The sequence below is a fragment of the Mustela erminea genome, chromosome 15 (genome assembly GCF_009829155.1).
Source record: "Mustela erminea isolate mMusErm1 chromosome 15, mMusErm1.Pri, whole genome shotgun sequence".
Lineage (NCBI taxonomy): Eukaryota > Metazoa > Chordata > Mammalia > Carnivora > Mustelidae > Mustela > Mustela erminea.
In genome coordinates, this window is record NC_045628.1 from 55998280 (window position 1) to 56142458 (window position 144179).

Here is a 144179-nt window from a genome sequence, read left to right on the forward strand (position 1 = left end):
CTAGAATGTCTTCAGCTGAGGTAAGCCAGTTAGCAAACAAATATATCCTTCCACTGGAAAGAAAACCTTTTTTATTTTTTAAATAGTACTTTTTTTTTTTTAATAGTACTTCTTAGAATAGGAAATTCTCATCCCTCTTTTCATTTAAGTTCAAAAGTTACAACAGAGTGGATGGTAAAAGTCTCCCTCCTTCCAAACCATCTCCCAGCCACTCAATTCCTCTCCTGTTCAGAGAACTGCTGAGACAGTCCATCTTTATTGGCTAGAACTATGTGACTTATGGGTGAGCTGGTCTGGCTTATGGGTAAGGGCAAGAATCCAAGAACAAATCCCAGAAGAATGGAAAAGTTGTTAATGGTGCCTCCCCCTCCCCCCCGCTTAAGGATTCTTCCACGTATACACTAAATATAACAGGAGCAGCATCTTCAGAGATGAGGCACAAGTGAAAACCATAGAGACTGTCAGTACTCAGGAGAAAAGCATTTTGGCAGAACGGGAAAGATAACATAAGTTACCTTCTTCTGATTTTCTACAGCATGTTTGGAGGCTCTTGATGATGAAGATCTTGCTGTAAGTGTATGAGTTGGGTTTGGCATCTGGCATGACCTGAATTGCCCAGGCACAGCTGGCCCTAATTATCACGAAATCACGTGTGACAAGAAAGGCTTCTCCTGGCTCTGGAATGTTGCAAAAGATCGGGTGAAAAATCAAGTCCACTTCCCATTAATTTTTCCTTTCTTTTGATAGAATTCTAGACTCTGCTTTATTAAAAAAAAAGGGAGGGGGGGTTCTCACATCTCAACCATCACTCTGGTTCCAGGTTCTAGGAACCCAAGAAATGATCAGTCACAATTTGAGTGACTGCCTGTTCCTCTCCTTCCCCGTGGGGCTGGGTGAGAGTGACGGCAGCAAATGTTTGTTCAGTGCCTGGTGTTTTATATGCTTTATCTCATTTAACCATAGATGCCTCCCCACAACTGATATTTCCAGTTTAACAAATGTCGTGAAATGGAATCCATCAAGCCTTCCAGCCATGGTATATGCATCCTGATCCCAGCCATTCCAGAATCATCTGTAACTTTAAAAAAGTGGGGAGGGGAGTGGGGAGTAGTATTTACTAGGCAAACAGGCCTTTATAAATGAGTACTTAAAGTTTTTCATGAGTCACAGTACTTCCAGCCATGGGTGATAAAACCCTGTAATGTCTCCATGTTATAATCTTCTGGACCACTGTCCCCAAGATAGTTCACTAGAACCTAAACCATAAATGCTTGTGACTTGAGCTTCCTGGGTGTCATGACAATAAACAAATGGCAATGGAGATCTTTCTCAATCAATTCAAAGAATCTCCAGAGGTTAAAGTGTTGCAGGCCAGTATTTTCCAAAGCTTTGTCATTTGCACCACACCTCCATAACATTTGAAGTGGAATTTTAAAAATTGTGCCAAAATTACTTTGTTAGGATCAAAGAGTTAAGGATCAACTAGTTCTACAATATTATAGATACAATATCTACAATACAAAAAATAAAGCTGTGTTCCACCTCTTAAAGTTAACACTTGCAGTGTTTCTAAACTATTGTTTTCATATTTACTTTCAATTCTTTATTTTTAAAAACAAACCCTGACAGGGGCACCTGGGTGTTTCAGTCGGTTATGCACGGGACTCTTGATTTGAGCTCAAGTCATGATCTCAGAGTCCTGAGATTGAGCCCCACATCCGGCTCCACAATCAGTGGGGAGTCTGCTTGAGGTTCTCCCCTCTATTTGCCCCTTCTCCCACTCCTGTGCTCTTTCTCCAAATAAATAAAAATCTTAAAAAATAAAAGAATAAAAACATACCCTGATGTTTCTACTTGGGCTTTTTCTTTTTTTAATTTTAGCATTATCTATTGATTTCCTACTATGGAGGATTCAGATTAAGTTTAATTGCAATATTCCTTACCTGATGCCCATACCCACTTCCCACCTTACCCTAGTCAATATACTTTTTTAAAGATTTTGTTTATTATTTGAGAGAGTGTGCACGCACCCACACCCGGGCGAGCACAAGCAGAAGGGAGGGGCAGAGGGAGAGGAAGATGCAGACTCCCCACTGAACAAGGAGCTCTAAGCAGGGTAGGTCAAACCCAGAACCTTGAGATCATGACCAGGACCTTGAGATCATGACCTGAGCAGAAGTTGGAGCTTAACCAACTGAGCCACCCAGGTGCCCCTCCCCCAGTCAATATTCAGCTGACATGGCTTTAATGGAAACCTCTAGTGTCATTTGAGCCACATAGGAAACTGGGATTACTTGTGTGCAACAGCTATTTGTTTTCCTTGGGAAACCCTCTACAGAGTTACTAACAGAGCTAAGGTTTGGTAAGATTTTTTGATACACTTTTCACTAATGTATCTCCATACTTCCCTGAGCTGCATAAATCTCTCAGCATTAGCATTGGTGCCCATGGTATTCCAACAGTTCCATCTTCTTGAAGCATTCTCTTGTGAAGTCTTCTGACCATCTGAATGAGAAAGTCATCATCTCCTGGCTGTGTGGCATGAGGGAGGGTGTCCTACTTCTTCCTCAACAGACAGTCAATCATGGTTGTTCCATTTTTAACGTTATCTCCCAGCTTTTGCTTTCAGAAATATTGAATGCTACAAATTCCTAGGCCTCTCTAGGTTCTAGGATGCAAATCAGGTTGTCCTTCAACTTCACCCAGTGCTGCTGACTTAAGACTCAGCTCACCAGTTACCCCATGTCCATTCAATGGCTAATTTCACAGTGTTGTGGCCAGGATCTTTCTCTTATTTAATTATATGATTATGTGCAAACTATGTGCTATTGTAAATGCTTTAAAACAAATATTTCTAAACTCAGCATTTGAGACGGATTTGCTTTTTTATTACCAAGCAGACAGTTTTTTTCCCCAGCTTGATATTGTTTGGACTCTTGTTTACATAATCTTTGTTTTTATATTGGCTTGATTTTTATATTTAACTCATCTTAATCAATAATATCCATAAAATTATGGTTGGACATAGTTATAGTCTCTAAGATAGTTACACCTTCTAAAACACATTAATATTAATATTAATATTAAAAAGAAAAAAAAAATCTGGTGTACCACCACTGGTACACACTCCATTTAGAGATGCATTATTCTAGTCCAAATAGAAGCTAAGGCCCAGAGAGGACACATGCCTTGATTTGGGTCTAGCAAATGGCAGAACTGGGACATTTTTTGGATATCCTGAATCCCCTACTTGTTTTTTATTACCAAGCCAGGCTGCCTGGGTCTCTACTTAGATGTACTGATTAACTATCTACCTTCCTTCTTTAAGCTATCCACTGCCACTTAACACGTTGTACTGCTATCAGATTATCCAGCCACTAAGTAACAGACCTCATTTAAGCTCACAGTTTTAAATATGACCCACGTGCAGTCCTGCACAGGGAGACACATTGGTGGAAAAACCAATGACGTCAGTTGGTATTATTTTCTACTCCTCTGACAAGAATGGTTAGTTATTAAGTAAGCAAGTTTTCCATCACAGTTTCCAAAAGTCTTGCTCATTCTACGCTCAATAAGGAAGGATGCCAGAGAAGTATGCTATGTGCAACGTATGGGACCTCCAAGTCACTGGGACTTTACATATTTTCCCCAACAGAAGGTAGTACAGTTTTCAAGTGGCAGAGTCAGTTTGTAAACACAATTTTTTCCAAACCCATCATTTAAATAGAAATGGCCCAATGCCAGCATTACTTCAAGCATAGGAATTCTCACATAGTTTATCCTCACCAACAAATTCCACAGTACCAAATTTAGCTTGCTGAGACCAGCGTGATGCTGAAAATACTTCCTTTGCTGTTACTTGGCAATGTTTAATAAAAGAGGAGCAGATGTTGAACCACAGAGACAGGTTACGCTTTGAAATTACAAATGTCATTATAACTAATTAAAACCAGAATGAAAGACACAAATTTGAGAATGATAAAATTATTGAAACAGCTCTTTGGAGGTTTGGTTTTATTTTTGTTTACAAGGGCTTGATTTGTGTAGCATATTTTGGTCCCCTATAAGTTACATATTATGCTTTTTAATGTACAACAGTGTAACTTCAAATAATATTATTCCACTTTAAGTACAGTAAAAGAATCTTATAACAGGATGATTTGATTTCTTCCTGCTTTGTGCTATTTTCATACATTTGGCTTCAACATGTGTTATGAATCTCACAATACACTGTGATCAGTTTTGCTTTAAAGAGTCAATCATCCTGGGTGGCTCAATGGGTTGAGCTTCTGCCTTCAGCTTGGGTTGTGATCTCAGGGTCCTGGGATCAAGTCTTGCATGAAGCTCTCTGCTCAGTGGGGAGCCTGCTTCCCCCTCTCTCTCTGCCTGCCTCTCTACCTACTTGTCATCTCTCTCTCTGTCAAATAAACAAATTCTTTAAAAAAATTATGCACATATTTACCATTTCTGGAAATTTTCAGTCATTTACTTATGTATTTAAAGGTTTTATTTATTTATTTGACAGAGAGAGACACAGTGAGAGAGTGAACACAAGCAGGGGGAGTGGGAGACTGAGAAGCAGGCTTCATGCTGAGCAGGGAGCCTGATGAGGGGCTCAATCCCAGGACCCCAGGATCATGACCTGAGTCAAAGGCAGACACTTAACCAACTGAGCCACCCAGGTGTCCCTTTTTAGTCGTTTAAGTAAATCCTTTTCTCTTGTGGTATCCTACCTAAAAATCTTCTATTAAGATTTCTTACAATGAAGAACTTCTAGTGATTAATTTCCTCACCTTTGTTTGAAAAGTTTTCATTTCACTTTTATTTTTATATTGTTCTTGCTGGGCATTAAATCCAAGACTGACAGTTTTTCTTTCATTGCCTCAAAGATGTTGCTCCACTGTCCTCTGGATTACAGTTTGTAACAAGAAACCTGCTGTTACTGTCATTTTTGTTTCCAGGTATGTGATGTGTCCCTTTTCCTCTGGCCACTTTTGAAGATTTTTTTTTTTTTTTTTTTTTTTACTGCTGATGTTCAACAATTTGATTATAATGTATCTGACATGGTTTTCTTCATGGTTATTCTGCTTGGGTGATTGTTGAGCTCCTTGAATCTATCATTTACAGTTTTCATCAAAGTTAAACTGTATTTTTTTTTATTCCTGATTTTTATTCCTGATTTCTTCAAATATTTCTCCCCACCCCTTACATCATTTTCTTGGTGCTTTAATTACAAATGTAGCCCACTTGGATTATATATGTTGAGCCCACAAGTCACTAACCCCTCTCAATTTTTTCAGTCTTGTCTCTCTTTATGCTTCCTTGTGGATTGTTTCTACTGCTCCATCTACAACCTCGTTTAGCTTTTTTTCTGTAGTATCTGATCAACTATTAATCTTATTCAGTATTTTCATTTCATATTCTGTGTTATTTATCTGTGTATGTCCCATCCAGGTCTTTTTTGTGTCATCAGTTTAACTTCTTATCATGTTTATGATTTCTTTACTTTCTTGTACATGGGTAGTATACTTAAAATAGCTGTTTTAATGTTCTTATCTTCTAACTCATCAGTTCTATAATTTCTCGTTCTGTTTCTATCCACCAGCTTTCTCTGGGTTATGAGTACTATTTTCCTGCTTCGTTGCATGCCTGGTAATTTTTTACTAAATGCCTGACACTGTAATTCTACATTGTTGTTTGCTGGGTTTTGTTGTATTCTCTGAAATAGCATTGACCTGTATTATGGCACAAGTTAAATTACCTGGGAGCAACTGGATCCTTTCAAGTCTTGATTTTAACTTTTGTTATGGTAGGTCCAATGCAACCTTAAGTCCATGAGTTCTTTAGTCCCAATACCAAGGTAGAACTAAAGAAGAGTCTACTGCCAAGGTCTCTTTTGGGAGGTCTTTCTACTCTGGCTATAAACTATACCCAGCCTTGTGTGAGCCCCAGGTAATGTTCATCCTTCTGCTTGGGGGTTTTCTCTCTCAGATACTTCCCTCTTGAGTGTAGATAGATCAGCTAAGGTTTTAAAGTGACCCCTCTATAAATCTCTGGAGCTTCCCCCTTTCTCATACCTCGATCCATAAATTCTAGTGCCTTCAACCTCCTTTCACCTGGATCTCTAATTCTTCATTGCAATGAGACTATTGAGTTCAGTTTCTCCCTCCCTACCCTGCAGTATCGAAATTGTCTCTAGGTAGCTAGCTGGAACAATTGTAGAACTCACGTCTCTCACCAACTTTTGCCCCTCCTCTCAAGGCCATAGTTCAATGCTGCTTGTTGTTCAATATCTGAAAACTATTGTTTCATATATTTTGTCCAGTTTTCTAGTTGTTGAAAGAAGGAGGAGAAATTCATTTCATGTTATTCCATCTTGGTCATGAAACAGAAGTCTGTGAGCCTTTATAGTGAATGTCTGTGGTTAGAAAATGCCCCCCCTTTTTTTTAAACTACCATTAGTGATCCTAAAGTTCCTTACCAAGTTTGAAGGTTTTTTTTTGTTGTTGTTGTGTTGTTTGTTTGTTTTTTTAAGATTTTATTTATTTATTTGAGAAAGAGAGAGAGAGAGTGCACAAGCAGGGGGTGGGAGGAGAAGGGTAGAGGAAGAGGGAGAAGCAGGCTCCCCACCAAACAAGGAGCCTAATTCAAGGCTCGATCCCAGAACCCTGGGATCATGACCTGAGCCTAAGGCAGATGCTTAACTGACTGAGCCACCCAGGTGCCCCTTTGAAGGTGTTTACATACTAATTAATCATGCTGGAAACTTCACTTAGGTTACATTAGCCACTGGCTCCTACTCCCTTCCTGACACCTGCCAGATCTGTAAAAGAAGGTGGAGTCAAACCCTTGGGTTCCCAGGTTGAATCTCACCAATTCACTTTATGTGGTAACCACTGTTTTCATGTTTAGATCACCACAAATCATGATTATGTGGAGCCCAGAAACTAACTATAGTTGTTGGAACTGATATATAATCAAAGCTGTGAGAGGCAAGAATTCTTTTTTCTGCCCTTCTTTTTTCTCCTTCCACGTTCTGGAGCCCTATTCTTTGATTTTAGGCAGTCAGTGGCTTTCAGTTAGTTCTCTGATTCTCCAAAATCCCTCCTAGAGATGTCGCATACAAATACATCCTGTTTCAAAATTATGTTTAGTTCTTTTTTATATACTGATCAAACTCCAGTGATCCCATAGGCTTAACCCACTTGCTGTAGGAAGCTTGAAGGCGGGAACTAAAGTTTATTTTTGGTATTTCATCAGCCTCAAAAATCATCTGACAATAGAAAAAGGTGCTCGCTCTCTCTGTGCTCTGAAGCTGTGAAGCTGATAAAAAGTTGGAGATCTTGGTGGCCATCTCTGCTACCAGGTAGAGAGAGTTGAGAATGAAGGCCACACAGAAAATGTGGAGAAAAAAGAGAGCAGAAAATACTGTCATGAGGACATGATCTGGGCTCCTGGATTCAGCTACTTAGATTCACACTTAGATTTCCCAAGAACAGTAATTTTCCATTTTTACCTAAATTGGTTTGAATTGGGTTTTTGTCACCAGTGGGTTTAGGTAATCTTTTCCATCAAACCCCAAAATGGGATTGAAGTATAGGAGACCATTGGTGTCTTACCATGTAGCTCCCTCTCTCCACAACCAGCTGCTACCCCACCTGAAGCAGCTGAGCTTCAGCTGGTAAGGATCAGGTGAAATCCAAAATCCACCTGGAACACTGGAGGACCAAGGCTGGACAACTACAACCTACAGGGTCTTGTCATTTTCAGGCATTGCCAAATGTCCCTCCATGGGGGTGGGGAAATGGGCAGAGGCATGGCATGCGGGCTTGAATATAGACCAGAATGTCACATTCTGTGCCCCAAAGTGCTATTGACAAGACAGAGTGGTAGTCTCACATTTCACAGTGTTTCTATTCCTCTAGTTCTTGTGGAAGTTTCCCTCTGTTCTACCAGTCTATCCGGTCAACCCCTGGTAACTACAGACAAGCATGAACAGGGTGGCTAGGAGAGAAGAGGACCTCACAGCCTCAATGCTGATGGGTTAGTTAGAGAAAGCATTGCTGCCTTCATTTCCCCTGGTTGGCTTTGGCCCTCCCTCTCCCAGCTGTCCTTTGGCAGAGGTGCAGAATGCTGATGAGGTACTTCTTGGACCTCTTCCAGAAGAGTCACTGATCAAGGCACTTAGGTGAGAGCTGGAGGACGCTTGAGTGGGCTGTGCAGTGGGGTCAAGGGGCTCCTGGGTCAAGAGGCCAGGTCTCAGCTCTGCCACTGATGGACCCCTAGGAAGGTCTCAATGAAACTAAAACAAATAATCACCCTTTTTTTGTAAAATACCCCAGGATGTTCAAAATAGCTCAGAGTTATATTGCCTTGAATAAGCATAATATGTTTTGCAGTATCAACTCCGTTCCCTGGTTGCTAAGATGAATTTGGCAGGAACCACATCACTGACAGACAAATCATGGTAAAACAGATCTTAAAAGTAAAACTTAAAGAGAAAGAATATAGTGGGGAAACCAACAATAATGAATATTTTCGTGGGTAATCACTATGTGGTGGGTACTTTCAGAGACCCCTTCCCTCTTTCTGTAAAGAAGATGTTATACCCATTTTACAGATAAAGAAAGTGAGGCTCCAAGAGGGTAAGTAACTACAAAACAAGAACCCAAAATGGTAGAAAGAATCTTTCTTCAACATCACCATACCTCTTGTTGAACCATGCTACCCCCTAATAACTAATGAGTACCCCACCCCTGCCACTAACACGCACATACAAGCAGAAGACCAAGGAGCCCCCTTTCCTAAGGAAACTTGCCTTCCTTCCCCTATTTTCTTGCTGGCTATAAAATCCCAAGAAATTAGCCTCATCTCTCCCTATTAGATTGAGGTTTCTGTGACTGTTAGACCAACACAAAACCAGCAGGACACTCTGGCTAATGTGATAAGCTGGCCAATAGCCACTTTTCTTCCACTATCTCAAGGTCCTTTAATCTTCAATGATGTTTGCTTTATTTTCTTACTGTGATAGAATATGCATTACATAATATTTACCTTTTTAACTACGTTCAGGTATACAGTTCAGGGCAGCAAGAATTTCCTTCCGTTTTGAGGACAAATGATATTCCACTGTGTGTATATGCCACATGTTCTTTATCCATTTATCCATGGATAGGCCCAATCCACTTTTGAAAAACCCTAGGAGAGAGAAAATCTTCCTCATTCGGAACCCAGCTTGGTCTCCTTCTAACTTGTCTTCATAGGTCCTAGTTCCACCCCTCCAACGTGTCACAATGTTTGTCCATAGGGCTTAGCTCCCTCATGTCAGTCCTCTACTCATTTTAGGACCAGTTCCATGTTGCCCTAGGACTTTTCTTTCCTGACCTATGAAATCAGACCTAAGAATGACATGCTGTGCTCAATGAGCTGCTTCAGAGGGGAGATACCTTCTTCCATCTCTCCATTCCCTGCCTCAACACACTGGGTATCCTAACACCATTCACTCCATACCAGTGGCCTCCTGCCTGGAAAACTGGCCAAGAGAGTGGCTCATCTTCTCAGTCTCCTGGAGGCAGTACAGCCTGTCACACTCACCCCACAGCACAGAGGACCAGCAGAACCTTCAGGTGCCCCTCCTGAGAAGACCAGAGCTGCAGCCCATGCCTCCAGACCACGGTGAACAGAGCTGGGGAGCACATCAGTTACTGGCCCCAAGACATGTTTGTGAAAGATTTTCTGAACACACATTCCTGCTTCAGCAAATTCTCTCCAAGAGCACACTAAGGATGAAGATAAGTAAAGGAGAGATGCCAGAATGAGAAACTAAATTGGTTACTCCTAAGATGGCCAGTGCCAATGGCTCGCTCTGGGTAGAAAGAGGAGATTTTACCACTTGTTCTCCCTAGAGGTGGAAGGGGAAGATCAGGTTGCTTCTCACTCCTGCCCCACCCTGAGGAATGGACTCAGGGACACTGCAGGCCTTTTTCTTCCCCGGTATCTTTGAGTCAAGGCGCCGTGTTGACCAAGTAGGTCAGATAAAGGACTGTGAAAGCATTGTCCGAATCGCGCAGGGAGGATGTAGCCAACATTCCTAGGTGTGTTTGCAAATACGGCTGAGAGAGTAGGTGCAAAATGAGTGATGCTGGCAAAGCACACCCATATGTGCAGACCAGCAGTTCCCTCCTGGGGAACCTTCTGGTTAATGCCTTCCAACGCAGAGGTACCCACTTCCACGCTCAGCAGCAGAGGGTGAATTCCACACTCCAAACTCCAGGCAGGGAAGTTCCAAAATAGGATATTGTTCATTATAATAGAATTCTGCTTTTCCTGAACTTAGTAATCCATCAACTGGCAAACTTCTCTGGTACGTATTTTTAAGATTCTAGAACATTCGACTCATTTATTTATGACTAACTCATTATTCACTCCTAAAATCATTGCAAATTCCATTTGATAATTACCCATAGAGTTATTACATCAAGGACCTCTACACAGAAGTCAAGTAACAAAATGGTTTCAAAGAAGAAAACAATTCTACCCGAAGATTAAGACTAAGGAAGTAATGAAATTAAATATGCAGCTCAGCTCTGAGTTTCCTGGCAAAAAAAAACTAGAAAGGGGAAAAAGAAAGTTAGGCTGCATATATCCTATTATTTATCTATCAGGAGATGTTGCCTTGATAATTTCAAGTAGGAATTATTCATAAAACTGAACTGAAATATGACTTTTTTAGGGATTCATCTACTATGTATGTAGGACCTATTTGTATGTGTAACTGTGCCTGTGGGTATGTATAGATGTATATATTTATCATCTATAGTCTTTTTGTGTGTGAATTTAAAAGATTTTAAAAAATCTATCAGGCATTTAGCAAGAACTCATCTGTTTCAATTTATAGGAATGGTTGCCTCTCAAGGGAAGAATCTGGTGGGGAGGAAGGGGCAAAAGGTAATCCTAGATCCTGGGATATCTGACCGCTTATTCTATTCAGCTAGGTGACTGATCTGATCCTACACAAACTTATTGCTTCATAATTTGGGGCTTTGGGCCCCTAGTTGGGGGGCAGGGAATGGATCAGTCTGGTCATGCCAAGCCCAGGATCCAGGTATATGAGGAAAGCTCTTGGGCACCCAGGTGCCCTGAAACCAGAGTGCTTCTGTCCAAACCCACCCTGTGGGCCAAGTCTGGCATATGACTGGGCACCTGCTCAGTTCCCATTTGGCATTCCAGTTCCCTGCTGGCCCTGGAACCTGGCCCCAAACCACAGCTGCCTGGCTTGGGGCCTGACAATCGACCAACGCCATGCTAGAACACTCCTTGCTCTCCGGGGGGCTGTAGCTTGTCATCGTTCCCCTCCCCTAGCTGCTGTGAGGGGTCCTGCTTCCCCCATGATACCCCATACAGATCCCGCCGCCATGAGGACACTTACTTCTTGTGGATGTTTCTCTCTCCAGAGGTTCTAACTATCCCACGCCTCTAGCTTTCTGATTTAAAACCATGGAAACTTAGACCCAAGTTCACCAAACCTTGGGTAGTCATGATGTAGATTCTAGGTTGTCCTCCTGAGAAACCAGCTTAGATCAGTCCTGGTGCCTCCCTTCTCACCATGGATCTGCTGTACAAAAGGGTTATGAAAGCCAGTGGAGGTCTCACCATTCCTCGAGGGCAACCCATGTGGAGGGTGTGAAGGCCCCCCAACATTAGGGAACTGTTAGTGGGACAGTGACTATGGAGGGGGCTGTCCTTCAAGCCCACAAGCAAAATCAGGAAGGATTACTCAAAATGTCCTAAGTTACCACATTAGAGTGAACAAGGTTTGCTGGCTTCACCTGGCCATGCTGCCCTATAGAGACTAGGAACATATGCCCCAGGACCTCCCCTGGGAGGGAAATGCAAAGAACAGACCCCCTCTAGGTCCCCTTTAAGGTGAGGAGAGCCTTTGAGAGAGCTGAACTATTTCCTGACCGTTGCTTGCTGTGAGAGGTTAGGAATTCGCGTCAATTCTGAGATAAAGCGAAGTTGTGGGGGGCGGGCAGGGACGATGATGGGGCTATAACAGCCAACTGTGTCCTGCTAAGGAGTTTCCAGATGCCCCCAGCCAGTGGACTTGTGATCCTTGTGAATCCAATCTGGAAACCCTGCCAAGCCCAGCCCGTGGGGTGGTGCTGCCTGAGGCTGAGGGGTCCCAGAGAGGACCAACCACCAAGGAGGCCACAGCTGATGACTGGCACGAGTAGTCCCATCTGCTTGAAAGGAAACCATGTTTCTGACTGACCAAAGCAATTGTGTGGTGCCTACTCCATCAAAGGCACTCAATAAACATTCATGCTTCTTCTGCCCACCAGAGAGCACTCAGCTGAGGTGGACAGACAGACATATCCCCTGGGCCTGGCAAGGAGTGGGTACGTGGCAGAACAGGGTCCCTTTGGACAAAGTGAAAACATGCCTCACCATACCCCTTGCCAAGGCCAGGCCTCTCAGGGAGACCTTAAGAAGCCATACCCACATAGAAAGAATAGTTTTCTCTGGGTTGACTCTGCTTTCCAGGAAAATATCCCTGTGACAAGTGAGGGGACAGAAGCTGTGTGGTGGGCTGCTGGAGGCTGAGGTCAAGTGTATGACCAAAACATTGACGGGTCACCGCAGTTTTGCTCTTCAGAGCACCTAACCCACGTGAGCCGGGGCCCCTCTTCTATTAACTTGAGGTGCAAGCACACGGGTATTTATTTTCACATAATGATTGAGAAGTAGATAAAATTCAAAAATAGTGAGCCACAAGCCTTAAGTGACCTTCAACTAGAGTAGTAACAAGAAGCAATTACATAAATAATTGATTTTAATATTAAAAGATTTTAGTATTTAAAGATTTTATTTATTTGACAGAGAGAGAGGGAGAGAGAGAGAGAGCGCACAAGTGAGCACAGCATGGGGAGTGGCAGAGGGAGAGGGAGAAGCAGGCTCCCTGCTGAGCAGGGAGCGGACGTGGGACTCTATCCCTGGACCCTGGGATCATGACCTGAGCCAAAGGCAGATGCTTAACTGACTGAGCAACCCAGGCACCCCTTTTATCTTTAAAAAAATTTTTTTAAGGTACATCTGATTTTAGATGTACCAGAAAGCTAAACAAAGAAAAGAAAATCCATTATTTGGGCCAAATAAGACAAGGAATGATTCTGGACCACTTCCTTATTTTCTTAAAGGAGAAATGGCACACTGAGTCATAACCTGCAGCTAGGCTCGGAGGGCTGAAGATAGGAAAATCCTCAACCCAACCTCTCCCATCCCCTTTGCCCTGTGGCTACAAAACCGTACACCCCGGCAGCTGTTGTGGGCTGAGGCTTCTGCCCTGGGTGGCAGGGTGGGGGTGCGTTGGTGGCCACAGGGCTGTGGCTGGAGGCCTGCGACCTGAGGACCTTGATCACTGAAGAGGCAGGGCGCCGGACAGGTGCAAAAAGGACAAAGTAGTCATTCAACAACAAAAATAGTTTCAAAGCCAAGTTTGCTAATGTTACTCAGATTCAGAAAGATGACTGCAAAAACAATAGTTTAAAACAATCTGGCAGGGGGCGCCTGGATGGCTCAGTGGGTTAAAGCCTCTGCCTTCGGTTCAGGTCATGATCCCAGGGTCCTAGGATGGAGCCCCACATCCGGCTCTCTGCTCAGCAGGGAGCCTGTTTCCCCCTCTCTCTCTGCCTGCCTCTCTGCCTACTTGTGATCTCTGTCTGTCAAATAAATAAATAAAATCTTTAAAAAAAAAAAAAAAAAGAAAAAAAAGAAAAACAATTTGGTAGGCACCTGGTGGCTCAGCTGGTTGAGCATCTGCCTTCGGGTCCTGATCCTAGAGTCCTGGGATTGAGCTCTGTGTCGGACCCTTTGCTCAGTGAGGAGTCTGTTTCTCCCTCATCCTCTGTTCCTCCCCGTGCTCGTAACCTCTTTTGCTCTCTCTCTCTCTCTCAAATAAATAAATTTTTAAAATCTTAAAAAAAAAAAAAATAAAATAACCTGGGCACCTGGGTTGCTTAATCGGTTAAGCCTCCGACTCTTGATTTTGGCTCAGGTCATGATCTCAGGGTCATGAGACTGAACCCCAAGTTGGGCTCCCCACTTAGCAGAGAGTCTGCTTGAGATTCCCCCTCTAGCCCTCCCTGCCCCCTCTATTTTTAAAATAAATAAATAAATAATTTTAAAAATTGTTAAAAAAAAAATCTATATCCATTTTCAAATCACCGTACTTGGAGAACAATCACTCCCATTCAGTGCTGCCTGTGCATGGGAATTGGGAAAACAAGCAAGCCCCTCTTCTTACATCCCCCCAGGATGATCTGGGCTTCTCCTCCAGAAACGGACTCAGAAACTCCTACGGTGGGGGCCCAGGAATCTCTATTTGTAAGCCTGTAAGTATAGCAATTTTGAAAACCATTAACCCAAAGGGTAAGAGACCAAATCATTAACATGTATCTCCCCCTTAATCTTGCAGTCCGGCACTGGAAAATCACATTGGATTTGGAATCAAAATGCTTGGGTTAAAATTATGTTACTTAGCCTGAAGCCATTCACTTAATTTCCTATGGCTCCTGTTTTTCTCATTGGCAAAATGGAAATTCTACCCAGGGTTGTAAACATTAACTGACAAAGAATGCAAAAACTTGCCATGTAAACTCTACAGGAGTGTATCAATGTTTATGATTATCATTACTCACTATCAGGGTATCAGAAGTCCTTCCCCCACCCCAGGGTCAGCCCCCTGCTCTAGGCCTACTGCATCTCCCCCTGGGGGCTTCCCTAATCGTTGCTCTGAAACTCACTCTTCCAGCCCTCCCTCTTAGTTCAGATTATGTACCTTGCTTGCTTAAAATCTTCAAAAGCTTCCTCTTACCCTTAGAATACAGTCTAAAATCCTTAACAAAAGTAGCTCTTTCCCTTACCAAGACTGTTTGAGTGAGGGAACCTAGTTTGAAAGGTAAAAGATCCAAAGCATCAGTGCCTGCCCAGAAAATCCCCCCTGGGCTCAATGAGCCCCAGGCAACTAACCTCCAGCACAGAGAATGCCCCCCCCACCACTATATCAGAAGCCTGAGTCAGGGGTGGGGCAGGATTAGAGGAAGAGCTGTAATATCCCAGGCATGCCTAAAGTCGCCCTATTGTAAAAAGGACAAAGACAATATTAAAAATGCAAGCTTTGGGTGGGGTGGGCCTAAAAATGTGATGCTAACTCATAGTGTTTATAGTAACATGATTAGGTATAATTTGAAGGGTTAGAAGTGGTTCGGTTTCCTAATCTGCAAAAATACTTCCTGATAGGCGTGTTTGTTGATGGAAGTATTTTTAATTTTTTGAAATAACTCCTGATTTTATTATAGTTTTACAGTTACAGAAAAGTTACAAAGACAGCGCCAAGGGTTCCAGTGTATCTCAGGGACTCTCCCCTCATGTTCTCATTCCGACAGAACTGTGCTACAGTCACCGAAAGGAAGACCCCAGCATTGGTCCAACGCTCTGTGACGTTGGTGGGAATCACCTTGCCCAGATGGCGCTTTCCTCCATTAAGTTACTGTTCTGCCCTTTGCAGGCTGTGCTCAGTGAACATAGCTCACCGGTTCAAAGTGGGTGGGTTTTTCTTTTATTTTCCCGGCATGGGTGAGGGGGGTACAGGGGCAGGAGATGATTAAGCTCCACCTCCTGCAGGTTGTGTAGAATCTCTAAATTCTTTGGAGTTCTTCTATAAGGAAGAGTTGTCTCCTCCCCTAACCTCCCATTTATTTATTTCTTCAGTTATTTATATTATATTTATATTATTTATTACTATTATTTGCATCATGTTCTGAACTCATGGATATTTATTTTATACTTTGGGTTATAATTCAATACCATTTACTGTGCAACTCATACTATTCCAGACTTGGCCACTGGAAACTCTTTCACATTGGTGCCCAAGTCCTTTAGACATGTCACTTTTTTTTTCTTTTCTGAGCTTTTTTTTACTCTGGTGTAGTAAGATGCTCCAGGATCATCTTGAATTTGCCCTACCCTAGCCCAAGAGTTAATCTTTTTTTTTTTCCCCAAGAAGCCCAGGTTCCTTTTACTGGAGAAAGGTATTAGAAACCAAGGTCTGTGTGCTAGGTGTAAATTAAAATTTAAAAACATTTTTCATTGTCTATTTTTAATTATAAAATTAATACATATTATTGACAAAATTTTCAAACAGTACAGAAGTATATCAACTAGGACATGAAAAAGTGCCACTATTTTTTCCCTCGATCTATTTTCCAAAACTATACCACTACGGCATATAGAATAGTACGTATTTCTGTTTTTTAAAAAATTAGTGTATCTTTATAGTGCAACATTTGAAAACTACAAAGCCATAAATATTAGATTTTAGAATTTTTTTCTGTGGTTTATACAAAATACTATGTATTTCACCTACAATGAAAGATTAGTTAAAAATACTGCAGTTCATCCATAAAATGTAATCCTGGGAACCCAATAACAACCATGTAAAAGAAAAATATTTAATGGCATAAGCAGTTCTTCACCACACACACACACACACACACACACACACACACATGCAGTTACTAAATAGTATGCATGATATTACCCCTCCTTTTTTGTAAAAAAAAAAAAGAAGAAAGCCATATATTTGCACAAAAAAAGATTAAAAAGAATATATATATCAAAATGTCATAGTGATTAACTCTTAATTTAATTAAGAGTGCTTTAATTGCAGGTGATTTCACCTTTCTTCCTTCTCTTTATAAGCATTTTCTAAATTGTCTAAAGTTAGCATACATTACTTGTGAATTAAGGAAACAAAGTAATACAGTCTTCACTTCTCACTTCGTGTAGTATCATGGTAACCGAAACTGCCCATTGGAACTGGGACCTTGATTTACACAGTTCTGTGATAACTGCAGCTATTATTAAAGAGAAAACTTTGGACTTAAATAATACACAGTATGAAAAGAAACTCTAGCCCCTGGGATGGAAATTGAGTTGATATATTTGTTCATTCACTCTGCAAATATTTTAGTGTGCATTTACTAAGTGCCAGCCTCTGCTCTAGGTGCCAGAGATCCCACAGGATTAAGACCCAAGGAAGTTCTCCAATGAATTACTTATGAAAGTGAAACATTGAAAACAGCTTTAATGTCAAAACTACATACAAAAATTACATGATAGCCACAGATAAAGTAATATGTAGCCATTAAAAATCATGTTCTAGATCTGAGATACTGACACCAAAAATGTTTTAACGATACTTATAATTGAAAAAGAGCAGACAACAAAAATGCATATAGAGCATAATGCCTTTTTTTTTTTTTTTTTTACTAACAATGCATATATATTTAAGTTGGTGTATAAATATTTCATAGAAAACCATAGTCTATCTCTAAGTAAACCACCACTCTCTTCCCAGGTAGAAACTCGGGAAGATGACCTTTGTCTAAGAATGTAATCATACTCTTTAAAGTGAAACTTCAAAGCACCTGCTGAGTCCCTGGGTGTGCAGACAGAGGCCAGCAAGCAGCTCTAGGGTACAGGTATTGTTTTGCATAAGAAAAAGGGTATACATTTGCAGGTGTTCTCAGTGAGCAGAGAAAGGATGCCTGAAGTCCATGCCACGTGCCTCCCTAAGCTTTCAGTCAAGTCACTATTCAAAGGCTTTGACTTAATGTTGTGTGTGAGTGTGTATACAAATCCAGAGTAATGGCTGAGTTCCGTATTGAGGCTAAGACCTGACCATCAATGAAGAAAGGTCTCCAAGTGCTCATCAGAGGCAAGAAGTTGACACTAATGAGGGCCACAAGGACATAAACATCATTGAGGAAAAAGGCAATATCCTATTTGTGTTTGGATTTGTATTTCTGGCATCTAGCTAAATGACACATTCATTTAAATTTAATTTAATAGAAGCTGGGGTACTGGAAAGCCGAGTAAGTCTGCTTTTCTCAACACTTAAGTATATAGTGGCAAGCATTGCAACAGGAAGAGCTGAAGTTCAATTTTGTATCCTTTCTGGTTTCATTCTGCCTGACTAGAATCATTTGTGATAAGCACAATTGTACCTCCAGGTTATGCATTAACCCTAACTTCTGACACTTCCCACCCCCCTTTATTAACAACATCAGCAGCACCTCTCACTCATCACGGTTAAGATATACAGTTGGCTCAATATGCAAAGTGTCGTTCTAAAAGCCTAACCTTTGTAACAACCCCATGGGGTAGTTATAGATAAGGAAACTGAGATACAGAAGTTCGATTTTGTTTTATTCTTGCTCTATATACAATCCCTGGGTACACTCACTTACCCATATCACCCCAAAGATCACTGATACACTGATAACTCAGACTTAAATATAAACTCTGTAAGTCTGAAAAAGTCTGTGACTACGGAGTTCTCCCATATATCCCCATTAATCTAGTCCAGGGGCTCCCAAGAGCTAACCTTTAATAAGGACTTGTTAAAAGACTGAGTGAATCTAGCCTAGAGCTTTTTGCTCACTTGTGGTCTAGGCATTTCTATTCGCATGCCCCATAGACACCCCATACTCAAAACATCAAGAACACAACTCATCTCTTCCAACTCCTCTCCACGCCCAAATATGTCCTCTGTATGGTAATTCCTCTTTATCCATGAGTGATACCATCATCTCCCTGACATGTAAGTCATGATGCCCTGATTCACCATGTTCAGCCTGTCTGCACATTCTACATCTCCCAAATCTATCTGTTCCTCTCCCTCCCCACCCTGACCTAAGAGGTAATCTAGAACAAAGTCTCCAGAGATCAGTTTCCTGGGTTTAAAAGTAAACACAGCTGAGGTGCCTGGGTGGCTCAGTGGGTTAAAGCCTCTCCCTTCGGCTCAGGTCGTGGTGCCGGCGTCCTGGGATCCAGCCCCGCATAGGACTCTCTGTTCGGCGGGAAGCCTGTTTCCTCCTCTCTCTCTCTCTGCCTCTCTGCCTACTTGTGATCTCTGTCTGTCAAATAAATAAATAAATAAATCTTAGAAACACTTTTTTTTTTAAATTAAATAAATAAAGTAAATACAGCTACTTCCTAGCTGTGGGATCTTGGGTAACTAATGTCAGTGTCCCTTAGGCTCCTCCTCATCTATATCATTTAGGAATAGTTGGGTTGCAAGTAGCAGAAAACCCAACTCAAATCAAATAGGAAAGGGAATTTTTTGGTTCATTTAACTGAGCTACGGGGGTCCAGCTAGATCTGGGAGCTCATCATGGTACGTCCCTATATTTTATGGCAGATTTTCTCTGTATGGGGCTCTGCTCTCCACAGGCTCCTCCCCCATGATGGTAAGATATCTTCCAGAGCCCCAGTCATGCATCCTAGCCTTTCAACCATCCCAAAGGAAAGAAAGCTTTTCTCATTTTTTTTTTTCCTAGCAAAAAGTTCAGGATTACCTGGTGTTGATTAGCCAGGACCTATGACATGGTCTTTCTGGAATCTAAAGCTGGAATCAATCTCACCCAACCTCATGGAACAGTAGTAGTGGCAATGAGGGGGGGTGGTAATCAATGAAAACAGGGTGTTCTTTCCAGGGAAAAAGGGGGGATAGGTGTTAGTGTTACAAAAACAGCAGCTACCTACAACACCACACGTGCACACACACACACACACACACACACACACACACACACATTCACGTGCATATAGCTACACGTACTTACTGTTTTCCCTATATACGGTCTGGTTGCTTTTCAATCAATTGTCCACACCATTGCTGGAAAAAGCGATCTATATTGCACGTCTAATTATCAAAACATGTATGTGTCACAGAGCAGTTACCACCCTAAAGACCTTGTCTTTAGGTCCCAAGCCTTAATCCCGTGCCCAGCACAAGGTTGATGCTTAGGAAATCTGTTGAAAGTAAGCTTCGCCGGAGTGATGACCCATGTTTCATATGGCAAGATAAACCAAGAGAAAACAAATACAAGATTAATTCACTGAAGATCAAGATAGGAAGGCAAGGTGGGGTTTCGATTGTGTCTTGAAGGATAAAGAATATGCTTATAAATGTAATAGGGTGTCCCAGCTGTGCTGGAGGGATGCTGGGGATGGAAAGCCCAGTTACTAGCAAGAAAAGTCCTTTCCAAGTGTGTAGGTGAACTAGAATATTTGCTCAGACTCTAGCAGAGAAAGCAAACAGATGCATAGATAACTTAATAAAGTGACAAGCCCTTACCCTCCTCAGAGCTTTGCCCATGCTGGTCCTTGTGAATGAATGCTCTTTACCTTGCCAGTCTCCTTTGTCTCATTTGGAGTTCAGCACTAATGTCACCCTCTTGGAGAGATTTTCCCTGATGTTGATATTTAAAGCAGTGCTAACTACATCAGAACCCAGCTGTAATTCCTTCGTTGTGTAGTCACTATCCGAAATTAACTTGTTTACTTGTTTGTTGTCTCTCTTTTTCCATAGGAACAGGAGTTTCATTAAATCAGGGATCCTCACTGTCCACACAGATGAATTAGCAAAGGGAATCACCCTTCCGGGTTGAGGCAAAGTTCATAAATAACAGGTTTTAAACATGTCCAGCAAGGATGTAACAGAGCTTCAGAAAAAGGTAGCTGTATGACTATGATTTACAGATATCATGAAATATCAGAAGCCTTGACTTCAGCTTCTGACCCTTCTCAAATGCAGCGCTGAGCCCAGGGCATAGAGGTTGAGCATGCAAGACAAGCAGAGGCCGGAGAGAAGGCGTGGGGTAGCTGCTGCTGTTAGCCTGGGAAAAGACCTTCGGTGGGAGTGGGGCTGGCTTACGAAGATGCAGGGCACCTGGGCTCCTGGGATTTCCACAGGAGGCTGTGGGTGCTGAAGTTGGGAAGGAAAAAGTCCTAATCTGAATCCTGTTTTAATTATCAATCGGTGATGGCAAGGTCTTGTTCAGCTCAACTTCAAAATTCCAGAGTATAGCTACTGGGCACCTGCCATATTCAAAACACTTGTTGGCCCAACACAGGCTAGAGATTTGAGCCAGATCCAGCTCCGACCCTTTAGGAGACACATTCTCTGGGGGGAGACAGAGAGGCAGGTCACAGCTAACCACAGTCTGAGGATAATATGATCCCATAGTCATTCCCAGGAGGTTGGAATGATCTTACAGAAGAGAGAGCTTGGCTGGCAAAAAGAGCTAGCAGGATTAAAACCACGTTGGTGACTGAAAACACAAAATTCAAGGAGAATATCTATTTCTTGGGTTTGGGGTTTTTTGTTTTTTTTTTTTCCCCACTAAACTTGTATCAACATGTTCTAACTGGCAATGATATGGTTGGAAGATCATTTCACTAAGATAGACCACAGATCTGAGGTCAGCATAGCTATCAATAATTGGCTTTTGTCTTTTCACAAGCTGAAATATGCTGAAATTCAAGAACTGGGCCTGAATAACTATCTGTTTGACTCTCGAGAGCTGAACCACCTCCACAGGGAGCTGGGCAGAGCACGTGGTGTCCTACAGCCTTGGGACAATGTCCCGGTCCTCTTCACTGTGTCACTGCTCAGTGCCCCTGACTACCCTCTGGGTGTTTCTGACTCTGTAAAAAATAATCAGATAAAAAAAGCCAACTTCTCATAATCACAACATATTCTCCAGTTGGACTTTACCCAGGACCTTAAATTTAAACCGTTGAAATTCTTTATCCCTGCTGTCCTTGTCATCAACTTTTGAAATGGAGAATTTATCTTTAAGGAAAAGCTATGCTTTATTACGCGATTGGTAAAAGTCTTCCATTAACTCTCAAAAGAAACAAATTTTTCCTTTTAAATTTATACAGATTTTTGTATATAATACCTATTATATATGTGATATATATCTCAACAAATATATTCCAGGAAAAGGAAGAATTAAGGCACACTGACATGGATCGTGTCTGTTATTAGGATTCTGCATGTCATAAACAGAAGTTTATTGAAAATGAGTTACAAAAAAAGAAAACAAATGAAAAGAACATGATAAACTTTTATAGAATAACTAATCTATCAAACATAAAGTGGTCATCGAGCACTTACCATATGTTCAAAACTACTCTGCATTTACCCAGGTACAGGACAGACTGTCTCCAGCTTTACACAGAAGGTGTGTGCCTAAGTTCATTGGTAGGTTTTGTTTTGTTTCTTTTTTAACTCAGAACAAATTGCTTGTAGGCATAAATCTTTGTTCCTATATGATGTGTTTAATAGACTTTGCTGAGCCAGCCTAGGGTGTAGCCAGCATTTATTGTTTAAATGGAAATTGTCACCCACGGTTCAGTTTACAGTGCAGGACTGGGACTCACCACCCCTTCCCTCCCCCCAGCCATGAACAAAAATCCAAGGCCTGCGGTGGGAGGGGCGGGATCACTACATGGCCTCTTGGCAGTCTTCCGTTTCCTCTGACCTCAACTTCCTGGGTGCTCAGCCCTTTGGTCAGCTCTTAACGAAAGAATTGGCCCCCTTTGAGTTTGGGCCCCCCTTTAAATTCTGGCATGGGACTCTACTCTCCTTTCCTGGTTTAAGTTGTCTTGGAGGCATTCTGAACTCCTCTCTTGGACCCATGTCCTCTCCATTGGCCCTGAGAGGTTCAAGAGTCCAAGGGCTGGTCATGATCCTGGGTTATCTGAAAAGAAGGAAATCATGGCTACCTCAGTGGTCTGGGCTAGGCAGTCTTCCCTGGCTCCTCAGTTTAAAGTAGACTAAGTCTTGGAGCTCTGTCTTCAGCTTCCCACATCCAGGCAGGAAACCCAGGACTCATTGCTTCAGATGACATAGAGACTGAGGCACCAACCTGGAAATGAGAAGAGTCGTCCCAGCAAAGGACCCATTTGCCCAAAGTTACCAACAATCATCAAAGTCCTCTTGGTCAGCACCCAATGTCCATTGCTAGGACAAGCTCAGAGGCGATTCCAGACACAGAGCATGAAGTCACTTCTGTCTTTAGTGGCCATTCTCCACTTTTCCCGCCTTGGCTGGGCCAGCATGAGGACGGGCTGGATGACTCCGGGCAGGCCTTCTTTTTGTTGGAGTAACACGTACTCCAGCTCCTCTAATTGGGCTGGACCAGTCTGTTGCAGAGATTTCCTTTGGCTGGTTTCCCAAGTAGAGTCTGGCCAGAGAACTCCGGCATGATTCTGATTTCGGGGTTGTGGGTGGGGGATAGGCACTTGGTACATGAAAAATTAAAACTTGCATTTAGTTTTAAAAAGCACATTCAAGATCCTGATATAGCCTCGCTATATCTAAGCGTAGAGATCTATAAATGAAATGGCTTTCTTCACTCCTAAAGAACGGTAGAAGGGTAAGTAAGAATTGTCCAGGAGCCAGGAAAAACTGAGAAAGGAAGTTTGGTCCTATTCTGGTAGAGGAGGATGGTGGTCAGGAGTTCAAATTTGGTGTTATAGTCAGGAGTAATTCAGAGCAAGCTCCAATCCAGTCCAGGCACCAAAGTCCAAGAAAGCCAATGGTGGTTTAGGAAAGGGTGTGATTCAGGTAATATTTAAGTTTCTGCAGACAGTAAGAAATCCCAAATGAATCGGGAGGAGTTGAGTCATCAGAAAGGGTTCTACAAGGATTTATTAGAAGCGTATCCTACCTCAAGGGTTAAAAGCCAGCATCAACCTGAACAAAAGAGCAGACTCACCTGTTAGCTGCAGTTAGGTGGGCTGCAGTGCTGAGAGCCTAGACTCTGAATATCCAGACTCAAGGTCTATTAGGCAGTCTAGCAGAAGATGGGGTGAAGGCCATCACACAACCATATCACTGACATTTAGCACACTGGATCTCTTGACGCAACCATGAGTCATACATAGCTTGGCCGTGGACTCTTTATAGAGCATCTCCTTCATAGTGAGAAGTAAGTGAATCAGTCAAGGCTCTCTTCATGGCAAGTGACAGAAACTCAACTCCAAAGTCTGAAGTGGAAAAAAAATCCATGGGCTGGAGAACTAAAAGGTGCACAAGTGAAACCTCAGGGATGATGAGGCCAGGGATTCCAATGACGCAATTCAGGATCTGTTCTTCTCCATCTCCTGCTGTTCTCTCTGTTAGTTTCAATAGTTCGTTTATAGTTAGCTTCAATAAATCGGTCTATCTGCTGGTAAGACGACCATTAGCACCTCTAGACTTACTTCCTAATGTCCTTACTTCTTCTCGTTGAAAGAGAGTCCCTGCCCAGTAAATTCCAGAGTCCAGTTTTTATTTACCTGGTTTCATCTTGAAAGAATCATTCCCGAACCAGTCACTGTGTCCAGAGGGTTTTGGTACTTTGGCCACATTTACATCACGTTGGGCAGGTCTTCTCCCGTCACGTGGAATAAGGAGTAGGAAAATGATGTCTCCATGGAAAATCATTTCACTATCATCAGAAAAAGACGTAAAGTTTTTTTGGGCAGGTTAAAAAAAAAATTAAAAAGATGTCTACTACCAGTGACCAAACCGTTACTGTTAGAACTACAGAGACTGATAAAGTCATGGTGTAGTAAATTATCCCAGAATGTCCTCAAGGTCTTGTACTTGTTTAATGTTAGAGTTTTTACCCAGGACTTTTCTCAAAGATTGTTATTAAAAAAATTTTTTTAATTAAATGAGCTATTTAATTAAAAAAAAAAAACTATGGTTTCCATTTCAGGGATGGCAAAATTGAGGCTCTGAAATCTTAAACAAAATGTCCCTTTAGTAACAGGTAATCTAGGTTGTTGACAGAGTCGGGGCATAAACCCCAGCTCTAAGTCTGCTCTTTATTTTACTCCACTACAGCCACATTTGGGGGGAAATATGATTCCAAATACTGCAGAAGGCTTGACTCTTTCTCTGTGAAGTGATAGGAAGAGTCATCTAATGAGACAATACCCTCAAAGGAACAGTTCAAGGTTAATCTTGCTGGTTAAGATAACCATAGGGTCTGTATACATATGATGTTAAGCCTGTGTTTAAAATCCAATTAAAACAAATCATAGGGGTCAGTAGTAGTAATATAATAATAATAATAAATAATAGGGGTATCTTATGAGCTCTTAATTGTTAATACTTTTTATGTCTGTGCGCATTTATAAGTTACAAAAAAGATACTTATTCGGTAAAAACACTGAAAACTCCCTCCCAAAATTATTGAGAGGAAAAAAAAATCAAGCACTTATAAAAACATAGCTTTTAGGGAAATGGGAATTTTAAAGCTTCCTAGTTAATTATCAATACAAATGACCAAAACAGTCGATGCTATTTTCATATTGGTAATGGGATGTCAGGCAGAAATATAACTTCATGCATATTTCTGCAGCTTATTAACGTAGCCGTGACATGTCACATACCTGTAGACAAGTGACTCCAATACTTTGACAGCTGGACAGGAGCTTCAGAGACTTGCAGTTCGATACATGGTAAAGAGAGCTTTTTCAGAGAGCCCAGATGATACCAAGTTGGTTCCTTGGTCCACAGAGATCGGCAGTGAGCCCACCTATGAGTCCTAAAGGTGTCCACGCTTTCGTTGTCAACTCCAATAATGCATTTACTTGAACTAAGCTCTCCTGCATTTATATATTATCATTTTCGTGAGGGCATAATGCTGCATTTGAAATTCTATAACCATATGGAGATGTTTACAATCTACTATATCCCAGCAGGTTCCCAAGTTTAATGCATTCTTTCACATTTAAATACTGTGAAAGCTGGGGGCACCTGGGTGGCTCAGTCGGTTAAGCATCCAACTCTTGGTTTCGGCTCAGATCTTGACCTCAGGGTCCTAGGATCGAGCCCTGTGTGAGGCTGCATTCTTGGGGGGTGGAGATGGCATGGAATTCTCTCTCCCTCTCCCTCTGCCCCTTGCCCCACACACTCTCTGTCAAATAAATAAATCAACCTTTTATTAAAAAATAAATACTGTGAAAGCTTAGAATATCGTTTAAATTGGTGAGTCTTTTTGACAGTACAACAGCAAGTTGAGTCCTCATTAATGAATGTGTTCATTGTCCTTCTTTGGACTTTATCTCTGTCAAACACAGTGCACGAGATGGTAGAACTTTCTAAAAGAGACCTCCTTGTATGATTGCTCTGCAACATTCAAATTAGATTCTTCTTGAGGCCAACTGTTCACTTAGGCACCTTAAAGTACCTCGGGGGCCTTCTCTATGCATGGTGCTTCTGCTCTGAATTCTCCACTTACGCTGGGTATTTTGAGTAGCTGTGCCTTTATAGGGATATAAATTCCACACTCCTCACTTTCTCTGTGACAAGGTTTTCAGTCCAGTGAAGATCATCTCTAACTTTCTTCTTGGTAGTGAACATTTCTGCAGGATAATTGCCACCCTTGGGCAATGCCTTTTGCTAAGTTGGGACCTTATATATAACAGGGACAGGCTGTATCTCTGTCATCTCATTCTGCAGGGCTCCCTACCCCCCCCAAAAAAAACATAAAACCCCTGTTCCTATCCTTTCCCTCTTCCCCACAAAAACTGAACCTAGTGTTTGCTATCTGATCCCTGAATTTTCAGTCTTGGCTTAAAGCATGATGAATAGTTGAAGACCTGACTGCCAACTGTGACTGGTAAGGACAGATGGGTCCTGAGGCCAAATCCAGGTTCAGCAGGGAAAGTGCCGTGGGGAGGACATGGATCTCTAATGCAAGTTCCCCAGGAAGAAAACTCTCCTGAACTGTCATTTGCACTTTAGTGGGCAAGAAACTCTAAAAGTAAGCAGAAACTGAAAGGAGGGGCATCAAGAGTAGGGGAAGGACAGTGAGGGCGTCGTGCACAGGGGGTCAGAGAGCCTCCCAGTTGTGGCTGACTGTAACGAAGTAAAGGAGCGTACATTCAGAACGAGACTGTTAGAGAGTATTTCAAGGCTGGATTTGAGGTCATTAAGGGACCATGACTGTCCACTCTTGCGGTCCCAGATACTGACTACAGTGCCGGGGATATAGTGAGAGCTCAATGAATGTTGGTGAAGTTTTTTTTTGTTGTTTGTTTTCTTTTTTTTTAAGGTTTTATTTATTTATTTGACAAAGAAAGAGAGAGAGCATAAGCAGGGTGAGTGGCAGACAGAGGGAGAGGGAGAAGCAGGCTCCCTGTTGAGCAAGGAGGCCCACTCAGGGATTGATCCCAGGACTCTGGGATCATGACCTGAGCCAAAGGCAGACACTTAACCGACTGAGCCACCCAGGTGCCCCAAATGTTGGTTTTTTAATGAATCTTTAAAATTAGTGAGCATCTGTTTTTTATTCAACTAAGAAAAGCCTCTGCACTGACAAGAGACAACTCCCCAAAACCAGTGATTTTAGGACTGTACGTCTCTGGATGACATGTGTGCACAAGTGAACACTAGGTACATTCTCCGCCTTGATGAGAGCTGTGGTCCAAAGCAACCTTCCCTTGGATGAATAAGGGGAATGGATGTAGATGGCCTAGGGGCAGTAGGTGAAAACAGCTGTGACTGAAGCTCATTTTAGAATATCTTCTTGCCGCATCTACCATTCAAAAGAAAGCTTACAATCCCTTCCTTACAGAACACCCCACCACACAGTCATACACAGCCACACACTGCTCTTTGAGTGTTTCCATTTATTATCTTTCATCAGTTAACAAAGAGATTGTCTCTACTGGGAACCTGAGGCTAAGAGAGGGAACACCATGCCCCTGTTGTCCTATCTAGATCGTGGCAATGTTTTCTGGACCCAGTTGGGTGCTCTTCCCAACATGCAAATAGCGAAACCCTAGAAATACTGCTCCACTACACAATCCCCATCTACCCAGGTTTCTGTACATATTAGAATAGCAATAGTGTTGGGATGCCTGGATGGTTCAGTCGTTAAGCATCTGCCTTTGGCTCAGGTACGATCCCAGGGTCCTGGGATCCAGCTCCGCATCGGGCTCCCTGCTTGGCGGGAAGCCTGCTTCTCCCTCTGCCACTCTCCCTGCTTGTATTCCCTCTCTCGCTCTCTCTCTCTGTCAAATAATTAAATAAAATCTTTAAAAGAAAAAACAAAATAGCAATAATGTTGCATGTGCTTTAAAAATATTTAAATGGAATCAGAGTGGACTTTACAGGGCTCTTAATTTAAGGCTCAGAGGAAGAGGTCAGAGGAAATTTCAAGCCACCTGCCATGGTTTGCTTCTTTTTCGATGTCGCTGCTTCCCTCTGCTTGGTGACTAGGATATCACCTGATAATACCAACGCCACTTTTACCTTACAGTATTCTGCAGTTTCCATTTGAGATTATGCCATAACTAAAAAGAGCTGAAATTGGTCACCCACCTTCCCCACATCTGCCATGTAGTCCTTCTCTACTGATACTGGACTGCAGGAGGAAATAAACAGATCCCAGGAATGTCCATGGTACTGAGTTGTGGAGCTCCCTATAAGGATATCTCCACTATAAGGGGTTCATACCATACATCATTAGACACTAAGAACCAACAATAAGGAGGGAAAGGCACTGGCGAGCCCACCAAGGACAAAATCTAACTGGTTGTCAATGTCACATAAGCCAGTTTTCTCCTCTCATCATCCCAGGTCAGAGGTCCGCACACTTTTTCTGCAAAGGGCCGGACAGTATCTTAGCTCTGTAGGACGTAACAGCTCTGTCACTGTTCCACCCAGCTGTTGTGACGGGACACTTGGACGTTCCACAAACAAATGGACATGTCTGGTTTTGGCCCACAGCCATAATCTGGCGACATGCACTCCAGGTGATAATATAAGACATACTATTTTAAGTGTTATACACCAGATACATTATTTTACTTAACCTTCCCAGCAACATTATGAAGTGGGTACTGTCATTTTCATTCCCATTTTACAGATGTAAAATTTATCTATAGATTAAAGGAAGGTGCTCCCTATAACACGCTAGAAATTGATATCATCGGGGTTTGAATGTGGGCCAACTCAGAGCCTGCTCTGATCCTCGTAAGGGAGAAGAGTTGATGTGGTGATAGATGGGGGCAGTGGGGACAGGGCTGGGGGGCAAGGGGCCCACCTGAGAGGAACTTGGGGGAAATGTTAGAAGATGGAAAGAGAATTTAACTGTTAACCTTTGGTTGGTGTTTATTCTATCTGGCGGGACCTGGGATGTATCCTCCCCTCCTTTGAGACTGAAAGATACCATAGTCAGTCATGCCTACCCCGAAGTTCTGGAAGCGGGGAAGGTGGTCCTTTCTTAGAATCACCATGCTATTTTATTACCTAGAGGGACCATGGCTGCTGCGGAAGGTGAATAGTGGCCCCAGCAGAGGTAACAAGTAGTATTTTATCACTGAATCGCGCCTTACAGTTAACAGACTCATGGGATTGTCCTAGAGACCCATCAAGGTCTCATTCCAATGTCTGTGCCAGACATTGGGCACCAGCCAGAATTAAAGTTTCTTTTACTTGAATTGGGACCACTCTGCTCCCTGTCACCTAGATGATGTGATACTTTCTATTGTAAACATATATCAATGGTCGTCCTTCCTATGCTTGTTCCCAAGTTCTGTGAATGCAGGTAGCATGCTTTTTCTTTCTTTCGTGCTTACAGACTTTGATGCCGTTGTGTGACACTAAATATATGCTTCATTGGCTTAAAGGTAATTTTCCTCATAACAACCTGAGGAATAAAGCAGGAGCAAATGTTATCCTTTTTTGCAGATGAGGAATCTGAGGATGAGGAAAAAAAATTACTTGTCTTAGGCATCCACGAGAAGGCGTTTGGTTTAATCTTCATGCATTATTATTTTTTTAAGATCTTATGTATTTATTTGAGAGAGAGAGAGGGGAGAGAAGGAGCAAGGGAAGAAGCAGAGGGAGATAAACAGGCAGGCCCAGTGCAGACTGTGGAGCCTGATGCCGGGCTCGATCCCATGACCCTGAGATCATGACCTGCACTGAAATCAAGAGTCAAATGCTTAACCAGCTGAGCTCCCCAGAAGCCCTCTCATGGATTCCTTACTAGATGGGTCCTCACTGCAATGAAACTGTTCCTGTGTTTTCAAGTTCCTGGTGCTAATGGGTTTCCAGTGGCTCTAACTGTGTATGCAGAAATTCCAAGTTAAAAATTGAGCATTCGTAAGCTATGAAAAACGGTTGCTTATGGCAGTTTTCCTAGCCACAGGCATTGTCTTTGCACAACAATAATACCAATGGAGATATTGTTGGGAACACTGACCCCTACTTAAATCCACATGACAGATGCTCAAACCCTCATTACATTTGCTGCAAATTTGTAAACACAAAATTTCTTTTTTCTTATTGAGGTATACCTTTTACAGAACAAAATGTACAGATTTTCAGTGTGTAGCTCAGTGAATTGTGGCAATTCCACACCCTCTTTTGTAAACACATAACTTCTTGTAACTCTAAAGTTGGCGTTATGTGTGCCAGGGAGCATATGGTACATTCGAGACAGAAAGGAGCAGAGACAGACACAAAGAGATGGACCCAGAAAGACAACATAAAGACAGATGTGTGAAAAGGACCAGAACTACTCACCAATTCTGACACAGTGAGGGGTCAAAGATGTAACAACATAAATGCCGAAACTCCTAAATAGCTTTCTTGGAAAAAGAGGTTAGGGACTGCTGAGTGATTCAGGCAGACGTGGGCAGAAGGGAAAAGATGAAGTTTCTGAGATCAAAAGCCAAGTCCCTTTCTCTGACAACTCCATACACACACACAAAGATAAAACCGTTCTTATCAAGGAAAAAGCAAACTCTTGGCAGCTAGATTCCTGAAAAATAATTGGTCAGAGGCCAGAACTGTCAGAATGGCAGTTTCAGGGACAAGTCTTATATTCCAGAGGCTGAAATAATTTCTGCCCAAAGTGGTAAAGAGATGTGAAAAACGGCACATCAAGACTGAATTTCTGGCCTACTGTATGGATATGCAGGGCAAACATCTTTTTTCTTTATTAAAACTCTTAGGTTTTTAAACACAGATACACCACCACCACAACTTTTAAGGTTTTAGTTCCACCAAACAAGTCAAAGAGTAAATCATGGTTCCATATGTCACATCCCCAGTAACCACACCGCGTGAAGTCACTAAGACGTCAGTGGAAAGGAAGGAATATTCCAGGAACATGGGCTTCAGGTTATATTATAGGATCTGAAAGTGTGACTCAGTACTTCCTTATCTTATCTGGATTGCAAGTTCCCTGGGTTGGCACACGGTTTTTTTAACCAATGATTGTCCTTACACTCCACCAGTTCCATGATTCCTGTGTTATGAAATCAGTAGTATCTCAAACTGCAGTACCACACTGGATCATATTTCCAAAGTCTTTAAACAGAATGCCGTTTAACCGGAGAAAAGCTGTAAATCCAACTGGCATGTACTCTTGCCATTTTGCACACACGCCTGCAGTGCGAGCTTCTGGAGTCACACTTCCTGGGCTTAGGTGCTGATTCTACCCTCCAGCGGCTGTGTGACCTTTGGTAAATTACTTAACCCCTCTGTGCCCATTTGCTCATCGGCAGAGTAAGGCAAATAGTGGCTACTTCATAGACATGTTGCAAAGATTAAATGAATACTATCCATTCATTCATTACAACTATGATTCATACAAAGCCTATACAAATACAAATATGTACGTTTTGAGTCCCGAGTATGTGCCAGGCAGTGTTTTAAGCTCTGGGGCAAACAGCAATGAACAAAGCAGTCAAAACTACCTGCCCCCATGGAGGTTACATTCCAGTCCAAGAGACGGACAAGAAACAATGTCGGACAGCGGTAACAGAAGAGAAAAGAAAAACAGAGTAAAGGACACAGGAGGTAGGGGGTTGCTATTCAGAGTGTCCAGGGACAGCCTCGCTGAGATGGCCGTTGACACTTAGCCTAATACCTACACCCACACAAGCATTTAATAAGTGTTACTGTTGTGTTACTATCATTATTAATTAGACCCATACTTAGATTGACTTATGACTAACTCCCAGGGCATCTGAAGAGTGCTACATTTCTGCCTAGGAGATTCTAACTGCCGTGAAATACAACCCCAACTGCTACTACGAGATTTGGCAACAAAAAGCGGTGCTCTCTCCCTCTGGCCCCCGCCCACCGCCATTCCCACCATCTCCCCTGATCCTGGACATCTACACAGAAGCGTCATCCTCCCTGATGTTCCAGTCTGGGCTATGTTGTATACCAGCATAGCACCTTATCGTTTTTAAAAAAATTTTCTAACATTTATCTTTCCTATAATGATAGTCTTACATTATCTGTCTCCCCACCAGACTGCTGTCCATGAGGACAGGGATAGTATCTTGCTTCCCTCTAACCTCTCTCACTCCGTAGCTAGCCTAGGAAGTGGATGGCCATGGGGGTGCTGGAGGTCTGCACTCCCCTGGGCCTATGCTTAGAAGAATGGAGTTGGTAGGGCACCCACATCGGGGACCTCTGTCCTCTGTGGACCTGTGTGTCATGTATCTCTTCTCATACTTTCACTCCGCATAGTTTGACCTTCCCAGCATTTTCACTGTAGACAAAGATCAGAGCTGATCTACAAGGAAGTCTTTGAAGAAACAGACAGTCACCATCCTAAGTTAAGAAACAAGCATACAGGCACCTGGGTGGCTCAGTTAATAAAAGGTTTGCCTTTGGCTTAGGTCATGATCCCAGGCTCCAGGGATCAAGTCCCACATCACACTCCCTGCTGAGCAGGGAGTCAGCTTCTCCCTTTCTCTCTGCCTGCTGTCCCCCACCCCCACTTATGTGCCTCTCTCTCTTTCTCAAAAATTAATTAATTAATTAATTAATTTTCAAAAAAAAGACCTGAGCTTACTATTCTGGGGAAACAGAAGAAAAGAAGAAACCCCCAAGGGGAGATGGCAGTCTCCTTTGTGCAGCCTGGTATTTTGATTTCCTTGGTACAATCCTATTTGTAGATGCTACAAGCATCTTGACAAGACAACCCCTCAAAAATTCAGATTTCATGACACATGGAGAAAAGAGCTATCACATTCAGATTTTGAGTTATTAATTGGAAAACACACCAAGATGGCTAGCCAGCACATCCCGTGTAAGTGTGCATGTGCACATACAGGGAAGGACTTCGGGCCCCCTGCAGCCAGGCTGAACAGGTCAGGTCGAGGGGCAAAATGGGTGTGTTCTGACTATTCTCTCCAAGGCAGGTGACTAGGAAACAGTAATGACCAGAGCCTCACCTCCTTGGGTGTCAGAGCACACACACCAGTCATAAGTAGAGGAAATCCAGCGCCAAGCAGGCAGAGGCAAGGAATGGTTTCTGGAAGGTGGTCTGGTCACCCAGAGCCCCAGCAAAACCATTCAGCAGGGCCAGAAAGTGAGTAAAACACAGCACAGCTAAGGGCTATGTGCCTGGCTTGTCGATTTTCCAACCCCTTTGTCCTGGTCCCCTCTTTAGCTGCTATTTTCTTAAGGTCAGCCTTGATCATTCTCCATCAGCAGATAAGCAGCAAGTAGAAGAAAACTATAACCTTTAGCTATATACAGGATTCACTTTTCTAAGCTGTTTTAGCTTTATTCTTGGCCCCATCCCTGAATACAATAGATCAGCAAGAACAAATTGTCTAAAGCTTTCTCTTTTCCCTGCTTCTACTTGAGGGCTGACTCCATGGAGGCAAAGGAGAACATTGCTTGAGGGAAGGCAGGCCTGGGTCTGCATGAAGACTGGGCCATGCTCAAAGAAAGAAGGCATTTCCAGGGGGATAAGGTAAAGGGGAGGTATGGGGAATGGCCAGGGTTCAGGAACTGGGGCACACTGAGAAAGTCACTAGAATGAACTGTAGCGCTCTATAGGAAACAGAGGTCCAGGCCAATGAACAGGCTGACATCAGGGAGGAGAGTGGACTATTAACGGTCATGGTTTCTGTGTACCAAGCAGATGAGAATCACAGAGCGAGCTGCCAGCATAAAAGAGGAAGCCCACGGAAGAGAAGCCAAGTGGGAAGTGGTAGGATGAACCACCGAGGGTAGGTGGGGTGTGGGCAGGGAAGGAGAAGGGCTCAACTCATTGGCTGTGTTTCTAGAGTAAGACAAGCGTCTGCCTCCCCTGCACCATGGGGGACCCCGCGTGACATGATTGATTTCACACCCTGTAAAGGAGCCTTTAAAAAGAAGCCTGGCTGGTTTTTGAAATATGAGGCCATGGTGTGGCTGACTGTACATCTCTCACTATTTTTTTCTGCAAGGCAATTACATTAAGTGCTTAATGTCAATCCAGGAAGAAAAAATGAGGGCACTGTGTTTTGGGGGGAAGGTTGGGGAAGGGGGGGCATACACTGTCTCCCTGCCATCGACAAACACAGCATCTATAGAAAATGAACCCCACAGATCCTGTGTTCTGATGACAATGGCAAGGGAACACATAAAGACCCGAGAGCATGAAGTAATATTAGTTGTGTCAACAATTGCATGTTACAAATGCTGAAGGTGAGTGAAACTTGCCAAGTGTTAATGGAACTGCTGGAAACAGATACAGCTGGGCACCTGCTGTGAGCCGCCTGACCTGGCCCACCCTACCTGAGCTGGCGCCAAGAGAGCTGTCTCTCTTCTTTCTTTTTCCTCGTTGGGTCAAAATAAAGGTTGTTCCTGAATGTGTTTTAGAAACTGGCCTGACCCCAGAGCAACTGGCTGATGTCTGAAGCTGGGCTGGGCATCAGATGCCAGGGAAGAAATGCCCCTTGTAGTTGCGAATGCCCCCGGGGCTTCCCTGCTCCCACGGGGATCTTTCCTCAGGCTGCTGTTGTCCCATCACAGCAGGGTCAGCACAGAAGGGTCACAGCAGAGCCTCCAGAGCACTGAGAGTCCCTGGGACATTTTGTGGAACCCGTGCAAAGGGTTGATGGTAGAGGAAATACGCAAGCAAATACCCCAAAACTGCTGGGGCTCTTAGCTCATCCGGAAGCAAGAGAGACCACCGAACCCAAAGGAGCCCTCCACACTTGCTTGTGAAATTGATTGAATCATTCTGTCCTGCAAGAAGCATCAAATAATGGAGATGACAAGGCAAGTAGGAAACCCCCCAAAAATCTATACAGAAAAATACAGGCTTATTTAAAACAGGCTCAAGGAAGGAAACTGATGACACAGAATGATCCCTTTGCACTCTTGTAACTCGATTTGGGGGTTTTGTTTGTTTGCTTGTTGTGGTGGTGTTTTTTAGAGAGAGATCACACACACACGTGTGTGCAGGGGTGGGAAGGGGAGGGGCAGAGGAAGAGGGAGAGAGAGAATCCTAAGCGGGCTCCAGGCATCGGGGGCTCAGTGCAGAGCCCAACCCCGGCCAATCTCACATTCCTGAGATCATTGACCTGAGTTAAAATCAAGAATTGGATGCATAACGAACTAAGCCACTCAGGCACCCCTGAAATATGTTAGAGGAAAATCCCAGCCATATCAGCCATAGATATTCCAGAATATATTTATAAAAGATTATTTTGTTTGTGTTTTTTACAGAAATTTCTCTATGGAATACTGAGAATTTAAACAGAAAAACTGGGAGAGAAGGGCCTCTGGGAGGTGATGACTGAGTTTTGGAAACTCTTTCCTGCCTCCCTGTTTTCCTCTGGGGAGTCGTCCAAAGTCTGGGGTGGGCACATTGGGCTGAACGTTTTTTTCGGCAGCCTCCTTAGTACCCACTGGTTTCCTGGTCCTGGGAACAACTCTTTCATTCATGGATGGACCTCCAGTGGTGACACCTGTGCAGAAGGCCTGGGTTGTTTCAAGAGTAGAGACTTTAGGCCGGGGGGGTGGGGGACAATGAGATTCTCTCTCTCTGCTGGGGATATGAACTTGGAAAAAGAAAAACATGATCTAGACTGAAAAAGGCCTCCTCAGTTCCGCTGCTGAAAGCCCAGAAGCTGACCTTCCCAAACTTTGGGAATCTTGGAAAGGTTCGTGGTCATCCCAAAGCTTGGGATGGACCAACACTTGATTTGATTCTATGAGACACCCATAATCTTTATAATAGATTTCCCTTTTGTACCTCAGCTAGACAGAACACATGGTCACTGTTGCAGTGAAAGGAATTTTCTAGCGATCTGTGTGAAGGGAGAGCATGGCCTAGAGGTGCCAGCAGCACAACATGATTACAGTGGTGAAATGTTATGACGCAAACCTCATATGTCATGTTCACTGCTGTCTCCCCAGCACCCAGCACAGTGCCCAACATCCAGTGATCATTCATTACTATTTGTTCAATCGATCAAATATTGATCTTCCCAGGAGAGAAGATCGTGGAATCTGCCCATGGTGGAGGAAGGCCTAATGTCTTGTTAGAAACACGGGTTTGGCTGTGACTCTGTCCCTTTTTTTCTGGGCGAGTGAGTCACTTAGCCACTTTGGACCTCAATCTCCACATGTATAAACTGGTGATTATGAACTTAGATATAATGAGACTCAGATGAGGTCATGCTATACGAAAGTGCTTTATAAACTGTAAATTGTTTGCAAATGAAAGGTGTTATTATCTTTTCTAGCAAGGGATTCCATTCTGCCTCTCTCAGCCTTCTGGCCAGAGAAGACTTTAGGACAAAAGTGGGTGAAAAATTGCCTCCTTCATAACTTTTTTATTCCCCTATTCCCAGTCTAAGCACTTTTCTTAAGTTTAGGTCCGCTTTGAGGACTCTGTTTTTTTAGATTAAACTGTGAGAAGCCTAGGAACTAAAAAGATTTTTTTTTTTCTAGAACTCACTGTTTTTCATCCATCTCATCAGGTACTCAAGATAAATCTTGGCCATGTTGCGGTGCCTGGGTGGCTCAGTGGGTTAAGCCTTTGCCTTCAGCTCAGGTCATGATCTCAGGGTCCTGGGATTGAGCCCTGCATCCGGCTCTTTGCTCAGCAAGGAGCCTGCTTCTCCCTCTGCCTGCCTCTCTGCCTGATCTGCTTTCTCTTTCTCTCTGTCAAATAAATGTGATCTCTTTCTCTCTGTCAAATAAATAAATAAAATCTTAAAAAAAAAAATCTTGGTCAGGTCAACTAATCCAGATGTCCCTATGATAATCATTGGTGTAGACACAGGTAGAAATCCACACATATCACGACCCCCCCTTGGAAGACTCACTCATTCATCTGACTGAGTACAGGGGCCTGTGAAAAGCACAAGGCGGAGGATCAGGGGAAATAACCATCACTCTCAGTAAGGGTTCCAGACTCAGCTCTTCCCCGCCCCCTAGCCCTGGGGGGAGCCACCATTTTGGAAAGAAGCAAGTAGGTTGTCCTAGTACCTGAGTCATGAAACAGCTTGAACTTGTCCATTATCCAAACAGCACAACACTTAGAGAACATTGCTGCATTGTTCTGTGCCCTCGGGTTTCTCAGTGGCAGGCCAACCCTGGACTGTGCCAGCAGGAGCATAGCTGTGCTCTGTCTGCACCTCCAGTCATTCATCTAATTGAGTACACTGGGACATCATGTCATGATGTTACTACCCAAGGAAACAGGAGTGGGGCTGTGGGGGAAGGGGATTACATCATCATTATTATTGTTATTCACTTATCAGATGATTATTAATTATACTTCAATTAAAGGCTTACACTCTTCATAAGCATGAGCTCATCAGCCCTCCCAATGCCCAAAGGAGGTCAAGAACCAAGAGACGGATGATTTGCTCATGAATGCCACTGACTCGAGCTTCAGAAATCCTGTGATCTTTTCTCCTTTCACCCTACTTCCCACTGGGGACCCCCACTTGTCCCCTTGTCTAAGTTGCCCACACTGCCGACCCAGCACTCCACAAGTAGTAAGGATTGAATTTTCCTTTCTCAGTCCTTGCATGGGTTAAAAAAAAAAAAAAAAAGGCAAAAAAGAAACAATCACCAGACACTCCAAAGCAGCCAGCTCGCCCTTCCAGATAAATACGCCCAGGGAGGTAGCTTCACAGTGGATCCGTGAATTTCAATGAAGCCCTGCACAGTTCTTGGGTGACAGCTTGGCCCGTAGAGGCAGGTGGGGCCCAGCTTAGGTAATCAGGAAGTCATTTGTTAGTGGAGGTCAAAGAACAGGGCATCAGAGGAGGGACAGTAAATGGTGAGTGGGTGCCTGAGCCTTTCCAAAGGGGCTGTGCCATGAAGAGATGCTAAGTTGAGGGGGCCATGGGCCTGTCACCTTTGCAAAATGCTTTTCCTGCCCCTGTGACAGCATCCCCAAGGTGCCATGTAGCATGTCAACACCCAGCCAGACCCCAAGCCAGAGGAAAGTTTTCCCTTTAAGATCAAGATCAACTAGGGGTGCCTGGGTAATTCTGTTGGTTAAACAGCTGACTCTTGATATCAGCTCAGGTCTTGATCTCAAGGTTGTGAGTTCCAAGCCCCATGTTGGGCTCCCAAAAAACAAAAAACAACAACAAAAATCAAGATCATATAGAATAACTGCAGAGTTCAGGAGGTTTTTTTCTCTTTTCCTTTCTTCCTTCTTTCTTTCTCTCTGTCTCTGTCTCTCTCTTTCTTCCAAAGAGGATGGAATGGAATCCTGTGGCAGGCAGGGGAAGGAAGGTACAAATTTCTGCCTCGGGCCCAATGCCCCAGCCCACAGCTGCCTCCCTCCGCCTGGCTCCAGAGTTAATAAAACCTGAAGGAAATGGAAAAGAGAGAAGTAGAAACCTGAGGCCCAAAGTGCTTTATCTTGAGAGAGATCAGCGTTTTGGTTAGGGGGAAGGTTTACTAATTAAAAAGCCCTTGAAAGAAGTAAATAAGTAAATCCCCAGTTAGTTATCTTGTGCTGGGTTGCGGAAGGAGGGCGGGAGTCCTGGGCTTTGCTCTATAAAAGGTATGGGTTTTGCAGAAGCATTTTAAGTAAAGAGAGTAAGGGCTTTACCCCCCCCCATCCCTCCTCCCACTAGCTTTACCCAATGAGGCTTATAGTGATCTAATCTGAAAGAGATAAAGCCCAATTTCCTCAGCCTGGGAGCTGATAAACACCAAGCCAAAGACCAGCTCCGTTCAGAGGGTGACAATTAAAGCTCTCAGGAATCCAACCAGTATGGTGTTCAAAAGGACAAGGACAAACTCGTATTTCTCAATGCCATTCTGGGCAGCTGTAAGCACCTGTCCTCCTTGTGGAATTTAACCCAGTGGAATTAGCGCCGCCAGCCTCCATGTCTTTATAGGTTCAGCACGTGACCAGTCCAGCGCGTGCATAACCTGCTGATCACAAACACCAAACATACCTTCATGTAGCATTCTGGAGGGAGGAAAAATTCCGCAACAATAAATACGAACACATTTTCTTGGCTGAGGAAGAATCTAAAATTCCAAAAAATGATTTAATCCCGCATTGAGGTATGGTGTCTTCTCACTAAAAAAAAAAAAAGAAAAGAAAAGAAACCAAACAAACCACGTGGCAAGATATTATCTGACACTGTCACAATTTATTAGTCCTGCAGAGCAAATTCTGTTCTTTGGGGTGCTTGGAAATAGTACAATGTTGTGTGTGTGGTAGGCCATGTGGAGACAGAGGAAGCAAAGCAAAAGGAAAGAATATGCATGGTCATGCGCTCAACACCAAGAGGCTTCTCAAAGGTCTACCCCCCAAGAGAAGTGGGGGAAATTGGGTCAGGGATAGAGGCATATTTGTAGGAAGTCAGCAACACCTTAGTATGTTCCCCTGAGAACATATAGGCCAACAAGACAAGTCTCCATTGGAATAGAGTTGATCCTGGCTGGAACAGAAAATGTGTCTGTGGACATCTGGCGGCTCTTTTCTCTAAGGCATCGAGATCCTTAATAGGATTAAGAGAGGAACAGTCTTGTTTCAACTTTCATGGTTCTTTTTTTTTTTTTCTTAAGCATGAGAACGTATCTTTTTTTTTTTTTTCAAGATTCCATTTATTTATCTGACAGACAGAGATCACAAGTAGGCAGAGAGAGAGGAGGAAGCAGGCTTCCTGCCTAGCAGAGAGCCTGATGCGGGGCTTGATCCCAGGACCCTGGGATCATGACCTGGGCTGAAGGCAGAGGCCTTAACCTACTGAGCCACCCAGGCGCCCCGAGAACGTATCTTTTTAACTGAAAATTTTCTTGGAGCTCAATTACATAAAACAGATAAATATGATATTTTACTAATAGAAATTTATTTTAAAATTTTATATTTTTAGTATTTACTTATCCATCAGTGAGAACAGCAGAAAGTCTGATGAACATAAATATCAGAAATTGGGTGTTAATTCTTTGCTTCATACTGATTTCTGCATCCAAGTTATTTCAATTGTGTTTGGTTGTGTTTTGACCATTTAAAAAAAAAAATTTTATGTATTTCAGAGTAACTAGAAAACCTACTTTGCCCATAGAAATAGATGCAAAGGGAAAGTATGGGTTTTTTTAATAGTTTCCTTTCTATCATAGTATACCCTTCAAATGAACTAATCTAAAAACTTAGACAAGGAGCCAAAGCAATTTTAGTTTCAAAGTTTAACCACAACATTATTTAACAATGGCTTGCATTTCTCATCATGATATACAAGTCAGCCACAAACACCCCAACCCTCAGTAAGTGATAAAATGTCTCTAGTAAAATATACTTTGACATGTACCAAGATGAAGAGCAATTTTCACTTGAGCAGAGTTTTGTTGTGTTGTTTTTTTTTTAAACTTGGCCTTATTAACCAAAAAAAAAAAAAAAAAAAGCCCATGAAAAATCACCAAGTTTTTAAATCAATGATGATGCATTTGGCAGAATTTCAAGTACATACTCAAAAGAGGTAGAAATTCCGAGGGTATCTGGGTGGTTCAATCAGTAAAGCATCCGGCTCTTTATTTCAGCTCAGGTCATGGATCTCAGGGTGCTGGGATCAAGCCCCATGTATGGCTCCCGGCTCAACGAGGTGTCTGCTTAAAGATTCTCTTCCTCTAGCCCTCTCCCCAACTCACACTAGCACTCTCTCTCTCACTAAAATAAATTAATAAATCTCAGAAAAAAAAGTCAAAGTTCCATCCTGAAGAACTAACTTGTTGTCCAAATTAATATATTGATGGTCCTCAGTACACAAGACTGTGATATACATTTAAATGAATGTTTTTATTATAGTTTCTTAAATAATTAAAATATATTTAAAACATAAGCTTGTATAAAACATCTGTAGAAATCCCGAAGAGCCTTCCAAGAAATCTACATATCCAGTATGGGTCAAGTTTGGGGTTTGGGTGGTAGAAAATGAGGAGGAGAAGCATATGCATGGTAAAGGGAACAAGGGGCCAAGATTCTAAAGGACCTTATACAGGATGTTAAAGAACTTAAACTAGAACCTGAGAATCGCAGGCAAGAGAATGACATAAGGTCTGCATTTTAGAGCAATCATACTGGATGTGCTGTGGAAAATAATGGATTTAGGGCAGTAGGGTGGCTCAGTCTGTTAAGCGTCTGCCTTTGATTCAAGTCATGATCCCACGGTCCTGGGATCGAGGCCCACATTAGGCTCCCTGCTCAGTAGGAAGCCTGCTTCTCCCTCTGCCTCTCCTCCAGCTCATGCTCTCTTTCTTACAAAAATGAATAAACTTTTAAAAGCCTTTTAATAATTAAAAAAAAAAAGGAAATAATGGATTTAGGTGGGCGTGACAGGGAGGGCAAGAAGGGAGAAATACTGATCAGTTAGGAGCTGCTGGGATGTATTTATTTCAGGTGAGGGATGGTGGTAACCACCTCTAAGTTACAGCACCATGGAAGGAAAGAACAGGGGTGCGAGTCTAAGGTTGTTAAAGAAGGCAGAGTTGACAGGACAGTGTCATTAGTTAGTTGGAGGTGGAGGGATTAAGGAACAGAGGGAATAAGCAATGCTAATTTAGCTAATTAGCTAATTTAGCAATGCTAAATGCTCTGGAACCAGCCCTGGAGTGGACAGTGTCCCCATCACCAGAGGAAATTCCAGAGGAGGTTGGAATGGGCGCCGAGAAAGGAGCTGCAGAGGTCAAAATGTTGGGTTTGAGATGCAAGCCAGTAAGTAGTCACCAAGTCCCTGCAAAAGTTATGCCAAGCAGAGTCTCATGCATGAAGACAAATAAGCAGCAGATGTCTCTTTCACGGAACTTACAGCAAATATAAACAGTCTGGTTATAAGGCAGAAAGGGGTCAAGACTTTAAGGGAAGTACGTATCTTTGGAAAATAAGAGATGGTTTCTGAAAAAGTTTCCTAGGCCTTAAAAGATGAATATAATTTGGTTTTCTGGGGCTGACAAAGGAGAAAGACATTCCAGGCAGGAACAATAGTGTAAGTCAGAGATGGAGGGGAAAAAAAATGGATGTGACATTGGTGGGGAAACTAGAGTAATTCAGTTTGGTTTGGGGTAAAGGAGCGCTAGGGAAGGCTTAAAGGCAAACTAGGGTAGATCGGGGAAGTTCCGGACTCTCCTGTTGTATTGTGGGACCTGCTCCGTCTATGTGGGCAGCCCGTGAAAGGTGTTTTTTTTTTTTTTTTTTAAAGATTTTATTTATTTATTTGACTGAGAGACTCGATCCTAGGACCCTGAGATCATGACCTGAGCTGAAGGCAGCGGCTTAACCCACTGAGCCACCCAGGCGCTCCCCCTGAAAGTTTTTGACAGGGAAAAGCATGAGTTCACAGGTTCCAGTCCCTGGAGGTCTGATTTACTCCGCTGCTGAGGCGAAGGACTCTGACTGCAGGAGCTGCTGGGCAAGTAATGTCCCCTCGGTTCCCCGCCCCTCCCAGGTACATGTCACTCTTCCTACAAAGGGAAATACCAGCCAGCTAGTGAAACACCACCGCAGTGGGGCTCTATGGGTCAAATCATTCCATCTGAGTCACTAACGCTGCTCTTTAACTTATTGTGGAATCTTTGGTTTGTGGTGTGGGGGTGGGTTAATTGGCAGAAATTGCAGAAGGAGCTGTTACTCCATTCTGATTTTAGGAGCTTGTGCAGAGATTTCAGAAACTCTTACAATACTTTGGGGTCAGCGCCTCATTTGTAAACTTAGAGAGAGATCTTGACATAACGAGGTGAAGTTCACGTCCTGGGTGAGTGGTCCCAACAGTGCCTGAAGTAGTTTGTCATCAGAATACAAAAACTGAACTTTTCTCTCAATACCAAGTAGATCGGTTGGATAAACACTGAATGCAGAGCATGAAAAAGAAAAAAAGAAAAAAAAAAGAAAGAAATTCAGTGCAGGCAGCTATAAATGCCATCTTAATTCTAACCACTGCCAATGGAAAAACCAAGAGCAATGAGTCTGGAAAGGTCAAGGTTTTTCCAAATCAAGGAAGTTTCTCTAGGCTCCTCATTCTGTTTACTTTCTGTCTGACTACATCAGACTATGCCATACCGAGTCCCTCTACCTATGGTTAGTTTTACACACAAATACCCATGCACACATGTACGTTAGGAAGGTGACCAGAAAACCACTTGGAGAGTTTTTTTCAGAAATTGTTTATTTAAATGGACTTCAAATTCTTCAGATAATTAAAGGTTTACCCCATCTGAGATCTCTCCGAAAACATTTGGAAGCTTTAATGGATTACTAAGCCCTAAATTAGTAGTCCCCAGCCAAATAAATGTATATACATTGGAGAAGAAAATTGTTAAGACTTATCACCAGAGGACTATAAGTTGGCTAATTGAATTTAAATTTAAAAATTTAAATTCTAAAAAGAAGAAATTATCATCACAGACACCCAATTAGAAATGACCACTGTCACGAGAGTTGGAGAAGCAGACAACCAGGTGGTGTCTTTCCAGCTAAGACAAGTCAGATGGAGCCATAAGAGGTTTTTCCTATAAGAAGCTAATGGAGGGGCTCCTGGGTGGCTCAGTGGGTTAAGCCGCTGCCTTTGGCTCAGGTCATGATCTCAGGATCCTGGGATCAAGTCCCACGTCGGGCTCTCTGCTCAGCGGGGAGCCTGCTTCCCTCTCTCTCTCTCTCTGCCTGCCTTTCTGCCTACTTGTGATCTCTCTGTAAAATAAATAAATAAAATCTTTAAAAAAAAAAGAAGCTAATGGAGAAGCAAGTATCAACCCCCCAAAAGTAATTCGGCATGTTCAGAAGATCATCAAAAAAAATCAATTTGTTTTCTCCAACAAGTTACAAATGATGAGCCATAGTTTTTAACCTGGTATGGAGAAAAAAAAAAAAAAAAAAAAAAAAAAAACCTTTAATTACTTTAGCATTCCAAAGTGCTAGAGACAAAGATGCATGTTTTTGTCCAAAGACTTTTGACTCCACATTGAGATTCAGGTTAACTAGGCCGGTCTCCTGGAGAGCCAGTTAGAGGAAGCAAAGGTAATTAAGTCTTAATGTTAAATACCTGTCTTTGTATCTCGAAGTTGCGTTTTCTTTTTTAATGCAAGGTTAGCAATGAGTGAACCAATGATGGCAGTTGTCTGAGCTGGGGGCATAGTTCTTGGGAAGCAAATACCATCTGGAGGATTATTATTGTCTTTAACTGAAACTCCTAAGATTGACCCCAAGTATCAACTAGCTATTTGTGGCTTTTTGCTTGAGTTACATAGTTTGGTTCTGCCTTTCACTGAGTGAAATCAGAATGAGCCAAGCTGCCTGCCTGGAAAATTCAAAACAAACCACAGACTGTCTTATACTGCTCTTAGTGTATGAAGGCTTAGCAAAATATTCTTGGAAACATTAAAAAAGCACCTAGATGCAACTGTGGTTAATTTTATGGAGGCATCTGGGAGGAGAGTCGCTAGATATTTACACTCTTAGTTCCAAATTCCATCCTGAGAGGTGCTGTTTCCTTCTAGCAAAGGAGGCAAGCATATTAATGAAGCAAAAGCTCAGAAAATGCTCGCTGCCTGTTAGTTATCCTGGAATCTTCCTGGGATGCCTATGGAAGGCTTCAACCAAGACCACATTCCTCTTACTTTTGTTCCTTTTCATATCATTATTGGGTGACATGTTTTAATTTCACCAGAATGCTGTATATTCAACTGTAATTTTATTTTTTTAATAACCTGTAATGTATTATTTGTTTCAAGGGTACAGGTCTGTGATTCATCATCAATTGATTGTAATTTTAAGGGATATTGCGATGATTTACTCTAACCAAGGAGAAAAAAACTCTATAAATAGATAAGAACAATGTGGCACAGAAAGTCTATCTGCCTTTCTGCCTATCCTCTTTCTAACGGCTCAAGTCCTACTATCTTCTCAGAAGCTTCTCTGGCCAAAATCTGATTCTTGCGGTACAGTAGTCAAGAATGTGGAATTTGCCATCAAAAATACATGTCTGGGGGCGCCTGGGTGGCTCGGTGGGTTGAGCCGCTGCCTTTGGCTCGGGTGGTGATCTCAGGGTCCTGGGATCGAGTCCTGCATCGGGCTCTCTGCTCAGCAGGGGGCCTGCTTCCCTTCCTCTCTCTCTACCTGCCTCTCTGCCTGCTTGTCCTACTTGTGATTTCTCTCTGTCAAATAAATAAAATCTTAAAAAAAAAATACATATCTGAGTCAAGTCTGACCTCTACCAATTGAAATTCTGTGACCTTGAATGAGTTATGTGACATTTCTGAACCTGTTTCCTTTTCTGTAATAATAAATAACAGTAGTCCCTTACTTGTTTCGAGAGTTTAAAGTACTTAGCACAACATCTGGTGCACAGTGAGCATTCATACCTGGTAGTCACTTAGTACTGGTGGTATATTAGGCCAATGCTTTTCAGCCTACTTAAAGTATGTGATAAACTGGAAACTCTGTACCAAGGATAGCAAGCAGTGACCTGTAGGTCGCATTGTGTTTAGCTGACACACTGTTTTTGAATGTATGAATGTGATTTCTACATTTAGGCTTGGCTTTTACTTTTCATTCAGCTGTCATCTCCTATCATGATTTCTTGTTGCTTTCCATATCTGCATTACATCAACCGTTACTTGGTCCATGAAGGCATTTTAGTTTGTGACGACTGATCTAAATGTTTGCTTTCGTATCCTAAAAATTCAAAGGAAGAGGAGGAAAGACTAGTCAACCGTCAATGGCTGTCATCAAGAAGGGGGACAGAGGAGAGAGTGGGCAGAAGAGGGTAAAAATTCACTTCACTGATCCACGTCCCAGGACTCAAGAATTTCTGTCTGTTCCACTTAATAAGCACTTAACCATAGACTGACTTGTATTATTATCTGTTTGCCCATGTTTGTTTTATCTTCCAAAGAAGCCTACAATCTTCTTGAGGATGAGACTCAAGTTTTATATATATACTTATATATATATATATATATTTTTTTTTTTTTAAGATTTTATTTATTTGAGAGAGTGAGAGAGTAAGAGCACAAGCAGGGGAGAGGGGTGGAGGGAGAGGGAGAAGCAGGCTCCCCACTGAGTCAGGAGCCAGAAGCAGGGCTCAATCCCAGGACCCTGAGATCATGACCTGAGCCGAAGGCAGACGCTTAATGGATTAAGCTACCCAGGCATCCCGATCATAATTTTTTTTTTAAATTTCTCACACCTACCTCATTTCCTTCCCATAGTAACATTTCGATAAATGTATTTTCAAAATAACACTACGATGCATTCACGGAGCACTTTATGCCAGTATCCTATATCATAAATGCTTTGCTGCATTTATCCTGTTCAATCTTTTCAATAACCAAATGTGGCAAGCACTATTCTTAGCCCTACTTGTTAGATGAGAAAAATGCTGAAACTTAGGAAGGTTATGAAACTTGCCCCAAATAACACAGCTGGGAAAGGGCAAAGCCAAGACTGAAACCATAGTCTGTCTGGTCCCAAAGACCATACATTTCACCACTTTTGGATATTGCCTCCCAAATAGATAAACCAACCAACATTTCTTGATTAATTAGATGCTGAATAGACGGACATGAATGAACTTTTTAAGCTCACTTGTAATATCTAGGTCACTTGGCAATAGCCAGATATTTACTATTGTGGACATTGGAATTTGAGTTTTATTCAGTCAGCAGAAAGTTTTGCTAAGCTTGTGGCCCCAAGGAAAGATGAATGAGATAATGTCATGGAAACAAATAATTATAAAACAAGGTACAACAGCTTTAATACCATTTGGAAAAATGCTATGGAAACATAGAAGGCAAACTCATTTTAAAATGGTTCACCACAGGGGCGCCCAGCTGGCTCAGATGTTTAAGCATCTGCCTTCAGTTTAGGTCATGATCTCCAGGTCCTGGAATGGAACCCCACATCAGGCTCCCTGCTCAGTTCCCTCTCCCTCTCCCTCTCCCCCTCCCCCTGCTTGTGCTCTCTCTTTCTCTCTCTCTAATAAATAAATAAAATCTTTAAAAAAAAATAGTTCACCATATATAGTCAGCATTTCTAGAATTTCCACTAAGTGCCCGGCACTGTGCTCAGCAATTTACAAATATTTGTTCAACAATCACAACTACTTTTATGAAGCAGATTTCACTGTCCATATTTACAAATAAGTAAAATGAGTTTTGAAGTTGGGAAGTGGCTTGGCTGAGGTCACACAGCTAATAACAGGTGGCGGAGCAGAGATTTAACCTCAGATCTACAAGACGCTGAGGTTCATGGTTGTTCCAGCTCACCACACTGTTATTAGCGATGCACCCTTCTGGTCCTTTGCACTACCAGCAAACATCTAGGGAAGCAGTGTGTATAAAGAAGGCTTCATATCTGTCACTTTAAGGGACTGCTAGCCAGCTGAGCGAACCAGCAGGGTCATGTGGCTGAGTCATCATCTGACTTGGGGAAGAGATTATTTTGATATTTTGCTTCTCACTACCCCCTCCCCCCCCCCCTTTAGCTAGGGTTTGTGATCCCTATTGCTCTTTAGGCTGATACCAGTGTGTATGCCTGCTAATCTTGTTTAATGGTTTCTTGTCTAGTCACCTTATCCTTTTGTACTGAATGTAAGCATGATCATTTTGGGGTCTGTATTCTTCCCTATCCTCTTAATGCACTGAACATCTTAATGCAAGAACAAGAGAGTCTTGTCATTTAGTTGGTTGTTTGATTTGCCATTCTCATGATGAAGTTTCTAGATGAAAGCCAAAGCATGATCAATAACATTCAGAACATATTTTAGGAAAAAAAAAAAAACAAGCAAATGTGAAACATTTTTAGAGGACCCTCAGGAGATGCGTTGCAACTGCCCTCCAGTAGGAAAAATTCTAGAGCCTGGCATGTATGTCCTGCATATCTAACTGAGGAAATGGGAGGGGCGTGCAGGGACTATGCTGCAAAAGGGGAAAGCAAAGGGTTGTTACTGATAGAGAATATTTTGGCATCCTGGAATGAACCCCTGCAATACAAGCCTAACTTGTGGCCCACCAGTTTCATTTATAGGCGTCTATTTTAAAGAAACAGAATTGTGCATAAAACAATAACAAATGAATAAATGAATGAAGGGATGAGGTTGTGTATAGTAATTTACATATCTTTTATGGCCAAAAAAGAGAAATCACTTCACAGTTTGACAATGGAAATTGTACAAATGAATTATGATACGTCCATACAATAGAATGCTACATTGAAAACTTTATGTGGTAGAAAAATATTTAATGGCATGGAAAAATGTTTCCTATATATTTTAACCTTTTTATAATAGGAGGTTTCAAGCATCCACAAATTAGTGAGACTATTATCGTAATGGGCCCATTATCCAGCTTCAACAGTTATCTACTCATGACCGACCTTATTTCAACTATAATCATGCTACTTCCCTCCCTCCAATTGAGATGCTAAAATCCCAGAGCTCTCATCACTGTGCCTGCAAATATTTCAGCAGATTTCTCTAAAAGATAAGGATCTTATAAAAGAAAAAACCAGAACACTATTAATACACCTAAAAAATGAACAATAATGCCCTAATACCATTAATGATTTAGACAATATTTAAATCCCTTTGTCTCATAATGCTTTTTGCTTTTATTTTTTTTTTTTAAGTTGGTTTGTTCCAATTAAGATCCAAACAGTCTGTAACTTGCATTTGGTGATAAGTCCTCCAAGTTGGTTTTTTTTTAAGCTTTTATTTAAATTCTTATTCATTAACATATAGTGTTATATTGGTTTCAGAAGTAGAATTTAGTGATTCATTGCTTACATACAACACCCAGTGCTCATCATCACAAGTGCCCTCCTTAAGACTCATAATCCATCTAGCCCATCCCCCACCCACCTCCCCTCCAGCAACCCTCAGTTTGTTCTCTATAGTTTAGAGTCTATTTCTTGGTTTGTCTCTTTCTCTCTTTCTCTCTTTTGTTTAACTTTGCTCATTTGTTTCTTAAATTCCACTATAAGTGAAATCATATGATCTTTGTCTTTCTCTGACTGACTTATTTCACTCAGCATAATACTTTCTAACTCCATCCATGTTGTCACAAATGGCAAGATCTCCTTCTTTTTTATGGCTAAGTAATATTTCTGTGTGTGTGTGTGTGTGTGTGTGTAAACACACCACATCTTCTTTATCCCTTCATCAGTTGATGGACATTTGGCCTTTTTCCATAATTTCGTATTGTTGATAATGCTGCTATAAATACTGAGGTGCATGTACCCCTCCAAATTAGCATTTTTGTATCCTTTGGGATAAATATCCAGTAGTGTAATTGCTGGGTCGTGGGGTAGCTCTATTTTCAACTTTCTGAGGAATCTCCATACTGTTTTCCAGAGGGGCTGTGCCAGTTTGCATTCCCACCAACAGTGTAGGAGGGGTCCCATTTCTCCACATCCTCACCAACATCTGTTGTTTCCGGTGTCATTAATTTTCGCCCTTCTGACAGGTGTGAGGTGGTATTCATCGTGGTTTTGATCTGTATTTCCCTGATGATGAGTGGTGTTGAGCACAAAATTTCTTTTGGCCTTTAGGGTCCACCTCCCTTTCTTTTTACTTGCTATTACAATTATTTGTTGAAGAAACCAGGTTATGTGTCCTATACAGTTTTTACTCCTTAGACTTTGTTAATAGCTTCCCCATGGTACTTTAAACATGCTTCTCTGTGTCCTGTATTTTCTTGACCTCATGTGTGATTTTTGTGGGCTGAACTGTGCCAACCCTTCCCCAATTAATTTATGTTCTAAATTAACAGAAATTTGTATGTTAAAGTCCTAAGCCCCAGTATTTCAGAATGTGATTATATTTGGTGACAGGGTCTCCAAAGAGGTAAACTGAGTTAAAATGAGGTCATTAGGTTGGATCCTAATCTAATATAACCCATGTCTTTATAAGAGGAAATTTGGACTCAGACTTGATTAAAGAGGGACGGTAATGTGAAGACACAAGGAGAAGAGGGCTCTCCACAAGCCAAGGGAGGAGGCCTCAGAAGAAACTACTACCCCACCAATACTTTAACCTTGGACTTCTGGCCTTCAGGACTGTGGGAAAATAAATTTCTGCTGTTTATAGACCACTTAATCCATAGTCCTTTGTAACAGCAGTCCTAAAAACTAACCCATAGATGATACTGTGCTCTTTCATCAAATGGCAAATAATCCACTCTTGAGTAGGGAATTCTACAGTGGGGAGAAAAAAACATACTCCAACAGTTACTAAAAGGAAAAAGCCGCTCTATAATAAGAATGGTTACCATTTCAGAGTATATTCTGTGCCTGGCACTGTACTAAATACATTACATTCATCATATTACTTGATCCTTATGATAGCCCAGCAAAGCAGGTGTTTACTGGTACCATTTATAGGTAGTGAGATCAATTCAGTGAAATTTAGACACCACCCCCAGGAAACACAACTAGTTAAATGACATTGTTGAGACTCAAAGGTTGATCTGAGCAACTCAGGCCATCTGCCTACAAGATGCCTCCATCAGTCATTGAGAGTCTGGGTGATATCTGTCAAAGCAGAGTACCAGCCCAAATGGCTAACCTCAAACTGGAGAAGAAGGTGGAAAGGGAGATAGGTCTCAGGGAGGGACATCTTCGGGCAGGGAGCGGTTGCGGTGGCGACTCAGCATCTGAGGTCCTAACCCTGATTTTCACAGTTCACTCTGCAGTTGCCAGCAGCTCTCTGATGCTGAGTGTTAGAAAGATCCTAACAGTGATTCCTCTTAGATCATGACAGAAAATCACTGAGGCATTATCTTTCACAGACCTCCTGCCTCTTCCGTTGCTGCCGTAAGCCCACTAACGACACTACACTTTACCTTCACGTTCACAGCTGTTTCCTTCTATTTTCACTTCCTTTGGATCCGATTTCTTTTCAGTTCAGAATGAAGAAGCAATGTGTGGGAGGCCATACAGTGTGGAGATTGAAATCATAGGCTTTAGAACAAAGCAGATTTGGCATGGTGTCCCTGTTCTGTCCCTTTACCTGGGCCCCTTTAGGTGAGGGCCCTCTTCCCTCGAGGCCTTGTTTCCTTGTTTTAAAAATGAAATTAATTATAACACCTACCTCACAAGGCAGCTGTGACAATGCATTCAGTGAGGTGATGCATATAACGCATACCTTGCAGGGCCTGGAATTTAATAAGGTAGCTTTGAAATGTGAGCCCTGAAGGAAAGAAGCATGATAGAGGCAAGTGAAGGTTGTGAGTTCTCCCCAGCACCGCCTATCTCTGCCAGGAGTGAAATTCACCGGGGAAAGGCAGGTCACGCAGCCCTGGGGGCTTTTTATCACTAGCAGTGCTGGGCCGGAAAGTTTCAGGCACTCTTCCCTTTCCACTTCTGGACCCAGGTCACATTTACTCTTTTTCCAGTGACTTTTTAGTTGTCTTATCACTCAATCAGCTCTGGACAAAGGACACTGACTTGGAAAGTTACAATCTGGTTACAGTTAACTAAGTAACAGCGAATGTCTGAAAGAGCCTAGAGCCAGTTTCCTCCTGAAATTCCTGGCCACCCGCTTTGGCCTACAATGGGAAATTTCAGGTCTGTTAAGCACGCTAAGATTTTCTTTTCTTTTTAAGATTTATTTATTTATTTGAGAGAGAGAAAGAAAGAGAGCACATGCAAGCCAGGGGTAGGGCTGAGGGAGAGAGAGAAATCTGAAGTAGACTCCCCCAGCCCCCAGCTGAGTGAGGAACCTGACCCAGGGCTCAAGATCATGACCTGAGCCAAAGTCCAAAGGCAGATATTTAACTGATGGAGCCACCCCAGGGGGCCCCCAAGCACACTAAGCTTTATTTTAGCATGTCAGTCTACGCTAACGCTATCTCCCTCACTTCCCAGTGGGAAAAATGCATTAAATTTAAGATAAACGGGCTCTGTTGATATTACCTTTATTGACGAGACCCAGTATGAGTCAGGGCTGCTCTAACAGCTTCTCTCTGTTGCCTCACCATCAGCTTCTCCATGCTTGTCTTCCTGCTTGTTGGCCGGGTCTTCATGATCAGTGCCAGCACGGGTTCATCTCCCACCTGCCTCATGGTGGACTCCGCGGTTGGGGAAGCGTGACGCTGACTTGGTGAGCCAACATTTCTCTGAGGGGCACTCTGCCAAGCATTCTATGGCTCTGAAATGCCTGGGGTTTGGGGAGGTGCGGCAGCCTCTAGGGAGTGTGGGTGTGGACACTTTCAGTGTGGCCCTTCTTGGCTTTCACGACTCTGCTGGGGTGGGGTGGGAGGTAGAGGCTAGTACAGAGACAGAGCTCTAGCTTCCTTTTTCGTTTTCTGTGCTTTTTGCTGAGAAGAGTCTGAAGTGATATGTTTGAAGTCACTATTTCCAGCAAAGAGAACCATGTTGTTTTAGCTGACATCCCACAAATGCCATCAAACCCAAACATTCCTGGTAATCTCTGCAGTTCAAGTAAGATTTGGGAGGGCTGTCAGTAGTTTTTTTCTCCCTGAGTCATTTTTTGGGGCTTCATTTCTTTTTTTGTTCATTTGTTTGCTTGTTTGTTTTGTTTTGGTTTTTGTTTTTTGGATTTTTTTTTTTTTTTTGGTCTTTATTTCTGTTTCTAGTTTTTAACTACCCCAAAAGAGCAATAGAAATTTTTTGGTCAGCAGGTTTGAGGGCTGTCTTCCAAGTAAAATGTTAAAGTAAGAGTGACAGTCCCAGTGAAATAATATTTTTAGCCTATGAAAATAATTTGCAAGAAATTTGCATTGGGTTACGTGTTATATTTCACCAGAAATGCCCTACACAGCTTTTCTGAGGAGAAGTGATGAATAGAGCCCTGGAGGTTGTGATGTTTGATTTACTTTTGTCAACAACAGTATTTCAGATGGACTCCATCTCTCATCCAAGACTCTCCGAGTACATGGCATTGACTGCCCAGCAAAATAAAATAAATCCCTCATTTCCCCATTTGGGAAGCTAACTTAAGTAAAATGAAGCATTTGTCTGGTTACTCAGTGAGACCTAGAGTGGACAAACTGAAAAAAATATGTAGCTCCCAACTTTTAGGTCTCGGTAATCAACAGTTAGCTTTCTCCCCCTTTGTTTTTGGAAACTTCTGGAATTTCTGGAAATATAGGATGTGATCCAACTTTTATTCTTTCTTAGTCAATACGAGCTAATGTTACTATGATTAGGCCTTTACTTGAGATCACATTTTTCTTAAGATACAGATTCATATATTGCACCTAATTCTACTCATTGACCCTTCTCTTATCCTAGCTTGAGTCTTGGGCATTGTTTAAAAATTCTTTTTTTTTTTTTAAGATTTATTTGAGAGAGCACATGAGCACATGAGCAGAGGGTAGGGCAGAGGGAGGAGGAGATGCAGACTCTCCACTGAGCAGGAAGCCCGACCTGGGGCTCCATCCCGGGACTGCGGGATCATGTCCTGAGCTGAAGGCAGATGTACAACCAACTGAGCCACCCAAGTGTCCCTAAAAATTCTTCATACAGGGAAGGGAAAGGGAACCAAAAGACACTGTGCACCAGAATATGTGAGGTAACCCATCAGATGTCTATAAATGTGACTTCAGCCAATCCTCCCTCCTGTCTCTAAGGAAGGTATTTTTTTTTCTATTATATATGAAGAGATGGGGACTCAGAAATTAAATAATAACCCACTCAACATCATACAACCAATTAGATGGTGGGAATTGGATTTTGACCCCAGGATTCCCTGACTCCAAGTCCATGCTAATTAAAAAAAAAAAATTATATAGTAGGCCAAATTTCTTCCTTTCGTATTCTCCCAGAGAAGGGGACATAGAGACACAATGAACCTCTCATAGCTAAAGTTCAAGTGAATATGCGGTCTCTCTGAGGACTTGACTGTTTTCTGTAGAGGATCCAAAAACAGACCAGAACCTTTGCAGAAAACGATTTTGAATTCCCCGTTGCGTGCTAGATAAGAGCTAGGTTTTCATAACTGTCTGGAAATGTCGCTGGTCAATAGTACTGTTTGGTTTAAAATTTTTACTTCTCAAGCACAATCATAAGTAAAATCACTTCCAAATTTCCATATATTATCATTACCTCTGATAAAAGTAACATGGTGACATCTAGAATGGGTACTCTCATTCTAGAAGTGGGAAGTTACCAAAAATGGAAATTGGCTACTGGCACAAAATAAATGATTGAAAAGCAGACTAGTGCTGGAATCCTGCTTTCCCAATTCCTGATCCCTTATGCTTTCTTTCTGACAGTGTAGTTTCTTTCTCGATCACTTTACAAGCCCAAATAGTAATAGAGAGACTTCCTGTTTTGAGAATGTAACTTGCCATAAGGTTTAATCATCTGACCAAATAATAATTATTTACTATCTTGTCCTAGAATGGTACTGCTAGCAATCAAGTTGACACATAAAATTAACCATCACAGGAGTCATTCAAGGGCTGTAGCCTTTATTTCAACTCATGCTGCACGGTAAAGGTGATTTAAAGGGCTAGAGAGACTGTCTTTCTTCTTTTCCTATTATCACTCAGAGTTCCTAATCACAACCAACAGAAATCAAATCTGGTTAACTCATGCAAAAATGTTATCTGTTGGAGCGATATTCAGGTCATTGTCCACATGATGGGAGGGCTGGTAGAGGCATTCAAGCTTGTAGAAACGAGCTTGCCACCACCAAATCATACACAGTCCCCAACACAGGACACCACATAACTGACTTTGCTAAATGACCACTGCCATGGCTATGAACTGGATCTCATCACTCATCTATCTCTCTGTCACTCATTCAAGGTTGAAGTCCCTGGTGGGAGGGTCCCGCAGGTTCAAGCAAACTCTATGCTTTCATTCTGATTCCAGAGGGATGGGATAGAACACATTAGCTTTCTATTCTGGCTTCCTTTGTGGGAAGTGGGCGCCTGCTTTCCATCTCTGCTGCCACATTGGGGGCCTCCCCACAACTAGGATGTGGATTCAGATGCTGGGAAGCCAAAAAGTAGGCATTGTGCACCACAGTCCTATTGGAACTAATCTGCTATTTACGTGAGTGGACAAAGCTTAGGATACAGTGGACCCAAGGCAAATGAGCCAATTAGCAAGCTTGGCATGGGGAATTACAATCAGAAACAGGAAGCAACATCTGAGAAAGGGCAGCTTGCTAGCTTGTTGATGGCCTTAATGTTGGAGTCCCAAGCAGAAATTTTGGAAACAGTCCCTTAATCAATTAGCTTACTGAAAAATACTTAGTGCACATTGGTTATGCACCTGGTGTGCAAAGAACAACCATTGTGAAAACAAGAGGCCTCCGTCTCAATCCCTTGCATACTGTTTTCACTTAGCAGGAGAGGAAAAAGAGGAAACAGCCATAAGCTGGCTCCTTGCTCTGTCTGGAATCTGTTTCTCCCTACTTCTCGTAATTTTCTGGCTCCTCTCTCCATGTGCCCACAGTTCCCAGGCCTGGGAGCAACACGGGACATAGAATGAAGCTAAGTGTGGAGGTGCCTGGGAGGCAATCGGTTAAGCATCTGCTTTCAGTTCAGGTCATGATATCAGGTTCTGGGATCAAGTCCCACATCTGGCTCCCTGCTGAGCAGGGAGTCCGCTTCACCCTCTGCCCCCTCACCCCTCTCCCCTGCTCATGCTCTCTCACTCACACATACTCTCTCTAAAATAAAATAAAAGTAAAGTAAAAACTAAAGTAAAATAAAATAAATAAAATAAAATAATGAAGCTGAGTGTGAATTGAGCCAATAACTATGCTCAGTGATCTCTCTCTGTGCAAAAGATTCTTTACCTGTTTGGAAGCCAAATCTCACTGAAAATCTGATGAAAGCTGTAACTCTTCTCCCAGAAAAATCCATGTCTTCACAAAACACCAAAATTTTTGTGAAAAACTTTACCAACTTTACAAGCTCCCTGAAGGGCAAAGGAGTTTAAGAAACCCAGATTAAGAACTTGTATTCTAAGGTTAAGAAAGAAAAAAAAACACCTGCCATAAATATTTCTTCCTTCCTCTACCTTGGGGTCGAGTGTAAAATGGGGAGGAAGAGCCAGCCTTCTGCAGAGGACCTCTGGGCTCAATCACCTTCCACCAGACAAGAATCCTTGGCAACCAAATTTACTAACAACTCAGTAGAATTTCCTGCCCCTCCCCCAACTTTATCAGCACTCTATGGGAATCATTCACTTCTTTGCCATCCTGCAGTTTTAAACTGTTCAAATGTCCAAAACTTTTAAACCAGTCTATTAGAATAGAACAGCTTTTGAACGAATCATTTCCTTTCAAAGACCACAACCCTCCTCACCACCCAGGCTCAATACCTCAAAAGAATTCATGCCCTCCCTCTTCAATTCACCTGCTCAGCAAGCTCACTCAATTCTTCCTTTAGAATATTTCTAAATCTCGCACCTAATTTACACTTTTTCCCCCCCGCAGCTCTTTCTCTGGCCTCTGTAACCCCATGTCCAGACTACTATAATCAACTTTTAGCTACACTATTTCTAGTTTCTTCTTCCTCCAGCCCATCATCTATAATATAAAGCTGATCTTCCTCAAAATACCCATTTTGTCAAATAGATGCCTCCATCAGACTCCTCTATGTTGCCATTGCCTACACAACCCTGTGATGGGTTTGTGCTGAGTTAACATAGCTAATCTGGAACCATATTTCCTTGATTCCCTTCCCCCAAAGGATTCAAGGTGGGGGTTGCCAACAAAAGAAGTCTGCATAATCTTTGGGAGGCAGGGACTGAGGAGAAGCCATTTTCTATGCTCTGAAGGTCAGAGTAGGCCCAGATGATGGCAGCTCAACACGTGTCACTGGGGGTCATCTGGCTGTTGGCCTGCAGTTTCCCCAGCTCCCACCAGCTCCCATCTTTCAGCTCCTCCAAGCACAGGGCTAGATCTATGTATAGCTCTGAGACAAAGGCACCCATTCCTTTGCAGGCCACCTATGTCATGGATGCTGGAGGTGGTGAAAGACAGTGGGGGTCAATTTGTTTTTGAGGGTTTCAGTTTTTCTTCAAAGGTTTCTATTTCCTCTTTCCTTTTTCTGCTTCCTCACCAACTCTTTTTCCCAACCGCCAGCCTCTGACCAATGGAGATTTCAAGCCCAACACCATGACAGGCAATGGGTCTCTCTACCAGCTCCCACAACACTGGAACTGGATGCTCCATCGTGGCTCTCAGAAAGAACCAACCCTACACACACCTTGATTTCAGACTTCCAGACTCTGGAATCATGAGACAATAAGTTTATGTTGGTTAATTCACCCAGTTCGTGATATTTTGCTACAGAACCCCCAGGACATGAACAGCCCCTGCCCTCAGTCATCTTTCCCACCCCAAAACCCCTCCATATTTCTAGTGCTCTGCCAGGATCCTATACCCTAGAAGGAAACAGTTTGGGGCACCAGACTTTGTATTAGGTACTTTACATTCCTCATCATATTTAATCCCTACAAGAGGTTCAGTACTATCCCCATTTTAGAAATAAGCAAATAGAGACAAAGGATTGTTCGATACTTGGCTGGGGTGAGTGATGGAGGTGAGATTCAAACCCATGTCTAACTCCAAAGCCAATGCTCTATCATCCTGCTTTCCTTTTCATTAAACAGGAAAAGATTCAACCTTCCAAACCTCCTGTCCTCTGACTTTTCTCACCATCTACATTTCCCAAAGGAGACCCTCATGATTACAAGAAGAAACTAACACTTCATAAGTCTCAACCTCTCTCCTCTAGTATCTGGACTCCACATGCTTGTTTTTCTCATAGAGATATTCATGGAGATCTCAGCACATCAGACTGATTGTAGGGAATATCGGGAAGAAATGGAAGAAAACTAGGATTTACAGGCTGACTTTAAAGTTGTGATTTTAGGACTTTCAAGTGTACGTAGAATACGAAATATGCCAACAAAGTACTGCTTGGGAGAGAATCCTTTGGGGAATCTGCTTTAATGAATAAATGAGTATGTTTGGAAATTAGCTTTCCATTGTCTATAGTAATTCACCATGCAGGCTTGAAAGCAGTTGCTTTCTTACTCATGAAAAGAATTTCCCTCTATTGTCTTGTTTGTCTGTTGAGGGGATGGTGGTTATAGAGAACTTGTTCAGGGAAGGCCATTGATGCTTAATCCATCAGTCAGAGCCAACATCAAAGGGCAGAGGCAGATGCTGGCAGGCTCCGCCCAGGGAGGACCCACAACCCAGAACAGCTCAGTTGACCTGGTATCCTTGGATCCTCAGAAGTTAAGTTGCAGGCCCTACTGCAATGAGCACTTCAGCAAATAGAGACTTTCTTGTTACAACCAAAAAGCCCTTGACTTCACCTGTTGGTAGGCTTAGACCCAGGTTCCTGTATATAGCTCTTGACCTATATGACCTATGACCTTGTTCCTATTGCAGCATTTTGGTCTTGTTCACCACTTTAGGCTGGCTGGTCTCTGCTTGCCCTGCCCCACTCCCAACCAGATCCATTTTCCACCCTGCCCAATACCCTATTCTTAGAACTCTTAAGAACTACATCTTCGGACTCTAATCTTCTCACTTCCATTTGGGTTTGCCGATATTCAGGGTATTTAATATCCCAGATTCCTCAGGGCTGGACCCAAATCCAGCAGCCACTGTTTTCATCTATCAAAGACCAGCAGTGCTATCCAGAAACCGCATTCCTGGCCTGATTCCTTTAACAGGTTGCCTCCCCTTTCCTCCCCAGACTTAGCAGTGGTAACAGCTTCCTCTTACTGCGATCCTGGGGGCATCCTCGTCTTCTGTTCCTTCCTTTAGCTCTACCTACCCTTTTGCAAGTAGCTCCTTCATTAACCTCCAAGTGTGCTACCTCCTTTCTGCTGGGACCCTGACTGATACACTACCAGGTCTTCAGGATTTAACACTTTAGCAAATAGTAGGCACTCAATTAAAAAATCTGTTGGGTAAAAAAAAGGATTGATGGATAAGGAATAGATGTTGCTTCAGGTCTGAAGTAATTCTACTCTTCCTTCCCTCTCTTCTCAGTCACCCTTCCCTCCATTCTTTTCTTAAATGTTTGCCTCTTCAGCTGTTGGTCTGTGACCTGGCTCCCCAGATGTCTCTAGGAACAGTGAAATGAGTCACAGTGACTCATCACTAACCCTGAAAAGAACTTGAGTCTGAAACTTGGGGCATCCGAAATACCTGATTGCCTAAGCCAGGATTTGGATGCTGCCTAAAATGTCAGTGGAAAATGTGACACAAGTGGTTGGTGAGAGAGGATGTTGTCTGTGTATGGAAGTCAGCGAACGGATAAATTAGCGGTACTTCCATCTGGCACGAATGGGTCACGACAGAGAATAAACTAGGCTTGTGGAGAGAAATTCTGGCCCATACACTCTGTGCCAGAGACTTTCTCATTTGGCATTTTAACATGCTGACAAGCTGTGCTGAAAGGCCATCTCAGTTTTGGGGCCTATAATGAAATGATAAAGGGAAGAGAGGTCAGCTGCCCAGGGTCCTTGTGGTTTTTTTCCCCTTTCTTTCTTTTTTTTCCCTCTTTTTAAAATTTTTTCAAATTTATTTTTTACTGAAGCCTAGTTGAGGACCTGAATAGACATTTCCCCAAAGAAGACATCCAGATGGCCAACAGACACATGAAAAGATGCTCAACATCACTCATCATCAGGGAAGTGCAAATCAAAACGACAATGAGGTATCATCTCACACCTGTCAGAAAGGCTCGAATCAAAAAGACAAGAAACAGGGGAAGAGTCAAGATTGCGGGGAAGTAGCAGGCTGAGACGACATCAGGTAGCAGGAGATCAGCTAGATAGCTTATCTAACCATTGAGAACACCTACAAATCCAACAGGAAATTGAAGAGAAGAAGAGCAACAATTCTAGAAACAGAAAATCGATCACTTTCTGAAAGGTAGGACCTGCGGAGAAGTGAATCCAAAGTGAGGAGAAGATAGACCATTGGGGGAGGGGCCAGCTCCCGGCAAGCGGCGGAGCAATGGGGCACAAAATCAGGACTCTTAAAAGTCTGCTCCACTGAGGGACATCGCTCCAGAGGCTAAACCAGGGGGAAGCCCACGTGGGGTCAGCGTAACCCCAGGTCCCCCGGGGTCACAGAAGGACCGGGGGTGTCTGAGTGTCGCAGAGCTCGCAGGCATTACGACGGGGAAGCCGGCTACAGCAACAAAGCCAAGGAGTGAGCTCTCAACTCGGGCTTACCTTGAACCAGTCGCAGGCGGGGTGAGCTCGGAGTGTGGCCTGAGGTCACGGAGACAGAAGCGACCGGGCTCTTTTCTCCAAGTGCGAGTGGTTGAGTGCAACCAGAGGCCAGGGAGACGGGGGCAGTTGGGCGCTTTTCTCTGAGGGCGCACTGAGGAGCGGGACCCCGAGCTCTCGGTTCCTCCCCGCCGGAGACTGGGAGGCCGCCACTTTCATTCTCGTCCTCCGGAACTCTACGGAAAGCGCTCAGGGATCAAAAGCTCCCGAAAGTAAACCCGAGCGGATTACTCAGCCCGGCTCCTGGTAAGGGCTGTGCAATTCCACCTGGGGCAAAGACACTTGAGAATCACTACAACAGCCCCCTCCCCTAGAAGATCAACAAGAAACCCAGCCAAGACTAACTTCACTCACCAAGGAGAACAGCGGAATTCCAGAGGAGGAGAAAGCAAATTTTTTTTTTTAAGATTTTATTTATTTATTTGACAGACAGAGATCACAAGTAGGCAGAGAGGCAGGCAGAGAGAGAGGAAGGCAAGCAGGCTCCCTGCTGAGCAGAGAGCCCAATGTGGGGCTCCATCCCAGGACCCTGGGATCATGACCCGAGCCAAAGGCAGAGGCTTTAACCCACTGAGCCACCCAGGTGCCCCGAGAAAGCAAATCTTATCAGGACAAAATGACAAGGTGGAAAAACTCACCACAAAAAAAAAAAAAAAAAAAGAGCAAGAGGCAATACTGAAGGCTGGGGACCTAATCAATACAGACATTGGTAATCTGACAGATCTAGAGTTCAGAATGATGATCCTCAAGGTTCTAGCCGGACTCGAAAAAGGCATAGAAGATATTAGAGAAACCCTCTCCGGAGAGATAAAAGCCCTTTCTGGAGAAATAAAAGAACTAAAATCTAACCAAGTTGAAATCAAAAAAGCTATTAATGAAGTGCAATCAAAAATGGAAGCTCTTACTGCTAGGATAAATGAGGCAGAAGAAAGACCTAGTGACATAGAAGACCAAATGACAGAGAATAAAGAAGCTGAGCAAAAGAGAGACAAACAAATACTGGACCACGAGGAGAGAATTCGAGAGAGAAGTGACACCATAAGATGACACAGCATTAGAATAATTGGGATTCCAGAAGAAGAAAGAGAGAGGGGAGCAGAAGGTATATTGGAGAGAATTAGTGGAGTGAATTTCCCTAATATGGCAAAGGGAACAAATATCAAAATCCAGGAGATGCTAAGAATGCCCCTCAAAATCAATAAAAATAAGTCCACACCTCGTCACCTGATAGTAAAATTTACAAGTCTTAGTGACAAAGAGAAAATTCTGAAAGCAGCCCGGGAAAAGAAGTCGGTAACATACAAGGGTAAAAACATTAGATTGGCAGCAGACCTATCCACAGAGACCTGGCAGGCCAGAAAGAACTGGCATGATATATTCAGAGCACTAAACGAGAAAAACATGCAGCCAAGAATACTATATCCAGCTAGGCTGTCATTGAAAATAGAAGGAGAAATAAAAAGCTTCCAGGACAAACAAAAACTGAAAGAATTTGTAAACACCAAACCAGCTCTACAGGAAATACTGAAAGGGGTCCTCTAAACAAAGAGAGACCCTAAAAATAGTAGATCAGAAAGAAACAGAGACAATATACAGTAACAGTCACCTTACAGGCAATACAGTGGCACTAAATTCATATCTTTCAATAGTTACCCTGAATGTTAATGGACTAAATGCCCCGATTTACCCAAGGGTATCAGAATGGATAAAAAAACAAAACCCATCAATATCCTGCCTACAAGAAACTCATTTTAGACCCAAAGACACCTCCATATTTAAAGTAAGGGGGTGGAAAACAATGTACCATGCTAATGGACATCAGAAGAAAGCTGGGGTGGCAATCCTTATATCAGATCAATTAGATCTTAAACCAAAGACTATAATAAGAGATGAGGAAGGACACTATATCATACTCAAAGGGTCTGTCCAACAAGAAGACCTAACAATTTTAAATATCTATGCCCCTAACATGGGAGCAGCCAACTATATAAACCAATTAATAACAAAATCAAAGAAACACATCAACAATAATACAGTAATAGTAGGGGACTTTAACACTCCCCTCACTGAAATGGACAGATCATCTAAGCAAAAGATCAACAAGGAAATAAAGGCCTTAAATGACACACTGGACCAGATGGACATCACAGATATATTTAGAACATTCCATCCCAAAGCAACAGAACATACATTCTTCTCTAGTGCACATGGAACATTCTCCAGAATAGATCACATCCTCGGTCCTAAATCAGGTCTGGTCTCAACTGGTATCAAAAGATTGGGATCATTCCCTGCATATTTTCAGACCACAATGCCCTGAAGCTAGAATTCAATCACAAGAGGAAATTTGGAAAGAAACCAAATATATGGAGACTAAACAGCATCCTTCTAAAAATTGAATGGGTCAACCAGGAAATTAAAGAAGAATTGAAAAAAATCATGGAAACAAATGATAATGAAAACACAACAGTTCAAAATCTGTGGGACACAACAAAGGCAGTCCTGAGAGGAAAATATATAGTGGTACATGCCTTTCTCAAGAAACAAGAAAGGTCTCAGGTACACAACCTAACCCTACATCTAAAGGAGCTGGAGAAAGAAAAACAAAGAAAGCCTAAACCCAGCAAGAGAAGAGAAATAATAAAGATCAGAGAAGAAATCAATGAAATTGAAACTAAAAAAACAATAGAACAAATCAACAAAACTAGGAGCTGGTTCTTTGAAAGAATTAATAAGATTGACAAGCCCCCGGCCAGACTTATCAAAAAGAAAAGAGAAAGGACCCAAATACATAAAATCATGAATGAAAGAGGAGAGATCACAACCAACACCAAAGAAATACAAACAATTATAAGAACATACTATGAGCAACTCTACGCCAACAAATTCGACAACCTGGAAGAAATGGATACATTTCTAGAGACATAAAAACTACCACAACTGAACCAGGAAGAAGTAGAAAACCTGAACAGACACATAACCAGTAAGAAGATTGAAACAGTCATCAAAAATCTCCAAACAAACAAAAGTCCAGGGCCAGATGGCTTCCCAGGGGAATTCTACCAAACATTTAAAGAAGAATTAATTCCTATTCTCCTGAAACTGTTCCAAAAAATAGAAATGGAAGGAAAATATCCAAACTCATTTTATGAGGCCAGCATCACCTTGATCCCCAAACCAGACAAGGATCCCATCAAAAAAGAGAATTACAGACCAATATCCTTGATGAACACAGATGTGAAAATTCTCACCAAAATACTGGCCAATAGGATCCAACAGTACATTAAAAGGATTATTCACCACGACCAAGTGGGATTTATTCCAGGGCTGCAAGGTTGGTTCAACATCCGCAAATCAATCAATGTGATACAATACATTAATAAAAGAAAGAATAAGATCCATATGATACTCTCAATAGATGCTGAAAAAGCATTTGACAAAGTGCAGCATCCCTTCCTGATTAAAACTCTTCAAAGTGTAGGGATAGAGGGCACATACCTCAATATTATCAAAGCCATCTATGAAAAACCCACTGCAAATATCATTCTCAATGGAGAAAAACTGAAAGCTTTTCTGCTAAGTTCAGGAGCACAGCAAGGATATCTGTTATCACCACTGCTGATCAACATAGGACTAGAAGTCCTAGCCTCAGCAATCAGACAACAAAAAGAAATTAAAGGCATCCAAATCGGCAAAGAAGAAGTCAAACTATCACTCTTCGCAGATGATATGATACTATATGTGGAAAACCCAAAAGGCTTCACCCCAAAACTGCTAGAACTTGTAAAGGAATTCAGGAAAGTGTCAGGATATAAAATCAATGCACAGAAATCAGTTGCATTTCTTTACACTAACAACAAGACAGAAGTGCACCCAAAACCATAAGATACCTAGGAATAAACCTAACCAAAGAGGCTAAGAATCTATACTCAGAAAATTATAAAGTACTCATAAAAGAAATTGAGGAAGACACAAAGAAATGGAAAAATGTTCCATGCTCATGGATTGGAAGAACAAATATTGTGAAAATGTCTATTCTACCTAAAGCAATCTACACATTTAATGCAATCCCTATCAAAATCCCATCCATTTTTTTTCAAAGAAATAGAACAAATAATCCTAAAATTTATATGGAACCAGAAAAGACCTCAAATAGCCGAAGGAATATTGAAAAAGAAAGCCAAAGTTGGTGGCATCACAATTCCAGACTTCAATCTCTATTACAAAGCTGTCATCATCAAGACAGTATGGTACTGGCACAAAAATGGACACATAGATCAATGGAGCAGAATAGAGAGCCCAGAAATAGACCCTCAACTCTGTGGTCAACAAATCTTTGACAAAGCAGGAAGGAATGTCCAGCGGAAAAAAGACAGCCACTTCAACAAATGGTGCTGGGAAAATTGGACAGCCACATGCAGAAAAATGAAATTGGACTATTTCCTTACACCACACACAAAAATAGACTCAAAATGGATGAAGGACCTCAATGTGAGAAAGGAATCCATCAAAATCCTTGAGGAGAACACAGGCAGCGACCTCTTTGACCTCAACTGCAGCAACTTCTTTCTAGGAACGTTGCCAAAGACAACAGAAGCAAGAGCAAAAATGAACTATTGGGATTTCATCAACATCAAAAGCTTTTGCACAGCAAAGGAAACAGTTAACAAAACCAAAAGACAACTGATAGAATGGGAGAAGATATTTGCAAATGACATATCAGATAAAGGGCTAGAATCCAAAATCTATAAAGACCTTAGCAAACTCAACACCCAAAGAACAAATGATCCAATCAAGAAATGGGCAGAGGACATGAACAGACAATTCTGCAAAGAAGACATCCAGATGGCCAACAGACACATGAAAAAGTGCTCCACATCACTCGGCATCAGAGAAATACAAATTAAAACCACAATGAGATACCACCTCACACCAGTCAGAATGGCTAAAATTAACAAGTCAAGAAATGACAGATGCTGGCGAGGATGTGGAGAGAGGGGAACCCTCCTACACTGTTGGTGGGAATGCAAGCTGGTGCAACCACTCTGGAAAACAGCATGGAGGTTCCTTAAAAAACTGAAAATAGAGCTACCCTATGACCCAGCAATTGCACTACTGGGTATATATCCTAAAGATACAAACGTGGTGCTCCAAAGGGGCACATGCATCGGAATGTTTATAGCAGCAATGTCCACAATAGCCAAACTATGGAAAGAACCTAGATGTCCATCAACAGATGAATAGATAAAGAAGATGTGGTATATATACACAATGGAATACTATGCAGCCATCAAAAGAAATGAAATCTTGCCATTTGCAACGATGTGGATGAACTAGAGGGTATTATGCTTAGCGAAATAAGTCAATCAGAGAAAGACAACTATCATACGATCTCCCTGATATGAGGAAGTGGAGATGCAATGTGGGGGGAGTCGTTGGGGGGTAGGGAAAGAAAAAATGAAAGATCGGGTTGGGAGGGAGACAAACCATAAAAGACTCAATCTCAAAAAACAGACTGAGGGTTGCTGGGGGAAGGGGGGACGGGAGAGGGTGGTGGGGATATGGACACTGGGGAGGGTATATGCTATGATGAGTGCTGTGAAATGTGTAAACATGGCAATTCACAGACCTGTACCCCTGGGGATAAAAATACATTATATGTTTATTTTTAAAAATAAATAAATTAAAAAAAAAAAAAAGACAAGAAACAGCAAGTGTTGCCCCAGGCCCTTTTTTAGGGAAGGCCACAAAGGCTGACTTGGTACATCAGGATGGAGAAGGCTGCCTGAACACTGGTCCATATGAAGTCTATCACAAGAGACTGGAACTAATCAGGATGCAGGAGGAAGGTGTTCAGTTGGAACTTCTGTCCTTTATAGGATCAATATTTGAGAAATAAGGCACTGATGGCTCAATTATCAACAGGGACTTTGACCTCCATTTCTTTTTATCCTAACTTTTTTTTTTTTTTTTTTTTTTTTTTAAACAAAAGCCTCTGTAAACATCCTTGCATTGAGCTGGGACATCTCTGAGGCTTTTAGAAGAAAATCTGTGACTTTGAGTCCCCTCATGTCTTTGTGGCTTTGTTCCATTTGCTGTAACTATTTGTTGAATGTCAGGGACATTCTGGGCCTTCCAGATCAACATTCCTGGAGGAGAGAGGTTAGAGGAGGAGACTCCCTTTGGCCTGTCAGACATCCATAGCAGGTATCTGTTGGGGACAGCAGTCAGCTGGGAGGGGGCCAAGCCTGATAACGTGTGCTCGCCCTGCTGCGGGAAACGAGCAGGAGGACCTTCCCCTATTCACGTCTCTGTTTTCACCTGACCACAGTGGGGATGATTCCTACATCAGAGCGTTGTTTGAGAGGATTAAATTAGGCAGCATGGGCCTGGTATCTGGAATAATCCCTGGCCCTTAGTACGCCCTCAGTAAGCGGTGTCTGTAAGGGTTGCTAGCTGCAAAGGCTCATGCCTTGATTGACCACAAAGACCCCAGCGAGGCCCATGATGACATGAATCACTTTCATTTCCTGATGCTGACAAAAGAAGTCCCCTGGCTCTTGCTGGGTATAAAGCAGCCAAAGCAGAATGAGTCCTAAGAGCCCCCTTTGTCCCCACAGAGGCCTCCTTTGTCGGCCACAAATGCTGCTCTGGCAGTCCTGGCCACCCAGGCCACTGTTACAAATCTGTTTGGGTTGGAGTCCCACCAGTTCACGGCCAGGACGCGTCCAAGAGCCCAGGGGGCCTGAGCATGGCCGCGAGTTCATTCAGAGTGGCCCCGGGCGGCAGGGCTCCTGCCACCTCGGGCTTTACTTCTGAGTATCATCGATTCATTTTGATGACCTCGCTCCTCTCCCGGTGAGTCTTCCCCGGGGGCCCTAGCCCGCCAATGGGTCAGATGACTTCTGGAAAGACTTCTGGGCCCGGGAAGCAAGCGTTATTAGTGTTGGAAATGCGGGCACCTGGCAGGATTCCTTCTTGGAGCCGGTGCGTTGGAAAGGGTATTGGCAGAAAGCTGCTGCTTTTGCTCCATAAGTTGTTAAAGAGAGAAAAAATGGGAGACTTGAACAGCATTTGATAAAGGAACTCATGACGATCAGTTCCTCGTTCTGCAAACGCGGACACAAGAAGAGCTGGCAGCTCCCCTCTCCCGCAGAGCATGAGGCATCCCCGGAACTGGGGCGTGGACGGGTCAGGCCGGGGATCCACCGGAGCCTCAAACTCATTCCCCTACCCCTGGCTCTCTGGGGCACGTACCATTTCTACTCTCCTACTTGGAGTGGGGTGAATGATCAACAGAAACACAGCCACGACTCTATAGAATTTACTGCTAGTGAACTCGCAAGCTTTTTTTTTTCTTTATTTTTACTTTAATTGTGGTAAAACACATACAACAAAATTTACCATCCTAGCCATTTTTTTTAAAGATTTTATTTATTTATTTGAAAGCGAGAGAGAGAGAGAGAGCACGCGGAGGAGCAGAGGGAAAGGGACAGTCTGTGCTGAGCATAAAGCCGGACACGGGGCTCGATCTCACGATGCTGAGATCATGACCTGAGCAAAAAATGAGTAGATGCTTCACCGACTAAGCCACCCAGGTGACTCCCATCCTAACCATTTTTGAGTGTATCAGGAGTGCTTAGTGTGTCCACAGTATTGCACAGCCAGTCTCAAGAACTCTTCTCATCTTGCAAAATTGGAACTCTGTACTCAATGAACAAAAAGTCCCCACTCTCCCGGCCCCCAGCCTCCAACAACTACTGTTGTACATTCTGATTCTATGAGTCTGACTACTCTAGGTACCTCAACTATGTGGACTCTTACAGTATTTGCCTTTCTGTGGCTGGCTTATTTCTCTTGGCCTAAAGTTCTCAAGATTCATCCAGCTGTAGCACATGTCAGAACTTCCTTCCTTTTCAAGGCTGAATAATATGACAAGTTATCTTCTGTAACTGCAGTTTTATAAGGGATCCTCTGAGTATGAGGGAAAGCAAGGTTGGGTGGGGGAGATCCTTCAGAGTCTGAAGTTTTCATAAGGCCTACAGAGATTAATCATTTTACAGATATATTCTCCTCACCCACAGTTGATATCCACCATCATGGGTTGCCAGTCAGGCCATTCATGACCCTTGATCGTTAACCACAAAGACAGCCTTGGGTCACACCTGGCCCTCTGTACTGAGTTCTGGGGAGGACCAAGCCTTGCATCCCAGGGGAGAGGGAGGCCCACCACCCCCACAGTGCTGACATTGATTGGTGGTGAGATCTTGAGCCAGTCACTTCATCACTGTCACTTCATCACAGTACCTCTGGGATACCTCTGGGTGTTATGAACCCACTCTAAGCTGAATGAACATTAAATGAAAGAGTATGTAGCAAAGCTCCAAGCATGGTGCTGCATAGGTTTTCAACCAAAGGATGTGAAATATTAATACACAGCAAACTAAAAATTAGATTCCTCCCCTCACCAGGGGTAGCACCCACACAGACCAGTGGCTCTCTTCAACTTTTTTTGAGTCAGGGACTCCTTTGAGGATCTCATACCCAAAGACTCCATTTGGCGTTGGATTTCCAGGAAATTCTTGACTCTTGTGATGCCCATCCACGGACCTGAGGCTTAAGATCAGGAATCTGGGACTAGATGGTGTAGGTAACACAGATCGTGTTCTGCGCAAAGTGAATGAATGGCCCCAGTTCCATACAGGGCTGAAGAGACACTAGCACAGAGGGCCAAAAGAGTCAGGCGGATCCAACCAGGAACATGCCAGCACAGATATTCTGACATTTCCCAAGAGCTCAGCAATTCCTCTTCATTCTCCTGTGAGTGGTTCGTCAGTCTTAAGAATTCCCTTTCACTCACCACTCTTGGAAAGCACTTATCCTCCTGGTAGCTCCACAATGTAGATACTGAGTGGTATTCGTCTTGTGGCTGGGTTGATTCACTCTCCCACACAACTTTTGTGCCCCTTTCTCATATCATAGGCTCTCTGAAGAGTCTGTTTAGGGCTGAGTGCCTTTCCCAGAGCCCCACAGACACAGCCCTTTTGATAAGCTTGGGAGTAAAAAATCGCTCCGGCAATTGTGCTAAACTTTCAGACACACCACTTCCCATCAGGTGGACTCAGTTCTCTACAGAGATAAAGTCACCCCTTATGTGTGTTTCTATGGCTGCTTGGCACGGTGCAGACTGACACAGCCTTGGGTTTCAAAGGGAGTGTTTTTAAAGGCTCAAATGGCTTAGCCCCAAGATCCAGCTACCATCATCTCACTCATAGAGTTCTCTGTCTAAAATTGGGGTTCAAAGGCAACAATGCAGGGAACCATCCCGACTCCTGCCTGTCTGCCTGCCTGCCCCCTGGGCCATTCTCCTGCCAGTCCAGGACATGGGCACCTTACAAGCAATTCCGTAAGTGTGAGCTGTCAATTGCAGCCTGCCTCCACGGGCACAGCTTCAGTGCTGTTAAAGATAAGACTTCTGCACCTTTCCCTCTGTGGCCTGGTGCGAGCGTTTTACTAAATTCCAGTATCCTTGTAATCACTGCTTCAAGTGTAACGTTAAAGATTTATATGGTAACAAAAAGCCTCTTGTCTAAGCATGCAGGGGAAAAACATATAGGGGGTCTAATCTTCTAATTGCCTAGGAACTGGCAGGTTACCTAGCTCTCCCATTAGAGAACCTTTGATTTAAGTCAAATAGCAAATCTATTAAATCTGACACCTTAGAATGGCTTGAGCAGCCATACTATTACAAACTGCTTCAAAATCGCAGTAATCTGAGGAATCCAGGGTAAGATAAGAAACGAGTCCACGCACACAGCCAGAACAAATAGCACAACTCCCCAAAATATGTTAAGCATTCCAAACCCAGAACTATGGAAAAGAAAGTATTGACCAAAAGGATTTCTACTGTTTCTCCAGCCATCTCAATTCCAGCAAACTGATTCTTAGTGGCAAGAAAAAAAGTCAGGCTATACATCTGGTTCAATGTGGTTTTTGAAATAACACTTTCTCCCTAATTACAAAATGTGTTTATGCTTCATGGGGAAACCTCAGGAAACAACCTAACAAGGTAAAGGTTACTAATAATTCCACCCACAAGCAATGACAGCTTTAAGCATTTTAAAGTATGTCTTTCTTTTATATTATGAGGATAGATAATTATTGTCGCAGAAGTGATATACTGATTCATAATGTTGTTTGGTTTACTGATCTATTTATTTCACTTAGCTAGCTAAAAATAAAAACAGGTTTTTATACCAGTAGATTTTTTTCCTTTAATATGCCACCTAATGGCTCTATACAGTTTCATCATTTGAATGTATGCTAATAGCATCCAGTTAGACATTAGGGTTATTACAATCCTTTCCTTCACAAATAAGGCTTGCACGGACAACTCTATGTGAAAAACTTCAGCTTAATCTCTGTGCTTTGGATCATTTCCTGCAAGTCTACCTCCTGTCATTAACATATACACATACTTGGCCTATATTTGGCATATATTATACACATACTTGGTGTATATTAACATATACACATACTTGGTGTATACTTGGAAGCCCAAACCAGAGATGAGCTCTTCCCTGAACAGCCAAGTGGAGAACTGAGCTCTCTGCTGATGTCAATGGAGAGACTCAAGAGAAGTTGCTAAAACTCAGTTGCAAATCGAATTTCCAACACAACCAAAAGCAAATGCTGTCAAGGCAGGTAATGCAGTTAGAAAAGACACAGATCCCCATGCAAAAACAATGCATTGTTTACAGGGAGTAATGGGTGAAATTGCAATAGTTGTAGATTAAATTGTCGAAGATAAAAGCCAGTGATGGGACAATCACATCTGGTTCTGTTTGTTTCCTTCCATCCATGTTATGCACGCATACATTTAAGGAGTGAAATCGTTTTTACGAGGCTGATTATGGAAAACAGCAGTGGGCTGGATGCAGCATTGTCTCTCATTTTCTCCATGCCAGAGACAACAGCTTCCTTACCTGCTTAGCTGATTTCTCTTGTCATTTACCTCCATATTCCTAATAGCTACTTTATATGCTTTTGTCACCTAATATTTTTCGAGTGTTTTATTAAATGAGATGATTGAGGTTCTTTCTTCATTTTTCCAGATAAGATCATCACACTTTTTTTTCTTAAAGATTTTATTTAGTTACTTGACAGAGAGAGATACAGAGAGAGAGGGAACACAAGTAGGGGGAGTGGGAGAGGGGGAAGCAGGCTCCCGATGCAGGATTCAATCCCAGGACCCCAGGATCATGACCTGAGCCCAAGGCAGATGCTTAATCTACTGAGCCACCCAAGCGCCCAAGATTGTCAATACTTTCACATTCCACTCTGGAAGATAAGATTTTTACCCTCCTAGCTCCCATCCATGGATTCACGCAGGCTCTCGACACATTATCTCTCAGTCTGTGTGTGTGTGTGTGTGTGTGAGTGTGTGTGTGTGTGTGTGTGTGTAATTTTGGTTAGATCAATCATCAGTGATCATATTTTTTTAATAATACTCTCTGACTACTTTTCTGCACAATTTGTTTTCCCTGGAACTAATCATTATTCCCTTTGCTTAGCTTTGTATGTACTTATTATTAACTCTCAACCTCAACTTTCCACCAGTTGAGTCAAGACAGTCGGTTGTCTAAAAAGGATATTGACTGCATCAACCTTTCCACCATTTTCATCCTGAAGCCCCTTCTCCTGGAGATCCTGACTGTTCCAGTCTGATTTGGCCGTCCTCATTCCTCACACAGATGCCTCCCCCTCAACCAGAGGAGTCCCTTTGGGTTACATTTTCTGTTCCCTAAAACTCATATCTTCCTTTTTCTTGTCAATTACCTCAGGAGATTTTCAACAATGAGTGCTTAAGAATTAAACGTTTTGTGAGCCAGAAATTGTTTTTATGCTACCCTCTCATTGGATCAATATTTGACTAGACACAGAGTTCCAGTGTAGAAATAATTTTATCTCAGAATTTTGATGGCAGTGATTCATTACTGTCTAGATTTCAGAATTGTTGAGAAACACAAAGCCGTTCAGATTTCCAATCCTTTATATATGGCCTGTTTTTCTCCTCTGAAAGCCTATAGAAACTTCTTTTGTTTTAAATGGTCTGAAGACTCATGATGATGTACCTTAACATCAGTTTATTTTCACCCACTACGCTGGGCTCCATGCTGTGAAATTTTCTTGATTTAGTGATTATTTCATCCACTCTAATTTTCTAGTTTTATCTTTTCTCTTTTTTCCATCACTTCTGCCTTTTCGTTCTACTTTCTGAGATTCCTCTACAACTTTCTCTTCCAACCCTTAGTGAGTTTACCGCTTCAGCTATAGTGCTTTTAACTTCCAAAAATTATCTTTTATTCCCTTGGTTTTTCCTTTTTTATAGCATCCTGTTTTTCTTTCATGAATGCTTTCTCTGAGAATATTAATTATATTTGTAAGTGTTTTCTCATATGGTCTGTTTCTTCAAGTTGTTGGGGCTTTTTGTTTTTTGCTTGTTTTGGTCCCCATTTTTATTTTTGAAGTCTTACCTCAATTGTCTAGTGACCTTTGGTTGTCTAATCAGATCTAAGAACAAATCATTAAACCTCTGCTTGGAAGCTCCAAGCACATGAGTGAAGCTCATTTGATGTCTGCTTCAGTGTGAGACAATCTGGCTGGGCTCTTTCAATAGGGAAACTCTGATGTTAGTATCTTTAGGTCTTTTCTCTTGAGCTGGTCAAATTTCCCAGAGAAGGGTCATCTACTCTCTTGCCTGGAGATTATAGGACTGTGAATATTCCAGAAGGTTACTGAAAAGAGCTAGGAGTCAGTCTCCTTTTTTTATAATATCCTCACTGCCAACTGTGACTGGTACTCCTTGGGCCATAGGCCCCCTCTTTTAGCCTCTCTAGAAAATAATATTATCTTCTGCTGGAACAAGTGAGGAGCAGTCCCTGGGCTACACAGCATAGAAGAAGATATCTGGAAATCTAATTATCTCTTAAATGAAACTCTAGTCAATATTCAGGTTTCTAGTTTCACCTTCAAATCCAATTCCACAGATAACCATATCATGGATTCCTGAGTCTTTAGGGATTCTCTATAAAAAAACAGGGCTCCTTTTTTGCTCTTTCTACTAGGATTCCGGCCCCTCAGGTTAACCCAGTTGGTCAACATACATCCATCTGCATAACAGGTTCCAAAATTTGTTACTCTTATCTTTTCATTCCTATCAAGGTTATGTCATGTAAAAAGACTATTATTTTATTGAGGTTTCAAAAAAAAGAAACATAGGTCCATGTATTCCTAGAAGCAGGTAACACTTTTTAGGAAGAGAAATCCCAATAGGAACAACAAAGACTACCACAAACATTCAAAGAGCAATACACAAAGGCGAGGATAGGGGACAGGATCACATCCTGCCCCAAACTCAGCTCTTTCTCCTAAAGAGTGAAGTACAACGTAACTGAATGGCAGAGGAAAAGAGAACAATTCACAGTAGCAAACCATATTTGGAGAAAAGTTGAGCGTATGTGTGATTTTATCTGCCCTTCCCAATAAAAAGAGCTACCATTTCCAGACTGCGTTTCTCTAGGTATTGGTGTAGATAATTCACCTACATTAACTCATTTGACCTTCATGATGTTATCATGCTCATTTTTCAAATGAGGAAACTGAGACAAAGAAGTTAAATTAGCATATTTAAGATTATAGAGGTAAGTGTTAGATTCAAGATTTGCCCTAGAGTCATTCTGACACTAAATATTTGTCCCTGGGTCATATTCATAATATAACACACAGAGGCTATATTTCTAAGATTATACTTAAAATTGACCAGCCATCCATATATTCCCCACAGTTCTGCACTCCCTACCCCTCACACTAACATCCACAAACATTTGCTTTGGATTTCTTATTTTTCTTGTTGGACTATTTGCTTTCTTTTCCTTATCACCACGCTGATTTGTTTCTTCAAACTTCTGGTTCTTCAATTAGTCAAGATCTGTATCCCTGACAGATAATCAAGGTGTGGTTCATACCAATGTTTGTGGACAATATAACTCAAGCAAATAATATTTTATGGCATACTTTGAGAAATTCACCAGATTAGAAAAAAGAAACTTGGCCTTATCTTTACCAAATGGATTAATAGCTAAGGACAGGAAATAATTTCTTGTGTGCATTATCTATAACACAGAAAATGAGTTTTTGTCTCTTTGAGTAATTAGTTTCTGGTCCCTACTGGGATGAACCAGGAATTAAGTGCATTGGCACTCTGGTTTTATATTCTGGTTTTACACCTTGAGGTTCTGTATTTTGCTACTCAGTTCTCTTTGCTATGCTAACATCTCTTCCCAGAATTAACAATTTAATATCTTAGGGCACCTGGGTGGTTCAGTCTGTCCAGCATCTGACTCTTGATTTCAGCTCAGATCTGGATCTCATGATTGTGGGATTGAGCCTCCGCACTCAGCAGGGAGTCGGCTTCAGAGTCTCTTTCCCTCTCCTTCTGCCCCTCCCCCAACTCATATTCGCTCATGCTCTCTCTCTCTCTCTCAAATAAATAAACAAATCTTTAAAAAAAAGGAAATAGCACTGTAAGGTATTAACATCCTGCAGTGGATATGGTCTAGTATAAGGCCAGTTAACCAGGGCTGCCCCTATTCCAAATTCAGAATGTCACCACTGAATCTTTGCAATGACTCTATGTACCACGGGGTGCCATGCCAGACCTAGGGTGAGCAGAAGGGAGAAGACAAATAAGGAACAATAAAGGAAAGGAGGTCAAGAAGAAATGGAGGAAGGAAAAGGAAACTAAATAAAATAAGGGATGGCCTTGGGTAAGGGTGGCTAATCAGGTGAAGGGGAAAGGTGCCTAGTATCAAATCTGGCTCCTCATCTGGGTTTCCAGATGGGCAGACCATCCCAGGTCCAAAAGGCTAGAGACTTCCCCTTTCTTTTTGGCCATAATACGGTTTCTTCAGTTCTTCTCCCCTCAATTTGACCCATCCTATTTGCCTGTTCACTTCAAAACTCTACAAATTACATCAGCTTCTGGGCACAACATAGCCTTTAACTGTGATTGGTAGAGACCACAGAGCATTTTTAAAAGTGAATTTGAAGGGTGCCTGGGTGGCTCAGTCAGGTAAGGGTCTGCCTTCAGCTCGGGTCATGATCTTAGGGTCCTGGGAGTCCCGAATCAGGCTCCTTGCTCAGTGGGAAGCCTGCTTCTCCCTCTCCCACTCCCTCTGCTGCTCCCCCTGCTTATGCACGCTCTCTGTCAAATAAATAAAACTTTTTTGAAAAATAAAATACAATAAAAATAAAAGTGAATTTGAATGTCTTTAGATATACCCGCGTTTCTCAGTGTCTCAGCCCCATCCCTTGCTTCATTACACTCTCCACTTCTCTTGGTTCAGTAGCCTACCTGGCTTTGAATCCTTTTGAGTATATGACCCCTGCCCCCTCTACCATATGCACTCTTGTCAGTTTGTTTCATATGTTCCTGTTCTTCACCCACCACCACACAGTGAAGTTGTTGAAGGCAGGAGCCCTCGGTTTGGTTACCTCCCAGCCGCTCTGCTTCTCTCAGCTATAACAGGAACCACGTGTGTTATGTTAACTGCCATTTATTGAGATCCTAATATGCACCAGGCTCTGTCCTAAACATGTAATAACTCATTTACATGTAATAACTCACTTAATCCTAAAACACAAACAGGTGGGGACACTGAGTCACAAATCTAGGCCAAATTCACTCCATAGAAAACCCAGGACTCCAGCCCCTTCTGACTCCACAGCTTGTGACCAATCATTGCACCCCAAGTCAGTTGCCACCAGCGGCCATGGATATTGATGGAGTTGATTAAATTGGAAAGATCATGGGGAAGACCAGGAGTCGAGGCCTCTGGATTCCAATCTACTCACTCAGTTCACTCAGCTCCTTGACCCATTTCCTCTGCATATGAAGGGGCGTATTAGGCACAGTTTCTTGTGGGCCTCAGGTGTTCTGTCTCTAAAATGGGTGGCTCAGTCGGTTGAGTGTCCAGCTCTTGGTTTCAGCTCAGGTCATGATCTCAGGGTCATGAGATTAGGCCTCGTGTCAGACTCCATGCTCAGCAGGGAATCTCCATCTCCATTGACCCCTTTCCCTGCACACTCTCTCTCTCTCTAATAAATAAATAAATCTTAAAAAATAAAATAAAATGGGGAGAACAAACCACATTATCCATCTACCACCAAGAGAAGCCTCTTTTATTTATTATGCAATTCTTCACCAAGAACCAGTTAGGACTGCAGCTCTTCTAAAGAAAGGTTAGGATAAAACACTAAGCAAAACTGGAAAAACATACCTTTCAGAGCAAAGCAATAGCTGACTTTGCAAAGGCTTGGGACACATTTCTGGGTTTTTTTCAACCATGTCTTTGAGCACTGTAGGAATGCAACACACTGGGCATAAGCTATTTTTTTAGACAGTCCAGAAATCTGCAATACAAAAGCCTTTGGTATTGCTTTTGAATGCTAGGTATTTAAAGTCCCCAACATAATGACTTATTAATAAAGCTCTCCACTGCTCATAAGTGAACGCTATTAACAAATCCTATTTAATCAGTCAATATAATCAGATTAACTGGAATAAAAGAGGCATCTACATTCCCAGCAATTTGCTGAACTTGCACTGCACCAAGAGATGTCTATGCTGCAAACCAAAGTAAGAACATTTTTTTTGAATTTGTGTATGAGAGGTATGACCCATACCCAACACCTTTCCCAGGGGGCTCTTGATTTCTGGATTCAACCATCCATTCATCCAGCAAGCTCACCAGGGGACCTGCCTGTCTAGCCAACTCCTGCTGGCAGGCTAACTCTCCTTCCTCTGCCTTCCAACTTCTGAAGTCATAAAAGTATTCAGTCTCCTCTAGCACCCCAGAGGCCATGATGGGGGTGGAATGGGGTAGGGAGGGAAAGGAACAGTGGAACTAGAAGCAGCCTCTGAGTCGTAGAGACAGAGAAGCAGGGGTAGCTACCCGGGATCTACCACGCGGAGCCACCACGGGGGTCCTTCTACAGCCAGAGTTGGTCAGGACACCTGTTACCACCTCCAGAGCTCATGGTCTAGCAATTGCCAGCTCCTACTCCCTTCCAGCACATTCCTTAGGGTGGGTGGGCCAAGTGGGGAGGAGTCTATCTGCATGGCTCCTTCCCTGGCCCATGTGCTTGGAATCCTCCTTAAAATTCAGTCCAGATCTCCCCTTTGGGGCTTATTCTCTGACTACTTGCAATTTTTGTCCACAAATAGGAATTTTTGTCCTAAATTCTGACAATATTCCCATCAGTGAGTCATTTATTAACATGCAATGAGCCCAGATTGTTTACACTCCATCCTCGGGGTTGAGAAAACAGATAAAACAAGCATGGCTCCTGCATTCAGGGGGTTTCCAATCTAATGGGAAACCGACTGGTGATATTACAGCTTGGTGATGCTAAATGGCTATACGGACAAAATTGTGGAAGTGCTTCCTGGTAGTGGGAGAAAAATTCTCTATACCAGTCAGAAATAGAAATAAAATACATCATCAGGGATGACGGTGGGTGCGCAGGCCAAGCATACCTTCATGGCGGACTCAGCCATGCTCCACTTTTACCTAAATATACTTCAACATACCATTCAAAATGCTTTTATTTAGAATATTTTGTTTCATAATGAACCTTCCTTTTTTCCTCTTACTTCTGGTGCAGAAGCTCTTGGTGCCATATATCTCACCATCCCTCAGGTGTCTTACCAGGGCTCCAATTTAGGACTTAAACAGCCGCTGGAAGGTAACAGGAACATTCCTAAACATTGCCATCCTGTAGCCACAGGAAGCTAGAACCAGAAATGGCGGCGCTGTTGCCATTTCAAGCGGGGGAAGGCAAGCATGTTCATCACCTGCCACCCCCAGAGGATTGCCAACAGCCCTAAAGACAAATTCCTGACTTGGGAAAGCTGTTCCTCAAAAGTAGATCCACAAGTAAAAGTAACCTAGCAATCCAAAGGTTCTGCATCTCAGAATGTGATGTCTCTCAGGAGGGCAGTCTCGGGATACACGACAAACGAGTCACCTCTTCAGAAAACCCTGGTTTTGAATAAAGTTGTAAAAAGCATGTTCTCAGAGGCTGCCCCCAACTTTTCTGGGACAAAGTTGTTGCCTTTTATTTAAAAAGACTGCTTGGAACAACAACACAGATTTTCAAAGATCTCCATGAGGCCCCTTGGAACTGGTATTCCGCCATTACACACTGACAAGCACTGACCATGGAATCGTGAATAATACTGCCCAGCCAATGATGCTAGCAAGAGAGGGAGGGATCTGTTTGTCTCTTGATGAATGTGGCTAATTGTCCCTGAGGGTACCTGGAATTGCACCTGGGAAGCCAAGCATGAAGAGAAGAATGGACCTCAAGCCCTGTCAAGGTGCGTGACCTGCTCATAGACACCTGATAGGTAAGGGTACCCACCCGGGTCATTATGTGCCTGCCAGCACTGTACTGGTCTGGTTTAGGTAGCCTGGTCAATCCAGACTATCTTACATCTGTGACAGGCTCAGGTTTCTTTGCTGTGAGTCATATCCCCCACTCACAGAAATGGAAAAAATTGATGAGACACCTGCCCATTTGGTCATTGCTATAGCTTATCATACAAGGTGATGGGCACATGACCTTGTTAAGCTGGCTACAAATGTATCAGATTAGTTGCCAACAGACAAAGAAAGTAGTCTATGCCAACCTCTTCACCCATGGTAATGACAGAAATAGCTTACATTTTCATCATGCTTTTTAAACTATGAAATGAATTGTTTGATTGGGAAATTGAGACTCAGATTATTTACATTAACTAAAATAAGAGAATGGAGAGAAGTTTCATAATTTTAAAAGCATCAGACTTGTTTTTCTAGCTTAGGGAAAAATTACTAATAAGCGTAATATAAAAACTGATTACTTTCTCTTACCTAACAGAAATGATAGTAGGTCATGCTCATGATTACAATTCCAATATTTATTCAATTAAATAACCCATTTGATGAGTACTGATGAGGTAGGCTATGCAAACTCTAAAACTGTGGTGGCTTGTGACCTAAACAAGCATTTCTACCACAAGGCAGTTGTGTGACCCTGGGTCACGTGCACCTAGTGCCCCCAGAGCAAAAAGAGATGATTCCAGGTCCGATCATCACTGGCATGTGAGAAGAGGGATGATTTTGAAATGATATTCAAGAACACTCAAAATATTTTGACAAGCAAAACCAAAAATGGGGGGAAGGGCATTTCATACAGAAGGAACAGCTTGAGCATACACTTCCTGAAGTAGGAACGTATATTTGAAGGAAAACACGTGGCTTAGGTTAGCTAGAATAAAGAAATCTGGGAGATTAAGTTGAACAGATAGTTTGGGGTGATATGAAAATCCCCGAAAGCCAATGTACCACTCAGGGCTCACTTTCAGAACCTACGGCACGGCGTTGGCAGCCATTAGAAAGAATTTAATAAAGAGGAATTAACTACAAAGATGTTGGGAAAGCTGAAGAGTTATCTAGGGGCTGGTGAAGTCACCTTGGAATTAGTTCCAACAGGAAGCTGCTACCACCCTTTAAAGGACTGGAGCAGAACTGCCCCCAAGGAGAGCTAGATCCCCAGCAGAGCTGCCCAGTAAGAGTGGGACCCGCAGTGGGAGAATCTGTCTCATGGGGCCTATAACACAGGGAGAGCACAGTCACTGCAGAGACACTGCCTGAGTTGGGTCCATCTAACCTGCTTGAGTCAGAGACACCTCGGCTTCTTCCTCCTGCCCTCCACTCTCATCAGTGCACTGACCAAACCTAGCCCACGCAAGGGAGCCTGGAAAGGCAATTTACAGGGAAAGGGCAAGAATGGATCTGGGAGCAATCCATCAGGGGAGTAACAGCTCAATCAGATTATACAAATAGGCTGTATTCAATCAGCCATGAGGGGCCATCGCTGGGGTTTCTGAGGTCAAATGTAAGGGTCATAGCACTGGATGGTGACAGTAAGACCTGTTAGTTAGCTATTTCAGTTATGTAAATGTGGCAGGCTGCAGAATGGCCCCTGGAAGACACCCAAACCTGCTCCTTGGGAGGTGTGAATAGAACTTTCAATGTCAAAAAGACTTTGTGGCTGTGATTGCATCACAGCTCTTCATATGGGGGCTAATCCTGGGCTAAGGCACTCATGGGGTCTTGATAAGAGGTGGAAGGGCCACAAGCCAAGGAATACAGAGAGCTTCTAGAAGATGTAAAGGCAAGGAAACAGATTCTTCTCAAGAGCTTCCAGAAGCGACCAGCCTTGCCAATAACCTGACTTTAGCCCATTTGAAACTGATTTCAGACTTTCGGCCACCAGAACCAGGAGAAACTCAATGTGTGTTGCTTTAAGTCACTGAGTTTGTGGTCATTGACTACAGTAGCCATAGGAAACTAGGTACAGTAGCTTTGAGATACAACGGGCCAGATGAATTATAAAGACTCCATGGATTAAAAACTCCATACTCCTGGGTATCATGTCCAGCCCTCCAGACCAGAACCACTCTTTCTCTCCAGTGCCAATCCTGTGAAAAGGTAGGTTACCCCACAAGCTCCCAACCATGTGGTGAAGCAAGGCTCTGCGTGGCACTGAGTGGTCTGTTTTCCTCTGCTCTGACTGCCAGGGCCTGCACCGGGCCTCTGTCTCACATTCCACACTGGCGGTAAGCTGCTCTCAAAATGGCCCCTGGCCTTCATGCCCTGGTGAGATCCCCTGCCCTGGAGTGTGGGCCAGGCTCTGTGACTTGCTTGCAACAGATAGAACTTGGCAAACACGAGGGGATGTCGCCTCCAAGATGAGAGGGTAAAAGACCTACAGTTTCCCTCCGGCATGTACATTCTCTCCCGTCCTGACCTCCTCCCCTCCTCCTCACCCCCACTACCCCATTCCCCTGTAGGTACGTGTGTGTGTGTGTGTGTGTGTGTGTGTGTGTGTGTGTACCTCTCAGAAGCCAGGGACCAGAGGCATCCAGGAGACCTCCCTGCCTGTGAGGCCTTGTTCTCCTCCTGAGGCCTCATGCCTTCCATATTAGACCAAGAAGGGCCCGTGTTTATTTGTCTTGGGCTGCTTTATTTGCTCAGGCTGTTTTCCTGAGGTAACCCGAGGCGTCCTCTTAAGGAGCAGGGGGGAGGTGGGCCGGGAGGCAAGCTCTGCAGCCTCCTTGTCTGAGCTACCACTCCCGGTGAGAAGGTTGGCATCTGTGTGAAGGCCTCCACAGGCTCCAGGCCGTGGACTGTTTGTTGACATTCAAGAAATAAATCTGGGAAAACCAAAACCAAAACCAGCAGGAATTTAGACAGCAAAATTCTGGGTGGTGGGGAAGATTCTGTGATGATTTCCCATGCAGGATTTCAGAAAGGATTCCATGCTAGGACTGAATCATCTGAAGAATGGAATGCCACTGCCCTTGCTCGCTGCTCTGGGCTTGGATTCCGGGCCCCGGCTCTTTCCTGAAGCTGCTCTAGCTTGCTTCCATGACAGACAAACCTCATTTTATGACACTCACAGATATCGCACTGTTTGCACAGGGAAAGCTTGGGGCCATCCTGTGGGGAGCGCATCCATCCAGACCGTTTTCCCAAAGCATTTGCTCACTTTTTAAAATAAGGTACGCACACCATTTTTTTTAGATCTAATATTCTTGCACACGTAAGAGACCATGGTGTGGTATCAACATAACCTTCATGAGCACCGGAAAACCAAAACATTCATTTGACTCCTGTCATTGCGTTACTTGCTATTGTGGTGGTTGGAACCAAATCCCCAGTAGCTTCCAGGTAGATGTGGTCTGGGGGCTTAGTAAATGCTATGCTTTATGCCAGATGCTCTTTATGCTCCCCTCATTTAATTCTCACAAAGCAATGAGTCTGGCCCATTTTATAAACAAGGACGCTGATGCTTAGAGAGGTCAACTTATTTGCTCAGGGTCACAGAGCAGGAAAGCCCAGACCCTGGAGTCCAGCTCCTACCCATTTGACTTTACAGCCTGGCCGTGAACCACACGTTCTGTGGCCTCCCCAAAAGACAACATGCCCCCTAGCTTCTGCCCTTTAAAAAAAACTTGGCTTTTTAACATCTAAACTGATTTCATTTGTCAACCACATTACGTATAAACCCATATCCTCCCACTCCTATTTTCAGAGTTGCATAGTGGTCCAGGTTTGTCAGCCTGAGTTCTGCTGGCACCTGGGGCTGGAGAGTGGCTCTGTCCAACATATTATAAGATGGGTACCTGATTCTCTGGCCTCTACCTACGACCTGTTCCCTCCCCAAGTTGTGACCATCAAAAATGTCTCCAGGTTTTACCAGATATCGGGGAGGGGGACAAAGTCATTCCCAACCAAGAATCACTGGGCTAGTGTTATATCCGGTCACTCCTTTAAAAGAAGCAATGGATTCCCGATGTTTCCTCCACACATTCCCCATCAGCTCATTCCAGAAAGTATTTTCAACCTTTGCTTATGTTACATGATCCTGCCAGTAAGTTTATTTTTAAATAACCCTCAAGAAAGAAGCCCAGAAATGACTTGAGGAGAGAAAAAAAGTCCAATTTTGGTAGGCAGGACAGCTGGGTGAGAGGTCTGTGGCCAGCCCCGAGATGGCAGCGTGGGGCGGCCTCGGCAGTGAGGAGAGCCCACCAGCCGCCCTCTCACTTTTGGCATCAGCACCCGCAGGATCCTTTGGGACCAATCATACAGCCTCACTATTTGATTGCACCAAAACATGCATTGTGGGGGCTGTCATTGTCCCAAGTCCCAGGACTCCAAGAACCATGCAGATTTACGAGATGAGAAGAAATATAAAGTGTCGCAGAAGGCAAATCCTTCTCCGTTTACCCTGGGCTAGAGGAGATCTGTCCTTGCCTTAAATAGTGGCACGAAGCACAAACTTTTGGAGGTTGTTAGCTATCTGACTTCCTTGGCAGAACTTTTGGAACACACCATGTAGAGGTTTTATCTGAGTTTGGGTTCCTCCAATTATAGATCCTGAAAAAGGATTTGGATGTTAGTAGTTTGTTTGGGTGGTGATCCCACGGAGCTTGGTGAGCAGTAGGGGAAATAAGACAGGGAAGGGAAGAAAGCCAGTAAAGACTTGCTGTGAAGGGGTTCCCTCCGGGAGGACGATGGCTCAGCTCCCCCGGGGTCCTCTAAGAGACTACATAGAACACATCTTAGAACGGTGCCCCAAGGATGAGGCAGCTGGGACATCCGCCCATCGACTTCCATAACTCCTGGGTTGACACCTCCTGGAGACACAAACTCCAGGGCTCTCCTGGGCTGCCGCTTCTGTGGCTAACATATTCTCATGGCCAGAGAATGCCCTCCGTCAGGGAGAAGGTTGGTGTTCGAGCATTTGTTATCTATGGCAACACAATAGATTTCCCCCAAATTCAGTGGCTTAAAACAACACGCAATTGTTATACCCCAGTCTCTGCGGGCTGGGAATCCAGGCACAGCTGAGAGGGGAGACTCTGCTCAGGTCTCTTGTAAAAGCGAGTAAGGTTTCAGCTGGAGTCTCAGGTACCTGAAGGTTCAGTCTGGGGATTGGCTTCAGGCTCGCTCAGTGGTTGCTGGTGGGATTCAGTTCCTCACAGCTTGAAGGGCTGAGGGTCTCAGGTCTTTGTTGGTTCTTGTTGCTCAGAGAGCTCCTGCCATGTGGGCTCTCCATGGGGCTGCTCACAGCATTGTAGCAGGCCTCCCTTGGTGAGCAAGAGAGGGCAAGCCTGCCAGGCCTCACAGTATTTTTAACATCACCTCAGAAGGGACATCCCATCCTCTTTGTTGGACTCTGTGCCTTGGAAATAAGTCCCATCCCACACTTAAGGGGAAGGAGTCACACTAGGAAAGAATACGAAGAGGAAATCCCCAGGGAGCCATTGTGGAGGGTGGCCATCTTGAGAGTGGATGAGAATCTCGCACCAAAGCTATGGGTGACCTCTGGCCTGAGACAGAAGAATGTAAGCAGGGCACTGGTACATCTACCCCAGGGACACAGCCTCACGCTGCAACATCCTCCCTGGGAAACATTCTGGTTGTCTTTGAACTGAGAGCCCCAGGAACGCATCGTTTTTTAAAGATAAGGATTATTGTAGATGGGGATATTTCATGAACCCGGCACAGACTAGAGAGCCCTTCAGGTTCGAGGCAAATCTGAAACTGACTTGACCCAAGCACTGTGCTAAGTTCCAGAGACACCAAGTTAAGACCAGAGCAGGCCCTGTGGGCGTGGGGGATGTCAGCCAATGATTGCAGAACAGAACTCTAAGAACTGTAAGTAAGCTAAGTGCTGTACTCTGCCTGAGGTAGGAACATCAGGCTTCAGGGACCCAGGCACCTCACTCCAGCTGGGTGTGGAAGGTGACAAGGGGCTGGGGAGGGCTTGGCAGGCAGGTTGAGGAGGGCGTAACGTGTGCCCCTGTTGCTGCTATCATGCAACATGGTTGCCTCTCCTTCCTTGGAACACCACCAGCATCCCACCCACATGACTTCCCACATGCCTTCACACATGTCTTCCCAAGACCCCTCTTCTGTGGAGATTTACTCAGGGCTCCAAGAGGCACAGGACACTCAGGCCCTGAGGGAAACCAGGAATGAAGGGGGAAGAAGGAAAAAGGAACCGAATGACAGAACCTAACTAACAGACTCTAAATACATCAGAGGATAAGAAATTCCTCCTCCTCCTGCCAGTTAGAGCCCACTAACTGCCCCCCAGCCCACCCTCTGCACCTGCTAACTGGGCCATCCATACATCCCCACTGCAGACGGTAGTCCCCAGGTATGAATCTAACCTACACCTTTCTACCTACAGACAACATTCCAACCCCTAATGCCTCCATAGCAAACAGCTCCTTGTTGGGCCAGCATTCCATCTCTTTATTTAAGAATGACCTTACCTTGTGGTGATCCCCCTCCACAAGTCCCCTCATCAGAATGAAGTCCAACACCTGATGAATAATGCTGTTGCCTCCTTCCTGCCTCTTATCTGTTCAGACTAAATGGGGGGAGATCCCAAAGGTCAAGGAAAGGGAGCATGGAGTCTCAGAAATTAATGACGGGACTTGACTAGTGTGCTTCCTTGGCCGAAGCTACATGTGATTTTCTCAACACCTCTCCCCTTCCTCTTCATTAACTTTTATCTCCTTTGAACTTTTTTTTCCCCTGGTCTTCCCCCGCCCTTTTATCTTCTCCTTACACTTCTTTTTATTATCTTAAAATATTTATTTATTTATTTATTTATTTATTTATTTATTGGAGAGAGAGAGTGAGTGAAAGAGAGAAAAAGAGCAGGGGGAGGGGCAGATGAAGAAGGAGAAGCAGACTCCCACTGTGTAGGGAGCCTAATATGGGACTCCGACTTGGGATGCTGGGATCATGACCGGAGCAGAAGGCAGATGCCCAACCGACTGAGCCACCCAGGAGCCCCCATTTTATTAGTTTAAAACTAGCTTCTCATCAATCACCCTCTTCAGGATGTGCTTTATGTGACTGATTAATTAATAATGAAAAATTATTCATATGAATAATAATTAGATTCATTAAATGATTTAAATAATCCTTTGCATATTCTCACTGCTGGCTGGTGAGGACTTGAAAGCTTGTTTCAGAAGGAATGGGGAGCATCCAACCTAGAAGAGACACTAGGACCCGCGTGGGGCAAGTGCCATGCACTGCAACCCTTCCTGGACGTCTTCTAAATGGCGCCTCACATAACCCTGGTTAGGGAAGAACAAGGACCTTGTTTTACAGATGAAGACATGAGCCTTGATCAGACTCCCTTAAGTCATTGAGCTAAAAGGCTGAACTCATATTTTCGTGACTCCAAAGTCCACACTTTTTCAACTATGCTGATTGCTCGAAGAGACCAAAACAAACAGAAGAACACTACTACATTTTAGTATCTGCATTTAAGTTTAAAATCCATTGATCTTGGGGTGCTTGGGTGGCTCAGTCAGTTAAGTGTCTGCCTTCTGCTCAGGTCATGATCCCAGCATCCTGAGATCAAGTCCTGAATCCTGCTCCTCGCTCAGCAGGGACTCTGTTTCTCCTTTTCCCTCTGCCTGCCACTCCCCCTGCTTGTGCTCTCTCTTTGTCTCTCTCTCTCTCTGTGTCAAATAAGTAAGTAAAGTCTTTTTAAAAAAATAAAAAATAAAATTCATTGATCTTAGCATTTTTTCATTGCATTCACCCCCTCATATCCACGTATTCCTTTACCTTTATGAAATCCCATGGCCAATCATTAAAATCTATGGTCAGTCAAGATCACTCCCTCACATACTTCATCAACTACCTTCTCTCTCTTTTAACTAATCTTAGTTGACAAATCTCCACTCTTGGTAAACCTCAACTCTCTACCTATTTGAAAACTGCCATCAGGCTGGAGTAGAGCACACAGTGGGATGATAGCTATGGTCCAGTGGGTCCTCCACATGACTCCATCTAACCATGCTCCCCCGGTCCCGTCTCTCACACTGTGCTCTCTCCTCTTCAACCCTTTCCTCTTGCCCGGTGCTCCTGTTTCCCTGATAGACCTAAACCCCCCCAAAGAGGGCTCCCTGATGTCCCCCAGCATGTCCACCCCCCCCTTTCTATGACTACAGAACTGTCCTTGACCATCACTCTGCTCTTACCCAGGGCCTAGAATTGTTCCTGACCCATAGTAGGCGCTCAGTTCTCCACGTGCCCCCAACCTTCCTTGGTAATGTGGGGAACCAGGAGATACTACCCCAAAATATGCCTCTTAGGCATATAGATTATTCTAAGCAGAAGGCACTTGAGAAACAACACGTGTAGGAAGGTCTCTCTGACCCAGTGCTTTCTACCTCAAATCAGGACACAATTTCCCATGAGAAAAGAGCCCTCCATGGCCCAGGAAGAGAACGTTCTTACCACCAGAGATGGCAGCTGACTCTGAAATAAATCTGTACAAACAAACCTACTAAAATAATCCTTATCTTCCCTTAGCTCCCCCCACATATTTCCAGTCATTTTCCCACAATTTAATGCCCCTAACCCCAACTCCATCTTGGCACAGCTCCACAATTTATCATTCTTTGTTGAATTGCTACATAAGCTCTCTGCTTCTTTGGGTCTTCATGTCTTTCCTCTGAAGACTCCCCTGCCATGTAAAACATTAAAATCCAATGAAATTGGGGATGTTTTTCTTCTGTTAATCTGTCTTTGGTTCATTTCTTTCTCAGGCCTAGCCCAAACTTAAAGTCAGTGAGCCTTGTTGCTCAACGATAGACCCCAACAGTTAAAAGCAGGAAGAGACTTAACTCATGTTCCAACTGAAACCCATTCTGCTTATTACTTATTGCATTTTCTTGAAGCATTGATAAAGATAACTTATAGTGACTGGGCCAGAAAGGCCCTGATAGAGGCAGAATTACCTAGAAGACCAAATACCCCAGATGTCCCCTTCCCTGCACATGATCACTTGTCGACCACACCCCCACCCTCACCCATGATCCCATGTCCCCCTCTTGCTCCCTTGCACGTACCCCTGCACCACTCCCTATAAAGCTCCAGTGTCCATCTTGCAGGCCGAGAGGTCTGTTGTTAAGGCTTAAGTTGTCACCTCCCCAGGCTGCCCAGATAAATGTCTCCTTTTTCTCTTTTCCAAACCACCATCTCTCGAGTTACCAGCTTCTCTTGTGACAAGTTTATTCGAGTTTGTTCCGCAACCAGCCAGGAACTGTGCTCAGGATTTGTCCAGCCCCCTCCGGATTCCCCGGGACAGAGCAGTTGGCTGGGGCAACATTTCCTGAGTTAGCCACTAGGACAGAGAGATCCGTAGTACTAAGAGAGTAGAAGAAGAACTTTTCTCTGCTAAACAGCAAGAAGTCAGCTGCTCAGAAGTGGCCCAGTGTTTTTAAAAACAGGCTGAGGAGGCGGTCTACAATTCAACACCTCTGGCCTACAGGCCTTGTAATAATAGTGCCAGAACTCTCCAGGGAGCCCTGAGCTCCCCATCCCAGCCCCCAAGCCAGGGGCATCAATTTGAGGTTCAGCGGTGGAGACAAAGAGGGAACCCAACTGCAAGCCACCTGCCTGTGGAGCATTCCTCCGGCTGTGGGGTCTCCTCCATCTCCCCAGAATTAGAATTTATGCAAAAAAAGACTGTGGCCACCAGGAATGGTCTGGGGTTGCTCCATGACCTTGGGTAAATCCCACCTGCAGGAGGAGATGGGTGACTGCTTCCCAGTTCATACCCCCCCAAACAGGACCTGCTTGGGCCCATGAGCTATATCTTCAGCTACCATTTGTCACAGTGGTAATAAAGCCTCCTAGTTCACCAACTCTACCATTTCTTAATCTCTAGAACCTGGAAAAGGAGGAAGAAAGTGAAGAAACCGGAGAGGGAAGGCTATGGAGGGCATTTAAAAGGCTGGATTTTCCCCGTTCTTTAAGGACTGTATCAGCTGTGTCTCCAGGGGATTGAAAGAATTAACCCATCAACTGATGAATGGATAAAAAAATATGGTATGTCCATACAGTGGAATATTATTGAACACTGCAAAGTGCAGTTGAGATACAAGCTACAATGTGGATGAATGTGGAAAAACATTATGGTAAGTGAGAGAAGCCAGTCACAAAAGGCCACATACTGAGTGTTTCCATTTCTAGAAAATACCCAGAACAGGCAAAAGGGAGAGTAAATTTGTGGTTGCCTCAGGCTAGCTTTGTTGGAGGAAGTGGCTAGTGACTGCTAATGGATACAAGGTTTCTCTTCAGGGTGATAGAAATGTTCTAAAATGGATTGTAGTGATGGTTGCAAAACTGTGAATACACAAAAACCACTGAATTGTATACTTGGCGTGAACTGTAAGGTATGTGAGCTATAGCTCAATAAAGCTGTTATTTAGAACAAAAAAGTGTTAACAGACCCTCAGAGGAAGTGGGTTGAAGGTGGTTTGGCTTCGCAATTTTCTGGTGCAGATTCAATGGGACGCTAAATGTGAACTTCAGGCTTCTCGCTTGCATGGGAGAAAATCAAGTCATTAGTAATTCTGTGTTCATGATTTTTTATTCTTTTCCTTAAAGATGTACCCCTAAATTAGTACGCTTTTGGATCCAGAAAACCCGAAGCTGCCTAGATGCACGAGTTGGGGTAAATTGGAAGGGGAGGTGAATCATGAGAGACTATGGACTCTGAAAAACAATCTGAGGGGTTTGAAGTGGCGGGGGGGGGAAGGTTGGGGTACCAGGTGGTGGGTATTATAGAGGGCACGGATTGCATGGAGCACTGGGTGTGGTGAAAAAATAATGAATACTGTTATGCTGAAAATAATTAATTAAAAAAAAAAAGAGCCACATGGTCCAAAGCAATTTAGAACATCCCAGGCACAACAACACAATTTGTTTCTGCTACCTAAATAAATAAATAAATAAATACTTCGCAACCCCCCCAAAAAAGAAAAGAAAATGGTAATCATGATTTTTAAAAATGTCTTTTTAAAATCGTGAATGTGCTTCCTTTGTATAATGCTAGAGCCCCAAGGAAAAGAGCCCACTGAGTCTCCAGAGATTGTGTCCCACAGTCAGTTACCTGCAAACACCTGAAAATGCTAGGATCTCAGGATCCAACAGAACAAGGCACAGAGTTCTCTGGGCACACAGCACTGTCTGTGTAGGCGATGGCTTTAGGGTATGCACCCTCCAGGAGGACAGGAAAAAGATCCATTATAAACCCATCCTTTCCTCAGGTCATTTGAGGTCTGGGAGGGGCTGCGGTCTGGGAGCAGGGTGTTGTTAAACAAAGGCAAGGGAAACAAAAGCAATAATAAACTATTGAGACTTCATCAAGATAATAAGATTTTACATGGCAAACAGTCAATGAAAAAGACAACTGACAGTATGGGAGAAGATATGTGTAAATGTCTCATTAGATAAAGGGCTAGTATCCAAGATCTATAAAGAACTTCTCAAACTCAACACCGAAAAAACAAAAAATCTAGTCAAGAAATGGGCAGAAGACATGAATAGACATTTCTCCAAAGAAGACACACAAATGGCTAACAGATATATGAAAAAATGCTCCATATCACCCGGCATCAGGGAAATACAAATCAAAACCACAATGAGATACCACCTCACACCAGTCAGAAGGGCTAAAATAAACAAGTCAAGAAATGACAGGTGTTGGCGAGAATGTGGAGAAAGTGGAACCCTCTTGCACTGTTGGTGGGAATGCAATCTGGTGCAGCCACTCTGGAAAACAATATGGAGGTTCCTCAAAAAGTTATAAATAGGGGCGCCTGCATGGCTCAGTGGGTTAAAGCCTCTGCCTTGGGCTCAGGTCATGATCCCAGGGTCCTGGGATTGAGCCCCGCATCAGGCTCTCTGCTTGGCAGGGAGACTGGCTCTGCCTCTCTCTCTGCCTACCTTTCTGCCTACTTGTGATCTCTGTCTGTCAAATAAATAAATAAAATCTTTTTTAAAAAGTTTAAAATAAAGCTACCCTACAGCCCAGCAATTTCACTGTTAGGTATTTAGCCACAGGATACAAACATAGTGTTCCAAAGGGGACCTGCACCCCAATGTTTATAGCAGCAATGTCCACAATAGCCAAATTATGGAAAGAGTCCAGACGTCCATTGACAGATGAATGGATAAAGATGTGGGGTGTGTGTGTGTGTGTGTGTGTGTGTGTGTAATGGAATACTAGTCAGCCATCAAAAACATGAAATCTTACCATTTGCAATGACAAGAATGGAACCAGAGGGCACTATGCTAAGCAAAATAAGTCAGAGAAAGACAATGTCCATATGGTTTCACTCATATGTGGAATTTAAGAAACAAAACAGAGGATCATAGGGGAAGGGGAAATAAAATAAGACAAAATCACATAGGGAGGCAAACCATGAGAGACCCCTAATGCTGGGAAACAAACTGAGGGCTGCTGGGTGGTGGGGGGAGATGGGGTAACAGGGCGATGGACATCACATGATGTAATGAGCACTGAGAGTTCCATGCAACTGATGAACCAGTGAACTCTACCTCTGAAACTAATAATACACTTTATGTTACTTAATTGAATTTAAATAAAATAAAATTAAAAAAAAATAAATGAACAGAGTCAGAACTCCAGCAGCTGGGAAAACCCATTCAGAGGGCACAGGACAGAGGGGGGCTCTTCCAGGTTCAGAGCACACGGTGTTCCTAGAACTCGAGAAAGAGGCTGAGAAGCAGGCAGAGTGACAGGACCCATGTGATTTTGCCAAAAAAGGGATGCTGTCAGAGAGAGAACTACTCTGGAGGTTGGGGTAAACACATCCCACCCCCTCACCATCTGCTTCCACTGTGTGGACCCCCTCAGTCAGCAATCACGCCACGTAAAGACTCAAGACTGCTAAACATCAAGTTCACGTAAGGAAAGCAACTGCAGTGTTTTTACATTAATATGAGATTTCACTGATGGCCCACAAAGAGATGTCCTTATTAAATTAATGTGTTGGAAAACTCTGGTTCCAGGATCCTGACTGTAATCCTTTACCACCGTTGGCTGGAGTCTACAGTATCATAATGTCAGAAAGAAAATGCTCATCAGTATTCAGGACTCATCTCTGTAGGCAAAACCTTTAATGCCTTTGGGATTTCCCTAGAAACCATGTATAATTTTAAATATCCAGAATGCCAAAAACAGTCCCTACATTTAAATAGCCAAGTTGCACAAAATGGGAAAGAATTCAACTTAACACACCCATGGTGGGTCATGGCAACACACTGTGTAGAGTGTGAGAAATGGGGGGCCAGCTCTCCCCTCCACACTCTCCCGGCACACCCCTGTTAATACCAGAGTGCATTGCCCTCTCCCCAGGGATAACCTCCTCATCCCTGGTGAGCCCCTTTGCTATAAATACCATGTAAGCAGTCAGTATCAAGGGGAAAAGCTAATGTTGTTCAGCACCGTACAAGTTTATCCATTATCAGATTTTAGTTTCACATAACTCTGGAGATGTACAGCCTAATAGCCGTTTTTCTAAAAGAGACGCTCAGAGACGTTGAGTAACTTGTCCACAGTCACCCAGCCATATTATGTGGTAGAGCAGGATTCCAACAGGTCTGTCTGATGTCAAAGGCTTTTTCTTTTCTCCCTCTCTCCCTCTCTCTCTCTCTCTCTCTCATTTTCCTTTTCCATCCCTTTCTGATTCTAAACAGCAATAGAGGGGCACCTGGGTTGTTCTGTTGGTTAAGTGTCTGCCTTCAGCTCAGGTCATGATCTCAGGGTGCTGGGATGGAGTCCCATGTCAAACCTCGCACTAGGCTCCCATCTCAGTAGGTAGTCTACTTCTCTCTCTCTCTCTCTCTCTCTCTCTCTCTCTGCTCCTCCCCACTTCTCTCTCTGTCAAATAAAGAAAGTAGATATTAAAAAAAGAAAAAACCAGCAACAGGATTTTTTGGCAATTAACAGAGGCTATGAAGGATGTTTCTGGGATTTTTACATGGGGGCCCTCACTTAACTTATAAACATTCTAGAAGCCACTGGTGGCCAAAGAGACTCCCCAATTTTTATCCAATCCAGTTTCCCCCCTGAAAATTAAACCATAGTTCTGATTAACATCTCCACTTGCATGTCTGATAAATCTCTCCAATTTAATTTAAAACATCCAAACCGCTCTCTTGATCATTCTCAAAGCTACTCCTCTCCAGGCCTTCCTGCCCTGGCTAAATGCTCTAGTGGCACCCCCACATCCCACCCATCAGCAAATAATGTCAGCCCTCCTCCCAAAGAGCATCCAGAGTCCAACCACTTCTCTCACCTTCATTCTCACCATCCTCCTCTCACCTTAGTTCCCATTTTGGAAACGTAAAGGGTCAACGTTGCCCGACTCTCCTATAATCTTAACACAGCAGCCGGTGTGATTCTGTTGAAGTGTAAGTTTTGTTTCTCATCTTAGAGTAGAGCCAAATCCTCACCTGGCCCCGTTCCAGCACCCTGTGCCCAACCCCCCACCCCCCCACCCGCCTGCCTTTCTCCCTGGCATGGCTCCGCCCCAGCCACGTGGCCCCTGTGAACTTTCATTCCAATCCACGTGCTTACAGGTACATGGGGTATGTATGTATGCGAGTAGTACCTAAAGTAATAGCAGCAATGGTGCCAGAACCTCGTATTCATGTTCACATGCTTCCAATGGAAAATATTTTGTTTTGACCTTTTTGTTTGTTTGTTTGTTTTTTATTGCTCCATATTTTTCACTTCACTCAAGGCTTTTTGATGAACTTATTTTAAAAAAAAAAAAAAAAGATGGATTGCTGTTGCAACCCGCATCCTGCTTTGGCCCCAAATCACCCCTGGGTGTAAGTTCTCACTCAAAAGCCACCTTGCAGAGGAGCCTTTTCCACCAGCTCTGACACTGCAGCCCACCTATCCTCTTCCCCTCCCTACCTCCGTTCTGCCCAAGTGTTTCTGTCTGATACACTTTGTGTAAACGTGGTTTTCTTTGTTATCTGTCTCCTCTGCTAGAATAAAAGCTACAAGAGGTCAGGGAAATTCAGCTATTTGGCAAAGTATCTCTAGACTTGGAAGAATATTTGCCCATGCTAGACCCTCAATAAATATTTGTTGAGTGAATGAATGAATACCTCTCCTCCTAATCATACTTTTTAGTGCATATCATATAAAAAAGAAATGAGAACTTCATAATCCCTAAAGAATATAATTCAGTCCATGTTGGTTATGGACCAAATTCAGGTTTAGTATGACACGATTTTTAAAAAATAATGTTTTGGGGTGCCTGGGTGGCTCAGTGGGTTAAAGCCTCTGCCTTCAGTTCAGGTCATGATCTCAGGGTCCTGGGATCGAGACCCGCATCGGGCTCTCTGCTCAGCAGGGAGCCTGCTTCCTCCTCTCTCTGCCTGCCTCTCTGCCTACTTGTGATCTCTCTCTGTCAAATAAATAAATAAAATCTTTTAAAAAAATAATAATGTTTTATAAAATCCCTACAAAAAAACACTTGTATTTAAGGCAGTAAACAGTTCTTTATAATACTCAAGATGTGTAGGAACTTAACTTTTTTATTGATAAGCTAGCGAATGAAACACAAGCAGGCAAAACTGTCATTCAAACTGAACTCTGTTTAAATAAAACTTATTTAATATAAGTCTGTGTCATAGAGAAGACACATCATACCACTTGGGTCTCATACCAGTGGGAAAGATATTAACATTCATCTAAAACTTGAAGCACTACAGTCTTTCTCAGAAAGGATTCCTGCGGAAGAAAATGTACCAAAATCATGTCATAATTAACTGCACAAACAAAATCTACTTGTAAAGAAAAAAGTGTGGTAGAGAATTAAAGAGAAGAGAGCCGTGGGGGGAAAGATTGTGTCAGCAGTCAAATTCTGTTTTAACAAGAAAATGGAAGGGTGGAGGATATTAAGGAAAATATACATTGTAATAACCGAGCTTTTTAAAAGTCCTTTCACAGAAAAGTGAAAGGAAGGTCCGTAAGGAAGATCCCTAAATAAATTCCTCTCTTAAATGACTGGTGACCTTCATCTGAGCTTCTAATAAAGAAAACGGAATATAAATCACCAGGAGAAGTGGGGAGCAATGATATCCTTACAGGAGGGGAGTGAAGTAACTCAGAAATGTTTTTAACATTTTATCAGGATAAGTTTCCAATACACACACAAATATGGAATACAGTAAAGTGAACACCATCTATTTTGATAGATGCCCCATTACAACCATCATGGCCAATATTGTTTTTTTAAATAGATCCCACCAGAAGGAATAATTTTGAAGCCAATCACAGACATTACATCATTTCAACATGCATGTCTTCAAAGTGAAGGACACATTTTCCGAATCTTAAACACAATACGAGTATCACTTGAAAAAAAATTAATTGGCTGGGAGATGCTGCATGTCAACAGAAAGGAATGAGCTGCATTTTGTCCCAGCTAACATGAGTGACAAGGCATCGTAATAAAAATTCCCAGAAAAATAACAAATCCACTGCTGGGGCACCCGGGTGGTTCAGGGGTTTAAGGGTCTGACTCTTGGTTTTGGCTCAGGTCATGGTCTCAGAGTCGTGTGATCGAGTCCTGCATTGGGCTCCGCTCTCCCTGGGGACTCTACTTGAAATTCTCTCTGCCCCTCCAGCTGCCCACCCCCCTCCAACTCACTTAGTATCTCTCTCGCTCTCTAATAAATAAATAAATAAATAAATCTTTAAAAAAAGAGAGAGAGAGAATTCACACAGCCAGCCTGACTAAAAATCTCCAATTTCCCCTTCACTTACTCCTTTACGGCTTGAAGGCCATGTGGCCACAGAGAACCAGTGAGGGAGCACAGACCCCTGGAGAGGGCTCGATTCCCCCCATGTCACTTACTAGTGTGTGATACTGGGCAGAGTGCCAAAACCCTTGAAATCTAATCTGTTAAAAGGGGACAATAAGAGTATCCACCTTGTAGGGCTTGTTTATTTTTTAAGATTTTAGTTATTTATTTGAGAGTAAAAGAGAGAGGGAGAACACAGAGGGAGCATGAGAGCGCTGAGCAGAGAGCCTGACATGGGGCTCGATCCCAGGACCCTGAAATCATGACCTGAGCTGAAGGCAGCGGCTTAACCCACTGAGCCACCCAGGCACCCCCACTCTAGGTTTTTAACAAGAACTAAATGAAATGGTGCTCACATTCATTCAGTAAAGCACTGAGCATATTGAAAGTGTACAAATCTGTTAACTTCTGTTATCACCGTTGGGAAGTATGGTGGGTAGAAATATAAAAATTGGGATTAAAAGTGGTTTTTTCTAATATATCTGACATATGCAATTTTGAACCAGTCTAAGTTCATTTCGAATATCTGAGTATCTTGCACCCTATTGAAATACCCAATAGAAATTATTTAAGCTGAGCAAAGCATGGTCTTCAAAAGCATGTGACATTTTTTATTATAATGTCAACTTTGATATCTCGGCCAAGAACAACTTAAAAATTAGCTAAATCCGAGCAAAAACGTCGTATAGGAAGGGGGATGATTCATGTGAAACAAAAGACCAAAGACAATCTTGGAGATTAAACAAGTGTTAATGTTTCCGTGACTGACAGAACAGAAAAATAAAATGAACTGATGAGACTTCAGTGGCCATCAGTTGAAAGCATGAAGAACTACAGGAAAAATGGGAGGGGAAATCTCAGACATCATAAAACAGGGAGAACATAAACCTAAATCAAAAGATGAAGTCTTAAAAGGTAAGAGAAGCTAAAACACATATTCCCTGGAAGGGGTAAATCCAAAGAGGGAGAATGCTGAACGAGACCCAGTTGGTAGGCGATGGTGGAGGGCAGGTAAAGGAAGAGGTGAGCCAAGCACCATCCGAAGTTAGCTCAAAGAAACAGCGTCATGTTAACCACTTTACACAAATGCAATAATCCTGGGCTCCACTTGGGACCTCTGAGAAGCAGAGAAGAACTCAAAAGAATAAAGATGCAGAAAAATAAAGTTGGTTCATTTCTTTTCAGTCTTCCTTATTGCATCAATGACTTGAGGAGGTTAGATGGCAACAGTGTGCAGCTGCCCTGATCTTCCTTGCCTCCGAGACTTTGCACATGCTGTTCCCACTGCTTGAAAGGCCTCGTCGGATCCCACATCACCTCGTTGGTTCCTATTCCCCCTTTTGGCGTCAGCAGAGACATCAGACATCAGTCCTGGAAAGCCTTCCCTGACTTCTCAAAACTGGATAAGAGTTCCACTGGTCACCCCTATGGCAAGCTCAATTCCCATTCTATGCTGCCCACTTATTTACATGCCTGTCTCCCACCTCAGCACTGCAAGTTCCCAGAGAATAAGGAATACATCTGCTTCATTACCCTGTCCTCACCATTTAACACAGTGCTTTATCAATAGTGGGCACTTATTAAATACTGTGAAAAAAATCAACATTTTTATGTATTGAATGCTTACTGTGTGCCAGCCTGAGTACCATTTATACAGTCCTCACAACCTTATAAAGTAACTAGTGTTATTTCCCCAATTTTAAGGGGGAGGGAAGGTTCAACTGAAGTACACGATCACCCAGTTAGCAAACGATAGGGTTAAAATTCCATGGAAAGTCTGACTCCAAACCTACCCTCTTCGTTGATCACACTCGCGGAAGGAAGGGAGTAGTAGATGGGAGAAAATCAGGGAAGGAAATACACACATACGGCACTCAGATGCTTCACTAAGCTGTGGTTAATGGCAAGGTGAAGTTGTTTTAAATTCTAGTATTTTAAAGAAGGCACAAATATTATTTTCATAAACCCAAGAAATATAAAAATATATAATTCCAGGTGATAAAAAAAAAATCTCTTATAAAATGGGCCCAAACAGATAAGGACTGTGATTTCATAATTTTTATGTTTGAAGACATGGGGTTTCCATGCCAGAAGATACTTGAAGGGTAAAACAGGATGTCATTTCTCAAGGAGTCAGCTGTAGACCAACATCTATACCTGTAACCCCTCAGCGCCTGAGTTTACAAACCTTTAATTTCATCGTCCTAAAGTCTCACCACCTGAGGTCCTTATTGCTTGGGAGGAGGACTCTCTGAACACAGAAACCAGAGGTCATATTTCTTACTTACTAGAATAATTAGGAAAGACCTTCCTCTTTGAAGAATTGAGAGAGGAACCCCAAATATTCTTAGATGAGAACCAAAATACTCTATAAAAACTAGTTCTGGAAATGTTAACTCTATTTCTAATCTAAACATCCAAAACATTTAAAGGAGGACAGAATTAGTAAACTAGTTAGTTTAGTTTCTAGGGAAATGTGACCCTCCAATCACTGCTTTTTGTGAATCCTGGCACTCTAGAGACATATTTTCACTCCTACAGAGTTAAGGTATTTACACAAATATTAATTTTAAGCAACTTTGTATATATTTCTATATTTCTATGAAAAAGTGGAAGGACTAGAAATAGCTTTGAACATTGAGTGGTTTTCCCCTTTCCCATCAGTTCAAGTGTGCGCTGAGTGACTGTCTCACACAACCCCACAAGTGAAACGGAAGCAGGCCAGCTAGAAGAGACCAGAAGCGGAAGTCCTACTGGACAAGGTATGTCACTGTAATGAATGGGTCAAAGTGGAGAGTCTACAATTAGAGGCAAACCCTTCTGACCCTCTTCTGACCGGGCCCTTCCCCACGAGGTGAGAAGTCTTCAGGACTGAACCCTCTTGAACCAACAACTCCATTATATTCCAGGAAACCAAGACCCTGAAATTTCCTGGAACCTGTTTCCCAAGCCTAGGGGGGATCTATTCTCTGAGGATGCACCTTGCTGCCAACATGCAGATGGATAGGCCCAAGTGATGGTCATGGAACAGTGTGGATGTTTGGGATGGGATATGCATGGTTTTGAGTGTCAGACCTTTCACAGCAAAAGATAGGTACAAGGCTGGGAAAAAGCCAGGAATGGGAGGAGAAAGGAAGTGGAGACAGCTTCACATCTACCCCCTGCCCCTGCCCCTGCCACCAGCCATGCTCTGGCACAGAACACTGAGGAGTCCAGGATATCTACATTCAAACCTGGTCCTCCTTGTCAAGGGAGAAATGATAAGAGAAAGAGAAAAAGCAGCAGAGCCCCATCAGTTAGGCTTGGTATCACCAGGACCTGGCCTTGGCAGTGGGGATTTCTTCCAATAGAGCATAAACAATCTCACAGAGGCAGCTGGGTGGTGCAGTCGGTTAAGCTTCTGACTTCGATTCAGGTCATGATCCCAGGGTCCTAGGATCGAGCCCTGCATTGGACTCCCTGCTTGGTCAGGAGCCTGCTTCTCCCTCTGCCTCCTGCTCCCGCTGCTTGCTCTCTCTCTTCTCTGTCAAATAGATAAAATAAAATCTTTAAAAAAACACTCACCGAACACAAGCAACAGAGAGCCTACACTGTGACCATGATAGAGCAAGAGAAAACCAAGACCTCCTTGTACTCATGTGTGAGCACAGACTAAATCAAGAATGTTACTGGGGCATCTGGGTGGCTCAGTCTGTTAAGCATCCAACTCTTGACTTTGGCTCAGGCCATGGTCTCAGGGTCGTGAGACTGAGCCCCAGGTCAGGCTCCACTCTCAGCGCAGAGTCTGGTTGAGATTCTCTCTGTGTCTCTAAAAATAAATAAATAAATCTTAAAAAAAAAAAAAAATCAAAGACCTTATTCAGCATAAGACCACATATCTTATATCTTATCTTATTCAGCATAAAGACCACAGCATGACCACTATCTCCCAACCATAGCTAATGAGATAGTTTTTTGGTTTTTTTTTACCAGTCACAGCTTTCACCCACTTTGTTAAGATATCCAATCTCAGGACTACCCCCACTTCTTAAGAGCATCCATTTAATCCCGAGCAAAACCATGCTTTCTTGAATTCTACCCCCAATCACTCATCATAAGCCCAGATCTCTATTAGGCTTTTGCTGACACTGATAGAGCTGTCCCTTGGTTCCCCACAGGGTGTGGCATCTCCCTCATTGCTGTGAGTCAATCCACTCAACTTTGCTCTACCACAGGTATGTTTCTGGGGGACTCTGCCTAGATGGCACTGACAGGAGATATATTTGCCAAAGTAGGAGGACAGAACATAGTTTATCTAACAGCTCATAAACTTGATTTATAATGTTTAAACACTTAGACATGTGGTATATGGCTTCCATTTGGACACTTGCCCAACCCCTACAGTGTTACAGCAGGCCTGACTCTAAGGTGGGGCCCATGTCTGTGCACCTCTGGAGAGCAGATCATTCTGAAACTTTCAAGTAAAATATTTTTTATTTGTTCTTAAGCAGGAGCTGAGGACAAAAGCATCCCTGAAGTGAGAACCTCATGTCATTTCTTCAAGTGTCAGCATAAAATTATTTCCTGGATTTAAATATGAAAACTCACCTGGATAGGTTATACAAGGCTAGGAGTTGAAAATACTTCCCCCACCATGGAATTGACTCCTAGTATGATTTTTAGTGAGGGAGTTGATTCTTTGAGATGCAATACTTCAAAGAATAGCCATAGGTATCAAAGTATAGCCATAGGTATATTTCAAAGTATAGTCATAGGTATATTTAAAAAACTAAAAGAGACATGATTATTTGATGCTACGTACCTACCATGTGTCCAGAACTGTGCTTGTTGACTTATATAAGTTACCTCATTTAAGTAAGGAGACAACAACGGATGGCTTGAGGAATTGAGCAATTAAAAGCATTCTAGGGGTACCTGGGTTGCTCAGTTCCTCAAGCATCTGATTCTTGATTGGGGCTCAGGGTCATGAGGTCAAGCTCTGGGTCAGGTTCCACACAAGGCATGGAGACTTCTTGAGAGTCTCTCTTTCTCTCTCCCTCTGCCCCTCCCTGCCCTGCTCTCTCTCCTTCTCTCCTCAATCAATCAATCAATCATCCTAGATTTGTATCTTTGTGTCCTGCCATTAGTAGGTCTTTAATAAGAGACCTGGGGATCCCCTAGCAAGGTCCAGGTACCCAACCATCACAGCAATACTCCAAACCAAAGCAACATGAACGGTTCCCAGGACAGGAAGCTCACAACACACCTTATGTGAAAGTCTATCTTATTTTTGACTTACTTAAAAAAAATAAAATAAAATCTACAGAAAAGTTGAATGAAGAGTACAATAAATACACCTCACCTCGATTAATCACTTTTGCTGTAACATCTGCCTTTTCTCCCTCTTTGTCTCCCTCTTGAAACCTTCTCCCACCCCTACCCTCAGCTAAACCTTTGAAAAAAAAGTTGTATACCTCCAGACACTTCACCCTAAGACCTTCCACATGCATCTCCTAGGAAAAAAGACATTCTCCTCTAGAATCACAGTGCTATTAATTATCACACACATCTAAGACATGAGCATGAATCAGGTCATGCCACCTAACATACAGTCTTTATTTAAATTTCTCCAATCACCCTGAAAATAATCTTTTTTTCCCTTGCTTCTTTTTCTCCCCAAATCTGGGATCCTCTCACGGTTCGTATATTGCATTTGGTTGGTACATCTCCATACTATTTAGAGCACCTCTGATTCTCAAAAAAGAGCTGACATTACTTCCTTGTACATTTCATCTCTTGTTATTATCCAGTGGTTCTTAATAAATTCTTAACATATCTGTAAATCTGTGTGGCCTGAGTGGCTCAGTCAGTTAAGTGACCAACTCTTGGTTTTGGCTCAAGTCTCTCCCTCTGCCCTTCCCCCCACTCACATGCATGTGCTCTCTCCCTCTCTCTTTTTCTCTCAAAAAAAAATCTGTAAATCTGAGTGTAACCTGTTTTCTGTGGCAAGATATAGAAGCAGAGGTCAATACCTAGCCCATTCCAGATTTATATATGGCTCTAAAAATGTCCTCCAGCACAGGTCTCAAAATGGTGGCCTGTGGGTTGCATTCAGAAAACAGATCCATGGAATGAATTCCACTTAATGTGTGTGTGTCTGCGTGCACACATGTCTGCTTCCTATGAATTCATTGCCACAATTAAAAAATTAAGAGATTTTTTGAGGGTTCAGATTCCCAGTTGTTCTTCAAAAATGAAATCAGAATTGGTAACACTGGCCCCCTCTTCCCAAAACACAAATGGCAGCTGCTTCCATCAGTGGGCCTGGCCTTCCATTTCCACAGTCCACAAGCTGGATGATGTCTCCTGGTGTCAGTTGCCATTTCTCTTTGGGATAGGATTGTGACTTTTCTTAGCCCTGGTCTCCAACACTCATTCACAATACCTGCCTGGTCTCAGCAAGCCTGGCGTGTAACCCACGCCATGGCCTACTTTACAAAGTTGCAAACACCTTCACATCACCTTTATATTGCCACCTTTTCTTGAACCAGTCCTATGAGAGATATTGGACTGTTACTATTATTCCCATTTTCCTGATGAGGAGACTGAGGTTTGCACTTGTGGTTCCCTTCTAGTAAGACAGTAAGTTACTGAGATAGAGGAATCTGGGGGGAAATGAGACGTGCAGCACTTGCAAATCAGAGGGAAGAATTCTTGCAGAGACAGACATCAGAAGCTTGAGGAATCCAACTGTGCTGTAGAGACGGGACACCTATTTTAAGTATTATTACATCATTTTCATTAACCACTGTGGACAGACTTGAATGGATCCTTCAGTTGGTTGTCAAGGAAACTATGAACTAGGGAAGGTGGTCTAGTAGCCTGAGTCAAGTGAATTTAAAAGAAAGTAACTTCTGAAAATATCAAACTAGGGGTGCCTGGGTGGCTCAGTGGGTTAAAGCTTCTGCCTTCAGCTTGGGTCATGATCCTGGGGTCCTGGGATCGAGCCCCGCATCAGGATCTCTGTTCAGCAGGGAGCCTGCTTCCCTCCCTCTCTCTCTGCCTGCCTCTCTACCTACTTATGATCTCTGCCTGTCAAATAAATAAATAAAATCTTTAAAAAAAAAAAAAGAAAAAGAAAAGGAAGAAAATACCAAACTAAAAAATTCTTGGAATGAGAGGAAGGATAAGTTGTTCGAGGTGCTTATGAATTTCATCTGAAAAGCACATGGCTAATCAGAAATCATGACTGAAGGCTGAGGCCACGCAAATGACCCTTCATTCCTTCCTGTTTAGCTCAAACGCCTGCTTGGAACCGAAACGAGGACCTCCCAGCTCAGGTCTCAGGTCTTCCTAGGCTAAGTTATTGCAAAGAGATAAAGGAGGCTTTTGTCTTCATCTTAGCTAAACACTATCTGGTTACAGGCTCCTCTCCCTGGTTTGTTGCCTCTGCTATATGGAACATCTGCTTATGTAAAAATATAATCAACAAGTGTTCACAAAGACTTTCTTGTCCGCCAAGGTGGAACAGAGATCTCAGCCTTCACCCCCAAACCCGACTTGGTTTACAGGTTCTTGCTCAGATAATTAACTCTCCAATTAAACTCAGGTCTGGAAAACAGGGTGACAGAGTCTTCTGAAATGCTGGAATCAGAAACCAACGGACATATCACAGAGAACACAGCGTTCCAGGACAGTCAAATATAGAAACTTTGGGGGCCAAAAAATTCACCAAAACTCCTGGGTGATTTATTTATTTATTTATTTTTTAATTTAGACAAGTCTCTGGAAAAGGATTTGAAAATTTGTTTATTTTTTGGGAAACCACCCTCCTTACAGAAGGGGGTACTCCCTGGCTGTTGACCATAAGAAGTCAAACTCTGTATAGAAACAACAATGGTAAGTAAAACAGAGCGAATTTCTCAAGCCCAGCCTCCAAGACTGATTCTTGCAACTGATATGCTTTATTAAAAATAGTAACCAATCTTCACAGTAATTATCTTGACAGAGAAGATCGGTGTTAGAAGTGAGAAATCAACGCAGGATGATAAGAGCCAGGTGGTTTTGGGGGAGATGCGGATACCTGCACACATTGTCGTCAGATGTGGGGTCTTCAGTCTGCATCCACTCTTCAATTTTATAGATAGCAACAAAGGAAGCAGTGCTGTGCTTCTAAATGTTTATAGATGTAAAGATGTAAAGAAAATAGAATGATCGTACGATAGCATGCCTATAAATCTTCAATCTTGTCATCTTTTGCTGGGGCTACAGCCATGCCCAGTGGCAGAATTTTAATTTCATTTTATTTTCTCACAAAGAAGCCATGCAACCCCAAACAGGAATTCTAATCCAGTTCTCTGCTGGACACTGGGTGAGATTTGATAAAACGCTCAGCATTGACCAATAACACTGTGCCTTGGGTCCCTCACGCGACAAATGGAAATAATACAACAGATCCTATCTACCATCATGAGGAGGTTTCAAGAACCTGAGAGTAACAAATATCTAGAGCTGGAAACTCAGAGTCCATCTGTCCCACCCTCATTTTATGGATGAGGGAAGTGAGGTCCGACAGAGTGAGCGACCACTAAAGGTATGGCTAGCGAGGGGCCCAGCCACCACCTGAACCCAAAGTTTGCCATCCATGCTCTTTCTGCTGGACTACACTGTTCCCATGCAGAGTGTAGGACTGTGATATAAATCGCTGAGAGATGGCTTCTGTGTTTTGCTTCTAGGCTGTGTTTTTCCACTGTAAGCTCAGACTCATTTGTTCAAAAGCCCACTGGTATCAAGCATAAATATTTAAAACATTGGGTTATTTTATTTTATTTGAGAGAGAGAGAGAGAATGCACATATGAACGAAGTGGGGGATGGTGGGTTGGGGGCAGGAGGAAAGGGAGAGAGAGGATCCTAAGCAGACTCCCTGCTGAGCGTAGAGTCTGACTTGGAGCTCCATCTCGTGACCCTGAGCTCATGACCTGAGTCAAAACCAAGAGTGGGACGCTTAACCAACTGAGCCACCCAGGTGCCCATCAGGTTATTTTTTAAAGGGCCAAACAAGCAGATTTTTAGTGATCTAGAGCCCACCTCTAGAGTTTTGCATACTCCTTGAAACCTCACACAGTGCCTGTTCGCCATTGGTAAGATAGACACTCCTAATTACAAGACCCTTCAGAGCTCTCTGACCAGACACCACCCACCAGATGCTGAGCCCCAGGCCCCGTGCACCCCTCTTCTGCAGGTAGGAGCTCCCCTCCCCTTCTGGAAACTGGCCTCCTGGAGCCTCTGGACAGTCTCACACTACCAAAGATTCTCCCCTTCATACAACACTGCCTAAGCATGGCCCAATAAAGCTTTTGGGTTACTAACTGCCATGGTCATATCTTTTTCCATGATCAGCCCTTAACCCCTCAAACCTCCTACAAAAGATATAAATGTGCTTTGAGCAAATGTCACAGAGATGTTTGGTGCCATCACCAAAACTAAGGGTGAAGGCAAATGGGCCCTGAATATCAGTTTCCTGACACCCTGTGGGTCTTCTTACTATGTAGCCAGTGACAGTCACACTCCTCAGTCTTGGCCATGTGCACATAAGCCCTCAGCACTTGGCCCCATCCAATCTTATGTCTCTCTTATGCTCATTCACAGGTGCCAAAGAAAAAGATTAAGAAAAAAATTCATGTAACACTGGCCCCTGTGGCCACAAAGCAAATGTTCTACTCCTCTGGTGTGCCTCTGAGTACCAAAATGAAACCCCAAGATCAGGGACAATGCACAAGTCACCCAGGATGTGACTGTCACTCCAACGCAAACCTGCTTTAGAAACCAAGGCTAGGAATTCCGGCTTAACCCAGAATGTTCTATTTCTTTAAAAGCTCCAATATCTAAATACTGCCCCTCAAAACCTAAATACATGCACTCTCACAAACACACAAAACTATTCAGATGCCTTAAATATTACTGACAAGGTGGGGAAACAACCCGTAGATAACTGGTTGAACTATTCTTGTTTTCTCTTGCCATTGGTGTGGATCGAAGGCCACTTTACATTTCGCTGGTTTAATAAAATAAAAAATGAAAGTACTATGAGTATGTCTTCCTGGTTTAGGCTGATAAATAATCCCCCACCACCACAACCTACTGCCCCCAAAAGATCTAAGGTTTAAATTTAACTCCATTTCACTTGGTTTGGAAGTACTATAATTTGGAGAAATACAAACACTTTCTCTTTGTGTACTTTTGTCAAAACTAATAATGATAGTTGACACAGATTGATCAAATACAGGCTAGGCACTACACAAAGGGTTTTAAGTGTATTTACTCAGGTTATCTGCACCACAAACCCAATAAGGCAGATTCAATTATTATTCTCATTTTACATATGGGGAAACTGAGGCACGGGAATCCTAAATAGCTTGCTTAAAGTCAGTCAGTTTCTAAATCCATACAATCTGGCTCTTGAGCTGTCCTGCCCAATCTTGTAGCTACTAGCTACATATAGCTACTGAGTACTTGAAATGTGTCTAGCTGGAATTGAGGTGTGCAGTTAAGTATAAAATAGACAGTATATTTTGATGACTTAGCATGAAGAAAAGAATATAAAATATCTCATTAATAGTTTTTAAAATATTGATTATGTGTTGAAATAATATTTTGAATATATCAGATAAAACGAAGTGTTATTAAAGTTTGTTTTACCTGTTTGCTCTACTTTTTGTTAATGTGGCTTCTAGAAAAGTTAGCATCACACATGTGGCTTACATTATACCTTTATTGGACCACACTGCTCTGAACCCTGAATGTTTTACTATTCTGATTTACCCTCCAAAAGAGAGAGAGAGGAGAGAGTTTATATTCTTCGCATTAATGAAAAAGTGAGGTCTTCCTTCATCGCAAGATTTGTGTTTTGTTTGCATGTGAGCAAACCCAAGCATAAAATAGTTGGGATCCAAAGTCAAAAATTAACCCTGAGACAATCTTCAAAGCCCAAAAAAACAAAAGAACACACACTCTACCCTCAGTTCTACTTGCTTGACCTGCTTTCCAACCTGGACTGAAGCCACAGAGTTCAAGAAGTTCAATGACTGTCTGAGCTTTAATGTCTAACCAAAAGCCAAATGTTTGCTGGTGTTTTTGCTCTTGTCTAAGCCCCCTTGGGCAACGTGCAGACAGAAGAACACAGCCGGCTTGGGAGGAGGCCCGTTTGTGTGGCTTCTTACCAGGGGTCATGGGTTGGTTTTCATAGGATGAATACTTCCATTATTTAATGATTATTGTTGGGTTTTCATTTTTAAGGACATGTATAAAACTCATGCCTATAAGCAAATCACTGAACAGCCTGAGAAATCCTTAAGAAAGCCCAAACTATTTATTCGTAAGTTGTAACTGTGGCTCAAACGATGGACTGGGCCAGAGTTGAGGCTGGGTTTTTAGGTTTTCCTCTGAAAGATCCCCAAGAAGAAAACATTTCCTGAAATGTGAGCAACTCCACAGGTGCCATCTAATAGAATAGGGCTTGGCGATTAAAACTAAAAACGTTCTGGTACTTTCTGTGGAGCTCTTAGTCCAGCCCAGCCTCCACCCAGCTCTGGACATTTGATGTCTGTGCTTATCTACTTAGCTCCCTGCAGCAAGGAAAGACTGTCCTCTGTCCCCACCTTCACCTGTGACAGCGCTATTTCGAGAGCCACTGTAAGGTTGCGCACGTGGACCTGCGAGCCAGGCCTTCAGCTGACCCCTGGACGGTCTCCCTCTCCTACTTTTTCTCAATGTCTCCCCCTCTTTAGTCCTCCAGTGCTTCTCTTTTCCCTGCAAACGAGGAAAGGAAGAGGCTGGGGCACCGAAAACCTTCCCCGGGGTTGGCCCCGGGGGGTGGGGGGGCAGGCCTGGCTCTCCACCCTACAGCCCCTCCTTAAGGGGGATTAAGTGTTCCTCCCTGGTGTCCCAACCCTGGGCAGCTGTCCCTGAGCCATTAATGGGGCATCAACCAATGAGGTTTCCGAGGGTTGCAGCGGCGAGGAGAGGTGCCCTGTGCCTTTTATTCACAGGGCTGTGGGTACTCATATAACCTCTCTCCCTACCATAGCCCCAACTTCCTCGTGGTTTCACCTCCTCTTTCTGGATTCATTAGAGGCTTAATGTTCCTAACGGACAGCATTCCAATGTGTGGAAGGGTGGAAGGTGCCTGAAAACCTGGAGCTCGGATTCTAGTTGCTGTTCTGCCGCTAAACAGCTGTGTGATGGTTGTCGTGCCCTGGCACCTCTCTGGGGGAATTCTTCAGTGAAGTGAGAGTTGGAATTGGATGAGACCCAGAAGCTCTTTCTGTCCAACAATTCTAGGATCCATAAACTTTACAGATCCTCTAGTCATCAGTATTCATTTCCCTAAATCTTTATCTCCGTGACTCTTGGCTCCAAGAGAATCACATTTGGGGAAGATTTGTGATAAGCAAAGTACAGGTCCACTTACAAGCGACTAACAGGGCTCCTGCTCAGACTCCAAGTTACATTATTGCTACACTGAAGTTTAAAAAAAATTTTTTTTAAACTTAAAGGGGGAGAAATTACCACACAGGATAACTTGCAGGAAATGGTGTGAATAAGGCCTACATTTATTTGTATAAGAACTGTGTGAAGTTTTATCATGTGTTTATATATTTGTTTCTTTGTTTTTGAATTCTTGGCTAACAGGAAGCACTCCTACCCTACAGGGTACTCCAGAATTACTGCTGGGGGCTTCAAAACATCTCTCTCTGTTTCCGGCTCTCCCCACCTCCTCTTAGTTTATATCCTGCAGCCAGATAAATATTACAAAAGCTGTTTTTAACACTCTGCTCCTGCTCGAAAGCCTCCTAGCTCCCTCTACGCCACCGAGACCGAGCACAACATACTCAAGTGTGTCATGTCAAGGCAACCCACACCACGGCCTCCACCATCCTGACCAGCCTGTACCCCGGCTGTTCCCCAAACACAATGCCCAGGGCTCCCCCACACACCCAGCATCCCAGGCATTCTCACAGTCATATCGGTGCCTGGTCTCTCCCCTCCCAGCGACACCGTCTGCCCTCTCCACCTGACAGATCCAGTTCTGTAAAGTTGATGTCGAAAAACCACAGCTTTCACGATAGGCTTTCTCTCTCCTTCAAAACCCCCTTGACCAACATTGTCCAAGAGGAATAAATACAAGTCACATAGGTAATTTAAAGTTTTTCAGGAGTCATACTTTAAAAAAAACAGATGAAACAAATTTCAATAACCTATTTCATTTTACCCAGTACATCCCAAATATTATTACCTTAATATGTAACAAATATAAAATTATCAATGAAATATTTTACTGGACTGGCTTTATTTTGTTTTGTTTTGTTTGTTTTCGCACCCCATCTTCTAAATCCAGAGTGCGTTTTATACTCACAGAACCTCTCGTTTAGGATCCTAAATTTTCATAGAAAACACAAGATCTGTGCTTAGATCTCATAAAATCTAAATTACAAAAGATTCGTGCACCCAGATTGTTCCAAACACGCTAAAAAGTCCACTGGTTACCTGTGCCCAGTCTTCTTAAATTTGAACTTAAATTAATTAAAATGAAATAATATTAAATTCTCAACTCTTCAGTTGCACTGGTGGCATTGCCAGGATCCTATAAACACACGTAGCTAAGGGATGGCGCTGGACAGAGCAGCCATGGCCCATGGGCCTCCCCAGAGGCGCTCAGCCCACTTGGCTTCCTTCGGGAAGGTTTCCTCCACTAGATCACAGACCCCACAGGGCAGAACCACACCTTTCCCACCGACTGCCCTATCCCCAGGACCCAGCACGGAGCCCACACACATTGGGCTCTGAATGAATACTTTATGGATAAATGGAAAACAGAGAAAATTAATAAATGATCTTATTCTTCCCATTAGGTTATTAATTGAGGATATGTTTTATTCCTCTTAGCATTTTCTGTTGTGCAAACATAGAGCCTTGCCCATTAAGATAGCCAGCAAGTATTTCCTCCCGGAAATATTCAGAGTCCTCTGGCCACCTAAGTTTTGTTTTTCACCTAATTTTATACTCAAACCTTCAAGTACGTGTGTATATATCACACAGAAAATTAGTTCTTAGGATTTAACTCTTTAAAATTCCTTATAAGATGGGCGCCTGGGTGGCTCAGTGGGTTAAGCCACTACCTTCAGCTCAGGTCATGATCTCAGGGTCCTGGGATCGAGTCCCACATCAGGCTCTCTGCTCAACAGGGGGCCTGCTTCCCTTCCTCTCTCTCTGCCTGCCTCTCTGCCTGCTTGTGATCTCTCTCTGTCAAATAAATAAATAAAATCTTTTTTAAAAAATTCCTTATAGGAACACCTGGATGGCTCAGTTGGTTAATTGTCTGCCTTCAGCTCAGGTCATGATCCCAGGGTCCTGGGATTGAGCCCTGCATCGGACTCCCCACTCAGCGGGGAGCTTGCTTCTCCCTCTGCCTGCAGCTCCCCCTGGTTGTGCGCGCTCTCTCTCTCTCTCTCTCTCTCCGCCCCCCCGACAAATAAATAAATAAAATCTTTTAAAAACTAAAAAAATAATAATAAAATCCCTTTTAGTGTTGGAATCAACTCATGTGACCCCCCCCCCCAAGGTGTGTTAGGACCACACTGCACAGTGAGCACAGTGAGATTTTCTTCTTTCTCAAGCAGTGCTCTCAGCGTGGAATTCTGACAGATTCACTAGTCTCCCCTCCCTCCCTCACAGGTATTCCTTGTTCGTTAAATCAAACACTTGACTTCTAAAGAAATACAAGCACTCCATAAAAAAAACGTCAGATGAGAAGGAAGGAAGGTAGGCAAGAAGGAAGGAAGGAAGTGATAGGGGAGGGGGAGGGGAATGGGGGAGGAAGAGAGAAAGAGAAAGCGAGAAAAACAAGAGCCTCAGAGGGGAAAAGACCCTGGTCCTGGTCTGAAGAGCCGCTGATGGCAGCCCCACTGAGAGCACACCATCCCAGCAGGGTGCAGGGGAAGGGATACAGCAGCAATTATACCCCTTTCCAGGTTATCTGGAGCCTTGTCCAGAGATCAGTACCTGGAGAGACAAGTCCTGTTTCCGTGACAAAGGAATTAGTATAAAAGACTTAGGCAGATTCTTTTTTTTTTTTTTAAAGATTTTATTTATTTATTTGACAGACAGAGATCACAAGTAGGCAGAGAGGCAGGCAGAGAGAGAGAGGAGGAAGCAGGCTCCCCGCCGAGCGGAGAGCTCGATGCGGGGCTCGATGCGGGGCTCGATCCCAGGTCCCTGGGATCATGACCTGAGCCGAAAGCAGAGGCTTTAACCCACTGAGCCACCCAGGGGTCCCACTTAGGCAGATTCTTATCAAATATCCTCATCAACATATGAATCAGTCCCATTTCTTCATGGAAAAACTCTTGACCCCGCAAGGTAAGGGAGGGCAGTGAGGCTGAGCCTGGCACTCAAGTACAGTCCTTGAACTTTTACCACAGAACAGGAGCCCTGGGGCTCTAGGGACATCATTCTGAGGATTCCCAAGGAGTCCTGGGGTTAGAAACCTAAGTTTATAATCCCTCCCACAAGCTTTCACTGTGCTCTTGGGCTCCAAAGAAAAGGGTATCAGCCTCCCTTGCTTGCTCGCTCTTAACAAGGTGGAATTTAGGGGTGCCTGGGTGGCTCAGTGGGTTAAAGCCTCTGCTTTCAGCTCACGTTATGATCCCAGGGTCCTGGGATCAAGTCCCACATCAGGCACTCTGCTCGGCGGGGAGCCTGCTTCTCCGTCCCCTGCCCCCAACCCCTGCCTACTTGTGATCTCTGTCTGTCAAATAAAAAATTTTTTTTTAATTTTTAAAAAGGGGGAATTATGTGATTTTTTTCTTATATCCCATTGCCCTCGGCTTGCAAGCCCTCCATGCGCAGCTCTGAAGTGGGTATGCTTGCACTCTGCATATTCCTTGCCGTTTATCCTAATTAAGCCCTTCTGACGGATATCCAGACTCCAACTGAAATCCTCCTACAATATATCCCATTCATCAGTCCAGTGGTTCCTGTCTAAGATTCTGTTTATCCAACATACCTGATGTCTGAATAGGAGAAGGAAGGAATATCTGCTCAGGTGATCACTTGACCTGGATCTGTAATGATTCCAATACAACTGGGGCAGGACCTGCTCAGACCTTCCTTCTTTGTTTCCTGTCTTTTTGTTATTTCTTAAAAATGTATTTGGGGCTATTAAAAATTTTGTTTCGAAAACATTGAAATTACAAGAAGATCCAAGGCAGCAATTGTGAATGGAACCTCACTTTTAAATCCAAAATGTTCCGCCCGAATTGGAATTTCCTGTCAAGTTTCCTCCCTTGAATATTTTTCCTTATAGCTGTCTGGTTTCCAGTTCATTTTATATTTAGTAGTGGTTCCCAGAATTTCTAAGACAATAGACGTCTTACCAAAAAAAGTTACATGACTAAATGAATCCTCATATTCAGAAAATTATGGCAGTGGAAGAGATGTGATTAAAAGTAACCTTTATTACCAGATGAAGGATAGTTATGATTGAGTTTCTGTAGTGCAAGTGTGACTGCCTTAAGTCAAGATAGAAATGACAGAAACTCAGACTATTTAAGCAAAATGGGTGTGTATTGCCTTATGAATCTGGGATATTTGTGAATGAATGGAGCAGAGCTTCAGGAAAAGCTGGATCCAGCTGTCAAAACAAGGTTGTCAGGACTCTTACACTCAGGATCTTCATTTTTCAGCTTGATTTTCCTCTGAATTTTATTTTATTTTTTTATTTTTTTAAGGATTTATTTATTTATCTGAGAGAGAGAGAAAATGGAGGAAGGGTTAGAAGGAGAGGGAGACAGAGAACCTCAAATGGACTCTTCACCAAGCTTGGAGCCCAACACAAGGCTCCATCTCTCACTCCTGAGATCATGACCTGAGCCAAATTCAAGAGTCAGACACTCAACCAACTAACCCACATAAACACTCCTTTCCTCTCAATTTAAAAAAAAAAGAAAAAAATTTTTATTCTCTCCCAGTGCAGTAGTGTTCTTTAACAGTTATGAGAAAATGGCTATTGGTGATTCTAGATCACATGCTCCTGGCTTAGAAATTCTAGCAGGAAGAGAATACTAAGAGTGCATAAATAAATCAATCTCTCAGAAGGATTCTTATTGATCCTGCTTTTGTCATGTGTCTTCCTCTACAATAAGCAGTTTGCTTTTTTTTTTGTAATAAGAAGAGGTGAAGGAAGTTTTTCAGAGCACCACAACCTGCTAAAAATGAAAATCCGAGAAGGGAGAGAGGAGGGAAAGTAAATGATCTGGAGCTCTCTGCTACCAAACAAAGCAAATTTTACAATTTGAAGGGGAAAGAGACATACGCAGAGGACTGGCATGGAGGTGGCTCAGAGATGGCTTGCTGCCTATATGCACCCCCCACCCCCCGCTCCCATGCTAGGAACTGCAGGTCAGTCTTCTCCAATGTCCCCAGCAGCAACACATATTCTTACTTGCACAACTCCTTAAAAAAAAAAAAAAAAAAAAAAAAAAAAAAAAAAAGCCCACTGCCACCCTGAATGCATTGTTAGAGGTAGAGGCAGGGAGAGGAAGGAAAGAGGAAAAAGAAAAGAGCGTCTGCTGGGCCATCCCATGGTCGGCCCCCTCTGAGAGTCGCAGTCCTACAGGGGTCCTTAGCCTGGCCATCCCCAGCACTGTTATGCCCCTCCCCTTCAGAGACCACAACCTGAAACAGTCCAGATCTGAATTCCTGACCCAGGTGTACTTTATAGTCTAATCGTTTTAGCCTCAAGCCTAATCTTGAGGCTGCAGAGAAGACCTCACCCAACCTTGCACAGAATCCTCATCACTAATCAGAATATCTCTGGCCCTGAGGCCAGGCTTAGGTCCTAACCCAGTCCATCCCCAGGAGATGATGGACTTCGAAGGCACTATGTACATGTGGAGCCTTGAAGACCAGACAAAATGGGTTTCTTGCCCATCAGGCTGCCCTCATCGACTCAGATTTACAAGCAGGGAGCAGCCAGAGGTCTCTTTGGGCTCTACTCTCCTTTCCTCCTCTTCTCTCCCAAAACCCCTCAGGTGCTCCTACCCCAACAGCTCCAACTTCAATCTGTAGTAATCACGCCTGACTCTCCAGGTACCCAGTGCCTCCAGAGGGGCCCCAGCATCCTTCTGATTCTTCAGCAGGAAGAATGACACTGACCTGATGACACTGACCTCTTCTTATAGCTGATTCAGGCTAACCATGTTTTCATCCCTTTGCCCCCATGACTACTCCATTCTTTCAACCCTCCACTCAGTGGCAAGTTCTTTACTCAATATCTGGGCACCACCTTTTTCTGGATCTGTCTACAGGTAACAGAGCAATGTTTCCACATTTCTGGAGTCATTTTCTCAGGGTGAATCATGGGTAAGATGAGGCCAATCAGGTGAATTTCTTTCTTCTGAGGTGTGAACCTAATTCTACTCATCGGTTTTCCAGCTTAGCTTATCATCTGGGCAACGTAGAAAGAGAATAATAGTGCATCAACTATAAAGTTTTAGTACATTTTGGAGAATTTTGTTACTTATTCTTGTACCAAATATGCATTGAGTATCTACTATATGCCAGGCCCTCAAGGTTTAGTGATAAACTAAGCAGACATGATCACTACTATTATAGCAAATTAACAGCAAATTCCCAGTTGCCTTTTATGACTCCTCAAGAAATCATATGTCAAGACAGCAAACACCTAAAACCAGCAGGTAACAAGAGATAAAAGGGGTGTCTTACCTCTGCTGTAATAAATTACGGCAATGGTGGCATAACAATTATTATCCTACAGCTCTGGAGGTGAAATATCTAAAATGGGTCTCTTGGGGCTACATCAGAGTGTTAGCAGAGCCATGTTCCTTCTGGAGGCTCTAGGGAAGAACCCATTCTCTTGTCTTTTTTAGATTCTAAAGGCTTCCTGCATCCCTCCGCTAATGTCTTCCTTCCTCCACCTTCAAAGCCAGCCATGGTAGGCTGGGTCTTTCCCATGTAGCCATCTCTCTTGCTCCCCTCTCCAAACTCCTTGTTCCATTTTTAAGGGCCCCTGCATTTACATTGAGATAATTCAGGATGATCTCCCCATCTTAACCAGCTGATTAGCAGGCTTCTCCCTCACCACAAAATTAAACACACTCACAGGTGCCAAACATAAGAATTTGGACACCTTTGGGAAGCCATGATTCTGCCAAATCCCCTACCTTCCAAATCCCCTCTTGAAGACACCAAAAAAGATCTGGATCCCAGCCTACCTTGTTGAGGTGGGAGGACCAAGGATGCTGTGTCTCCCCTAGCCCCTTCCACCACCTCCACAACAACACTCTGGTCAATGTACTGAGCTGGGCCACTCCTGAGACCTCAGCCTCCACTTTATTACCTCTCAGAGAGTGGGTGGCTAGCCCTGATTCCTCAGGCTCTTTAATTACCTGGTGTTCCTAAAGGGCTCTTCCATTCCAAACCCCAGACTTAGCCTGAAGCAAGGGGAAAAACAAGAATCCAACTGACCTCCTATGACCTCAGTCTCCCCTACCTCACAACCTCAACAGAAGGCTCCAGACTGCTCTCACAACCTCAACAGAAGGCTCCAGACTGCTCTCTTCCCCACACCCCTTACCCCCTCAGTGCTGGTGGCAGAGAGTCTCATCTTAACCCATCACAGATAAAGGGGAAAAAACTTCTCCATGATCTTCTGAAGAGATCCATCATTCCTCCCTGCTAAATTAGTGCGAACATTCTTCACTTCACATTCCCTCCCTTTCTCATTCCCCCAAGAACAGGATCTGATGGGGGACCCAGTCAAAATCATTTTAATCATGAAAACTGACCAAAGATTTTAGGGTTCTGCCAGCTCTATGACCTCCTTCTGAAGCTCCCCAAGCCCACTGCTTCACTGGGTGCCAAGACCCCAGAAGAACAAGATTTACAGGCTGTGGAAACACATCTGAAAATGTTTTTAAAGAGTGCTCCAAGTCTTCTCATGACATGGAGAGGTAGGAGTAGGGGGATTAAGCTAGAATCCAATCAGAAAAGTGGTGAAAGTAATTTCTAGCAAAGTCCTGAAGAGAAAAGAGAAACTTCTCCACCAATGGCACACCACGTGGTTTTCCCACCAGGCTACAAGCATGGGGTGCTTAGTTACACACTGAGAACAGTGCAGGAGAAAGTACTAGAAATCTTTAGCCTCTTGTTGACACTCACAAATGTTCCAAAACCCCCAACACAACCCTTGGCCAAGTCATGAAGATTCTGAATTCATTTGGCTGATTGTACTGTGTACTCGAATTTAAAAGCAAGAGCAGGAAGAGGAGCAAAATACCACCAGGTCCTAAATATCATCCTAAATATCATCAGGTCCCAGGAGTTCAGCTAGATAGTTATCAAACCATTCTGAACACCTAAAAACCCAACAAGAGATTGCACAGAAGAAGAGCAGCAATTCTAGGAACAGAAAATCGACCACTTTCTGGAAGGTAGGATGTGTGGAGAAGTGAATCCAAAGCAACGGGAAGATAGACTTTGGGGGAGGGGCTGGCTCCTGGCAAGCAGCAGAGCAGAGGAGCACAAAATTGGAACTTTTACAAGTCTGCTCCTCTGAGGGACATGGCTCCAGAGGCTAAGCTGGGTGTGCATGCACAGTGTGGTCCCAGGACCCGCGGGGTTACAGAAAGACCAGGGCTGAGTGGGGCAGAGCTCCCAGGTATCAGAGCTGAGGAAGCCAGCTACAGAGATGGAGCCCGAGGACTGAGCTCTCAGCTCGGAGTTACCTTAAATTGTGATCCGAGGCACAGTTAGGCCACTGCACTTTGAGGAGGGATCCAACAAGCAGCAGATCCAGGAAGATTCAGCTTCCTGCTCTGGAAGCAGGAATCTGCTGGGTTTGGAGACTCCAAACCGGGCCATGTGCCTATGATAGAAATGCTCATTCACAGGCCAAGTGCGCACGGAGTGCAGCCGGAGACCAGGGAGACGGGAGTGATTGAGCGCTTTTTTCCTAGGGTGCACTGACGAATGCAGCCCGAGCCCTCAGCTCCTCTGGCCAGAGATTGGGAGGCCGCCCTCTTCATTCCTGTCCTTCAGAGCTCTATGGAAAGTGTTCAGGGAACAAAAGCTCCTGAGAGCAAACCTGAGCAGATTACTTAGCCTGGCCCCTGGCAAGAGCAGCATAATTCTGCTTCAGGCAAAGACATTTGAGAATCACTGCAACAGGCTCCTCCCACAGAAGATCACCAAGAACATCCAGCCAAGACTAAGCTCACCGATCAAGAAGAACAGCGGAACTCCAGCGATAGGGGAAAGTAACACATAGAATTCATGGCTTTTTCCCTATAATCCTTTAGTCTTTCAAAGTTAAATTTTTTTAATTTTATTTTTTCTTATTCTATTTTTTAAATTTTTCCTCTTTCCTATTTTAACGGGTTTTAACTGTTTTATCTTATTAATACCTTTTCAAAAAACTTTTTAAATTTTTATTGTTATAGTCATAGTTTATCCCTTCATTGTATTTAACCTTATTTTTTGAATACATATAGGGTTTTTTTTCTTTAAGAAACCTATACAATTTCTTCTAATAGATCAAAATATACCCTAAATCTAGCACATGGTTTTGTTCTAGTCTCCAGCCTGATCACATTATGTCCTCTTCTTTTTTCCTTTTTTTAACTAACTTCTTATCAATTGTTTTTTTAGAATCTTTTTTAAATTTTCATCTTTACCATCATATACCATCCCTTCATCATGTTTACCCTTATTTTTGTATATATATAAGTTTTTCTTTCTTTAAAATTTTGGGAAGTAGTTTCTTCTAACAGACCAAAATACACCCAAATTCAAATGTGTGGCTCTGTTCTAATATATATATTATATATATTAGTCTAATATATATATTCCACACACCCCCCATTCCTCTCCCCCGAGTTTTGGGTCTCTTCTGATTTGGTTAGTGTATATTTTTCTTGGTTGTTGCTACCCTTTTAGTATTTTGTTCTCTTATTCATCTATTCTTATCTGGATAAAATGACAAGGTGGAAAACCTCACCACAAAAAAAACAAGAGGCAGTACTGAAGGTTGGGAACTTAATCAATATGGACATTAGTAAGATGTCAGAACTAGAGTTTAGAATGATGATTCTCAAGGTGCTAGCTGGGTGCAAAAAAAGCATGGAAGATATTAGAGAATCCCTTTCTAGATAAATAAAATCCCTTTCTGGAGAAATAAAAGAACTAAAATCTAACCAAGTTGAAATCAAAAAAGTTATTAAGGAGGTATAATCAAAAATGGAGGCTCTTACTGCTAGGATAAATGAGGCAGAAGAAAGAACTAGTTGAGAAGACCAAATGATGGGGAATAAAGAAACTGAGCAAAAGAGAGACAAACAACAACTGGACCATGAAGCGAGAATTCGACAGATAAGTGATACTATAATATGAATCAATATTGGAATAATTGGGATCCCGGAAGAAGAAGAAAAAGAGAGAGAAGAATAGAAGGTATATTGGACCAAATTGTGCAGAAAATTTCCATAATTTGGTGATGGGAACAAGCATCAAAATCCAGGAAGCACAGAGAACCCCCCTCAAAATCAATAAAAATAGGTCCACACCCCACCATCTAATAGTAAAACTTACAAGTCTCAGTGACAAAGAGAAAATCCTGAAAGCAGCTCGGGACAAGAAGTCTATAACATACAATGGTAGAAATAGTAGATTGGCAGCAGACCTATCTGCAGAGACCTGGCAGGCCAGAAAGGACTGGCATCATATATTCAGAGCACTAAACGAGAAAAATACACAGCCAAGAAAACTATATCCAGCTAGGCTGTAATTGAAAATAGAAGGAGGCATAAAAAGCTTCCAGGACAAACAAAAACAAAAAGAATTTTCAAACACCAAACCAGCCCTACAGGAAATATTGAAAGGGGTCCTCTAAGCAAAGAGCGAGCCTAAAAGTAACAGACCAGAAAGGAACAGAGACAATATACAGTAAGGGTCACCTTACAGGTAAAGGGAAGCAAAGACAAAAAAGAACTATTGGGACTTCATCAAGATCAAAAGTTTTTGCACAGCAAAAGAAACAGTCAACAAAACCAAAAGACAACTGACAGAATGGGAGAAGATATCTGCAAATGACATATCAGATAAAGGGCTAGTATCCAAAATCTACAAAAAACTTCTCAAACTCAACACCCAAAGAACAAATAATCCAACAAGAAATGGGCAGAGGACATGAACAGACATTTCTCCAAAGAAGACATCCAAATGGCCAACAGACTCATGAAAAAGTGCTCAACATCACTCAGCATCAGGGAAATGCAAATCAAAACCTCAATGAGATACCACCTCACACCAGTCAGAATGGCTAAAATTAACAAGTCAGGAAACAACAGATGTTTGTGAGGATGTGGAGAAAGGGGAAACTTTCTAAACTGTTGGTGGGAATGCAAGCTGGTGCAGTCACTTTGGAAAACAGCATGGAGGCTCCTCAAAACCTTGAAAATAGAGCTACCCTATGACCAAGCAATCGCATACTGGGTATTTACCCTAAAGATACAAATGTAGTGATCCGAAGGGGCACGTGTACCCTAATATTTATAGCAGCAATGTCTACAATAGCCAAACTGTGGAAAGAACCTGGATGTCCATCAACAGATGAATGGATAAAGAAGATGCGGTATATATATACAATGGAATACATGCAGCCATCAGAAAACCACAAAACCTTGCCATTTGCGATGACATGGATGGAACTAGAGGGCATTATGCTAAGCGAAGTAAGTCAATCCAAGAAAGACAATTATCATATGATCTCTCTGATATGAGGAATTTGAAAGGTGGGATGGGGGGATTGTGGGGGTAAGGGAGGGAAAAAATGAAACAAGATGGGATCAGGAGGGAGACAAATCATAAGAGATTCTTAATCTCACAAAACAAACTGATGGTTGCTGGGAGGTGGCAGTGGGGGTAAGGATAGGGTAGCAGGGTTATGGATACTGGAGGGGGTATGTGCTATGGTGAGTGCTGTGAAATGTTTAAACCTGATTATTCACAAACCTATACCCCTGGGGCAAATAATACATTATATGTTAATATAAAAAAATTTTTTTAATTTAAAAAATTTTTTTAAATAAAAACAAGAACACTTTTCTTTGAGACATTGTGAGGGAAGTAACAGGGTTTGGTCTATTATTAAAAATCCAATTCAAAGTCCCATCATTCAGGAAGTCTGCCCTGAATGATGCCAAACCAACTTTCTATGCAAAAGGGCTTTCAACAGAGTTGCACACATTTTCATGGCAGGAGAGCTGAGGGAGGAGTGTAGTACTATGGCCTCCCCTAAAGGGAAAGTCTGGAGCCCTGAGGGTCAGCACTTGCAGAAGGAAGAGAAAGACTAGAGGATGTATACACAGGTTTTGGAGGAATCCTTTGCGGTGGGGCACACCTCCAGACATAGGGGGCAGGAGAACTTGGGGGACACTCAGTATAATTCTATTACTAAGGAGGTAAAGAGAGGAGATTTCTGAGCCTTCCACTTCCTGTGGGTTCCGTTTCTTCAGTCTGCATTGCTAAGATGTGACTGAGTAGGGTCTTCCCAGGGGGAGGTTCCTAGGGAGTTTTCACAATTTATTCCCTCATCGGTTTGTCCCCTCTGTTGGCTTTCTAGTACAATGTGGAAGAATCCATCACACAGGATTGTTAAAAGTCTGCTGAGCTTAAGCTATGGAGACATGCCCACGACATACTGCTGAGAGGAAAAAACAACAACAACAACAACAGCTTACAATATAGTCCCTACTCCAATGCTTATCTTGTTATGACAAGCATGTCTATGGATATGCTTTTTACATGTGAGTATCATGTTGGAGGGAAATACATACAAATCTTAGGGGGTAAAGCTTATGAGTGAACTTTTCATCACCTTTTTTTTATTTTCTAATCTTTCTACAATCAACATATATTGCTTTTATTATTTAAAAAAAAAAAAAGATTCATTAAAACAAAATGGCAGGTAAACCTCTGCTATGGAAACCAAAGTTTAAATGTCCCCACCTCTGGCATATGCTCCTCTCTTCTAATGCATTGAAATGAAACTATGCAGAAAAGGAGAGGAAGGATGAGAATTCTTGGGTGAACCTCCAAAAACACTGGTAACCAAAGGAATGGTGAGGCTGTGGAGTCAGCAGGACTGAGGGGTCTTGGATGGAGCAGGTCGCCATTTTGCTGAGAACCTGCTCTTCTTTCTTGGCTTTAGAAGGTGTTCATCTGGGGCTCTTTGTTGGACAGAGAGGTTCTTAACCAAGGTCTGCATGACCCAGGAGATCTGTCCACAGGATGGGGAGGCCAAGACCCTGGGCTGGACTTGTTGGGTCTTTCCAGTGTCAGGTGTAAAGCAGGGAGACTGAAGTCACTGCCCGTGTTTGCCCAGCATGGCCAGTTCTGTCTGGCAGGTGGGTGGGGAGCAAGGTGCCCACTGTGGCTGGGAGCAGGGCAGGCCAGGTCCGGCACAGGTGGCTCCCATAGCTGCCTCCTCCCCAAGGACAACACCTTGCCCAAGACCAGCCTTTCAGAACGGCGCTCCCCGACCCACTTCCCCCACTCCACGATTTATGGTGTGATGGAAGGAACGAAACAGAAATCAAATCACTACATTGGAATCTGCAACCTCCTAGCTGTGTGACCTTGGGCAGTACTTAGCTTCCTGAACCTGTGTCCTTATCTCTGGAAATGGAAAGTATATAGTAAAGATCGGATTTGGTTGTGAGTTTTCATTGAGAACATGAATAGGAAAGATACCTTGTATTGTATAGCTGGAAACACAGGCTTGTCATTTCCAAAGGGAGACGGGACCTAACCTTCTGCACCCTTGTTCCCATCATGGCAGGACCTGGAAGATAAGAGTCACAGACATAAACCACCTGGATGAAGGAGTCCCTGCCCACCTTTGCCATCTCATCTGCCACCTTCCCAACAGGTGCTCCTGCCAGTGACCCACCCCCTTGTAGCAGCCAGTGGTGATGTTGGTGACTAACAGTTGTGGAGGAAGTTAGAATGAAGGTTGCAGCTGCGACACTGAAGGAATAGATAAGACATGGAATTGTGCTGTGAGGGGGGACCATCCTGGAGCCCTGGGAAAGGAAGAGTGGCTGCGAACTTCAGACAGTCAAACTCCCCATCCCCATGGGGGGCATAAGGGTCCTGGGAGGGAGGATTAGCACAGAGGACTGTCGCTTTAGGTTTAGGAGAGCCGTTGCCAGAGGCAAGAGAATGTTCCCACTCCCCTCATGGCCTCTCCCTGCAGCCCATCCCAGGGAGGATAGAAAACCACCGCCAGTGAGTATGGGAGGAGGTGAGCAAGAAGGAGAAAGAAGGGACTGTCTCCCAGCCCTGCCCAGGCAGTCAGCCCCCACTGGAGCAGAGACAGAAAGACTGGAACATCCACCCGTATATGAGAGCACACATCGTGATTTAGATGTGAAAATGACTCCACGGCTTTCCTCAGAGCCCCCAGGAAAGTCTGGAGATGTTTCTTGTGCATGTTTCATGTGCATGAGGCAGTGAGGGAGAAAACAAAGCTGTTTTGTGACTACACCCCCATAATGTGTGATTCGATGTATTGATATATGTTTGCTGAGCACTACTGAACACTATTGCAAGAATTCACTTTTATTAAATCATTACAGTCTTACAACAACCGTATAAGGCATAATCACCAGGCTACCAATGAGGACACTGACACAGAGTAGCTAAGTAACTTATTCAAAATCCACACAGGCTGGGTTCGAACCCTGATTCATCCTTCCAGCCTTAGCTAGATCTCCCTCCCTGCTCCATCTTGGATATCTTCATAATTCCACAGCCCCTCACCTCTCACACTGAATTGTGGTTGCCTATCTGGTGCTGATGTCTCCAGTCACGATGGCCTCCTCTGGGACAAGGGCTAGATCTCTGTCATTTGTGTGGGGGAAGGACCAAGATGCAGAACATCCTGCCTCAGCTCACGCCTGTCCCATCTGAAGAAGAGCAGAGGAGAGCTCTGAAGAGAACTCTGGTTCTACACGTTGGTGCTCTGCCTTGGCCCAGACCGGAGAGCAGGGACAGAGACAAGCAGAAGCAGCCTGAAGATGAGTCCCAAGGAGGTTTCTGGGGAATTAGGAAGAAGCATGGGACAACCGTAGGGTGTGGAGGAGAGAGAGGAGGGTGTTCAGAGATAAGGACCTGAATCCCACTTACAGATGTCTGAGAATCACATATATACACGTTTGCTTGAAACTACATCCTTGGTGGCCGGAATGTGGCTTTTGCTGTGGCGATTTATTTTATATCATGTGTTTCCAACACTGCTCTGAGACTAAATTTTGTATTGGCATCCCAGTCTGAGGACTGTCTCTATTCCTGGAACCTGGTCTCTGATGCATAGTAGGTGTTTGGTCAATAATTGTTGAATTGAATGGAAAGGAAATTGCTAAGTAGCCTGTAGCTCTTAGTCATCTGCCTGCTTCTGAGGGTGAATGTGTACTTGGGGAGGAGCCGGCAAAGCAGTCCCAGAAATACACACTGAAGGGCAGCCTTCGGACAATTTGACCTCAGAAAAAACCCAAATACCATTGGTGTGCGGTTCATGGATCAGGTGGGGCAGCTGACAAGAGCCTGGGCTAGTGCTCAAAGTGTCAGAGCTTGGGCAGAATGTGTGAATGTAAGGTACCCCTGACCCCCTAGGGCTCAGATGAACAGTTGTTTCTCAGGGTGTGAGTCAGAGGTGAAAGCTAGGGATTTGACACAGTCCTGGCCTTGTCTATCACCTCTGTTTGGTTAGAGGGCGTCCTTCCAGCCCTTTTTGATTAAACTCTATTTACCGTTTTCTACTTTTAGATGACCTTTGACAATACCCACCCTTTGAAATGGTCTTCCCAAAGGATTTCGAAAGGTCAACATCTTGTATTGGGTATTTTATGAAAGGGCCCTCCTTTTCTACATGTGCAACCCAGCTGGGTGGAAGTTTCTTCAGAACTTTCAGAGTTTCAGAACTTTTTTACAGAAGCCAGCCCTGAATTACCCATCTAACTCATAATCAATTCAAGACTGGTCCTCGGGTTTTCTCCCGCTTCCTTGGAGGATTCCTCTGACACTGTAGAGCAGAGGGGGCTGGGAGGGGAGTTGATGCCCTTTGTACAGAGAGTTTAGTTCAAAGTCTTGTCATTGCCGGCCTTGAAAGGAAGGCAGAGAGAAGGGAGTCTCTCGGTTTACAACTGGACAGTTGTGGCCTCAAGAGTACATGTGAACTTGCCAAGACTCTTTAATGAGGACCAGAAGGGGCCTCCTCAGAGAGCATCAGTTCTGTGGGTCTTCAGCACAGCCTTGGTCCACAAGAAAGTTAGCAACTTCCAACTAAACTCTCCCTTGTCACCGCGCAAGTGAGCGCTACCAAAAAAATGCCTTGAGGCAGAATAGCCAAGTAAGACAAATTAGGACAAAATGAGACCTCAGACTTCCCCTACCCCTTGGGGCAACAATTCCTTCTCTTCTGCAAGTTTTCAAGAATTCCAGGCCTGAGATAGGGGTGTCTGGGTGGCTTAGTCATTAAGCCTCTGCCTCTGGCTCAGGTCATGATCCCAAGGTCCTCAGGTCAAGCCCCGCAAAGGGCTGCCTGCTCAGCAGAAGGACTATTTCTCCCTCTCCCACTGCTTCTGCTTGTGTTCCCTCTCTTGCTGTGTTTCTCTCTGTCAAATAAATAAACAAAATCTTAAAAAAATAAAAAAATAATTCCAGGCCCATGAGCTTAGTCCTTACAACTAGACTAGCCAGGGGCTCTTTGTAAACACAAACAACAGAGAAACATGTGAACAGGCACTTTGTTAACTTTCATCAGAATGGTTTCAAATGTTTGATATGGATGATAAGAAACAGGGATTTTGTTTACCAACTCATGTAATTTCAGTATGAGTTTGTTGTCTACTTTTCTTTTTTAAGATTTTATTTATTTATTTATTTATTTATTTATTTATTTGACAGACAGAGATCACAAGTAGGCAGAGGGGCAGGCAAAGAGAGAGAGACGGGGAAGCAGGCTCCCTGCTGAGCAGAGAGCCCAATGTGGGGCTCATTCCCAGGACCCCAGGATCATGACCTGAGCTGAAGACAGAGGCTTTAATCCATTTAGTCACCCAGGCGCCCCTGATGTCTTCTTTTCTGCTGGATGTGGTTCTTCTTAATGCAGCATAGTTCCTGTTGAGGCAGAGATTAAATAGGTACCTGCCTCAGTATAAATTATGGCAGCCATCCCATGCCTGCGGAGAGCTCCTGGTCACCTCAGGGGGAATCATCATTCCTCCACCCTTGCCACCAACACCAAGAATCCTATCTGGGGTCTATTCTTGGTTATGTAAGTTATACACAAATTCTATAGAAACAGAAAGCATCTGCTACCCAGAGGGAAGGGGACAATGGTACCATCTGTGGTCAGTCAGATATAGAGCTCTGAACAACAAATACCAAACGATATGACCAGCACTTCTCTAGGGACACAATGAGCCAACTTTCGGGTTTCACAACAACAGGCCAAATGGAAAATGCAAAAGCATGCTTCAAAATGGTGCTCAGTAGGAAAGCCAAGGAAGTGTGGGTGAGGATGTGGGCTCAGCCCAAGGGCAGAAAGGTGTTCAGTCAGGCTCATGGCACCCCTGGTGTCAACAGGGGTTGACAACAGCGCTAACCCTCCCAAGACCCAGCCACCCTGCCCAGTAGCCATGCCTGGGGCGTCTGGGTGAGCACAGACATGAGCATTGATGAACACAAGCAGCCCATATAGGATACCTTGGCTGAGCACAGCACCAAACGAGGAAGGGGGCTGCCATCTTTCCAGTCTCCCCTGAAGCCTGTGCAGGGTGAGGACAGGCCAGGATCCATCTCTGGGGAGAAGCAAACCACGTGAGACTCATCTCCAACAGCGACACCACGTGGCCCCCAGTGCAACTGCGAAAATGACTGCTTGGGGTCTCTTAGTCCAGTCTGCAGACCCAGGACTGAAGCCACCTGTCTTAGCCTGGATTTCCAAGAATGGAGAATCTGAGGCAGAGGGCTCATAATATTCAAAACATTGTTAGGGAATATAATCCCCCAAGTATTCCAAGGAGCAGGAGTGAGGAAGAGGGAAGGGAAGCAGAGAAGGAAGGAGAACCAATCCAAGGAAGCTAGTCACTGAGCTACCTTCCTTTACTAATACAAACACTGGTTACACAGGTGGCATTCATTCAAAATATATTTCTTTAATAGTCATTAAACCCCAGGCATTACGCATAAATCTATAGAGTTCCGTCCCTGTCCTCACCCCATGGTGGGAGTCGGGGAGGAAGTAATTAACCCACCAGCTCTTACCTCCCATTGGCCAAAGCCTCACCCCCACGTGACTCCCCCTGCCCCCACCCACTTCCAGCTTGCACAATGGTGGGCACCCACCGAGGTGCCCTGAGCAGGGAGATGAGAGGTGACCGGCATGCACATAGACAAGGCCCCATTGGGCCATGGGAAGTCAGCTGGAGCCCAAGGAGCTGGGTGCTTGTCACTGGGACAAGAGACTGGCAAGGCCAAGAGAATGGGTAACACCAGCCACGGGAATAGTGTGGAGGATGGGCTGGGAGCAGCAATCTGCAGCTCCACACTGGGGCATCTCCAGCTAAGTGTCTCGGCCACACCAGCCCCACGTGAAAGAGCCAGACTCTGAGAAAGATGGAAAGGACAATAAGCACATTCTAAGTCTGGGGAGTGAATGGCATTTCACAGGCGTCCAGGGCTTCTCTAAAGGTGCTATGCTCTGATTCATAGTTCATGTCCTCTACCATTTTGGGACCCAGCGAAATCACAGTTCACTCCTCCTGGGGAGGCTGTCAACAGAGAAACCTCACCAGTTTGCCCACAGCCTGTGTTCCAACCCCAGGCCTGCCACCTACTGGCTTTGTGACCTTCTGCAAGCTTCTTTGACCTTCCCAAACCACCTCAGCCTCGGTTTCTGTATCTGTAGAAGGGGAAATTGAAAAAAATAAATTAATTAATTAAATAAAAGGGGAAGTCAATATATCCAGTGAGGTCACTCAGTGTAAGGGTCAGCCCATTTTCTGGTACACAATAAATGTTCCCAAAATAGTAGCTTCTGTGGTTATTATGGCACCAAACTCTGTGCCTCCAGGAGTATCATGTTTCTCTGGAAAAATTAGGATGGTATGACACTTCAAGAGGGCTCTAAATCCTTAAATATATCAACTGCTTCTATTTTAACATCGCTGTGAGCAAATAAAAAACTTGGCAAAATCACCTGAAACAAAAATATAATCAAGTAGTAAAATTAGCATCACATGTTTCCATCTTCACTCCAGGGCCCCCAGGGCTCGCCAACCCCCTCCCCACCGCCCCAGGAGTGAGTTAGTACTGGCAGAAGAGAAATTAATTCATCCTGAAAGAGAATCTCTTATTCTTTACCCCAGTGATCCTTTTCTTTCAGACTCCGTGTTTCAGCCTCAAGGACAATGCTGGTGGATGATTATGTAGGCTTATGACATGGCCCTGTGTTTTATAACTTGTCATAAGCACTTGACACTCCATGGTCCAACTCTGTGTTGGTCTTTGACTGCTTAAGGTTCTTCTTAAGGCTTTTTTCTTGTTTTCAGCGACAGAGGAGCGGTCTCTATTTCATCAGTGATGAGTTCATCCCTTGGTTGGCCTCCCCCTGGCCATCTGCAGAGCCCTGAATTTGTGCCAGGCCCTTGAGGATACAGAGGTGGGTCTCCAGGGAAACACATCCCTTACCAAGCCCAAGTACCATGGTAAGAGCTGCAGCCTCCATGCCTGCCCTCAGCGAGCTTGTGAACTACAGGGAGAAACTGACGAATGACAGAGGACTGCAATGCATGGAGACGGGCAGTGCGTGTGGCCAACCCCCTCCCCACCGCCCCAGTGCCCTTTCTAGAAATCTACTCCAGGAGCCCACCCTGGACTGCCCTACAGCTAAGACACTCAACACCCAATTCCTCAGCACATCTCAACCTTTCAGGCTCTGGGTATCCTTTCAGAGCATTCTTCTCTCTTGGATGACATTTCCATGTTTATCAAATAAGGCAAAGACTATTTTTTAAGGGGTTGATAAACATTCTTCTACAAGAGGCTTTCCTGTCTAGCTAAAAGCCACCAGCCTGGATTACCAAAATGTCTCAGAGCTCAGGGCCTAAGAGAGGGAGAAGGTTCCTCTCACTCCATAAAAGGCCCACCTAGCAAATTTCCATTTCCAGACTGCTTCTTCCCAGGTGGTGGCAGTGGAAAAGTCCACTCCCTTCAGTGGAAACCCCTCCTCCCTATCAAGCCTTTCTCAGACTAATTAATACCCATGCAGTGGCTGAGATGAGGGATATATGTCTACCTCCCTAAATTACCATGAATTAGGGTGCCTGGGTGGCTGTCGTTAAGCATCTGCCTTCGGTTCAGGTCATGATTCCAGGATCCTGAGATCGACTCCCTCGTTGGGCTCCCTGCTCCGCATAAAGACTGCTTCTCCCTCACTCACTTGCCCTGCTTGTGTTCCCTCTCTCGCTGTGTCTCTGTCTGTCAAATAGAAAAATAAAATCTTTCTAAAAATAAATAAATTACCAAAAATTACCCCAAAATAGTCAGCTCCTTTTCTAATATTAGAAAGTCTTTATTGGGGATGCCTGGGTGGCTCAGTTGGTTAAGCAGCTGCCTTCGGCTCAGGTCATGATCCCAGCGTCCTGGGACTCGAGTCCCACATCGGGCTCCTTGCTCAGCGGGGAGCCTGCTTCTCCCTCTGACTCTGCCTTCCACTCTGCCTGCCTGTGCTCGCTCTCGCTCGCTCTCTCTCTGACAAATAAATAAATAAAATCTTTAAAAAAAAAAAAAGAAAGAAAGTCTTTATTGCTACATATAGAAAATTGCATATCTCCGAGGAACACCTCCCTCCCATGACAATGACCTAGGTCAACAGCTATGTGTTTGGTTTTGATATGTCTTAAAGTCTAGAATGTTCCGAGACCCCAAGCTGAGATTCACCAAACCCAGTCCACGGCTTTGCTGTGGCCTCTTCTCTAGCAGGGAGCCAAAGGACTGCCAGCGTTCTGTTTCCCTGTCGTGCCCTGTGAGCATCAGAGCCAAACCCAACGGTCCCCAGAATAACAGTCAGCGGGCACTGCGCAGTCCAGATCCACCGCAGAACAGAAGTCATTTCCCAAAGGCAACATCGGCGGCAGAAAGACATCTCTGCCTGCCTCCTAGACAGCCTTTGGACCATTACACAGAGCAGCCATCACCTGCTCCAGCTGTAGCTTCTCAATGTAAGAGCTGGTTCAGCTGGGCTTCCCTAAAAGACAATAGTTTCTATCAAAACTGTAGTCAAGACCCTACCTTTTGCATGACTGAAAACTACTGAGAGTGCAGAAATGACCTTTTCCCTACCTAGGACCCCTCCCAAAAGGGTTTCAAAGAATAATCATTAAACTGCACTTTCCCCCAGAGGGCTCTGAGAGAAGGAGGCTTCTTCCAAGCACAGGGCCAAGGATAGGGAGCTTCGTGATCAGCCCAAATCCCACCTTGCCTAGCTTCTTGTGCCCGCTCCAAGGACCACATTTGCTATTTGTAGTCTACTTTTTCATATGCCATAGCATCTCACTTGCCCTGGCACCCGATGGCCATCTGAGGCTTAGACAAAATAATTGACCCCACAGGCATTCCTAAACATCAACTTTGGTGTCAGACACCAGGTTAGAAGATAGGAATACAAAAGTCAATATGTCCAGGATAGCTAGCTGACCGCCAGATGTTGTGTGTCCCCCGCCCCCCAGCCCCTTCCTAAAGTTGTCACAGAGAACTGGATTCCCAACCAGGAACAATGTCTCCCAGTGTCCCCTGTTTTTATACAGGACTCAACAATGGAAAGTGAGCAGAAGTAATGCATGTTATTTCTGAGCCACAACGCTAAGAAGTATGGTTCCTCACCCTCTCTTTCCTTATCCTCTGGCTGCACACAGGATTCCCAAGACTTAAGCCATGGGAGATCCACAGAAAGGAAGGAGTCAGAGTCCCTGCATTGCCACACAGCGGGAAGCCCCCATCAACCAGGAGTATCTAGTATGTGATTGTGAGAGATGAATTTCTGCCGTGTTAAGCCACTGAAAGAGTGACGTTACTCTCTTACAGTGAACAATATATAGGCTCTATCCCCAAGAAGCTAATATACCAGAATGTTTGGACTGGCATTTTAGAAATCTCTTTCCAGCAACAGGAGGTAGAAGAGACCGAAATGAGATCAATTTAGAAAGAAATCTTGTATATAATTTTATACGTATTTTTAAATGCATGATAATATATTTTTATAATTACAATGTATATGTATCAGCTATTATTTTCATTTTTACAGGCCCAGCATTTCCCCCTTCTTCTTACAACACCACCCTAATTTTCCTCGATCCCTGTAGTTTAAGTAAGAACTAAGTCACCGCTGTCCTAAATGTTGGTTTGGACAATCAGAGCCAACCAGTGCTATACTGAGACTCTTTCTCAAAGAGCAAGAAAAAGGCATTCTCTTTTTCTGTTGGGTTACTGACAGGGTAAACAGGGACTAGGGCTCAAGACAGACATCTTGCCTCTATCAGAAGAGAAATTGCTCAGTGGAATGGTTGAGGAAGAAAGAGTTAAGTCTGTGATCCATTTCTCCCCCGGCGACTAAGGGGACCCTTAGGGAAGAAAAGAACTGGTCTCTCTGTAAATGTGATAACATTTAACAACATTTCAGGAAGGAAAGACCTTATCTGTGGAAGTGTCTTAGCAGGAAGTCCCTGGTTTGGCTTGCTTGTGGTAAGTGATTCTAGAATCTATGGATATCTGAGGCATGGCTCCTTGGAAAAGGTCATCTAAGCTCAGTAAGGATCTTGTTGTAAAATGAAGTATTCATAACAAGAACGCTCCCTGCTGTGTAAGATGAGTATAAATATTACTTATAGACATTTTGTTAAAAGCGTGTCTTAAGCAGGAAGAAAGAAACCTGGGAACCACATGGGATGCTTTTCTGTGTATTTATTTATCTATTACTGTGCAACAAATTCCCTCAAAATTTAGTGGTTTAAAACATCATCTTATTATCTCTGATGGTCTCCGTGGGCCAGGAAGTTGGGCAGGCAGAAAAAGGGTCAACATGTCTCTGCTCCATAATGTTTTACGGGATGCAGGGTGTGCAGCACCGCTGGGAAGACTCAAAGACTGGAGGGGACTTTAGTGGCTGGTGCTGGAATCACCTGTATTCTCGTTCACTCACTTACCTGAAGATCTGTGCTGCCTGGGGAGTCAGCCATCACCGAGGTGGTTTTCCCCTCCATAGCGTGCTGGGTTTCTTCGTGGCTTGATGGCTGGGCTCCAAAAAGAACAGATAGAAGCCTTATCACCTGTTATGACCTAAACTCAAAAGTCATATAGCATGGAGCACCTGGGTGGCTCAGTCTGTTAAGCATCTGCTTTTGGATCGGGTCATGATCCCAGAGTCCTAGGATCGAGCCCTGCTCAGGGGGGAGCCTGTTTCTCCCTCTGCCTCTGTGCCTCCCCCCACCTTGTGTGCTCACCCTCTCTGTCTCTCTAGCATGTGCTCTCTCTCACTCAAATAAATAAATAAAATCTGTTAAAAAAAAAAAGTCATATAGCATCACTTAGCATTCACAAACCTATGCAGATACAGTAAGAGGGAATTTAGACTCCACCTTTTAAAGGGGAAAAGTGACAAAGTCATATCACAAGAGCAGCATGTAAGATAGGTGGTCTTCTTGAAAAAATGCAATCTGCTTATGCTGTTTGATTATATTTTTTTTAAGTCACTAGTAAAGATAACTGATCAAGGTAAGATCTCTGATTTGAAATCAGAGCCAACAGGTAAGGAACCAGAGAGAGCCATGGTGACTGTGTCTGTGCTCTCTATTTGGCCACGTTTGAAGGCGAAATCATCCTTGTGCTGTCCAACTGCACGAGCCAAAAGTGTCCTCCTTTTTTATTTAAGCTGGTTTGAGTTTTCTTTCACTTGGAATCAAAAGATTTCAAAATAACATAGTGTGTATATATTATTTACCACTTTGTTCGGTGGTATTTTAGGCTGCTTATAAAAAGACACCCATACTATGCAGCAAGATAAAAATGGTTTTTTAAAAACTGAGGAAATGAAGCCCAAGAGAAAACAACAATAACAAAAAATGTTGAGTTAAAATAAGGATGAGGCTGGAACTCCAATTCAGGCTGGAATATCGTGAACACTTAAGAGAAGGAGAAGAGAGCAGCTCAGAAATTGTGGACATAATCCAGGTGAGGTGAAGGGATACGAGCAGATGGATCCATTCGGGTTTGTTGACTGACTGAATGTGAAGACTAAAGGAAAGAGTAGGGCACAATAGAAGTCTGAGAAAGTTCTTGTGTTTCTGGCTTAGGTGATTGGGGCAGACAGAAGTAGGACTCACCAAGATAGGGCTATCCCAATGGAAAAATGAGTTTGGGGAAGGATTACTTGGAGGTAAGCCATTCTTTCTGGACACTTTGAGTATAAGATATCATAAGCATGCAAAATGGGGTTGCAAATGGGCAGTTGGTTTTCTAGGACAATAAATGGGGAAGAACTCTGAACTAGAGATACAGATTTAGTTAACTATACCTTTTTTTTTTTTTAAGATTTATAATGAGCAAGGCACTGTGCAAATTACTGGAAATAACTATGGAGAAGCATAATAGGCCAGATTTGTGTCCTCATGGAGCTGACATTTCCAGCAAGCATGGGGCTGACGTCCCAGCATGCGTCAGCAGCAGGTATGTGATGGCTGAGGTCGGTAGTCACCAGGGGGATCACTGTCTGGGGCAAGCTAAGGAAAAGGTCACACAGAGGAGACTGAGGAAGATGGCTTGGGAAGTGGAAGCCAAACCAGAAGGGATGGTCTAGATGCCACCTAGGAGAGAGGACGTGCACTGTGTACAAAAGGACTTAGTAAAGCCCAGAGTAAATATGTTTTATTATTTACCACTTTTGGCTCCTCTCTCTCTCGAACTTTTCTATGATCCTCATTCAGGTACTTGCCTTACCGAAGTTTCTTGAGAGCAGGGACGCTCTTCACCGTGGTAGCCCTGAGGGGCCAGGCTAGCGTCCTGCATTAAACTCGGTCAGTGCTTTGGGAAGGATCGTGTCTACTAATTATCACGAGTGTGTGAGTGGGTGTGTGCTTCCATGCACGTGCACACACATGTGGCCGCTCCTGGTCTCCCTAACCCAGGCCCGTCGCTGGAGGACAGAGGCTGGACAGGGCCTTGGGTCCTTGGTCATCAGATCTCCGTTCAGTCTCTCCCACGTTCAGTCACTCTATCAATACACGTTGAATGGAATTTTCTCCCCTGCTGCAGCAGCTAAGAATTCATGTCTGATCTCTGAGCATACATGTACTGCCTGTAGGGAAACAATTTGTTTTCTTCCCTCCAATCCCTGTTGTTCCTTTGCACAATGTGTTCTCACAGGGCTGTTTTTATTCCAGTGTTGGAATAAAGGTTTCCAAGGTTAGTAAGCAGGGCGCTTAGCCTCAAACAAACCAGGTCTGCTGGGATCTGAAAAGGCAGCCCAAGCAACACAGAATTTAGGACCAGGGGAATCTAAGAGATCATCTAGCAATGGTGCAAGTCTAGTCCCGCCCCTCTCTTGCCAGCAGCAGGACGAATACAGAGAGAATTTCCAAAATTTGTCCAAGGACACAGCTAATTAATGGCAGAGCTGGGATGAGACCCAAGTTCCTAGACTCCCAGGTCTTTGATCCTTGCGCTACCGGCAAGGTTTTCTCTTAGACTGAGTTTTACCCATAAACCTAGAGGACTTTGCCCTAAGCTATCCTCCCTATCACATAGGATTTGAACAGGGCTGCAGAGGGACAGCTGGTAGCCTGTTCTTGGGGTGAACCCAAACAGAAGCACACGTGAAGACATCATAGCACCGCAAGGCATCCCACCTCGTACTTCTGTAACATACATACTAGTGTTTCTAAGCAACAGTCACTACGGCATAACATTTGTGAAGCCCAGAGATCGGAAGTTTCTCCAGACTCTTTTTGCAAGACCTTCAGACTGCCATCTCTCCTTAACTGGCTGTCACTAGAACGGCAGGGCAAGGGAAAATATCAGTAACAAATCCAAAAACCCAAACCTCTTGAAAATGGTCACCCGCTCCCATTTACATTCTGCTTGACGCCCTAATCTTCTCTCTGCGACATCAGAATCCTCTCCAGTGACAGCTAATTGTGGTATCACAAAGGATTATAAGTATTTGAGGAATATGCAGCGGAGAGGAAAGATCCTGTTTCCATGTCAGTGTTTCTGGCAATTTGTTCTTCAAGATACAAAAGATGGCATTCACTCGATCCTCACACTGAAGCAAAACAATAATGCCTAATATCTCTTGAGTCTCTTGGTGAATGCTTTTTCCCATATGTGACCCCCAATTAATGTTTGTAACAATCTTTCAAAACAGAAATGATTCATAATTCCCCACAATGGAAAAGCCGAGTTAGAAAGGTTAAATAAATTGTCCAGTGTTGTTACAGACGGTGCACGGCAAGGTCCACACTTCCTACAAGACAGCAGGAGGATTGAATGCAATATTCAAAATATGAAATACTATATGGACAAATTCCATAGCCTTATGGGTTCTTAAAGAAACCACAGATGTCCAATAGAAGCATATCATCCCTTGGGGCACCTGGGTGGCACAGTGGGCTAAGCATCTGATGTTTGGTTTCAGCTCAGGTCATGGTCTCAGGGTCCTGAGATGCAGCCCCGGGTTGGACTTTACATTCCGTGCTCAGGATAGAGACTGTTTGAGATTTTTTCTCCCTCTCCCTGCCCTTTCTGCCCTTCCTGCTGTGCTCTCTCTCTCTCTATCAGCCCTTTTAGAGACAAAGCTCACAAGATCTGGAGAAGTTAAGGGAATCTTTCCCAAATTCCCAGAGCCAGCAAGTAGCAGAAGAATTAACTCCTCGTCTCTTACTCATGCTCTCGCACACTGATCCATGGGAACCTCAATTATTACCAAGCATCCAATAGGTGCCAAAGACAGTTCTGGGCATATGATTTATCTCATTGAATCCTCGCAGTAATCTTAGAGGACAACTATTACAATCCCCATCTTACAAAAAGAAACTCAGGCCAAGAGAAATGGAAAGTTAGAACATACCAGAGCCTGAATGTGAAGTCAAGTCTCGCCACTGCTGGCTTGTTTCCTTTGTCTAGATCAAATTATGTACCAAAAAAATTTTTTGAAAGATTCTGAATCACCTCTATCATCCAAAAAAAAAGCACGGGGGTGGGGGGGATTGTGCCCGGGTGGCTCAGTCAGTTAAGCATCTGGCTTCGGCTCAGGTCATGATCCCAAGGTCGTGGAACCGAGTCCCACACCTGACTGCCTGCTCAGTGGGGAGCCTACTTCTCCCTCTACCCCTCCCCACACTGCCCGTGATCTCTTTCTCTTTCATTCTCTCTCTCTCAAATAAATAAAGTCTTTTAAAAAAAAAAAAGAAGAAGAAGATTTTCCACCTACTATCCCTCTGTTTCAAATTTCCACTATCTGATTCATTCCTTCAAAATGATATTATGAAGGGACCGTTAATTGTGCACCAGTGTCCACCTTCCCCTCCACACTACCTAGCCACCCCTCCCTGTAGTCAGCAGTGGAATGTGAGAAATGGGCACGTACCATTCTGGCCTGAGCCCCAAGACCGCAGGTGTGTCTCCCTTGCACACTTTTCCTTTCTTGCTGGCTGGACGTTGGCACGGACACAACCAGGCACAGATGAGGGCCATACCCTAGGGCATGGCAGACAAGTGAAACAAAAGAAGTGTAAATCCTTGAATGACTGTATGGAGCAGACCCACAGGCCAATCTGGAACATTTACCTCATACCATCATCTGAGAGAAAAATGAAATTCTATCCTCTTCCAGCCACCAAATTATTGAGCAATAGTAAATACCCATTGTTTCAAGCCACTGAGCCATACTGTCACACAGCAACCTCTGCTGACTCGAGAAGCATGGGGAACATCTCTCAGGAGGCCTTTCCATTGTTCTGGCAACAGGAAGTGGCAGACCAGGTTAAGCAGGAAATAATCTATCTAGAGAAGAGTGAGTCGCTGACAGAATCGAGAAAAGGCTAGAGAGGCAGCCTCAGGATAATAAATGGTAGTTGGGCAACCAAACCCAGGGCCCAAATTACACCGCAGAACCACCCAGGGACACACTCCTGCGGTCACTGCTGGTCACGAACTGGACACCAAAGCTGGCACCGGGAAAACAACACCAATGGGGTGACCATGGCTGCAACCACTCTAGAATCTATGACTGCGGCTACTGGAAAAAACTCCCCTACCATCCTCCCTTTCTTGCCTTTCTCAATCCAGAGTCCAAGTCCAAGTCCAAGCCAGAGACCCTGATTGGCCATACCTTGATGAAGTACCCAAGCCTGGCCTTCCTGGGAAGGGGGAACAGATCTGGCTGTTCCAGCAACTCTAGTTCCACTATGACTCCTATAGGAAAGAAGTTCAGATGTTGGGCAGGCAAAAATGATAATAATAATAATAATAATAAATAAATAAATAAAAGCTGCAAAGCATCCTCCCTAAAGAAAAATGCTTCTAGAGCAATGTGGTTCTGTGGAAACTCTGAGGTTTGGGAAGTGCTCTCGGAGGGCTCCTGCTTCCTGCCAGCTTCTGTATCCAACCTCCTGGTTTGTAACTGTTACAAAGGACAGAAACACAGTTAAAGCTATTTTATGCTTTTTAACAAGGAGGAGAGTTATTGGCTCAAATAAGTAAAGAGTACAGACATATTTGGGTGGATGGCCCGAGTGGTGCCACTGGGGCTCACTACTTCTCCGTTCTGTCCTCCCTGGAAGGCCGTCCATTACTACAGACCTCCTTGTATGTGAGGTACCTTCGGCATCGTGAGGCATGTATCCTGTCTTCTCAGCCCACCCAGAGGAAACCCTCCCCCACAGTTCCTGGAAGCTCTGTCATTAACTGGCCTCTGTCCTTTGCTGAACCAGCCACGGCGGGCAGACGGTACAATGGTCACATCCCCACACCTGCAGTCAGCTCCACCCAAACCACAGGGACAGTGAGTACAAGAGGGCAGTTTCGCAAGGAAAATCAGGATCCTGCTGCCAGAAGGAGGGGGAGAGGCAACAAGAGGTGTCTCTTGAAGGGTCAAATTGACCCTCCTGGCCTAGGACACCTGTAGGTCACAGAGGAGGTTGAAAAAAAATCACCATACAATCCAAACTCAATAAAGAAGCTGCCCGCTAAGTCAGAGCTCTTTCTCCCATTTTTTGTGAAGCTTCATTTTGCATCCCCAAGACAGACCTGAATATTTGCCTAACAGGATAAACACCAGCTGATGTAGTAAAACAGTGTTTCTCAACCTCGACACTGTTGACATTTGGGGCTGGGTCATTCTTTGTTATGGGAGGTCCGTTCTGGACATTGTGGAACACTTGGCAGAATCCTGGTCTCCACCTTACCCCAGTTATGGAACTAAAAATGTCTCCAGAAATTGCCAAATGGAGGCACCTGGGTGGCTCAGTAGGTCGAGCATCTGCCTTCGGCTTAGGTCATGATTCCAGGATCCTGGGATCAAGCCCCATGTCGGGCTCTCCGCTCAGCAGGGAGTCTGCTTCTCCCCCTCTGCCTGCTTGTTTGCTCACTCTCTCTGTCTCAAATAAATAAATAAAATCTTTTTTTAAAAAGGAAAGAAAGAAAGAAGGAAAGGAGGGAGGAAGGGAGAAAGGAAAGAAGGAAGAGAAAAAGGAAAGAAAGAAAGAAAAAGAGGAAGAAAGAAATTGCCAAATGTCCCCTGGGGGCAAAACTGTGCATGTGCTAAGGCACATACCAACCACCCGATTAGGAAAGCAGGAGAACAGAGAGGAAGGGCTCTAAAGCCTCACCAGGAAGGACAAACCTGAGTCACCTGGTCCAGCCTGGGCCCCTCCACAGTCCTGGGGACCGAGCAAAACTGGGCTATGAGACCCCAGAGACGGAGCCAGAAATCTTCTGGTCCAGCTCCAGAACTTTTGCTCGGGGGTGGGGCCAGGCTCAGTGTGCCAGGGTCTGCCCTGCAAGTCAAGTGAAATGTCACACCTCTCAGCACTTCCTGAGCACCTGTTGCATACAAGACACCACTGGGTGCCTACGGGCACTTTTTTCAATCAGTTGCCACATCCATACTCCAATACAGAGGAGGAAACCAAAACGCTGGGAAATGAACTGCCCCAGAGTCACACTGAGTAAATGTTAAAACTGAGATGTGCAGTGGTGTCTGTGGGACTCCAGAGTCCTGGCCTTTCCCGAGGGGCCCTGCGGCCGCTCTGTATTTCACTTCTGACGGCGTTCTCCGTGCAAACGACTGTAGCTTAGGACTTACATTCCAGATTCTGTTTTCTTTGAGGTTTTATCTGCTATGTTCTCTTTTTCTCCCTGTGCCTTCGGTTTCTGCTCTGAAAGTTTAATCCTTTTATCACTACAGATCTAAAACAACAAAGAACCAAATAATAATAATGACTATTACCCTCTCCACGGATGGCCGCACTCCAGTGTTTCTCTTAGAGATTCGGTCCCTTTAGAGGTTTCATGATTTCATTTGGAATTGGGGGTTGAGAGGGTTTGGGCCCTCGCCTGGATTTAAACGTATCATCTTAGACACCTCACAGTGTGATGATGGCCCTTATGCTTGGGACTCAGACAAGCCAGGTTTTAATTTGGGCCCTACCACAGTCTTGCTGTGTGACCTTGGGAAAATGACTTAACATCTCTGAGTCTCCTTTTTTTTCAACTATAAGATTAGAGGCCCAGACTTAACTAATCCACCAGTACACTTCTAACAAGCTGATGGAAGGCACTAAATCTGAAATCAATCCCATGAAATATTTCAAATAGGCTTCAAATAAGTAGCAGGTGCTCCTTGGAAGGGAGGAGACTGGAGAGAGCTCCTCTGTGTGGAAAAACAGCTCACAGCTGACTTCAGCTATGTTCCATGAGGACAAAGAAGGGGGTAGGGCTGTGTCACCTGAGTCTTGATATAAAAGTTAATTAAAAATGCATGTCCAGGCTGAAGGAAGACACCTAGTGAATTAGTGATGGCCCTCGGATGTCTCCGTTTCAGGGGTGACAGCGTCCGGACAGAAGCAGGAGGTGGGACCTGGAGTGCGGCCCTGCCGAGGAAGAGAGAGGCTGGCTCAGAAGGTCCTCCTTGCCTGCTTTTGGGTATAGCCATGGTGCAAGCAGGAGGAGGCTGCCTCCAAGTATTAGGTTAACGTGATTAATTTAGCCGGAATCGTGGGGCAAACGCTGGGCTTCCCACACCAACAGAACACACGCAGGCCAGCCCCGCCGCCTTCTGTCGCCCAGACTGCTGGCTGCAGAGAAAATACCAACACGAGGGTCAAAAGTGTAGGTCCCGCAGCAGGAGTGCGAATTCTACCGAGATGACAGAGTAGCCTGACACCCCTACCCCTGCCAGAAGCCCATGACCTCTGAAGGGAGGAGGGCGGCCCCTCTCCCTCTCTCCCTGGCACACTCAGACCTAGCACAGCTGCTGGTGGAAATGTTTCTTTGAGTCCTTGGAGGGAGAGTCTAGTGGATCCTCACAGCCCAAGAACTTGAAATCCACCAGAGCTGGAGGGAACCCACCTGCTTTTCGCAGCAAGCCTAGTAGGAGAGCTCAAGAAACCCTCCGGGGAGTGATCGGGGAAAGGAGCCTCTTCCTCTCCCTGCCAGGGGACTTCATGCCCTGCCTGTAAAGGGAAGTCCCCGAGGCGTTGGGGAGACAACCAGGCCCTCCCTGGCTTCTCCCATCCTGGCCAAATACACCAGCTCTGGACGTGGGCACAGGGAGAGTTGGTCCCAAGCGGTGGTACGGAGGAGGCAGTTGAGAGAACAAGTCAGCATGAGGACAGTGAGGAGAGGAAGGCCAGGTGGCCCCAAGCTAGCAAGATGCCTGGAAGACGCCAGTCACCGAGGTTGGGAGGTGGCCACAAGCAGCCAGCAGGTGGACAGAAAACCTGGAGCTCGGGGATCACACCTTCGGGGCCATCAGCCACAGGAGACAACACTTGCAGGGTGGACGAGTCCGGACAGCAGGAATGAGCAGATAGATAACCAAACAACCTCATCTTAAGGTCCTTCCTTTGTTGAAGACGCTGGTTGGCTCTGCCAGGTCACCTTGCAGTGATTAGGAAGTGCAAATGTGATGCTATCATGAAACAATGTTAAAGTCTCAGTTAAAAGGACAGCCAGAAGTCAGTCTTCAGCACCTTCCAGGCTTTGACAGATGTGCTGGGATTGCTTCCCTGACCACCCCCGTAGGCCCGATGGGGGCCTCCTCCATCCACTCAACACATACCTCCTCGATTTCAGGCCTTCATCTGCTCAGCCTACCCCTACTGCAAGAGCTAGAACAGTCTCTGGCACATGCAAGGGAGTCAAGAATTGAATGAATGAATGAATGAATGAATGAATGAATGAATGAATGAATTTAATCATCAATCTTTCTACTAGACGCTAGACCCCTTCCTAAAAACCATTTCTATATCCAAAGCCCTTATTCTAGTGCCTGACCCATGAAAGGTGCTGGATAAATATTTCTAAAAGAGGTAAAATTTTCCAACGCCAACAGCAGGCCATGTTTGTGCTCTGGCTGTCCTGGGGAATGTGAGCTCCTACCCAACACCCCCCCACATACCCCCTCTCATTCGTCACCTAAAGTTGAGATGAGTTTCCGAGTTGTTTTCTAGACAAGCAATATATTCACTAATTTCTCATCTAAAAACATGTGTGCAAATCATTTCTTTTGGCTAAAGATCATGCCAAGCAAGTGTCCACCCACCTCCAACAGCAGGAAAGTAAACACAGGACGTAGTAAGGACACAGCTTGGAGAAGGAGAAAATGTCTACCTGTTTTAGTTCGTTTGAAGAGCTTATTTCATAAGAAACTGCGTATTTGCAGAATGATAAATGGGAACATCCAGACTCCCAGGCTCTATGTGATTGAGACAAAACCCCCTCCATGAATCCCCTCGCTAGCCCCGGCTAGTCGGACAACACCTTCACCATCATATCTGCATAATAGACATAATTACTGCTCTCAGGGTGAGTGACAGAAACACTGTCATTAAAGATGTTGTGTAATCTTCCTTCTTTGTTTTTGCCTGTGGCAAATTAAGACCCTTTTCCTCTCCTCTTGAAAGGATTCAGCTGTCCTGCCTCTCATTCTCTTCCCCGCCTCCCCAGTCACCCCCTCCCCGCACCCCATTCCCTGACATTCCACTCTTACACCTCCCCCCTGCCAACACCTTCACCCTTTGCTTCTCCCTCCTATTCCCGCCATTATCCATGGACTCACCTCCCACTGTTTTTCTCCGGGATCTGACCAGATGCCTCCCTCTTTCCCCTTTTAATTTAGAGTTGCTGGATCCCCTCCTCTAGTTAGGAGACTTGAGCCAAGACCCACTACCACCCACCGCACAGGACTGCCCGACCCTCCCGTCTTGGAATCTGGTCTCAAGCAAACATTACTGCTCCGACAGGAAACCAGTTCGTCGCACAGAATTCGGGCTGCGGTTTGGGTGCCATGGGAATGAACTTGCAGCGGTCGTGTGGAAAGCGGTCCAGCAGCCGTGAAGCGTGTGGCCAAGGGTTAACCTTTCCCTGCAGGTTCACGTCAGCTCCAAAAAGCAAGGAGTCTGAAGCAGAAACTAGCTAGCCCACATGTTAATGAAAAACTAGACCCGATTATAAAATAACCATTTGTATTCGTTTCCTAGGGCTGTAATTACTGCAAATTACCACAAACTGCATGGCTTAAAACAACAGAGATCTATTCTGTCAGGGTGCTGGAGGCCACACTTCCAAAATCAAGGTGTCAGGTGGCTGTAGGGGGAAATACGTCCTTGCCTCTCCTCAGCTTCAGCTGCCTCCCAGTCCTTGGTGTTCGCTGGCTTGTATGGACTCCAACCTCTGCCCCCTTCTTCATGTAGCCTCCTTCCCAGTGTGTCTCCGTGTGTTCCCTCCTCTTCTTTCTTTCTAAGATTTTGTCAGAGGGAGAGAGCACAAGCAGGGGGAGGCAGAGGGAGAAGCAGGCTCCCCACTGAGCAAATACCCAGACGGGGGACTCGATCCCAAGACCCTAGGATCATGACTCAGGCCGGCAGACGCTTAACAGACTGAGCCACCCAGGTGTCCCTCCCTTCCTCTTCCTTTAAGCACCATTCTTGGTGGTTAGGATCCACTCTCATCCCGTAGGGTCTCACCTTAACTAATTACCTCTGCAAAGACTATTTCCAAATATGAATTTCCAATTCAGGACATGAATCTGGGGAGGGGGGGGCGGGGTGGCAATGCGGGAGGGGACTCAACCTGGTGGGCTATTAAAAAGACATAGAGACAGGGGCACCTGGGTGGCTCAGTGGGTTGAAAAGACATAGAGACATAAACAGATTTTAAAAATAAATTTTCTCTGGATATCTTCATTTGGGTGTCTTTCATATATCATCTAGAGAAGGGAAGCAATGAAAGGATCTATCTTAGGAGGTGTTTTAAGGGGGAGTTAATCCCAGAAAGTTCCTACAAAACTAATGTAAATGTAGGGACCTGAAGAAAAAAAAATTCAAGACAATCCTCCTTAATGTTTTTTCAGCTCAGGGTCCACATCTTCTCACAGGAAAAGGGCCCCTCCTTCTGTACCTCACCTCACCTCCGCCTTCCCAGATTCAAGGGCTGAAGAGGGAGGGGGAAATCTGGAAGAAGAGCAGAAACGTCAAGGGATGGAAGTACGGAAGAAAGATCCCTCAGGACTTCCAAAGCCTCATTTTGGAGTGAATTAAAACTTATTTTTGTAGAAGGTTTGTATAAGCATTTCTTAAAAATTTAAGTCAAAAAATATTCAGCAACTAGAACTAAGGTTGCCTTCCTATTTAAATGGGCAGCTTCGGGGTACCTGGGTAGCTCAGTAGGTTAAAGCCTCTGCCTTCAGCTCAGGTCATGATCCCAGGGTCCTGGAATCAAGCTCTACATCAGATATCCGCAGTGTGGGGGGGCGGGAGGGCATCAGGCTCTCTGCTCCACAGGGAGCCTGGTTCCTCCTCCCCTCTCTCTGCCTGCCTCTCTGCCTACTTGGGATCTGTCTGTCAAATATATAAATAAATAAATCTTTAAAAAATAATAAAAATAAATGGGCAGTTCTTATGTCCACGCAATTCTAGTGTAAGGAAGCAGTCAATTATCAAGATATTTCAGGTCCAAAATCTGATTTCAAAAACAAAAACATAAAGATAAACAAAACCAGTTAAAAAAAAAAAAAAAAAGTATTGGTTTCAACCAGAAGCGGCTTTGCCCTTCCCCTCCCCCCAGGACATTTGGCCTTATCTGGAGACACTTTCAGTCATCGTGACTAGGAGGGCTGCTACGGGCATCTAGAGACCAGGGATGTTGCTGGACATCCTGCAATGCACAGGAAAGCCCTTCACAACAAAAAGATCTGGCCCACAATGTGAACAGAGTTAAGATCAAAAAGCCACTCTCTAGCTTAGAGAAAATCTTTCTAAAACCATGCTTTGATCGTGTCTCTTTCCTGCTCGGATGGCTGTACACTGCCCTTGAGAATTCAAGCTCCTTGGCTTATAAGACCTTCCAGAATTTTCCTGAGGTTGCCTTTCCAGCCTTTTCTCTCACTATTCCCACTATGAACCCTTCTTACCCACCACCTTGGACCAATACCTATCAGGCTCAAGCCCTTCACAGCTCATCCTACTTTGCGAAACTTTCCCTCTCTGACTCAAAACTTACCTGTCCTGCAAGGATCAGCTCAAGCTCCATGCATTCCAGAAACTCTAGGACCAGCCCTTCCCTGTCCATCTCATCTTGCATCAGTGTCCCCTCACTCAACACACTCCAGCAACAGCTGGTCTTCTTGCTGTCCCACTAACACACAAGCTCTTTCGCACCTTCCCGCTCACGGGTGGCTTCTCATCCTTTAGGTTTCATCCATCACCTCAGAAAGGCCCTCATGAACCCTCCTATTCACTCCCCAAGTTCTCCATCATCACTCTTTTTAGTTCCTTCATGGTATTTATCACCATATAGTAACCTATCTGTTCACATACTTGCTTTCGTCTTTCCTGCCTTTTTCCTCACACTAGAATATACACTCTGAGGCAAAAAACTTGTCTTGATTCTTCATCAATATGTCCCAGCCTTGTCATAATACCATGAGTCTGACCCAAAGGAGGTGTTCAAGGGGCACCTAAGTGGCTCAGTCAGTTAAGCTTGCGACTCTTGATTTCTGCTCAAGTCATGATCTCAGGGTCATGAGATCAAGCCCCACATCAG

At 43.7% G+C, this 144179-nt stretch overlaps 2 long non-coding RNA genes across 3 annotated transcripts; both read right to left on the bottom strand.

Moving 5' to 3' along the window:
- Positions 1-21906: 21906 nt before the first annotated feature.
- Positions 21907-60556, bottom strand: LOC116574352. 2 transcript variants are annotated; one of them, XR_004279234.1, is made up of 3 exons: positions 60333-60556; positions 39106-39233; positions 21907-24350 (listed from the first exon to the last, which is right to left on the bottom strand). It is a non-coding gene; the product is annotated as an uncharacterized LOC116574352 (long non-coding RNA). The 2 variants fall into 2 exon arrangements; XR_004279235.1 differs by lacking the exons at positions 39106-39233; positions 60333-60556 and adding an exon at positions 25303-26992 and having other exon boundaries at positions 21907-23907; positions 24199-24350.
- A 61008-nt stretch (positions 60557-121564) lies between these two features.
- On the bottom strand, positions 121565-133979 carry LOC116574481. The gene is made up of 3 exons (XR_004279338.1): positions 133957-133979; positions 131066-131152; positions 121565-121641 (listed from the first exon to the last, which is right to left on the bottom strand). It is a non-coding gene; the product is annotated as an uncharacterized LOC116574481 (long non-coding RNA).
- Between the last annotated feature and the right edge of the window lie 10200 nt (positions 133980-144179).